This window comes from Hyaena hyaena, unplaced genomic scaffold (genome assembly GCF_003009895.1).
Source record: "Hyaena hyaena isolate Hyena2069 unplaced genomic scaffold, ASM300989v1 scaffold_65, whole genome shotgun sequence".
In the NCBI taxonomy this organism is placed as follows: Eukaryota; Metazoa; Chordata; class Mammalia; order Carnivora; family Hyaenidae; genus Hyaena; species Hyaena hyaena.
The window spans coordinates 2,994,004-3,134,908 of record NW_024080697.1 but is presented as its reverse complement, the minus strand read 5'-3'; the positions used below and the strand labels follow the sequence as shown (position 1 = coordinate 3,134,908).

The following is a 140,905-nucleotide window of genomic DNA, read 5'->3' as shown; positions in this document are numbered from 1 at the left end:
TTGAGCTCAGTTTGTGGAAGTTCGGTGCTAGTAGAGTCTTAATCGTCCTAAAGGACAGTCTGGACCTCATCCCTGTCCCCAAATCCCCCTTTTCAGTTTTACATGACCCCTTAAGAGGGCAGCGGGAGCCAGATTAATGCAGGGGGTTTGGGCACAAGGGCCTAACTCGGGAAAGTTGCCCACCTTCCTCCCTGCAGGGACAGCGTTCACCTGCCACGTCTCAGACCCAGAGAGTGGTCTCTGGAATGGGGTCCTGGGTCTGGTGGGCTGCACCTAAACTTTCTATTGTCTCCTCTCTACAGGCTTTGAATTTTTTACCTTCTGCGTGTCTAACTTAAAGAAAAAAAATCAACAGGCTTTACAGCAAAAAGGAAAACGCCCCAGTGCTTGCAAATAAACACAGAAGAAAGAGAAAGGAGTTTCTCTGCTCCTCCCTTTCCCCACATGGCCAGCCCTCCTGGCAGTCCCTCTGGGAGTCTCTTCATATATTTGTATACTTGCCTCCTGCAGTGGCTGGTGCCCAGCAAGGCCTAGGGTAAGGGTGGGAGGTGGGCTCCGCGTCCCTGGAGCCTGGCAGCTGGGACTGAAGGAATCCCCCCCATCCCAGCAGCCACGTGTGGGCAGCAGAGGCTGCAAGCTGGCCACCAGAGGCAACACGGAGGCCAGCTGGAGGAGGCGCATGTTTCATTCCAATGCACAAAGCTGTGCACTCAACACAAATGTTTTAATTAGTGAAATCGCCAAATGAGTGGTGGAGACAGCAAGTCCTGTGGGTTCCCGGGGCGGGGGGAGAGAGGGCTGTGAATGGACCCCATGGGGACCTGGCCAGGGGGAGACTCTGAGCTGGGCAGATGAAGTGGGGTGGGGAGCTGCCCGGGGTCAGGTGTGCTGCTGGTCGGGAGAACAGGGCGTTTTTGCCTCCTTAGGCACCATCTCCCTAAGGCGTACATTTAAATACACTGTGTGGATGTGAGGGTTTCTAAGACCAAGAAGAAAAAAAACCATCTGGACAGAGTTTCTCCAAGTCTCTGTGGTCACGAAATTGTTTTCCCTATGTCTAATCAATGATGAGGCATTTCTTTTGTAAAACATAACACAAAGGAGTTGCTGGAAGAAAATGAAATGAACCAGGGACCAAAATCCAAGCCAATTTTTGTTTAAGCAGGCTCCATGCCCAACGTGAGGCTTGAACTCACAACCCTGAGATCGAGAGTCACATGCTCCACGGACTGAGCCAGCCAGGCGCCCGCCCCACCCCGCCTAAATTTTTTTTAAATTAGATTCAACTGACTTAAAACCATCTGTCGAATGGCTATGAAGGCATCTAGATGCCTGGGGACAGTTCCCCTACCGCTCTCACCCTGGATCTGAGCAGGCAGCAGGCACAGGGCGCCAGACCACACTTTGAGCAGCCCCGCTCCAGAGAGAGCCTCAGAGAGCGAGATGGTGAAACCTTCAGAGAAGATGGCCAAAGAGTGGGGCTTTGAGGGCGCTGCTTCCCGACGCCTGCACGCCCTGCCTCTTCCGGGCTTTGCCCACATCCTGGCATCTGCCGCCCGCTGGGTGAGGGCCCTGGCGAGACGGGAAGGCCAAGCTGGGATTAGTGGTGTCCTGGCACGTTCCTTCCTCAGGATGCCTCCCCGTCGTGTTATTTAAGTCCTTGTTCGACATTTGTTTGGAGGAGAGATTGAGTCCTGCCTGGGGCGCGGCGTTAGAGGGAGGAGGCCGGCAGACCCTTCAGTTTCTCCTGGACTCTCCTTGGCGCTTTGGTCCTGCCCCAAGCTGTTGACTCCTCTTCCCCAACGAATGCCCTGTCTCGGACCAGACCATCCTCTTTGGAAGGTGGCTCAGGATGGGAGTGTGTCCTTGGTGAGGTCACTCCCTAGCCCCAGGCAGCTTGTCACAGCGGGTCCTGTGGTCTTTTGAGGGCTCTCCTTCCTGGAGAGGTGCTGGGGGTGACTGCTCAGGCCTTTTAGGGCCTGCGATGTTTCAGCGCCCAGCATGTGAGCCTCCTCCTGGCTTCTAGCTCTGTTAGGGGGCAGCTTATGAACCTGTTTCTCCGCCGTGATGGGGCGATGATAATGAGAATAAAAATAAGGACCCTCTCTGACTCTGAGCCAGGCACTGGGCTCAGCAACTTACAGGAACTCTCTCATCGGTCTCACGACCCGGGGAGGCGTGGGTGAGCGCTGCTCCCATTTAAACAGTGGCTCAAGTTTTAAGCAACCTGCCGAGGTCACACAGGTGGTGGCTGGGAGAGGCGGGTGAGGCCAAGTCTCTCCGACTCTGAGCCCACATTCTCCACCAGGGTGTGGAGGCCTCGAATTAGTGGGGAGGAAGAAGAGCCCAGAGTGGGATCTAGGCATTGGTCTGAAAGCAGCTGGGCCAGTGCAGGCTACGGGAAGCTGAGCTACAGAGCAGCGGAGGCTGAGCTGAGGGAGACCCTAATCTTCTCCATCTCCTTGGAAGAGGAAGCGGGCAGCCCCCAGTTCCGCCCCCTCCACAACAGTGCACACTTTGACTCTGAGCTCAGGGGACACCCACCGTCCCGACCTCTCCGCCTGGCTTGCACAGGAGGCTTTACACTCAACCTTCTCACGGGGCTGTAAGGTGCCAGGCAAGCACCAGCTTCAGGGTGATTTGACCCTAGGGCACGCCTCAGCCGGCCAGCTGCAAGATGATGAATAAACTTGGGGCTTTTACATTTTTTAAAAGGTTAAAAATAAAATGATTTGGGGGCTATGATCAGGCAAGGCCCCTTTCTTTGCCCCCTTTCCCAGCAAACCCCCGGAGAGAGAAGGTCTTCGGGTCAGGGGGAAAGAAGGCAGCTGTGGGAACACGACGAACATCTGGGCTGGGTGTGGGCCCCCTGGGAACGATGCCTGGCCCTTCTCGCCTCTTCCCGGCTGCACTGGAGCCTCAGCAGGACAGAGGCTGGAGGCCCCACCTATGTCTGGATAAAGAGTAGAGGGACAACCACCCTGGTGTCCCCATGTCGCTCCGAAAGCAAAGGGGCCTTACAAGGTGAGAAGCTAAGGATTCCCCCCATGATTCTTTTCTGCAAGATGGCAGAGATCCTGTCTGGTCACCGGGGAAGGAGAGAGAGATAAGCCCACGGGGGTGCTGTGGTAATATGTCCCTCAATAACCCCCACTCATGACACCCCTGGGGAGAGAGACCTAGCAAGTCACTATGGTTCAGAACCTTGTTGGACTTCGTGTCGAATAGATCTGTACAAATAACGATGTTTTGTGGAATATAAAAGTGATGAACCAATAAGTGACAAATGCCACATGTGAACCCACCATCTCAGTCGAGGACTATGACTGCTCCCATTTTACAGATGACTCGATGAGGTCAAGGTTGCAGAAACCAGGGAGTGGCTGACTCAGGATTCACATGCTGTTGGTCTGATGCCAAGCCCGTGCCCTTCGTCAGCTCGCTCACTAGGGGTGAGGGTCCCTTGCTCATCTACCCCCTCATTTTCTGTAGGACTGCAGACTCACCCCTTCCCAAAGTGACTGCACCCTGCTGAATCACAGAGCTGGAAGGGACTTCCAATGCTGAGCTGGGTCACCCCAGCCTCCGGGCACCCTGCGGTGTCGAGGAAGCAGAGGCCTCCTCACGGTCTCACTCTGTGCCTCTCAGCAGCCAAATGACAATGTTGTGACTGCCAAGGGCTGAAAACCCCCATCTCAAAAGCTGTTTACAGGTTTAGCGCACAAAGCTGCTGCTGGCCACAGGGAGAGGACTGGGGTTTGTATAGTCTGTTGTTGGGTGACCTGTTTGGGCCCTGTCCTTTGATTTTCTCTCATTCCCTCCCCCACCCTGTGTAAATGGGTACCGATGGTACCTGGCAAGCCAGGGGCTCAGTTCACTGAGGGAGGAAAGTCCCTCCCGAGAGACTTGTTCTAAAGGGGGAGGGGGCTCTCTTACCCTTGGCTCTGTTGGTTGACATTTAATGGGTACAGCATTGTTGACGCTGCAATACTTACATTCCAGTTGGTAAATAGCTCCCCAAGCCTCCCCCCTCCACTGTCCCAGTTGCTCTTCCTGGGAATTCTGGGACACCTCCCAGATCCCACAACTTCAGAGGCATCTCTGGGGCCTCCAGGATCCTGACCCAGTGCCAAGGACAATGTCCAGTCTGACCGCCGAGGCTGTGCTGCTGGGGTCATTAAAATATTTGAGTATCGCCCCTTGTGGGGTCTATTGCCTCAGTGTTGAGGAAAGACCATTTTGAGGGAAGTTAGGAATTCTGGGTTCAAGCTCTGCCACCAGTAAGCCATGTGACCTTGGACACATGGTCCTTCTCTCTGGGCCTCAGTTTCTTTCCTGCAAAATGAGGACACTGCACCAGATGAGCTCCAGAGGCTTCGATAGAACCCTGTGATTCTACCCTCCGTCTCCAAAGCAAGTGGGGGGCATATGGGGGGAGGGTGGCAAGGCCCCAGATTCCTTGCCACCAAGCCTCATCTCCCAGAGTGACAGGACCTGCTGCCTGCCATGGTTTGGTACTTTAAATCGAGGTGACCCCTGGTCTGATGGTGGCTGAGCCCCTTTCTGTCACCCTTCCCCCCTTCAACCCTGGGCAGTTCACAACAGCATGGGCCTCAGACCTTCTGTCTGTCTGGCGGCTGTAGTCTGGCGGCTGGCACAGCTGGGCAGGGCTGATTCACTGTGAGCAGCTCCCCTTCCTCAGCGTCACCGCTTCTTTCCCCCAACCCCAGGCCTCAGCCCTGCCAGAGGCCAGCTCAGGAGGCCCCGTGGGCACAAAGACTGTGAGCTCCCAAAGTGCAGGCTGGGATGAGGGTGGGCCGGGGGCAGGGGTCGGGGAGGGGTGTGTGTGAGCTGGTCTTTGGCAGGTGGAGGGGAAGGGATTGGAGGGCAGGAGGCAGGCCCTTCCCCCACCCTGCTGAGTGGGCTGTCCTGGGGCGCTGTCAGCTCAGGGTGGACCCAGATGCTCGGCAACACTGCATTCCAACTGTGGCCTCCCCACCCCCGAGCTGGGTCCAGCTGGGCCAGCCCATTCCAGTCCTCTGGGTCCTGTCTGGGACAGTCATGCCTTCTCCACTACCACTCCACGGTGCCCTGCTTCTCACAGGGCTGGCTTCATGCCCGTGTCCCTCTGAAATTCCCATCTGGTGTTCTCCTATGGATGATTGTAAGCTGCCTCGAGGATGGATTCCTTTCAATTTATTTTTTTAAATGTTTATTTCTTTTTTTTAGAGAGAGAGAGAGCATGAGCAGGGAGGGGCAGAGAGAGAGGGAGACACAGAATCTGAAACAGGCCCTAGGCTTTAAGCAGTCAGCACAGAGCCCGATGTGGGGCTTGAACTCACAAACCATGAGGTCATGACCTGAGCTGAAGACAGATGCTCAACCGACTGAGCCACCCAGGCGGCCCTTAGAGGATGGATTCTTAATCCTGGCGCATGTGCCCCTGGGAGGTCCAAGGAGGGCCTACAAGGGGTCAGTAGACCCCTTGAAATTGTATGTGACAGTGGGGAAGGATGCATTTTTCTGGGGCCACTTTGTAGTTTTCATAAGAGTTGTTCTGTGTCCTAGAACATACTAAGAGACACTTTAAGGATGGGGACTTTTTTTAAATGTTTATTTTTATTTATTTATTTTTGCAAGAGCAAGAGAGTGAACAAGCAAGCCAGGGAGGGACACAGAGAGAGTAGGACAGAGGATCCAAAGAAGGCTCCCACGCTGTCAGCATAGAGCCCAATGTGAGGCTTGAATTCATGAACCGTGAGATTGCAACCTGAGCTGAAGTTGTATGCTTAATAGACTGAGCCACCCAGGCGCCCCCAACAGGGACTTTATCTTAGACAGCTTTGTGTTTCTTGGGGTGCCACTCACCGTGGAGTTTTGCATAGGACATGTGTAATCGTGACATTCACTGGGTTGTTTCTGGTCAGGGGTGGCGGGTCTCCACCTCCTAGATGTACTGACATGGGAAATGCCGTTACCATGGTTATGAAGAGAGCAGTACCTCTTCTTTCCAGAGTATCTCTAAGTCATCTTGGGGGGTACACATACCACACCTGGCCCTGGCAGCAGCATATTCTATTTCCCCCAGGATGGGAAGGTGTGGGGAGCAGGTGCACAAGAGAGGGGCCCCTAGGGCAGGTGTCCCATTTAATTCATGGAAAGAGAGAGAGGTCTGCGAACCTTACAGTTTGTGTTTTGCGCCCGCTTTTCACCCTGCCCAGGAATGCTATCCTTATCTCTAGAAGCTGCTGCATGTAGAAGGAAATAATACATGGGAGAGACAAAACCATGGCCAGAGAGGGGTGAAGTGGGGTCTGTCATGTGGACTTCTGCATGGGTTGTGTCTGAGACAGGGAGCATTATGAAATGTCTCGGATGCGAAGGATCAAGAACAGCATCCCTTGTAGGCGGGGAGTGGACGGAGAGGTGTGCACCTCCAGCAGGTGGAGGAGCTTGGTGAGGAGAGAGACACGGCCTTGGAGCTGGCCGCGCTGAAGGGTGGGTAGCCGGGCCCCAGCTTCAGCTCAAGACCTGTCTGTGCAGGAAGGCCTCCTAGAAATCTGTTTGCAGTGGGGTGGAGGGGTGTGTGGGACGTGACTCCTCTCCAGGGAGAGGGTCATGCCCCATGTGCTAGGACCGAGAGGCATCTGGGCGTGGGGGGTGGTGCAAGGATTCCTCTCACACTTGAGCTGCGTAGAATCTCGAGGTGGAAACTGAGGGGGGAAATTACAGTGGGAAGAATTCTTGTCAGTGGGAGCACAAGCAGCCCTGCTCGGGGGGCTTTTTCAGAGTGAGACACAGCAAGGAGAGAGACAGTCTCTCCCTGGACTAGGGTGTATGGGCAGGAGCATGACTGTGACCGTGGGTGGGGCGGTGTCCCTGAGAATAGGGATGGGACAAGTGTCACCGGTGCCCACAGAGTTAACCCACAGGTGCCACCTGGTGAGGAATTGGCCTGGTCTTTGAAGGCGCTCAAGATGCCCTGAAGTTTCCAGAAGTTCTTGAGAAGACCTGGGGGGGTGCTTTGCAGAGGCCTTGGGTCCCAGATTAGTGACTAGAGGTTGAAGACCAGGAAGATCTGGTGACAGGTGGGAGTGGCCAGCACGTGTATGTGTGTGTGTGTGTGTGTGTGTGTGTGTGTGTGTGTGTGCAGCTCATGGCTGGAGGTCTGGGGCCAGGGGTCAGGCCTCAAGCAGGCACAAAGGCCAAATCAGGAGATGTGCACAATTAGGGGGACGATCAGCTTAGGGGAAACTGAGTCAGGGAGCTAGTTGAGGTTTCTGAGAGGCAGGTGAGTGGAGGAGGTGGAGGTCAGAGGGCCAGGCAGGGGTTGTGCCTGCAGAACAGCTGTCAGAGTGTTGTCTGGGGCCAGCAGAGGACCATGCTTTGTTTTCAGACCCTCAGAAGCCCCAGGGGCGCCCTCTTCTTATTAAAGGCGATGAGGGATGAAGACTTGTTTTCCGAAGCTCTTGCTGATTCCATAGACCCGGACACGAATCAGGGTGCTTAGGATTCTTTCAACAATGGCAGAAACTCGTATCAGGCCTCCAGAGACTGTTGACATTTTATCGGCGTCCTCACTATTGAGGCCACACTACTGAGGCACGGCCAGAAGGGACACACGGCCCCACTGTGCTGGTGACCAGAGTCACAGCCAGACCTGGGAAGCTCTTGCAAGGACATGTCCAGATCCTTCTAGTGTGGTGACACCCTGGGTCTGAGAACCAGGCCTGGAATAGACACTGGGCAATGTGGGGGCTGCAGCTTGGGTCGGGGGCAGCACTCCCACTGTGGGAAGGGTGAGTATCAGTTGACCAATGGCTTCATGGCAGCCAGGCCTGGCACCAGGCCCCTCATCAGTACACACTGAGGTATGTGTTCACCGTGGCCCCGGAAGAGGCCATGAGTTCCCACTTACAGGTCAGCAAGCTGCAGCTGGGGGTCAAGTGTTTGGCCCGAGCTCCTGAGGCCAGTAAGCGGAGAGGCTGAGATCTGAGTCCAGACTGAAGCTCAGCTTTGGGCCATTGCTGCGCTGTTCAGGGAGGTCTCCAGGAAGCTGGCAGGGACGCCCTGCCCTGTCCTGCTGCTGAGCTGTTGGGGTTACCCAGCATTTCAGCGCTTCTGTTTCCCTATCTGTGAAAATGGGAGGGAAGTGGCCCCAGGAGCCTGAGCTGAGATGGAAGGGGGCAGGAGGTGGTTGTGAGCGGGGAGACCCCGGGCTCACAGCTGGGAAGGCTGGCTGGGACACAGGTTTGAACAGATGAAGTTCGTCTACCCTTCTGCCTAGTTCTTGCCCCCTTGTAAAAGCAAATCCTCACCGTCGATTATTCTGAGTCCTTCCCTTGCCCTTTTCTTGGGGTTTTACTGGAGTTTGGCCAAGCACAAACTTCTACAACGGTGAGGGACAAAAACCTGATGTGAGGCCCGCCCTCTGCAGGCCTTGGGGACAGCGGGGACAGTGTGTGTTTTGTTTGGAGGGGATTAGCAGCCTGGGATCCCCAGGGTTGCCAAGGAGGGAGCCTCCAGTGGCCTCAGGGATGGGAGGTGGGGATGTTGAGGCAGGCCCTGCCCAGGCTCCTGGCTCCTGCCTAGCTCGGCCAGTGCCTGCCAGGGAGGGCAGACTTCACCAGGCCCGGCTTCTGAGAGCCAGGCCAGGCTCCAGGCTGGGCCCTGGGTAGATCCCGAGGCTGAGGCTCCCTCCTTCCCCTCACAACACACGCAGGGGTGGGTCCCTCTCCGCCCTCTTCTGGGGAGCTTGGATCCTGCCCAGCCTTGGCCCAGGAAGCAGGGCTGCTCTCCTCGCGCCAGCTCTTTCCCGGCACCGGCTGCCCCCGGACCAGCTGTGCGTGAGGTGGGGAGGCTGCAGGAGCTCCCAGCAGGCCTCTGGGGGACGGAAACTAGCAGTTGGCCTGGACCAGGCGGGCAGAGGGGGGGCGGCGGGGGGCGGCGAGCAGGCCCTGGCGGCATTCTGGAGGACTTTCTGAATTACTTCCTGGCTGGAGACCAGAGGCCAGAGCAGGCCTGGGCTGGTCCTGCTGCCTAAGGACCTTGAGGAGACTTTCTTCTGGCTCCGAGGCTTCCCCATCTCCCGCCTCCTCGCCCCACTTCCCTCCGCCTGCCTGTCTCTTCTGGAACTGAAGCCTCCTGCAATGGCAAGTTCCAGCTGAGGGGGCCGCCAGTGCTCCCCACTGCCCTACTTGTGGGAGAGGCAACCGAGGCCTAAGGAGGAGGGGCTCGCCCTCTCCTGGCTCCTGTCCTTCTCTCTTCCTGGCCTTATGGGCCACCTGTTGAAGTTGGGGCCGTTCCTGATCTCTCCACTCCTCTGAAAACACATGTCCCATCCGGCCCAGACAGGAGGCCCTCTCTAGTTTCTGCGTCTTCGCTGAGTTGTTGCTGACAGGCTGGTGGGTCGGCTGCTCCAATGCCCTCCTGATCAGTTTAAGGTCCTTTGCGTATAAATGTCTTCTCCCGCAGACAGGACCAGCTACATAATTTGTGGGGCCGTTTATTCAGCAGTAAGTAAGAGTTTAGGACGGTGACAAGAGACCATGAAACCAAGCCGCTGGCCCTTCTTAGTACAGGGCCCTGTGTGACCGCCCACATCAAACCAGTTCCGCCCCCAGATCGCCTCGGGCCCCTCGGCTCCTCCCCAGCCCTCCGGACCTATTACTTCTGCGAACCCTTGGCCAGAAGGTGGGTCTCAGCAGACATCCGCCTACTCTGCTCCTTTCTATGCCACACTGTCCTCGGTGGCAGTGCCTGATACCCCACGTCGACCTTCCTCCCAGGGAAACCGAGGCAGCAAGGAGTCTGGGGCCGCAGGATCCCACGCAGTCCCATCCATCTGAGACGGCGAGGGAGGGCTGGCCCAGGGGCTCCCCTTAGCTGCCCCTGGGTGGGAGGGCAGGTCCCCATCAGGGTCGCCCTTCCTGAGGACAAGGAGCAGGGGCGTGCAGGGTTGCCTTGGCAGCTCCAAGCCCGGCCTCCGTGCGGCCCAGTCCGGTTGCATGGCTCTTTGTCACCTCTGCGCGGCAGCTGGCTCAGCTAGCAGCTGGCAGGGCGACTGCCCGCGGGGCTGTGGCAGCCCCTGAGCCTGGCAGACGGTGGGACCTGCGCCTAGGAGTGTACGGACTCGGGAGTTCTGTTTGGACTCCAGGAGCCGGAGCTCGGCGAGGCCAGGGAAAGCCACAGGCCCTGCCCGGGGGCTGCAACCCACCCATCGGGCCGCTTGGCAACGCCCAGACAGGGGTGGGCCTGACGGGAGCACAAACCAGCGCGGCTCTGCCCTGGCAGCCTCTCGGGCCCAAGCCTCTGCATGAGCCTCCTCCCCGTAGCCTCCTCCCCAGGCTTCCCAGCCCACAATCAGCCTCCTATGTGGAGGCCTCCTATGTGGAGGCTGATTGTGGCCGCCACTCCCCCCATTAGGAGACACTTAGTCAGGGCCCCCCAGTGAGGGGCGTAGTGGCCCATGGGTAGTGTCCCATTTATTCTCACAAAAGCCACAGGAGGTGGGTATTGTCACAATAATGAAGCCTGATTAGCCGAATGCCTGGTGCCAGTCCCCACGGCTGCCATACTGTCCCTGGGCACTCTCGCCATGGCAACGTTTGGGTGGCTGTTTGTTTATGTGCGCCTCCCTGATGGCAGGTGAAATGCCATATCACTGAGTACAGCTACTGTGTGAATTCACTGGTGGTTCGTTGTGATGCTTAACGCTGTAACTCCAGTGGCACACAGCGCCCAGCATGGAGCAGGACCACATCGATGGGAAGGGGAGGAAGGAAGGGAGGAAGCGAAGGAGGGAGGAAGGAGGTGGTTGAGTGGGGACTCCAGCAGAGGCACCTGACCAAAGCCTGTGTCCCTCACCGAGGGCGCCCTTGACATCCTTCTGCTAAGCTGATGTGGGTCCCTGTAGCACGCCCAGATGGGGCTCTGCCCGCAGCCCAGGCTGGAAAGGGGGCAGGGCTGACCTTGGCATCATGGAAGGAGTGTGGGGTGAGGAGGCGTGGGGTGAGGAGGCGCGAGGCCACCCCCCTCCCACCAGGGTCCCTACCGCTGGGCTTTCGGGGAGACCCCTTCTTCATGGGAGACCTCACTGGGACAGTCGGTTCCTGGCTGACTTCTCGCCTCCCTTGCCCTGTGAGGCAGGGGTCTTGGCAGGTGGAAGAGTCTGTCTCTGTGGGAGTTGGGTAGCAGAGTGGGTGTCAGCAGGGAGGCCTTTTCTAGAAGAAACATCTGCGTTTACAGGATGTTTCCAGGCTGGCCCCATGGAGCAATTGGGTCCTCAGCCTTCCCCCTGCCCTTGGAGTATCTGTTTTCATAGTCGTGCTGGAGCCGCGGCCTCTGGGCTGGTACATCTGTCATCTCAGGCATCTGTGGGTGTTCACCCCAGACGTGTTTACACACCAGCCCTGCCAGGCTGCTGGGGGGGGGGGCGTCCCCTGGAGTGGCTCGCAGGAACCCCAACAGCTGGGCTGCTGAGAGCAGGGACCCCTTCCCTCTGTCTTCCAGTCTTTAAATGTGTTCATCAAATATCCCTGAGCCCCCTACTCTGTTCTAGGCACGTTGCATGGGGATCGCAGATGGGGACACAGCCCCGGCTCCAAGGAGCTCACAGTCCGGGAAGGGAGGGCCATGTGTCACCAGACAGTGGACGCACAGTGGTGGTGTGTGCAGGAAGCTCGGGACAGTGGTCTGTGTCTCCTAGGGTGCTTTGGTACAAGTAACAGGACTCAACTCAAAGAAGCCTAGACAGAAAGACACTTACTGGTTCATTTCACAGGGCAAGTGTGAGCAGGGTTGCCTAGCACCTTGATGATGTCCTTGAAGTCAGGTGAGCCCCCTCTTTCTGCCCTGCTGCCGTCAGCATTTTTGGCGATGCCACCTCCAGTTCACACAACGGATGCCACAGCGTAAAGCGTCACATCCTCACGCAGCCGTGCCCAGAAGCAGAGGGGGAGGGCAGGCTCTCTCTGTGCCTGTTCCTTTTATCAAGGAGGAAAGATTTTCCCAGAAGCCCCTAGTGGCCTGCCCTTCGCATCTCGGATCCCAGCCGGGTCACATGGGCACAGCGTGCTGCAAGGGAGGCCGGGAAAGTGGGTGCCAGGCATTTTCAGTTCTAACTAGAAGACAGGGAGGGGCCTATTAGTTTCCATTTGTTAAGCCTGCTATGAAAGAACAAGAACTACAGACGGGGTGGCGTATAAGCAGCAGCTCATCTCCCCACAGTTCCACAGGCTGGAATAATGCGGCGCCTGCACATTTGTGGTCTGAGGAGCTGGTTCCCGGTTTACACATGGCACCTCTGTGTCTTCACGTGCTGGGGGGTGGCAAGGGGGCTCTCTAGGGGTTCCTTTTATAAAGGCATTCCCATTCATGAGGGCTCTACCATCACGATCTAATCACACCCTAAAGGCTCACCTTCTAATGCTGTCACCTTGGGGTTCAGGATTTAAACACACGAGTTTGGTGGGGGCACAGACACTCCGTCTACAGCAGGGCTCCTGCGTCCGTTGTGGATGTTTGGCAGCACCCTTGGCCTCTACCTCCTCGATGCACCCTTCCCCAAGCTGCGGCAACCAGAAAACACCTACAGACATTGCCAAATGTTCTTTTGGGGGGGTGGGACCACCCTCAGTTGAGAACCATTGATCTAGTCTTCCTTAAGCCATGTTGAGAAGATGGGGAAGGTTGCCCTTGACTGAACTGAGCTGTGAAGAGGAGGGCTTACAGAGCTGAGGGCGGTGAAGGCCTCCCCACTCCTGATATTCCAGCAAATGAATATTGATAAACCCTCACATTTGTATACAGCTGTACAGTTCATTACGTGCTCTTATTTACTTCCTCTTGTTCCCCATCACCGTCCTGAGAAGTAGCCACCTGCCCCTCACTTACAGACAAGGAAACTGAGGCTCAGAGAGGTTATAAGCTTGGGGCTTGAGGCTGGTAGCACAAGGGCTTGATCCCAGGTCTTTCAACCCCAAGTCCTCCCCGCTGACCTGGATGCTTCTGAGATGGTGCAGACAATGGCATTGCTAACGTGACGGAGGACGGTTGCTACAGCCTGGGCCCCTTTCCAGGCGATGTGGGCACCAAGCGGGAGGGAGGGGTGAGCTGGCAGCTAGCCCAGCCGTAGAGTCTGTGAGGTTTACTGCCTCTGATCCCCTCCCGATGCCCGAGTCGTTGGCTGCTGCTGTGACAGCCCTGGGCTAGGGACTCCTGCGTGTCCCTGATGGGAAATTTGATATTTAGGGCCCTCTCCTGGCTCTCTCTTCTGTCGCCGTTGCCCTCAGCCTGTCTGGGCTCTCCTCATCCTGCCCACCCACCGACACTGTTTCTAGGAGAGGTTTTGGGGTGAGTCTTTTTGGCTTGGCTGCTCTCTCTGCCCCTGGGGTCTCCTGCTTCTCATAGAGCCCTGTGCGATTTCCTCCCTCGCTCTCTATGCTCAGCCCCTCAGGGGCCTCGCTGGTCTCCTGGTGCTAAATCCCATCTGGGCCACACCCAGTCCTCCCGAGTGTACACCCCAGTCCTGATGGTTCCCCCAGAGCCCATTCTCGGGTTTCCAATGGCTGTGTGACTCCTCCCTGCAATATCTAACAGCTCCCCAAATTAATTCTTGGTTTTCCTTCTCTCCACCTCCAACACCCGAATCTGCTCCTTGAGTGTCTTGTCAGTTTCAGAGATGAAGACTTCATTCTTCCAGGTGCTCTGGGCCCCAACCTTGGGTCACCTTTGACTGCTCTCTTTCTCGCACAGGCCGTATCGTATCTGCTGCAGAATCTTGTTGGTGCCACCTTTAAACATACCTGGGGTTCTGCCACCATCCCCTCCACGGGTCCCCCTTCACCTCTTGCCTGGATTATTATAATAACCTTGCAAGTGGCTCCTGTTTCTGTCCTTGAGTTCCTAAAGTTGGTCTTTTTTTTTTTTTTTTAATGTTTGTTTGAGAGACTGAGCACAAGCAGGGGAGGGACAGAGAGAGAGAGGGAGACAGAATCTGAAGCAGGCTCCCTGCTGTGCGGACAGCTCAGAGCCAGACCTGGGGCTAGAACACACAAAACGCAGGATCATGACCTGAGCTGAAGTGGGACACCCCCCACCCCCGCGCCTCCCTAGAGTCAGTCTTAACGCAGCAGTGGCCCACTCTTCCAAAGGATGCCTGAGTATGCCCTCTGCTGCCCACACCCTGCGAGGGCGCCCTTCACCCAGACCCCATGTTCTATCCCTGCCCTCCAGGGCCCCACCGGGGCTGACGCTTCCCCTCTTCTTCCCCCCACACCTGAGCAGTCTCCTCCCCTCACTCAGCTCCAGCTGCACAGGCACACTCACCGGTTCTGCATGGCTGGTCCTGTCTTGGGGCCTTTGCTCTGCCTGGAAAGCTCTTCCACCAGATGTCCTTCAAGTCCTTGTTCAAATACCTCTTTTTACCCCCCCAACAATGAACCTCCTGAACCTCCTTCCCCAGCTCACCAACCCCCCATCCCATAGCTCTTATTATCTTCTAACTTACTGTAGGACTCACATATTGATTGTATGTATTGTTTGTGGTCAGCCTCTTCTTGCTGGAATGTGAACTTCATGTAAGGGATGGCTTTTGTTTTTATTCACTGATGTATTTCAAACATACCCAGAGTAGCAGTGGACACCAGGTAAGCCCCTAATAAATGTTTGTTGAATTTAATTGAAGTCACTCACACTTTAGTATAAATAAATGTACATAATCTCCCCCACCCCATCCCCCAGGCTTGCATTCCCCACTAATTTTTAATAGTTTTTTTTTTAATTTTTTTAAATGTTTTTATTTCTAGGAGAGAGAGAGAGACAGCGTGAGCAGGGGAGGGTCAGAGAGAGAGGGAGTCATAGACTGAAACAGGCTCCAGGCTCTGAGCTGGCAGCCAGCACAGAGCCCGACGCGGGGCTCGAACCCATGAACTGCGAGATCATGACCTAAGTGAAAGTCGGACGCTTAACCGACTAAGCCACCCAGGCGCCCCCCCCCTTTTTTTTTAATAGTTTTTTTTTTAATTTTTCTTTTCCCTGCTAATTTTTAAAGGCATTTTAGAGGCTGTGAGTTTTACAGTCTTAAAATAATGGCAAGTGGATTGAGAAACCACTGTGAAGCCAGAACTCAAGGAAGGAGAAGACAGAGAACTCCCTGGTTTCTCAAAAGGCAGAGGGGACAGAGGCAGCAGCCTCTGGGGTGTGGCAGAGAGGGAAGGGACAATGTCCTACACATGTACATGGTCATTTGTGGCTACAGCTGGCTGCTGAGGACTGGTGGGAAGAGAATGGGGGTGGGGGGGGAGGAGCCCTAGGCAGGCTGCTGGCCCACAGGCAGAACCGTTGGAGCTGATTCTAGCCTGTTTTCTGGCAGGATGGGCTCAGGAGACTAGCTGGGCTGCCCCATTCCCAGGCCGTCTGGTCACTGCTGGAAGAGATGCAGGCAGAGTCTTTTAGAAAATGTGCCCTATGTTGTGATTTTTTTTCCTCATTCTAAATAAACATCCACTTCCTATACCTCCTATTGTATTTGTAATTTTTTATTTCTTTAAAAAAAATTTTTTTAAACGGTTTTATTATTGAGAGACAGGGCATAGGCTGGGGAAGGGCAGAGAGGGGGGAGACACAGAATTTGAAAGAGGCTCCAGGCCCTGAGCTGTCAGGACAGAGCCTAAAGCAGAGCTCAAACCCACAAACTGCGAGGTCATGATTTGAGCCAAAGTCAGACACTGAACCGACCGAGACACCCAGGCACCCCTGTGATTTTTTATTTCTTAAAGAGGTCCCCCAGATCGTAGAGCTCAGCCCCTGCAGAACCTGGACCTGCTCTGGGGTGGAGACACTTGCTCTCCAGGCAGGTGGAACCGCTGAAGCCGGTTGCACCGCTGCCCTTTTCGTCTGAATTTGATTTTCCGGAGCCAGTCTGCGGTTCTGGTTTCTTTTTCTCTACTTACCCCGCCCCGCCTAATAGAGCGGAAGCTTTCGGAGATGGAGGGTTTGTGAGGTTGGAGCGCCCTCTGCTGGGAAATCGGAGGTTTAGCCAGGAGAGGTACAAGCCGAGAGTGACGTGCTTTGGCCGTTAGGTTGCTGCAAGAAAGTATCTTTTCTTGCTTTCATCCTTTCTGGGGGGGTTAGTACACAGGTAAGCCCCTCTTGTTGGGCACAGACACCCTCTTGTTGGTCATGGACATATTTAAAAGTTTTAAATGTTTATTTTTGAGACAGAGACAGACTGAGCATGAGCAGGGGAGGGGCAGAGAGACAGAGGGAAGTACAGGCTCCTGGCTTTGAGCTGTCAGCTCAGAGCCCAAAGAAGGGCTGGAACTTAGAAACCGTGAGATCACGACCTGTGAGATCATGACCTGGGCTGAAGTCAGACGTTTAACTGACTGAGCTGCCCAGAACCCCCATGCCCCCGTCATGGGCATAGTTGGGTACACATACCATGCTCCGTAATTCAAATACGAGCACGCACTTGTGTACACGTGCTCCATTTCCATCATACCTTGGGCAGCACTAGAGTGAGCTTTGGAGTCCACAGGTGAAGGGCTCAGTCCCCTACAGACTACTTTAGATGCCAGCTGCAGGGGGGTTCCCCTTGTAGCTGCACTTCTGATCTGCCAGCCACAACTAGAGAAGGTCCCAGGACCCCCATGGGCTTGGTAACTCACTGGAACAAGCCACAGAACTCTCTGAAAGTGCTATACTTATGATTACAGTTTATGAGAAAGGATCTGGCTCCGGGTCAGGCAAATGGAGCTGTGGGCAGGGCAAGCCCTAACAAGGGGGGCAGAGAGCCTCCATGCCCTCCCACCTCAGGACTTCCAGGTGCTCATCTCCCAAGAAGCTCCCCTGAGCTCACTGTCCAGACTTTCCACTGGAGTTAGGCTAGGGAGGCAGGATTGCACACTGCTACGTGATTGAACTACATCTCTAACCACCTCTTTCCCAACTACCAGCATCCCACCCACCGTCGCCTCATTAGCATAATGAAGATTGGCTACTCAGGAAATTCCAAGGGTTCTTAAAATTATTTTAAAATTATGTTTTAAAATGAGACTCTTCTTTTTGATAAATGTTTATTTTGAGAGAGAGAGAGAGAGAAGCAGAGAGAGAGGGAGAGAGAATCCCAAGAAAACTCCATGCTATCAGCACTCAGCCCCACGAGGGCTCCAGCCACGTTCCTGAGACCAGGACCTGAGCTGAAATCAAGGGCCCACACCCGCCTCTCCTGGGTGTCTCAGTCAGTTAAGTGTCTGACTTCAACCCAGGTCATGATTTCACGATTTGTGAGTTCAAGCCCCGCATTGGCCTCTGTGCTGACAGCTCAGAGCCTGGAGCCTGCTTTGGATTCAGTGTTTCCTTCTCTCTCTGCCCCTCCTGTGCTTGTGCTCTGTCTGTCTCTCTCTCAAAAAAATAAATAAACATTAGAAAAAGAGGAGCCAAATGCTTAATCAGGCCCTCAGGGTTGGCCTCCAAGGGTTTTTTTTTTCAATAGTTTATTGTCAAGTTGGTTTCCATATAACACCCAGTGCCCATCCCCACAAGTGCCCTCATCCATGCCCATCACCTCCCTTCCTTCCCCTCTGACCCCCATTAGCCCTCAGTTTGTTCTCGGCATTCAAGAGTCTCTCATGGTTTGCCTCCCTCCCTCTTCCCCACTAATTTTTCCCTTCTTCTCCCCACAGTCCTCCATTAAGTTCCTCCTAATCCTCCTATACATGCAAATATATGGTATCTGTCCTTCTCTGACTTATTTCGCTCAGCGTAACACCCACAAGTTCCATCCATGTTGCTACATACACATGGCCAGATTTCATTCTTTCTCATTGCCGTGTAGTATTCCATCGTATAGATAAACCACATCTTCTTGATCCATTCGTCCGTTGATGGACACTTAGGCTCTTTCCATGATTTGGCTATTGTTGAGAGTGCTGCTATGAACATGGCCCCCAAGGGTTTTTAAGGCTTGGTAGTAGGAACTGGGAGAAAGACCTTGAGTACACTACAACACAGGTACACACACACACACACACACACACACACACACACGTGCGCGCATGTGCGCACCATAGCAGCCAGCTGGTCCCCTCCTCCAGCTCATCCACAGACTCCCTAAGGTGGGGGCCAAAACAGCAAAAGCAGTCTTCCCAGGGTCATACCTCTGACCCTCCTTACAAGGCACCGCTGGGCCTCCCAGTTCCCCTCCCCCTCCAGGATGTCTGCTTCCTGAAGGAGAACTGTTCCCTTCCTGTAGTTCAAGGCCACTGGTCTGCAGCCAGGCTTTAGGGCGCAGGCTTGCCTTGCCAATCATTGTTTTCTTTTGCTTCAAACAAAACAAATCAAAACAAACCCAATCCAGAGCCCCCGCTTGGCAAGGCAGCCTGTTCCCTTGAGGACACCGCAGTTTGCCACCGTGGCCACACAGCAGCCCTGCAGCGCACCCCCGAGTGTGGGCTCTGTATCCCAGCCAATCCCCCCAGTGCTGATGTGGAAATGTTGGGGTCTGGAGCCAATGGCCAAGAAAGAACTCTTGAGACGTCTTTGGTGCCAAAAGGTGGTTTTATTAAAGCACAGGGACAGAACCTGTGGAGAAGGAGCTGCGCTGGGGTTGTGACAGGTGACTGATTATATTCCTTCAGGCTGGGAGGGGGTTAGAGGTAGCATAAGACTCTGAGGAGTTTTCAAAACAAGGTTTCCAAGGGGCACCTGGGTGGCTCAGTTGGTTGAGTGGCTGACTTCAGCTCAGGTCACGATCTCATGGTTCGTGGGTTTGAGCCCCACGTCAGGCTCTGTGCTGCCCGCTAGCTCAGAGCCTGGAGCCTCCTTCAGATGTAGTGTCTCCCTCTCTCTCTGACCCTCTCCTGCTCGTGATGTCTCTCTCTCTCTCTCAGAAATAAATAAAAAATGTTACAAAAACAAAAACAAAAAATCCCCCCAAGGTTTCCAGGACTTTGAGGGCACTGGCTGCTGTTTAGGAAAAGGTTACTTATTACTGTTCAGTAAACAGTCATGAGACCCTTCAGATGTGTGCGGGCCATATGCTTGGAGGATGATTGCTAACATGTATGGGGGGGGGGGGTTGAGATAAAGGAAGTTTCCAAAGTAATCGTTATATGTTAAAGTAGACTTACAGGATCCTGGCCGGTAGGTAGGCTAAGACCGCCTTTTGCATTTGGCAAAGTGTCAGCATTGAGGCAGCTGAGCTCCTAGCAGAAGGTCACTGCCGGTTTCAATGACTTGTTAGCGGGCTGGAGGCAGGAAGGGAATTGGATTTTTCATTTGCCTGTGTTTCCTGCCTCAGTCTCGCCACCGCTCCGAGGCCACGCATGCAGCCGCGGTGTTGCGGCTGTGAGCCGAGAATTCGCCGTGGCCCTTGGTTTTGTGGGACACTAGTTCCTGATTCGTTCCAAGAGTCGGTGTCTGGTGTAGGTGTGATCCTATGTCCGTCTGGCTGCCTGCAGGCTGTGAGTCACAGCTGCCCCTCCCCCAAGGCGAGGCATTCCCAGCCCAGGAAGGGGGGTTCGGACCTCAGCGGCCAAGAAAAATGCCTGATCTTTACTGTGTCCCCTGCGTTGCCCATGTGATACTCTTTGTCCCTGGCCCTCCCCCTCTCCAATTCTTAAGATTCTGGACAAATTCTTTTGATTTTATGCAAGCCTTAAACCAAAGCCTGAGATGAGAATGCTTCCCATGTGTTTCAAAGGCCCAGGACTTGGATATTGCAGAGATGGCCACTTAGTGTGGCCCCTATTGTGCCCTGCTGGACCTAGGCCTCCCCTCCCCCCACCCTCTCGGAAGGGAAAGCCGCTGTGATGAGGTCATCCTTCTAAGAAGCATTTATTGTATGCTAGGCCTTGGGCTCCGTGTTTCACGAGCACAATTTCATTAAATCTTTACAGCAACCCTGTGGGGGAGGGGATGCCAGTATCATTTCTATTTACAGATGAGGACACTGAGCTTCAGAAAGGTTGAGGGACTTGCTCAAAGTCACAGAGCTGGTAAGTGGGAAAGCCAGGCAGAATTCAAGCCTCAAAATGTCCGGTGCCAGAGCCTGTATGCTTAACTGTTTTATGACGCGGGTGCACAGAGCTTTCCATGTGCTTCCTTCCGTGCTCCCAGCCTACCTCCCCAGCACGATTTCTGAGCAAACCCAGGAGCAGGCAGGGTCTGACAACCTGACCTTGAGAAATCAGCCACACTAGAACATTACCTTCTGCCTTTGCCTCCCTCCTGGCCTGAAGCTCATGCTTGCTATTCCGTTTATTCCTCACTCTGTTGTAGATCCCGTGTAGACAGAGTAAGTGCATTTAAACTCCCCTGTCTTGACATGGTACTGCTGCATGGAAGGCATAGAGGGGCAGGGAGCCAGAGTGATATTGTTAGCGTCTCAATCTCAGCTTCCCCACTTACCAGTAAGAAATCTTGAGTAAGATGCTTAACTTCTCCATGCCGCCACTCCCCAACTGTCAAATGAGGATAATAAACATCTCCTGCACAGAGTTTCTGTGCAGAGCAAAAAGTTTGTGTATGAAGCTAACCGAGTTAGGGCAGGTGAGGAGGGGCACAGCCAGGCTGCCGATTCCCTGGGTTGCAGCCCGACCTCCTTCAGTGCTGGGCATGTAGTCCAATGCCTCCGGGTCATTTTGACCTGCTGGCCTCCCCTGCTTTGCAAGGCTCCTCTACCTCCATCTTGGGCTTGCAGGTGCCCACCAGGCCCCAGACTTGGCAAGCTGATTGTCAGAGGATGAGTTCCTCGAGCAGTCCTACCCAAATGAAGCACTATCTCCTCCTGTGGTCTTGCCCGGCTCCAGGGTGAACTGGCTGGGGTAGGGAATGGACTGTTTATGGAGTTTTTACCCGCCAGCCCCTGATTTTTCTGCCTCACAGCATGGGTGCAAAGTTCGCTGTTAGAAACCTCAATTCACGAGGAGGACACTGAGCCTTGGAGAGGTTTGCCCAAGTGCCGGGTTGCTGGACGCTTCAGGGCTCAGATTTCACGTCACGCTTTTAGGGGGTGGTGGGCAGGAGTTTGGGAGATCACAGTGCAAAGGTTGCAAAGCGGTCTGCAAAGATCTGGAAGCCGTGTGTTCACCAGGAATTTGAAGCTGACCTGACACCTAGTGGCCACTAGCAGGAATTACTCCAACTTCAGGAAGGTTCCCAGACTGTTATGGGCAGGTTTTGGCTTGGTCATTCTTCACTTACTTGGGGTTGGTAGCATCGAGGGATGGCCTGAAGGGTCGGGGGCAAGGGGGGTGGATTTTAGCTTTCTTATATCTCCACAATTTCCCCGAAGCTACCCAAACAAAAAACAACATTTGATCCGAAAATTGCTGCCTCAGGTGTTTATGCAAGAGATGGATTAAAAGCATCTCCAGAAAACTTTGCTGTTTTTATTGATACATAACATAGTCCACAAGTTTTGATACTCCCTGGCTTCATAATCCTCAGGATGCTACCCAGACACCAGCAGCTACCGGATAGGAGACTTTGTGGGGAAATTTATAGATTATAATAAACTTAAAAGACATGGCTCCTGATTTTAAGGGGACTCGATTTATTTGTGGTGTCAGAGCAAAGACATCACAAGCACGAGAGATGTGAGTTTCAGCCCACAAACCCCTTATTGCATTTCTTTATTTTCTTTTATGATCCTAAGTTTGACTCTGAGCCCCTATATCACCCAACTAATGGGAATTCAACCTCAGGCTAAGACCTTGAATAAGGAGCGGAAAGGGGAAAATGCACTGCAGGGAGGGGACATAAATTATTTCAAGTAATGATTCTGCCACACGTGCAGAGGTGTCTCGGTCTCTTCACCCCTGGCAAAGGCAAGGGAAACCCAAAGGCAGTGACTGGGTTCCTAGATGCTGTTCCGTCACTCATCACACTTCAGCACACATCAGGGCTCTAAAGTGTCGGTTCCTGGTTACTCCCAGACTTTCCCAGTTTTCCACCACTTGCCCCAAACAATTGCCAAGTGAATGTGTTAGTTCATTCCATAGGTCTTTATTGAGCATCTTCTATGTGTCAGGCACCGTGCGGTGGTACAGAGATGCACGATTCAGTTCCTGCCCTTGTTCATCCACAAAGACTACTGGCAAGGTTAATGAGAACCCTTTAAGGTACCTGTCCCCGCACCTGCTCTGCGCACACTGTCCTTGCCTATCCCTGCTCTTATGCTCAGCAATTCATGTCTCATTAGCTCCCAAGGAATTTTAAAAAGAAATGTAGAACAGTAGATTCCCAGGACAGATTGGGAAGCCTTCATCTCAGCTGTCCTACTTTTTTCAGATGGAAGCATAAGGCTCCGAGGTGGGGTGGCGAGGTAGTGCTGGGCTGTGACTACATGCCGGGTCTCTCTGTCTCCCATCCTGGGCTCTCTCCACTTGACCCCTCAGCATTTGCTTCTAAAGGACCTCCGTCCTTGTTCCTGAGCATCTGTTCCCTCTGCCGCTGCCTCTCCCGCGCCTCAGAAATCTCTCTCCCTGATACAGTTTGTATTTACTAGGATGACTGCCTTTGTGCACTGATCTTCCTCCAACTGCTCTTTTCCTGCTGCCTAGCAACCCCGTTGCAATTCCCAATTTGTCTTCGCCCCTCCTACCAGGGCCACCAAGGATGCGCCCCCTGCTGGTCGCTAAAACCAGAGGGTGCTGCTCCAGCTGGTGGGGGGGAGGATGGGGGGGGGGGGGCACTCCACCAGCAGCCCAGAGGCGTGGGAACCCGGCCAGACTTTATTGGCTCACTCACAGTCCGGCCTTGGTGTTTGCCTATGGAGGTTTCAGAACAGATCTTCGCCTCCTCCATGCCACCAGTCGACTTGCCAGGACCTCTCTGTCGTGGGGGACTTCTTTCCAGACCAGACTTGTTGCTACTACGGCTTCACCTTTTTTAGGAAACTGGTTTGAAAGGTAAGGGGACAACGCTGAGTGCCAATGCCCTCTGACTGAAGGAGGTGTTTAGGCAGACTCAAATCCAAGTAGGACCATTTGTAAACCCATCGCGGCAGAGGGTTGAAGGTGGGTAAGTTTTGGTGTCGGCTCAGGGAGGGGGTGGAAGATTGAAGGGATTGGCAAGGGTTTAGCAGTCGATTGAAATTTAGAATGTGCACACCCTTTGGCCCAGTGATTGCCCTGGATCCGCTCCACCGAGCCCCTGTCACAGAAACGTGTGCGTAAACACTATCTACAAACGGATGCCGGTCACAGTATTATTTGTGGTAGCAAAACAATGGAAATAATTTAAACGTCCATAACAGTGAGATTAAATAAGGAGACTTCTGTGCTATGAAATAGCACGCAGCAGTTAAAAAAGACTGAGATGGATCTAAATGTACAAACATGGAAAGATTGCCAAGACATACGGGAAGGCAAAGCATATTCAGAGAACGTGAGACACGATTCTATTTATGATAAATAAGAAATTGTGTGTTTGTGAGTGTGAGGGTAAAATAATATATAATAAAACATATGTGTACACCGAGCCTACCACATGCCAGGTAACGCTCTAAATGCTGTCTAGATTAATGGGCGCCATTAATCCATTCACTCCTCAAAAACTCCAATGCCATGGGTACTATTATTAGCTCCATAGTACAGATGAGGAAATTGAAGCCCAAGGAGATTGGGTGACACGCACAGGAGTGGAGCTGGGCTTGGAACTCAGTGGTCTGGCCTCAGAGCCCATGTTTTAAACCACCATACTACACACATTCACGTGTGCACTCACACATGCACACTTGACTGTAAGATACGGGAAAGGCATGGAAATGTGCACTGAGATTGTTCACGGGAGGCAGTGTGTACTGTGGAGAAGAGATAAAAGAGAACCTTCACTTTCTTCTTGCTATACTTCTGTGGACTGAGAATTTTTACAAGTAAATATATTTGCAACAAAAGTGAAAATAAAAACTTCATTCGACAATAAAAATGACCACTCTGCTCTTCAATCAGAATAGAGCTGAGGGACAATTTGAGGTGCCTGCGAGGGACCCCCCCCCACACCTAGTTCCCAAGATGCAGGGCCCCAGGCTCCAGTGTTGCCTCTTGATGGCCACTTGACCTCATCTGCAACGCTGAAGGGTTTGCTGGACCGGGACCTGGTCTCTTGGCCTCTGCCTGGGCCACTTCCCACCAGCTTCCCAAGGAACAAGAAGATTGTCCCCTTTAGGGAGGGGGGGTGGGGAGGTCTCAGGACAGAGATGCAGCGTGGGGGACGTGCAAGCCTGAGCCATCTTCAGAAAGGGCCCCCTTGCTGGGTGACATGTGCCAGCCTCTTGCGCACATTGTCCCTACTCGATCCTTACAACCCCTCTCGGGTGCTGTGGTTATACCCCATTCTAAAGACGTGGAGACTCAGAGCCCTGTGCAGAGCTGTCCCCTCACTGGAAGCAAGGCGTGCAGATGGGTCAGGCTGCCCTTCCTGTCTTTGCCCTGGCCTCTCCCCACGGGAAGTGCAGAGCAGGGCACAGAACAGAGGTACGGGGTGGGGAGGCTTGTGGGGCAGGACCAGAGGGGGGGGGGTCCCTCTGATAGAGCTCCCTAAGGGCATCACAAGTAGAGGTGCAGGACCAGATGGGAGCCCAACCCTCAGGCCCAGTGGGGTACTGTGGCCTTGGAGAGGAGGTCTAGCACAGTGGAGCAGCTTCTGGAGCCCCATGGACCTGGGTTCAAGGCCACAGCTGCCCCTGTCTGTCTTCGAGCACTGAGATTCCATGCTTCCCTTCTCTAAAGCTCAGTTTCATCCTTCACTGAGTACAGGTGACGACAGTGCCAGGCACCTGGGCCACATATGGGGGACGACAGCGCCAGGCGCCTGCGCAGGTTTGGGGCTCTGCAGAGTACTTGGCCCGAGGTAGCGGCTCACAGGTGTTCTTACAGTTCTTACTGTTATACAGGCCCTTCCCTGTCTCTTTGAGGAACTGAGCCTCAGCCCCAACGGCATCAGCCCCTGGGCCACAGCAGAGCTGAGTGGCCCCAATGCACACGAGGCTCACGCTTCTGTACTTGGTTCTTGCCTGAGTGATCCTCCTGTTTGGGCTACCCGGGTACCAGGCACACACCTCTCACCATGCCAGGGCCTGACCACGTGCTCTGCTGTGTCACCTTTCTTTGGCTGTGACACTGCATCCCCAGAACCTGGCCCCACAGCCAACAGCACACAGTTGAGGCTGAAGCTCTGCTTGGAGGGTGAATCGGAAGTTGAGGAGGTGGGCAGACAGTGGGGCCTTGGAGCCCAGGGAGGGCGTGGCCCCTGCTCCAGGGGACACTGTACCTGATCGAATGCAGATGGGGTGGCCCCTGGAGCTCAGGTCCACCTCCCTGGGCACCTTATAGAGAACTGGGGGCTTGTCTGGGGCGGAAGCAGGCTGAGATGGCCGCTGGGCCTAGACTGACCTGAAGTTCACCATGCCTGCCTTCCCATCCAGCTTCTTGATCAGCTCCCTGACTTGGTACCGGTTTATAGGGACCTTGTCCTGCTGAGGAAGTGGATGGAACATGCGAAGTCAATGGGGCCCCCTGCCTACCCCTCCCCAGGCCTACACACACACACACACACACACACACACACACACACACTGGCTATTGTCACTAGGGTTCTGCACACCTGTATCATAGCTTTCCGGAAGTCACCCACAGACATCGTCATTGTTCCCTTAGGGTTCAAGTTCTTGAAGAAGTCTATGACCGTGATTTGGTGCTGGTCCGCGTAGCTCTGAGAGAAGCCAGAGACACCAGAAGCAAACACTTGACTTTGTAACATCTATTAACATCCCACCCCATCCCCACCCCCAACCTCCTTCAGCCAAAGGGGGGCCTAGGCTCCCAGACCTGGCATGAGGGGGGAGGTGTAAGAAGGGAGACTCTAAAGCTTGAGTTTCCCATGTGTTAGCGGTCACCTAAGATCAAGAGCCTTGCACAGACTGAGGCATTGATGGTTCTGCGGGTTCGCCCCGTCTCCAGGAGCTCCCCACCACTGAGCAGGATCTCTGAGCGGCTCCAAACAGGGAAGGATTAGAGTCTATGCTGTTATTTCCATCCATTCATCTATCTATCTATCTATCTATCTATCTATCTATCTATCTATCTATCTATCCTCTATCACTTATCTATAATCTATTACCTATCTATCCATCCATCCATTGTCTGTCTATTGTACATGCTGTTTTATAAAATACACTATACTAATACATGTGAACATCTTTTCAATATCATTAAAACATTCTTTTGGGGTCCTTTTAAAGTATCTTTTTGTTTCTCTTCCCCTCCAACTCTCAAAAAGTTACCAAGGCCCAGCTGTATAATAGATATTGCTGTGGACATCCTGCTCATGGAGGAGTCCCTTAGGGACCAGTCCTTGGTCCCCTGTTCTTTTCTCCCCACACTTCCTACTCTGGGGTGCACTGCCTCTCCTCCTGGGGTGACTCTACTTCTGCATCCTCAACAGCTGCTTGCAAGGCTATGCCGTTACCCACTGGCACCTCAGTCCAACACATCCAAGGTGAACCTCTGTCAGCTCGATCCCGCCAACAGTAGTAAGTGCTGTGGCAGACGCCACGGGTGGGCCCTCGACATGCCTGCCGTTCCTCCACAGCACACGTCTCTATAATGCAGGCGCTACAGAGCTAAAAATCCACATTCCCCAAATCCCCTTTCAGCTAGGGGTCAGAATGGGCAAGGCTTGTGTGAGAAGTCTGACTTGTGGAGAGCAGGCCATGGGCGGCTGTGGAGGTGGTCCTGATTCAGTGGGTGATTCCCCACTGGGCAGCCTCCTGATTACAGCAGAAGCAGCAGCCATCCTGGGAGCTCATGTGAGGTGTCTGCGGAGCCATTTCTGGAACCTAAACCAAGACTCTGTTTCTTCAGCCCCTCCAATGTTTCTGTGGTCTGTCTCCAGTAATATATCCCTCTTTGCTTAACCTAGCTAGAGTGAATTGTGTGGTCAGCAGAAAGAGCTTTGATCAGTAGGAGCATTTGATCAGTAGGTGCTAGTGGTAAGACCCAATGTAGCTCCTGGCCTGGAGGAGTTCAGGAGTTACTCCTGACTAGGGAATCTGGGAGGGTTGCCCAAGGAAGTGAACTAGAATAGAGACCTAGAGAAAGAGTAGGAATGAGCACGACACTGAGGACATGTGGAAGGCTGTTCCAGGCAGAGGAACCTGCATGTGCACAGGCCTGGAGCTGAGTGAGAGCTGGTGAAGAGAAACGGGGAGGGGGGTGGAATCTAGTGGGGGTGAATTTCCAAGAACCAGGGGGGAGGGGCAGGAGGAGAGGGTGGGGCTACAGAGGACCTCCCTGTGGCTGGCAGTGTCACCACCTTTATTTTAGTCCCTTGGGCTTGACCTTTTGGAGTTACCTTTGGCTCTCTCGTATCATCACAGGCCTCCGTTCTCCCAGCACTCTCACACACACACACGCACACTCACACTCGCACACATGCATCATGTGTCCAACCATTCACCAAATCCCGGAGGTGCTCCATAGGGGGCCTCCTACACCTGACCCTCCACTTCCATGGCCACCCTCAGGCAAGGCACCATTCTAGAACACTAGATAGCACACCCAGAATGCTACCATAGTGCCCTCATTAGCATTCTTGCTCTCATATTTGCCCCCTTCAGCTTATTTCCCTTCCCATTGCCTGAAAGGCTATTATTATTCCCTGATCGTGCTGGATTCACCTTCCCCACCACTCAGCAACGGCGGCTGACTCCCTGCTCCCTGTGGAATCCACCCCCAGCACTGAGCCTAGAACCTGAGGACCACCACATCCAGCCCCAGCCTCCCTGTGCAGCCTTGACCTCCAGGCTTTGCAGGAGCCTGGAACCACATGGCTCTGTTCCCATCTCCCAAGTGCACCGTGTGCTCCCTGCTCTGCTCCTCTGCTGGTGGGGACCGTCGCCCCAGAACTCTCTCCCTGGCCCTGTCACACACTTGAATCCTTTCTGCTCTTCAAGACCCTTCCCCAGGACGTGTCCCTTTCTGTTTGCAAACAGTGGCCTCTAATCTGGATTCAGATGATATTTGTTGCCTTGGTCACTCATTTATTATTCATCATATGATGCTTTCTATGAGAAGTTACCGCATTTCTCCCATCTCCCCAACCAGATTGTCACCCGTCCCGAGGGAAAGGACTATATTTTACGTCACATATCCAGTTTGGTTTCTAATCTGAGATTCCTATGGGATCCCTAGAGATGTCTATGCTGTGTTCAGCAGGTGTAGGGCCCTTGCTTTGCATCCAAGAACTCCATTCCTATTCCCTGCAGCATCCTGCTCCCCTTGCAAAACAGGTGTCCCCTTAGGTCCATCTGATGTCATCTTACTTGTAAAGGTACTTGATACCCCCCCTTGCCTTCTAGAACTTTCCATACAACAATAGTTGTTGGGGCGCCTGGGTGGCTCAGTCGGTTAAGCGTCCGACTTCGGCTCAGGTCATGATCTCACAGTTTGTGGGTCTGAGCCCCATGTTGGGCTCTGTGCTGACAGCTCAGAGCCTGGAGCCTGCTTCAGATTCTGTGCGTCTCTCTCTCTGACCTTCCCCTGCTCACACTGTGTGTGTGTGTTTGTCTCTCTCTCAGAAATAAATTAAAAAATTAAAAATAAAACCAGTAATTGTCATGCAGAGCTCTTCTGTTTCATCCTGGAAACTGAGGCACAGAGCCGACCGACCAAGGGGCAGGAAGCAGCCCCAGCGGCACACGTCCCCTAGAACCTACATTGTATGGTATCACCCCAGGAGCAACCGGTCTGCATCCAGCAGCCTTGTCAACTCTGCCTCCAGTGAGAGCCAGGAGTGGGAATACCAGCCTGGCCTGGGTGCTACGCTGTGAGGTGGTCAGAGCAGAGGGGCTCCCTGGAAGCTCTAGAATTGTCTGGTTTTTCATTTCCATGCTTCCTGTGATCTAAGATGAGAGCCAGGGCCAGGTCACCACTAGGTATAAAGGATCTGAGGGTCCCTCTTTAGCTGAAGCCACCAAAGCTGTTCTCACCACAGGGGTGTCTTGGCATCCTTACTGGCTCTTGGAAAGAGCCGACAAAGGGGCACCTGGGTGGCTCAGTCAGTTAAGCGTCCGACTTCGACTCAGGTCATGATCTCACAGTTTGTGGGTTCGAGCCCTGCATCAAGCTCTGTGCTGACAGCTAGGTAAGAGCCTGGAGCCTGCTTCAGATTCTGTATCGCCCTCTCTCTCTGACCCTCTCCTGTTCATGCTCTCTCTCTCTCACACACACAAATAAAAATAAAAACATTAAAAAAAAAAAAAAGAGCCAGCGTTTGTTGGATCCTTATTACTGGCCAGACATGGTTCTAAGCACTTCTTGTGTGTTGTAGAATTGGATCTTCCCAGCAGCCTTCCCGGGGTGAGTCCTATGGTCATGCTAACTTCCCAGGTGAAGAGACTAGGGCACAGAGAGCACAGTGACTTGCCTTTGGTCGTAAGTTAGCAGGCGAGGAGCCTGGCTGGTAGAAACCTTCCTGTTCCGAGCCCCTCCCTCTTCACCCATTCCCGGGTCCTCTCTTCCTCTGGGAGTCGGGAAGCGCTGCTGAGGGCACCCAACAGCCTCAGGGAATATTCCATGTCTGAGACATTCCTTGTCAGAGGGGACTGTGCAGACGCTTCGGGGGAGGGGAGACTCTGGTCCCTGGGGTCTCTGAGAGGAAAGGAAGGGCTCACCTGGATCAGTTTCATGGGGTTTGTCCACAAGAGGGCCATTTTCTTGGCAGAGAAGCCTTGCACTGCCTTGTACATCACATCCAGCTGGGGGTGGATGGCACACACCCCATCCAATATTTTTATGAACTGCTCAGACACCAGCACATTCTGAGGCGGGGAGAGAGGGGACCCAACATGAGGAAGGTGTTGCCGTCGTTGTACCCCCACCCCCACCCCCTGCAGATCAGCAACCCCATCCAAGCCAAAGGCAGAGGTTTGTTGTTGTTTTTTTTGTTTTTGTTTTTGTTTTTGTTTTTTTTTGGTCTTCTCCGGCTTATTCTGCAGTGCTGCTTCTAGACTGGGAGAGTTCATCTTTCCTAGGGCTTGCGATTTGATTGTAAGGTTTGCACATGATTGTGATCAGATGTACTAGTCGAGTGCCGGCAGCCTGTCACACATGGTCAGCTCAGCTCTGGGCTCAGACGGCGAGCATGGGCGTCTGCGTGTGACAGATGAGAGATGGCTACGGGATGAGGAGACTGGTCCTGGGGCATATGTCCTAAAACGTCCATTTCTACACCAGTGTCGGTGTTTGGAGCAGGTCCCCTGCTCCAAGGGATCCCTCACTCCAACACCACTGTCCTGGCTCAACACCCCTTGGGAACCTCCCATGTGGAAGTGCCCTCAGAGCTGGGCTACAGGTCACAGGAGAAGACACGTTCTGTGAAGCAGTGTTTGGCCAAACCTGGCCTTCCCTGCTTTCATCAGCCGGCTTCATTCCTCAGATGTGGTTCTGAGCATCTTTTGCCACCTCAAATAATTCCCTTGAGCTAAAGGGCTGAAGGCTTATCCCATTCTGCTTTGTAGATATTCTAGAGAAAGCTCTAGAAGCATGTACAGTGAAGGAATTCCAACCCTGTTTAGAGTTACATCAGGAGAGATGATAAAAGAGAAGGAAAAGTCTAAGTCAGGCCCGTCTGTCCTGAATCAGGCTGGTAAAATGGCAGTGTGACCCCAGCCCATGGGTTCGTATGCCATTTGGGACCTAAACAGCACCACTTCTTATGTTCCCTCAGATACCAAGGCTGTGCCTGATCTGACTCCATGCCTTCCACCCTGCCCTGGGGGTGGGGGGAAGGAGGGAGAGCAAATGTCAACAAAATGTGGACCTGTAACCGAGACCCAGAGGCAGGGAGGGGTGGGGGCTAAGGCAGAATCAGGGGGACAAAGTCAGAGCTGTAGGATGGGGGTGGAGAGAGGGCCCCTAAGGAGAAAGATCCATGAGCCCAAGAAGGAGCCTGGGGCAGGGAGCAAGGGGCGAGGGAACAAACTGGAAAGACAAGCAGGTATGTTTTTCTAATGTTTTGTAATCTGTGGCAAATCTAAGTCCAAATTTTACTTTTTATTGAAGTTCCAAGGAGCTTGGGTTTAAAATTTCAAACTATCGTTACTGATAGAATCGCAAGGCATTAAAATCTTGGCAAAACATCAGATTTGTGTGGCATTAGAGTAACATCACAGAACTTTAAGTCTGTACTGGAGTAGGAGCCAGAAACCTGGGGTTTACTCTTGGTTGTGTTTCTCACTTGCTATGTGTTCCTGGGCAAGTGATCTAATCTCTCTGTTTCAGTTGCCTCCTATGTAAAATGGGGAAGTGTGGAAAAGCTTTTGTTACGGGTTGAACTGTGTTCCCATCAAAAAGATGTTGGAGTCCTAATCCCTGGGTATCTGTGAATGTGACCTTATCCAGAAATAGGGTCTGTTCAGATGGTCAAGATGAGGTCATTAGGGTGGGCCCTAATCCAATATGACTCTGTCCTTCTACAAAGGGGCATTTGAATGCGGAGAGAGACATGCACCTGAGAGAGTGCCATCTGAAGCAGAAATCAGGTGTCAGAAATCATGATGATGCTCTTAAAAAGCCAGGAAACACCACAGATCACCAGAAAAGCACCAGGAGCTGCGAGGAACACAGAACGCATTCTTCCTCACCATCCTCTGAAGGGACCAGCTCTGCCACCACCTTGATCTTGAGTGTTAGTTTACAGGAGGGCGAGACAATACCTTTATATTGTTTGAACAGCTCTAGGTCATGAATGCACTCCACCTACCTCCCAGAGTAGGATCAAATGAGCCGGAACCTATAAAAATCACTTTTGGGGGGAAACAGTAGAAAATCATGGGCGGGTCTAGGATATTGTTATTATCAGCTATCATCTCTCTGAAGATTCAAGCAAGAATACCTGGCCAGGCGAAGTCACCCCCTGGGGCCTTCCTCCTCCATCAAGGAGTCTTAACCTTAGATTCTACTCAGTCAGCCAAGCCATGAAATAAAAATACAAGTTTGTACATGTTTTAGTACTCAGATTCTAAAAATTCTGTGATTCTGGGGGTGCCTGGGTGGCTCAGTCAGTTAAGCATCCAACTCTGGCTGAAATCATGATCTTATGGTTCATGAGTTCGAGTCCCACACTGGGCTCTGCACTTTCAGTGCAAAGCTTGCCTGGAATTCTCTCTCCTCCTCCTCTCTCTGCCCCTCCCCCACTCACATGTGCTCACACATGCTCTTTAAATCAATCAATCAATCACAAAAAATGAAAAGTTCTATGATTCTGGAACCATTCTGGGACCCAGAGCTGTCCATCACCAAAGGTGGGAGTGAATAAATTCTGTTCTGGGGGCTTCTCACCTTTGTTTCTGGTGTTTCTGCTCTTAGACCCACTCGGGATCTGGTCAATGATTTCACACAATAACGTTATCAACTAATGGTTACTCCTACAAGAGAAGGCCAAGTCATACTCCAGAAGGAGTGACCTTTGCATGGAGAATTTGTGTGGGGGCCCACAAGGGACAGAGCTGTTGGCACTTGCCAACACAGTGTGGCCGTGGTACCTGGCATGCTCCCTGGTGCAAGCAACCACAATCTAATCACTTACAGAAATGTCAATCTCCTCCATCTTGGATTTGGTGTTCTTCTTAATGGACAGGATAAGGATCGTAGCCCCATCCATACTCACAGGGTTCAGGAAAAGCTGTGGGAGGAATAGCGAGACAGAAGGAAGATAAGCTGGGTATAGAAGAGCCTGGCTCAGAGAGTGGCTTCTGTTTCTTCCCATCAAATTGTAATCTCCTATATTCCACCCAGACTCCTCTGTAGGCACCTGTCTCTCTGTTTGTCCAGTCATCCATCCACCTGTCCATCTCACTGCTCAGCCAAACAGCCAGCCAGCTAACAAACATTTATTGGAGGCCTGTCATGTGCTGGCTACTGGGTTGAGAGGGGGACACAGGCAAACAAGCACATGGCATCAGACATGCGGTGAGGGCAGGGACAGAGGTACGCACTGGTACTGCAGGAGCAAAGAAAGGGGCATCCGGTACAGTGGAGGGGACACTGGAGCTAAGCCTTGGAGGACGAATAGGGGTTATTCTGGTCTGAAAAAGCAGGGGTAGGACCAGAGGAGGGAATGAGATGCACCAAAGAAGGCAAAGGGGAGGCAAGTGAGAAGGTGCAGAGGTGTCTGGGCAATAGCAAACATTTCATGAGCAGGAGCAGCAAGAACGAGGCCACAGAACCGGGATGGGCCAGATCACAGGGACCATGTGGGCTTAGCAAAGCACTCAGGGCATTGTCCCAACGGGGCTGGGAGCCACTGAAGCTTGGTGCAGTGGTTAACAAGGGACATGGAGCCCAGCTGCTCTGCTTACTAGCTCTCTGGCCTGGGGTTAATTGTCTGGCCACTGGGTACCTATCACTTAGGGCTGTTCTGAGGATCCAATAAACCAATTCAAGCAAAGTATTCAAAAGAGTGTTTGGTACAGAGTAGGCAGCAAATGAATGTTAGTTAACATTATGAAGGCTTTCTGCTGGGTGGTTTCTTGACGGGACAGCCAAAACGTTGAGCATCTACCATGTGTCAGGTGTCTCCCAGGCTCTGATGGACTCCAGAGGGAAAACACAGACATTGTAGGGCTTAGCTTCTGGAATCCTTTGCTTGACTCATTTCCCTGGGGAAATCCTTATTTTTCCAAGAGTAGGGAAAGGAGAGAGGTGTCTGATGTGTTTAAATCTTTTTCTGGGGGGCGCCAGCCTGGCTCAGGCAGTAGAGCATGTGACTCTTGATCTTGGGGTTGTGAGTTCGAGCCCCATATTAGGTATGGAGCCTACTTAAAGCATCAAAATAAATAAATAAATGAAACTTTGTTCTTTCCTTTTAAACATTAAAAAAAATTTAAATATATTTAAACATGGGATGATGCGTTTAAACATTTAAACAATGACACATGGTCATTATGGGAAACATTCAAAAAGAGGTGGAAAAAAAATGTTAAACACCACCAGTGCACCGCCAATTAGAGAAAACCCCTGTTGCCATTTTGTTGAGGCAGACTTTCAATCTTGGGAGATTCAGACTCTCTGAACTTTCCCTGGCTTCACTGCTCCACGGAGGCTGAATCCCTGACCGACTGCCTCAGTCTCTCTTCTCTGAGTTACTCTTCCTCCCACTCTGGCCAGGCCTCACTCCCAACTCTCGCTGTCACTAGATGGTCACCATGTTCCTCCAATGCTGGGAATCTGACTTCCTCTTTGCAGCTCTAAGATCCTGTCCTCTCGATGACAGCTCATTGTCGCTAATTTCTAACTCCTGTCCTTCTCCACCAGCACCCCCACATCTTTGGTCCTCCTGAGTCATCCCCATATCTTGGGTCCCCCTGAATTGCCCCCACATCTTGAGGAATTTGGAGTTGCGGCAGGAAGCCTGGCAAGGCTGGCTTCCTTGTCTCTCTCGAGCTGCATGACCTGAGCAAGTCACATAGGCTCAGCGGTCTCATCTGACGGGCGGAACTAGGGGAGCCCACGGTGGAGGGTCGGGCTGTGAGCAAGCAGCAAACCACCTGATCTGCGCCTGGCTCACGGCAGGAGCCCCAGAAAGGGGAGCTGGTAATGGAAGTCCTCATCTTTCTTCCATTTTGCAATTGTCCAGGAGCTTCTATGTTATATATTAGCATCTATAGGCCAATCAATTTAAAATGAAAGAGGGATCCACTCATTCATTTAGTTGACATTCATCGGGCATCTACTATATGCCCGGCACTAAGCTAGGCACGAGGGGCACGATAATGGGCAGAACCACAGTCTTTGCTCTCAGGAAGCTCTCACACCAGTGGAGGTGACGGTCAATGAGTCGCTGAAATGAGAGCAGAAGGAGGACTCTGGCGAGTCTGTGTGAAAGGATGAGCTGAGGTCTGAGGGTCCGTGAGGTGCGGTGCTGGAGCTGCAAGCCGAGGTGGGGCAGGGACTCGGGTATGTGCAGGAGAGGCCGGGTAACATGCTGCAGGTGAGGCTGAGGCCACAGGGAGAGCCAAGCCCTGGGAGGGGGAGATGAAAGAAGCCCCCAAGGCATGGCTGGACAGCACGGGAGAGCATGAGGTAAACTGAGTCTGGAGAAGCACACTGGGATGAGAGAACTGGATTTGAACACAGGAGGCCATGGTGGGGGGTCTAAGCTGGCAGGGACTAGATGGAAGGTGGGGGTGGAAGTCAGACTTATGCTCAAAACACACACTCTGGCTTCAGTGTGAAGCGAAGTTTGGAGGAGACCCAGGTGGGAGGAAGGAAGACCGGTTAGGAGATGACAACATGTGCCTGGGGACAGCAGAGGGTGACATTAGGTTTATAAGAGAGAGACAGTCAAGAACCTTGCACAGGTGAAACACAAGGTGAATTTTCCCAATGATTCTCTCCAGCAATATGCAACCCATCACCTCCCCCCCGCAAATACACACATACACACACATGGATGCGTGGACACACAAGGACACAGGGATACACACTGATACACACACAGATGCACACACATGCACAAACACAAGGATGCATAGACACACACACATAGATGCACACACACAGATGCACACACATGGACACGTGGATGCATACACACAGATGCATGGGTACACACACATACATGGATTCGGGCGCACAAGCATGGATACACGGGTGCCACAGAAACATGGACGCACACAGATGCATGGGCACACACACATATACATGGATGCAGGCGCACAAGCGTGGACACATGGGTGCCATGGAAACATGGACGCACACAGATGCATGGGTATGCACACATGCACACAGACACACACACACAGTGGCCCATCCCCAGCTTAAGCAAAGACTTAACCTTCAGAACTTTGAGGCATTCGTTGAACTCCAGTCCTTTGCTGATTTTGGCAACTCCTTCATTGCTGATGTCATTGCTGCTGACGTCTAGGAAGACCAGGGAGTGGTTGAGTCTGAGGACCTCCCCTAGGGCCGTAGCCCCCTCGTTCCCAAAGCCGTTCATAGACAGATCCAGTTTCTGCAGGGTTACATTCGCCTCCAGGGAGGAGAGAGAACAGCACCAACGTCAAGGTTGCACGTGACTCACCCAGCCCAGAGGCCTTGGTTTCTCTCCCCTGCTGCCATCCAGACTGGGTGCTCAGTGGTCCCCAGGAGGGAGAGTTCACTCAGACCCCTCCCAGGGGAGGGAGTCGGAGTCTGGTCACTCCTTACCCCCTAATTAAACTGCCCCCTTGAAGTATCCCCAAAGATGACAGCAAGGCCCCAGAAAGGTGAATTTGCTGAAGTAGGATTTATACTAAAGACAAAGGCACGTCCAGGAATCGGGGAGGGATGCTAACAACGTGAAAGCACTTGATGAGGGCTCAGTGTGCACTCATTAATGGGGTCGTGAGGAAGAGGTTCAAGATGGCGGGACGTGAGGCCCTGGTCATCCTCACTGGGCTTGGGACACCACTGCCAGAGAGAGCCTTACCCGGAGACCATTGCACAAGGCCACAGTTCCCCGTACGTGGAAGTGATTCCAGCTCAGATCCAGTGACTGGAGCCCTATATTGAGGGCTAGAGGAGGAAGGGAGTCATCTTAGCACCCCCAAAATCCCAGAGAACCCCCTCTCAGAGTTGACAGATAGCCATGACACTGGGGAATAAGGACTGCTCAATACTCATTCAAAGTAAAACGCTGGGGCAGTAACTTTTCCATTATTCATTTAAACACAAAATTGCAAGATGATTCCCAATATTGGCAGTAATGTAGTAAAATAACCATACTCATATATCGCAGGTGGGAAGCACATTGCTCCAGTCTGTTTGGCAAATGTGAGGTGGTCACAGATATTTTGCTACTAATTGAATGTGTGTACCCCCTCACACAGCAATATCATCTCTGAGGCTCTTCCTAAGGAGACAGCGCAGGATAGAGGAGTTATGTGCTGGTAGGTGTTTATCATGGCATCACTTATAAAAGCAACATTCATGATTCACAGGGAAGGGTAAAGTATAGAATAAACATCTATTTGGTGGAATATAATGCAATCATTAAACTAGGTAGAGACAGCATGGAGAACAGGGGTTGTATTTAGGTAGGGAGGTTGGGATGGGCAGGGCACAGGACATCACGTGATGTGTTTTTCCTGGAGAACTTCGGAAGCAGAAGTGGCTCCAGAGAGCTTTAGGGACACTATCAGTGGTAAGTGCTAAAGCATCAGGTGTGTCCAGAAGCTGGTTAGCATAGAAGTTGCACTTTTTAACTTCAAAATATTTTTGCTTATGTGCTACGTAGGGTTGGGGAAAACATCCTGTTGAAACACATTACCATGGTTAATTTTATTGGGGGAGGGTGGATATGCTGAGGGCACTACTGGAAAGAGGCTGAAGCAATCCTGAAACTTTACTGGGTGGGAGGCATGGCCCTCAGCCCTCAGGCCCAGGAAAATGCCTTACTCTACTTCTCCATGGTCAGTGCACTGTGTACTGATTGTGGGTGTCTCCTGAGTCAACCACCAGGACCTACTTTGCGTGAAGTGAGCGACTCCTTATCTTCTTTTGAGAACAAACTTTCTCCCACCTTCATCCTCTCTCCCATTCTCTCTCTCTCTCTCTTTTAAATGTTTATTTATTCTTGAGAGAGAGACGGAGTGTGAACTGAGGAGGGGAAGAGAGACAGGGAGACATAGAATCCAAAGTAGGCTCTAGGCTCTGAATTGTCAGCACAGATCCCGACGTGGGGCTTGAACTCAAGAACCGTGGGATCATGACCTGAGCCGAAGTTGGACACTTAACCGATTGAACCACCCAGGTGCCCCTCCCTCATTCTCTTTACTCCTACTTCCTCTTCTCTGCCACTCCCCTCACATGAGTTATGCCTTGCACACCCCATTGCTTCTTCTTTTTTTAATTTTAATGTTTTATTTATTTCTGAGAGCGAGACAGCGTGAGCAGGGGAGGGTCAGAGAGAGAGGGAGACACAGAATCTGAAACAGGCTCCAGGCTCTGAGCTAGCTGTCAGTACAGAGCCCTACGCGGGGCTCGAACCCACAAACCGCGAGATCATGACCTGAGCCGAAGTTAGACGCTTAACCGACTGAGCCACCCAGGCGCCTCTAATTATTATTATTATTTTTTGACAGAGAGAGAGAGACAGAGCACAAGTAGGGGAGGGGCAGAGAGAGAGGGAGACACAGAATCCGAAACAGGATTCAGGCTCTGAGCTAGCTGTCAGCACAGAACCTGGTGCAGGGCTTGAACCCACGAACTGTGAGATCATGACCTGAACTGAAGTCGGATGCTTAACTGCTGAGCCACTTAGGCGCCCCCCACCCCATCTCTTCAATGGTCACAGAATTTACATTTTAATTTTGTTCTCACCCCTTACTAGTTGTGTGACCTTGAGCAGGCTACTTACTCTTCCCTTGCTTCTGTTTTATCTGCACCAATGGAGGTGGTAACCCATCAGAGCTGTAGGAATTGATGTTGAATGCCTGGTATGATGCCTACCCACTGGTAGTCACGAATAACTGATAGCTTTAATAATAATAAATGAAGCTCATACATAGTATGATGATAACCCTATTAAACAGAATATAATCTGTCTCACTTTAATGTTGTTTGTTTTTAATTTCTGAGAGAGAGAGACAGCATGAGCAGGGGAGGGTCAGAGAGAGAGGGAGACAGAATCTGAAGCAGGCATCCAGGCTCTGAGCTGGCTGTCAGCACAGAGCCCAATGCGATGCTCGAACCCACCACTGTGAGATCACGACCAGAGCTGAAGTTGGATGCTTAACCGACTGAGCCAACCAGGCACCCCAATCTGTCTCACTTTAAAGCTGTTTTAGCTGATCTTGTGGTTTGTGAGTTGGAGCCCATCAGGCTCTGTGTGGACAGTGCAGGGAGCCTGCTTCAGACCCTCTGTCGACCCCTCCCCAGCTTGCCCGTGCACACTAGCGCGTTTTCTCTCAAAAACAAATAAATACTAGGAAAAAAGTTATTTTAAAAATTAGGTTTTTTTTTTTTTTTTTTAAGATTTTATTTGTAAGTATTCGCTAGCCACAACCTGGGGATTGAATTTACAACCCCAAGATCAAGAATCGCAGGCTCCACCAACTGAGCCAGCCGGGCATCCCTAAAATGTAGTTTTAGAGAACTTGAAAATCAGTTTTCAGATGGACTCAAATTGCCCCACATTGCCTGCACCCTTGTCCCTTCCCTCAAAACTGCCTACTGGGGCCCTCTCCGGGGGAAGGTGCTGCTCGCACAGCACTGAGGGGGCGGCAGTGGTGAGATGGGAGAGCTCCGCCCTCCCTGGAGGACAGCCCGCCCTGCTGGCCTACACGCCCCGCCTCCTCGCTATATTATTGCTGTCCCCTGAGGCCGCTTCTGCCCATTCGTTCAGGTGGCCGCTGCCCCAGCTTTTCCAAGGACTCTGCTCCTGCAACCATCCCCTCTTCCTTCCCCCAATCGCACATCTTCCCTTCCTATCAGCGTCTTCCATCCTTAGGAAACTTCCTGCCCTCAAATCCCCCATCTTTCTGCCCCAGCCTCCTCTCAGCCAGGCTTCTGCAGGGGGCCCACGATGCCTTTTAATTTTATAACAAATCTGCCATGAACCTCCTCATACGTATCTCTCTGTGTACGTGTGCGAGCTTCTCCGAGACTGTATCATAGAGTATATACTATATTCGATATCATAGAATACATTTTCAATTTTACTCGATACTGTCAAACTAATCTCCAAAGTGCCTTTACCTAGCAGCTTCAGAAAGTTCTTATTTCTCGCTTGTGTTCACTCCACTGGATATTCTCTCACTTGGAATTTCTGCAGTTTCGGTAGACAACAAGGGAAATCTTTTTGTTTGTTCTGCATTTCTCTGATTACTGACGAGCTTAGGAATTTGGCTTTCTTTTTTTCCACTGTCCATAGGCCTTGACCATTGTTTTATTGGGGCTCATGGATCTGTAGGATCTTTTATCAATATTCTGAACAGAAATCTTTTATATTATACAAATACTGAAAGTATCTACTCTCTGTTGCTTATCTTTTAACATTGCCCCATAACATTTTTTATCATAAATGAGTTTTAAACTTGTTGTTGTCAAATAAATGAATAATTTTTGTTACAGTTTATGCCCACGGTGCATATGTAATAATCCTTTGCCTCCTTGAAGTCAGCAAGTTATTTCTTCATATGTTTTTCTAATCATTTTATAGTTTAAAAAAAAATGTTTTATTTATTTAGTTTTTTTTTTTTTTTTTTTTTTTGAGAGAGAGCATGAGCGGCAAAGGGGTAGAAAGAGAGGGGGAGACAGAGGATCCAATATGGGCTCTTCACTGACAGGCTGACAGCAGTGTGCCTGATGCGGGGCTTGAGCTCATGAACCGTGAGATCATAACCTGAGCTGACATCAGATGCTCAACCGACTGAGCCACCCAGGCACCCCTGTTTTCCTAATCATTTTAAAGTTTTACTTCCAGCATCCAGGTGCTCGCTCCACTTAAAATGTGTTTGGGGTGTGGTTTACATCACTTTTTATAGTCAGAATATTCAATAACAATAAAAACCAGGAGATGCAGCTCTGACAGGTGACTGTCTGCCAAGTGCCCTCTCCTTTGCTGGCCCCTTGTCTCCTTTGGGGACTCACCCAGCATCTGGCCCAGTTGTTCTCCTCCCTTATCAGAGAACTCGTTGTGGCTGAGATCCAGCATCTTAATTCGGTAATTGTTCTGGAGAAAGAAACGGTGCAGAGAGAGGTGATTTTTGTCTTTTATGTCATTGCAAATACCTCTCTTATCTCAGGGCAGTGTGATGGAGGGCTCCCATACACCAAAAATCGATCGGGTGGACTAGAGTTTTTAGACTGAAGAGGATTTCTTGTGCATTTTTTAACTGTCGATGACTGCTGGGAGGGTCTAGTCCCATCCAAACAGCCCTGCCTCTGCTGTGGCCTTGGTCAGGATGGGCAGAGTCCAGACACTCACCAGCTCCCTAAACATTCATGTGACCTCACTTCTCTATGCCCAGAACCCCCCTCTGGACCCCCACATCTCCCAGGGCCATCTCCCACAAGCCGGGTGGCGCCCCTTTCCTTGTTTCTTACCGACAAGGCTTGGCACAACAGCTCTGCGGATTCGTCTTTGAAGTTATTTCCTGTAGCGAAGGAGGGTGTTTGCAATGCTGCCCAGACTAGGGCTCCCCTATCCTTCCGCAACCTAGCCCTGCTTGTCTCTCCCCTTTGGAACAATCAGCCACAGGAAAGGCGGCAAGTACTTAAAGCAAATATATGGGCACAGAAGAAAACAAGAGAAAAGAGGGCAACTTTTTGCCATCCCCTTTAACATTCCTTCCTCTCTCTGCCATGATAGCTTGGGGAGTTCCAGAAGTCAGCACAGCATACTCTGTGCCCCCACTGATGGCACCAACTCTTAGCTCAGCGCCTAAAGTCTGTAACATTGTTAAAAATACCGCAGGGCCATGGCCAGAGAGGGAGAAGTGAGGTACTCCCTTTGTGTGCAAAATCTAAGCTCAGTAATCCCAATGAGTAATGTCTTAATATTTGTAAAAATCAAAACTAATGCAAAACATCTATGATGAACAAAATTTTATTTTTTTTTAACGTTTATTTATTTATTTATTTTGAGAGAGAGCATGCGTGTGAGCAGGGAAAGGGCAGAGAGAGAAAGAATCCCAAGCAGGCTTTGCACTACCAGCGCAGAGCCCAAGGCGGGGCTCAAACCCACTAACCGTGAGATTATGACCTGAGGTGAAATCGAGAGTCAGAAGCTTGGCGGACTGAGCCACCGAGGCGCCTCTCAAAATGTTTAAATTTTAAATAAAGGCAGGATCTGACTCTGTACTTGAATGGCTAGGCCTCACTCACCTCACCATAATCTGTCCCTTTTGAATCCTATTTTATATTTAAAGTGCTGATATTTTGTTCACCACAGACATTTTTTGCATTATTTTTGACTTTGACAAATATTGCAACAGCATATTCTTTACTTGGTTACCGAGTTTGTTTGAGCCCCTTGAGTTCTGTGACGGAGGTGCGTGCCTTCCTTATCTTACTCTTGCCCCAGCCCTGCTGAACAGTTTAAAAGATTTCTGGAAAATATATGAGATATCTGGGAAATAAATGATATAGAGATTTATCCCCAAATTTCTCCTTTAAGCCCTTAAAAAATAATTGTATCTCTAGCACCTAACTACTACCTATAGTACCTAACTCTGTACCTAACTCAGTAAATGGTTCCTGAATGAATGAATGAGTCCACTGAGACACAAATACGTCTTGGTTGCATCTGTACTAGTGAAATAAAATGAGACAATAAACTAGCCGATATGTAAAATTAGATTATTAGCTATACAAATTGTCGTGTTCACATCAGTGGTTAGTTACATGCAAATAGTATGGAGCTGGCTGTAAGAGAGTCGTTTGGGAAGTTTGATAAAATACAGCTTCCCAAATGCCTTCCTTTAAAGATTCTGATTCAGCAGTCTGGGATAGGGCTGGGTAATTTGTATTTTTACAGAGCTTTCTGTATTATTTAATGTTATATTAGAGGTCCTAGCCAATGCAACTAGAAAAATCATTAGGAGCTTTAAATATTGGAAAGAAGAGAGAAAACTCCCATAATCTGCAGACATGATCACCTGCTGAAATAATCCAAAAAAATTCACTGACAAAATGTTAGAACTAATAAGATAATTCAGTAAAGTGGCTGGATATAGGATCAATGTACAGAAATTAGTAGCTGCCTGACATATCAGTAATAACCACTTAGAGTGTATGATAGAAAAAGCATTCTGTTCACACAGGAATAAAATGATAAAACACCCGGACCTGATATGAAATGTGCAGGATTTCTAATGGAATAAAAGCATAATACTTTATTGAAGAAGATACAAAAAGGCTTGAAGGAACAGAGGTAAACCCAGTACTTGATATTTGGATCCACGCACTGACCTCAACGTCCACACATTTAATCATTCTGATTGACAGATAACTTGCTGAAAGCCAAAATGGAGGTAGTACAGGGAAACAATTCATTGTAGAATTGTAACCTGGTACCATCTTCTTTTTTTATGTTATCTTTCAGATGTTTGTTTATTTTGAGAAAGAGCGTGAGCAGGGGAGGGACAGAGAGAGAGAGAGAGGTATAGAGAGTCTCCCAAGCAGGCTCCTCAGCACAGAGCCTCAAGTGGGGCTTGATCCCATGAAATGTGAGATCATGACCTGAGCCTAAATCAAGAGTCAGATGTTTAACTGACTGAGCCACCGAGGCACTCCTAGGCCTTTTAAAAAAGTAATCTCTACACCCACTGCTGGGCTCAAATCACAACCCTCAGATCAAGAGTCACACACTCTACTGACTGAGCCAGGTAGGCGCCCCTGGCATGGTCTTCTTAAAGGGAAATTTGGAAATTCTTTTTCAACTTTGGAAAAATAGGTATATCTTTATATTCAGTAATTTTGCTCTTGGGTGTCTATCTAGAAATACTAGAACATATGTCCAAAAGTGGCATGTACAAGAAATTTCTTTAAAAATTATTTGAAAGGTTGAAAAACTGGAAATGTGCCCCCTCCACACACACAAAGGGAGAGATGTTAGATAAACTAGGCTACATCCATACCATGGAATACTATTCAACTGTCTCAGAATGAGATCAATTATTTGCTATGTCATAGAAACAGAAGATATATTTAGAGTGAAAAAGGGGAAATTGGAGAAAAGAGCCTGATGTGTAATAACATTTATATTAAAATTATGTAAACTATTTCTCAGAATGAGATCAATCTATTTGCTATGTCATAGAAACAGAAGATATATTTAGAGTGAAAAAGGGGAAATTGGAGAAAAGATGTGTAATAACATTTATATTAAAATTATGTAAACTATTTCTGTATTTTCTCTCTGGATACCTTAAGATCTCTTTATATTAGATGTTTTCTATGATATGTTCAGGGGTGGGTTTCTTTTTATTTACCTTACATAGGACTCACTAGGGTTCCTGCCTCTGAGAATTCAGCAATTCAGGACATGTCAGCTATTGTTTGTTTAGATATCATTGCTCATCCATTCTCTTCTTCTGGAACTCCAATGAGCTCTATTTGGTTTCTCGCTCTCTCTCTCTCTCTCTATATATATATATAATGATTAATTCAATATCATTATATATCTTTATATATTGAAAAATAAACATAATTGAAAATGTATATATAATATATAATACATAACATAACATATATAATTTTTAAAAGATTTTATTTTTAAGTAATCTCTGCATCCAATGTCGGACTCAAAGTCTCCACCCCAAGTCAAGAGTCACATGGTCTACCAACTGAGCCACCCAGGTGTCCCTCATTCTTTTATATATATTTTTTAATCTTTTCTGTTCTCTATCTTTCTTTTTTTATTTATTTTTTATTTTTTTAAAATGTTTTATTTCTGAGAGAGAGAGAAAGAGAGAGACAGCGTGAGCAGGGGAGGGCCAGAGAGAGAGGCAGATACAGAATCTGAAACAGGCTCCAGGCTCTGAGCTAGCTGTCAGCACAGAGCCCAATGCGGGGCTCAAACCCACAAACTGTGAGATCATGACCTTAGCCGAAGTCGGACGCTTAACCAACTGAGCCACCCAGGTGCCCCTGTTCTCTATCTTTCTGTACTGCAAAGGATTTTCAAGGTCACTAATTTTATTCACCTGATTCTAATTTGCTGTTGAATGTATCCATTGAGTCTTTAGTTTCAATGATTATATTGTTTCCATTTCCAGAAGTTCTATTTTGGGGAGGTCTTTTAAAAAACAGTGTTTTGTTCTTGTGTGTTTTTATTTCTATGTTCTTAATCATATTGAACATAATTTACTGTTGGGTGCAAGATATCTGTTTGCTTCACAGTTTTAGTTAATTAATAATGTTTCTATGCAGTTGGAAGATAAATTATATGGTCACCTCATGTATATTTTATTTCTGATAATTCTATTTTCTGAAGTTCTGGAGGGTCTGATGCTGCTACTTGTTAGATTCTGACAGCTCTAATGGTGTTTTGTTTCCTTGTTTTGCAATTTTAGACTTGTGAGCCCATCTTCATTAGAGCTTTATCTGTGGGAATCCCGAGTAGCCTGGAGCCTGGGTCTAGAGGTCATTCCTTCAATGAGGTTTTCTGTTTGTATCTGTTGCATGCCCCAGGGTATTACCAGTATAGGACCACTTAGGTTAATTTCTTAGGGGTTTCTGGACCCTAAAGATAGTTAATTCAAACCATAAACTCGAGTGAGGACAAGTCTATGGGTGCTAGAGTTCTCAAGTGACTTTTGTTTTTCTGTGAGAGAGACAGATAACAGACTAATTAAAAAGTGAGTGTACAATAGGGGTCAGGTAGCAATAAATGCTGTTAAGAAAAACCAAGCAAGGGAAACAGGATAGTGATGGTGATGGAGGGGAGGGGAGGGAAGTCCCCTACCTCAGGAGATGACATTTGAGCAGGAGCATGAATAAAGCAAGAGTGAGCCATGCGGATATCTGGGGTAGAGACTTTCAGGCAGAGGCAGGGATGCTTCTGAGTGAATCAGAAGTCTCTTGTTCAGGAGAGCCAGGAAGCCAGCGTGGCCCCAGGGAGGGGGAAAGGATGACTGGAAGGGTTTAGCAGGCGTGGACACAGTTTTCTGGTCTCAGAACTCAGAGGGGCCTGGTTTGACTCGCTTAGACCCTGGATTCTCCCTGCCCTTGCCCTTCTCTTCTTCTTCTTCTTCTTCTTCTTCTTCTTTTTAATGTTTTATTTATTTCTGAGAGAGAGAGACAGCGTGAGCAGGGGAGGGTCAGAGAGAGAGGGAGACACAGAATCTGAAACAGGCTCCAGGCTCTGAGCTGGCTGTCAGCACAGAGCCCGATGTGGGGCTCTAACCCACGAACTGTGAGATCATGACCTGAGCTGAAGCTGGATGCTTAACCGACTGAGCCACCCAGGCACCTCGCCCTTCTCTTCTTTTCATCCCTTTGTCCTCTCCCACCTCTTCCACGGGCTCACCTGAAAGCTGGAGGTTCAAGAGCGAAGAGATATTTCTCTGAAGAAATTCTGAGATGGTGCTGGCTCCCTTCAAGCCAAGATCATTGTCGGAAATATTCTGAAAGGCAGGAACACATTTATGTGTGTAAAAATCCCACCGAAGGGCCCTTACTAACCAATGGTGTCAGTGTGAGCCTTACTTGAGGCTTGTACCAGGGAGTAGGGCTGGCTGGGGGAGAGGAGGAGGGGAGAAGGGGTGGGAAGGACTGGGAAGAGCAAAGGAGCAGCCGACATGGGAACTCAGCTTTCCGAATGCCTGGCTGGGGGCCCTCCTACTGGTCTCGGTTTTTCTGAAGTTGGTTTTGGTGACTCCCCACCTCTCCAGTTTAGCTCTAGCACTTTGGATAAGCACACTGTACATTTATTTTTTGAAATCCAAGAGAGTTTTGCTTAGAGAGTTTGGTGTAAAGCAACTGAAAAATCAGTTTAGAGTGATTCATTGTTGTAAATTCCATTCACTGATTGGTGAAGCATGAATGAATCTGCTGGGGACACACGGGGATACAAATGTCCTTTCGGGCTAGCGGGAGGGACTAGCATATAAACCAGCCATTATTATCTTGATAGTTTCTCCCTTCTCTGTTTCCCATTTTTTGGTGGTAAGAATAGACTGAACACAACATTTACCATCTTAACCATTTTTCAGAGTATAGTTCAGTGGTGTCAAGTACATTCACATGGTTATGCGACTATCACCATCATCCATCTCCAGGCATTTTGTGTTTGATGAAAGTATTTCATGTCTTTATTTTCCTTAAGTCCACATTACAGTGACTATGCAGAAGTAAGGGCTTATAAGGTGCAGACAGAATTGGTTTCCTGGGGCCACAGGGAACACAGTTCCCCTCCCGCCCCACCCCACTGCCAGCCTCTGATGTGTAGCCCTCCTCTGAGGAGTCACATCTGGAGGAGAGGGCCTCCAGGCTGCAGAAAGCCGGCAGGGCCTTGGGCAGGGGCCTCTGTCCTGTCTCAGGTATGTTCCGGAACCCAGGCGCGGTGGTGGGGATCGGCAGAGCAGGGCACAGTACCAAGTCCTGCAGGTAGTAGTTCTCTTGCAGCATCTCCACCAGGCTCAAGGTGCCCTCCTCCATGATACAGTTGTCTGCCAGCTCCAGGGTGACGATGCTCGTGTTGGACTTCGGCCACCACAAGAGGAGGGGGAGAAAGACAGAGGCAGTTGGCGACCTAGTCAGTTCCCTGCCCTTGCCCAGAACCTGTCCTCTCTCTGGAGCATCCCAGCCTTTTGGGAGGGTACGGAGATGCAGGCTAATAATTCTGGAGAAAGCACAGGGACGATCCATCCCGCTGAGATTTGCTGGAACAATATGCCTATTTTGGGCACCTCTAACAAAGGGGGTTCTGCAGGGGACTCTAGAAAGGGGACGTAAAACAATGAAATCCTGGGGTGCCTGGGTGGCTCAGCTGGTTAAGCGCCTGACTTTGGCTCAGGTCATGATCTCACAGTTTGTGAGTTTGAGCCCTGCGTGGGGTTTTGTGCTGACAGCTCAGAACCTGGAGCCTGCTTCAGATTCTTTCTGCCCCTCTCCTGCTTGCACTATGTCTCTCTCTCAAAAGTAATAAACATTAAAAAATTTTTTTGAGTAAAAGAAACGATGAAATCCTTAAAAAGTGTGGGGCACAGGGATGAGCTAATCAGACTGTAGCTCTTTCTCCTGGAGGAGAGAAGCAGTGATCTACTCTAACATTAAGGAGAACTCGATGCATTTATTAAGGGTATTTAAACATAAAGCATTTACTGTGCCTGCTGCTTTCAGGGGTCTTCTAGTTTAGGCTCTGGCTTATCTGGGACTTTCTTTTAGTCAGGACGTTGTCCTAAGGCTGTTTGGAAGGACCTGGCTTTCAGTCTTAAATATGAACATCTAAGCTAGTTAGCATTCCCACAGGCAGCAAGGCGAGAGGAAGTGACTTGCAGCATGAGGGCCCTGGGTCAGCTCTAATCAGGACTGTTATTCTACCCTTCCCCACCTCGGTTCTGGTGCAGAGAGGTACAGAGAACAGACACGTCTTGGGATTTGAGCTTTTTCAAAATGCTTCAAGCAGTGACAGAGGCAGCCAGTGGTAAGGAGCCCTAGCCTCGGGCAAAGGGGAAATGTGACAGCTCAGATAATGCAGGGTGGAATGGTCCACCCAGGACCTTCACCGGGTGCCTTCTGGCCTCCACTCTGTGAGGTGGGCAAAATTCCATTGTGCTCAGAGGCAAGGGGTCAAGGCTCAGGTGACCAGGTATCAGTTAGCTGTGCCCAGAATCAGGGGTTGGATGACCAGGAGCAGAGCCACCCTGGGGACCAGCACGGTGTATGGGCCAGCGGGAAGGAACCCGCACTGGACCTGTCCATGTTCATGTCACACAGGCCAGTGGCTGCTGGTTACTCTTTGTGCCAGCTGCTGGAGAAGCCAGGATGAGCAGAGAATGTCCCTGCACCCCGCCAAGCATGAGGGCGTCGAGGCAGGCAGGTGAGGGACGGAGGGGAAGCATGAGGTATGGCCACTACTATCAGTGTGCTTTTAAGCTAAGCCAGGGAAGCACAATACATGCAGAGTTAAACAGTACAAAAGATAAAGAACAGTTCAGGGGCGCCTGGGTGGCTCAGTCGGTTGAGCGTCCGGCTTTGGCTCAGGTCATGATCTCACGGTTCGTGGGTTTGAGCCCCGAGTCGGGCTCTGTGCTGACAGCCAGCTCAGAGCCAGGAGCCTGTTTCAGATTCTGTGTCTCCCTCTCTCTCTGACCCTTCCCTGCTCATGCTCTCTCTCTCTCTCAGAAATAAATAAAACATTTAAAAAATTGTTTAAGAACAGTTCAGTACCCCAGCATGTCACGGTGATTGTCAAATTAGTGACACAGAGAATCAGAGAGAAAGAACCCCCCTCCAAACAGAAACTGTTGTTACTAAGAGACAAGCAACCCCAGTGCTGAGAGAATTGCATTATCCAGTTTTTTTTTTCCCCATGAAACTTGTGAGGTAATGGTGCATTCCTAACACCTCATTAATCAGTCTTTCAACACTCAATAAATTTCAGGATGGCTTTGTTCTTTCTCTGCTCTTCCCCTCTTTCCTCCTCCCTCCAGAAAGCAGCACAGTCTCACATTTCCCATGGCCCCTTAAGGGCATGTGCTAAATGCAAATGCTGTGATATTTCCCAAAATGAATGAGTGTTGTTTTTTTTTTTTAAGTCAAGCTTTCTCTTTGCTGTCCTAAACGAACCAGTGTTGTGCTGACATAGTTTTTGTTACATAATCTGTTTTTCTGAGATGGAAGTTGGTTTGTATACAATCAATTATAATTATATAAGGCTATGATGAATTCAAGGTCAAGTCCTTGATTGCTCATGCCAAGCTGAGAGAGAGAAACAGAGAGAGAGAGAGAGAGATTGAGAACATTATTTCTGTGGGAAAACATGATTATTCTACAGTGTGATCTTTTAAGAATTGCAACATTGCAAAAGGCAAACATTGAATAGAATAGCTCAGCAGTGAACCCATTTATAGCAAAGATGAGCTTTGGGATTGAGACCCAGGCTGGCGTTTTGTATTATGCACTTGCATTAGCGACCAGCCCAGCCACTCACCCGGGGTTGTTGCCTTTGCTTCCTAAATCAGAAAGTGCATAGATTTCCAAAGCCAAGATCCCTAGTAGCCCCCTTCCCAGGAGCTAATGGGGCATCCATGCCTGTTAGGTAAATCAACTGGCGCTTAAGCAGAGCCTAGGGCAGGGTGGGCACAAAGCCTGCAATTTAGGATCCTATGGGGGTTGTCTCTGAGTCTTGAGCCCACTACTCTGTCAACCCCTGCCTCTACCAGTCTTCATGGGCCCCCATTGGCATGCTCACCACCAGGGCTATGGCAATAGCCCTGGTACCACTGGGTCCCAGCCCATGGTGGTTGAGGTTCATGTAGGACTCCTCCATGTTCCGGATAAAGTAGGAGACGGGCACTACGCCCACCAGTTTGCAGGCCTCCAGGTATAGCTCCCTTTGTCCAGTAGTGAAAAGTTTCTCTGTATCTACACAAAAAGATGCAAGTGGATGAAGTGGGGTCTCCCCTCCACCTTTGCTTTGTCTCCTCTAACCCTGGGCCAAGTACACTTCTGTCTGGTGTCCCCTTTGCCCGAGGATATCCCTATGGGTGTGTGTGCCGGAGGGCAGCTCCAATCGGGAGGTCAGCCAGAAGTGGGAGAGGGAGACCCAAATTCCAGAAAGCCCCAAATGGTCATTTCCCTTTCGGTAAGGGATAGGACCCCTGGTTTTAGGCCCCACGCCTCGCCGGGAGAAGCAGCAGCGTGCCCACCCCCACCTGCCTGTGATGCCCACATCCAGGACTGATTATCAACGTTGTATAAAGGCCCAGCTCTATTGTCCACCTTGGGATAGCTCTGAAAGGCCAAACAGACTAAAAGCTGATTTGTGATGGTTGAAGGAACCCCCATTTGTTTTAGTTTTACTTCCATTGTTGAAATGAGAGCCATGAATAAAGTTTTACTAAAGATTTAGAGAGGTTCCAACTTAAAAAAAGAAAAACAACCCAGTAGGACTGAGTGGGCTTCTCAAGATGGCAAATCACTGCAAGATGGAGAGACCTCCCCAAATCAGGTGGAAACAAACAAACTTGTATTTGAATTGATACTTGTCTTTCAAAGACTTAATGTGTCATTTTTCCTCACAAAAAGGTCTGTCCTGTTTACTTTACCAATGACGAATCTAGCCCCAAATCACACACAGCTTCATCAGTTCTAACACCAGCTAACAGAATCGGGGACTTTACCCCTCCATTCCAAGCTCTTGGGGCCTTTGTTCCTTGGTCTTTAGATGTGCCTGGCTCATGGTCAATGGGCCTCCCTGGATGCCATATGCTCTCACAGCTGTGTCCTCATTAAGTGAGTCTCTTGGACGGCCGGGCTTCCCATGGCTAGCTGGGGTCTAAGTGTGCATCTGTGATCCCTTTGGATGCCAGCGCCTTTGGCCAACCCACCTTGGACATTTTCCGAGGCAGACAATGTGAGCTTTGCTGGTGAACGGACAACTTTACAAGGAGGTTCGCCCTGCAGGCCCAGCTACTAACTGGCCTTCTCTTTGGGATGGTCGTAGGGTGGGCTCTCTCAAGCGTGGTGCTACTGACATGTTGAGTTGGGTCACTGTTGCAAGGGGCTGTCTTGGGCCATGAATGATATTTAGCAGGATTCCTGGCCTCTGCCAGTGAGATGCCAGTAGCATCCCCTCCCACCCCCCCATTTGCCGCCCAGGGTACAAAATCGCCTCTGAGCGAGGACCACTGTTGCATAGGCAAAACCACACGTGGCAGGTGAGCAACTTCTGCCTTCTCTCCCTCTTCTGGAGCCTCACCGCCAGCTTGCTTCCACCAGGGCTCAAGTCTCAGGTCCGCCCAGGGAAGCCTTCCCGGCCCCGTTCCCAGATCCTCAGCACCAGATGCTAGAGCAGCTGGGCCCTGAGTTTCCGTCCCAGCACAGCCTAGCTGCTGGTAGAGATTCTTGTTTGTCAAGGTGGGGTAGTAACCCCCCACCTTTGTCCTTGGCACTAATCCTGTTCTGCTTCATTCCACTGACCCCTTCTAGCTGTAGTTGTTATGGTTATAGTTTAGAGGCAGCTTGCAATCGTGTTATCACCTGTGGGGAGCTGGGGGTTGGTTGGGGGGAAGATGGGACAGAAGCAGAAGTCTGGGACAAAACATCCCGTTTCTATCTGCCACCCCCTCCAACCAGGTGAAAGTCCGTGTTGAAAACAACATCAGTGCATTAGCGGCAGCCTGGACGTGGAAGTCAGAAAAAGCAACAAGATGAAGGTTGAGGGCAGGGTAGGGGAAAGCACATTGGAGGGTTAGTTGTACATGGTCCACGGTGGGGAGGTTTATGAACTCCTCTGCCAGAACACAGGAGACGAAGGCAGTGAGCTAGCCTTGGCCTGGAAGTTCCAGGCTGGCCCATCCGGTGCGGCCAGCCCTGTGCTCGCCTTGCCTCACAGGTGTTCCTGGCACTTCCCTCCCTGGGGAAATGGAGAGGGAGAAAAGGGCGCAGGCGTTGTGAGCAGTAACAGTCTTTGCTGCAGCTCAGCCAGCCCTCCTCTTCCCCACCCTGCACAGGGCACACTTGGCTTTGTTCAGAGCAAACTCAAAGTAGGGGAACCAAAAACTCTCATGTGAGTAGAGAGAAAAGTCACCGGGTTGCAAGATAGGTCACCGACACTCTAGAGGCCCTCACAATACTGAGCACAAAGGCCAATCAGCAGAGTGGGGCAAACGGGGGATTGGCAAACATTGGCAGCTCTCTGTGGCCTTGGGCAACTCACACAATCTCCTTCGGCTTTAGTCTCCTCCTCTTTAAAAGGTGGGCAACGATGACCACCTCCTGGGACTACTGCAAAGATGCCACCAGGCCAGCCTCAAGGAGGACGTGGCATAAAACTGCCCCGGAGGATGCTGCCATGTTCCTTCTGCGGGATGGTCCCCTGGACAGAGCCACGGCCTGGCTGAGAGAACTGAGATCTCTAGTTTCCAAGGAAGGACACGCACCTCCGCCCCGCCCACTAAGTGCCCACGGTTACCTTCGATCTCCAGGTCTGTTTCTGAGCTCTCTCGGCCTGACTTCTCTTTTTCTACAGCCACAGAGGCCTCAGCCTCACAGTAGAGGGTTTCGTCACTGTTCTGTGCTTCTGGTTCCATTTCGGGTTCATCTAGAAGAAAAACTCATCTCCTTGATTCTGGAAATGAAACCTCTGACTGAGAGGCACCTGAGAGGGTGAAGTCCACCAGTGGCTTCTCCCCTGCTCCCCCCTCCTCCACCCCTCCCTTCTTTTGCCTGCCAGATCTTAGAGGAGCTCCCCCCACCAGCCTCATGGGGCTCAAGGTGCCAAGGGACTGCAGTGTGCATTCAGTCCCGCCTGAGGACTCCATTCCACAAACCCTCCCTCCCGGACACCGTGCCACCGCCTGACCATCTGTAGAGTCTTGTGCTAAACACCCCCTCATGTCCTCTGCAGACTCCCTGTTCCTGCCTCATTCCCTGCCTGGGGCCTGTCTCGGAGACTGGCACTATTTTCCTTCTTGTTGGCTTGGGTGGGCTTCAGGGTCTGCTTTGCTCTCTCAGGGGAAGGACACGTGCCGATGCCTAGGCCTCCTCATGGGCAGGCATGAACAGTACTGCGAGGGGCGAGGGACAGGGCAGAGTAGGCCACTTGCGACATACGTAAAATGAAATGGAACACAAGCAGTCCCAAGGAGAAAGAAGGATAACTTGATTCCTAAGACCTTGACCTAGCTTCTCTTCCTTCCAATCCAACATTTATTTTAGGATCATGAGGAAGGAAGAGCTCGGGGTGGGGTGGGTGGGGGGGTTGTGCCTGGGTGCCTCAGTTGGTTAAGCATCTGACTTCAGTTCACATCATGATCTCACGGTTCATGAGTTTGAGCCCTGTTTCCGGCTCACTGCTGTCAGCACAGAGCCTGCTTCGGATCCTCTGTCCCCCTCTCTCTGCCCCTGCCCTGCTTGAACTCCCTCAAAAAGAAATAAACATTAAAAAAAAAAAAAAAAGAAAGAAAGAAGAGCTTGCAAAATCTTTCTGGGGGTGAGATTAATTGCCATGATTAAATACACATGTCCTAAGCTTCTATCATCCCAGGCCTGATACTTGCTGGACCTGAGTTTTCTGCTGCTGGACTAGGCTGGGTTCCCGAAAGCCACACACAGGAGGCTAGAGCTACTCCTCCCACATCCACAGGATGCAGTGTTTGGAGGAGCCATGATGGGAAACCAACAGGTGGCCCATCAAAACTTAGCCAGTCTACTCTTTGGGTGGGCTGAGCATTGTGGCAGGGGTCTCAAGTTTTAAACCACCCAAGTTCTAATATAGTGGGGTTCCTAATAAGCTCATGCAGATGTTTTCTTAGTCCTTATCCATACACCAAGCTCCAATAATTATTTCCAAGACTGTAAAACAAGGTCTGTGTGATAAGGGGTGGAAGTAGCAGTGGCCCCGCAGTTAGAAGATAAACAGCAGCTTAGCCGTCAAACTCAACCATCAAAAAGTTATGACTTTCTGATCTTAATATCCTCATTAATCATACAATTTTATTTTATTTATTATTATTTTTTTAATGTTTTTTTATTTATTTCTAGGAGAGAGAGAGAGAGACAGCGTGAGCAGGGGTGGGTCAGAAAGAGAGGGAGTCACAGACTCTGAAACAGGCTCCAGGCTCTGAGCTGGCAGTCAGCACAGAGCCCGACGCGGGGCTCAAACCCACGAACCGTGAGATCATGACCTAAGCGAAAGTCGGACGCTTAACTGACTAAGCCACCCAGGCGCCCCAAATCATACAATTTTAGAATTCCATCCAACCAGTAGAATGCTAGTAAATGTTTAACAGGCTCTCCAGAAAAAAAAAAATCATTGATTTGTAATGTTAGCCCATATAGGTGGCGTAAATATTCCCAACATGGTGGATTTCAAACTACCAACATGACATCAAACAGCTCACAAAACGAAAATTAAAGCTGGCCAGAGTGAGTACGAGCCAATTCTAGCACCGCATTGGCTCCAACTGTCTCATTTCCTGTTTGGGAGGCCATGAGGCCAAGTCAATGTTACCCATCATCCCAATTCTAGAGGGTCCTGGGTGAGGAGGGAAGGGGGCTTCAGGGTCCCTTTGATCACTGGGTGCCATGCTGAGACAGCCCAGAAGGGCCTGAGTGGTGAGAGGTGGGATGCCTGTTCACCTTTTGTCTCAGGCTCAAGAGGTTCATCATTGTCCATGGCGCCAGGGCCCTCTCGGGGGCCGCTGCCAGCTTCTTGCCACCTTTCTGCTTCTTCCCTATGAAGCACTCCTGTCCATTCACTTCTGCCTCAAACTTCGTGCACCCTGCCTCCACACAGACAAATGCCAGGGGGGGGGGGCTGTAGCTATCCTTCCATCTCAGCAAGCCCTGGGGAGAGTGGGCTTTGGAGGGAATAGGACATGCATGGATTTGACCCCAACTCTGTCTGGGAGAAGTAGCTACTTGCTGGGATCATCAGGGAGAGTAGTATGGCTCTATTCCCGGGAGCCCTGTCGAAAGGATGTCCCCCACCCCACGACTTTGTGACTCAGGAGCCACTTTAACTTCACCTCTTCAACATTCCATGACCTCATGCAGCCATTGTGATCCACATGGGGTGGACCTGGTAACAGCCAGCCTCCTGCCCTCTTGGTGGCTCTGGCAGTCCTCTTTTCTCATGTCCACTGGGGCCGAGCCTGGGCTCGGCTGTGAGTGTGAAGGTGCTGTGGGGGGGCTTCTCGGTGGTGTTGTGTTTCCCTCTGAGTCAGGAGCAAATCCAAGCCCCTTAATCAGGTGACTGTGAAGAGCCGCCACCATGTTCTTCTCTCAACGTGGTTGTGCTTCAGGTACGAAATATTTCAGTGATGGGTGAAGTCAGTTTTCTTCTACCCAGCTCTCATTCCTTCCCCCCCCCACCTTGGGCGAGTATCCTCAACGTTGGAGCAGAAGATCAAAAGCAAAGCACAACAAACATATGCTCTATCACTACAATTTGTTGGAGCCAAAGTACTGTTCAATCCAAACTACTGGGCTGCCTAACTTGAAACCACTCAACGATTGTTCCCTCGCTTGGCTGTTTTCACATGTCTCAGAGTTGAAGTTCACTTGCAGTTTACTATCAAGAGAATCTGGAGACGTGTTTGTTCCTTCTTGACAAGCTTTCAGCACATCAACGGTCAGGTCAGTGACTGGTGGGCTTGGGAACATGGAAATCCCTCTTTGCCACTGAGAGGAACGATGAAGAATTTGTGTAGGGAGAACATAATTAGAGCCTTGGACCCAAAAAAACCCAACAAACAAACAAACAACAACAACAAAACCATGTATATCTGAGACATTACTCATTCCTGAATGAGTATTTGTTCTGAAAAATATTTAGAGAACATCTATTATGTAAAAGGCACTACACTAGGCACCAATGTGGGGAGGGGATGCAGACATGATTATGGCTTGGACTCTTCAAGGCATGTGTGATACAAGATAGAAATTGACACAGCCACTCCTAGGGTATGAGGGTTGTAGACAAATATTTTTGGCAGCTCCTGTTCACATAAAGAATTTGAGTCACCCCAAATCATGGTCACCCCAATCTAGCAGTCCAATCTCATGTAGTTCCTTGAAAGAAACACCAAACATACCAGGGGGAGTGATCGACTCCTAGGGTGATTTGGTAAGCATGGGTCCTGGAGACCCTTTGGGCATCTGGTCTACTCCATGTTGGTGCAGAGGATAGAAAATGTCCTTAAAGGAGAAAAATGGGGGACTGGAGAGTATGTAGATCCTGGTCTAAATTCTGGGTGCTGTGCCTAAACAGCACCATGTGGTCTTATGTACAAAGGGCAAATTAGAAAATTTGGAGGAAAGCACTCTACCCACTAGGCAGAGGCACCAGGCAGTACTGGAAATTGATAAAGATCATGAGGGAGATTTGCTGGGATTTCAAGGGAGGGTGAGGTTTCTTCAGACTGGGAAGCATTCGTGGGCTCTGGACTAGTAGAGTTCTGGCAAAAGGCATTTCTCGGAATGCAGAATAAAGGAAGGAAACAGAACCCAAGGTGGGTTTGGGGGAGTATAGGGCACAAAGAGTAGTAGGGAAAAGAGGGGCAACAGGAATGAGAGCAATTTCAGAAATAGATCCAAATGCAGTGAAAAGTCAACAGGAAGCCACCAAAGATTTTTGAACAGGAGGGTGATTTAATCAGAGCTTCTCTTTATAATGATGGACAGCAATTATTTATTTATTTGGGGAAGAGTCCATTCTGGAGAAACAAAAATGTTCAGGAACCATAATTTAAAAATTTCATATCTTTAAAAAATCATGAAATGTAATATCTTCAACTTCTTTTTATATTTTGAAAATTTCTTTCTTATTGAGGGGTATCCTTTTTTATTTTTTTAATTTTTTTATATATTTTTTTTTTTTTTAATTTTTTTTTTTTAATGTTTTATTTATTTCTAGGAGAGAGATAGAGACAGCATGAGCAGGGGAGGGTCAGAGAGAGAGGGAGTCACAGACTGAAACAGGCTCCAGGCTCTGAGCTGGCAGTCAGCACAGAGCCCGATGCGGGGCTCTAACCCATGAACCGCGAGATCATGACCTAAGCGAAAGTCGGACGCTTAACCGACTAAGCCACCCAGGCGCCCCAGGGGTATCCTTTTTTTATTTATTTCTAGGAAAGAGAGAGAGACAGCGTGAGCAGGGGAGGGTCAGAGAGAGGGAGATACAGACTCTGAAACAGGCTCCAGGTTCTGAGCTGGCAGTCAGCACAGAGCCCGACGCGGGGCTCAAACCCATGAACCGCGAGATCATGACCTAAGCGAAAGTCGGACGCTTAACCGACTAAGCCACCCAGGCGCCCCAGGGGTATCCTTTTTTAAATTAAAGTTTTCATTTGGAAATATTTTGGATTACAGCAGTTACAAAAACAGTAGAGTTCCCATATACTCTTCATCTAGTTTTCCCTTGTGTTAACATCTTGCATAGAAAAATTACCAAAACTAAGAAACTAACATTGCTACAATGCTATTGACCACATTAAAGATCATTTTTGTATGTCATCAGTTTTTTCACTAATGTCTTCTTTGTTCTGGGATCCAATCCAGGATCCCACATTGTGTTATCATGTCTTTCCCGAAATATGACATTTCTTCAGTCTTTGTCTCTCATGACCTTGAACTTGTAGAAAGTACTGGTCAGATATTTTGTGTAATGTCCCTCAATTTGGGCTTGTCTGATGTTTTTCCATGACTACTGGGAAGGGTGCCAGAGCTGATGTGCCCTTCTCAGTGCATATCAGGGACATATGATGTCAATATGCATTATGTCGATCTCTCGGTCATGGTAGTATCTGCCAGGTTTATCTACTGTAAAGTTATTATTTCCCCTTTGTAATTAATACATATTTTGGAGAAGATATTTTATGCAAATATCTTATTTCTGCTTAAAATTTTTGCTCAATAATTTTAGCATCCATTGATCTTTTAAAAAAATGTTTATTTATTTATTTTGAGGTAGGGAGGGGCAGAGAGAGAGAGAGAGAGGAGGGAGAGAATCCCAAGCAGGCTCCACGTAGTCAGTGTGGAGCCTGATGTGGGGCTCCATCTCATGAAACTGTGAAATCATGACCTGAGCTGATATCAGGTGTGGGATGCTTAACCAACTGAGCCACCTAGGCATCCCAGCACCCATTGATTTTATAGAGATCTTGCCTCAACAAGTACTATAGTCATGTTCTAATAGTGATTTTCTGTTCCTACAATCCTCTACCTTTGTTAATTGGAATTTGTAAGAAACAGTGGTCCCTTTCCTTTGTTTATTTATTTGGTTGTTTATATTAATGGGGATCACGGATGCTTATCTTATTATTTGGGTTACAATACAATACTATCATTATTTTGCTGTTCACATTCCAACTTTGGCTATGGGAGCTCATTCAGGTTGACTTTTGTGCCCTTTCGACATGCTCCCTGCCTTTCATTTTAATTTTTTTGATCACACCACAGGCATTAAGCACTTTTCCAAGGAGACTGAAAACCTAGATGTGGGTGCTGGTGGGCTCATCACTGTTAAGTTGTCACTGCTTCTAGTCCTTTCCAGTGGATAGAGCTAGGAAATGCATGCTAGCATGTGTACTGACCCACGTAAAACACACATCTGTATTTATTTCCGTACCCATCTGTTTATATGTATGTGAAACAAAAGCCACAAATACACCCATACCTCTGATTCCACCCAGCACCACAGGAGACATTTGTCTCTTTCCTCAGAGCATATTTGTCATTTCTTTCTCCTCAAGAAACCTGGCTCTCCTTTTTTACAATATATTTACTTATTTGCTGATCTCTAGTATACATATAGTTTCAGAATTGCTAAACTATAACAGGGGAAACAAATTTACCAACTAGAATACAGTATTATATAGGTTTTTTTTTTTTTTTTTTAGTGAGTGTGTGTTTATCTTTATGTATCCAGTTAAAACACCTTCCCTCCCAAATTATCTAGGTCTGCTCTTTCTTCCTAGCCCCTTCAGTGTGGTTATTTGATTCATTTGTAACATAGGTGCACTTGTCACAGCCTACATTTCATCTTTCCCCACTTATCCTGGTTGATTTTATTTAATTTACATACAGCAGCATTCACTTTGTGCAGCACAGTTCTGTGGGTTTCCACAAATGCAGAGATTCACTTATTTACTACCATGCTTCCACTCGAAACAGTCCCATCACCCCAAAATTTCCCTCATGCTGCCCCTTTATGATTCACCCCTTCCCCCAGCCCAACCCCCAGACCTTTGCCAGAGTCATATAAATGAAATCATACAGTGTGTAGTTTTGGGGGATGAGGAGGTCTGGCTTCTTTCATTTAAGATTTATCCTTATTGTTGCATGAAGCTGAAGCTGAGCTTGTTCCTTTTGTTTGTTTGTTTGTTTGTTTGTTTTTTGAAGAGTAATATTCTACTGTAGGATGTACCACACTTATCCATTCACCTGCCAGATCTTCATATTTTCCCTTCCTTGGTGATTATGAGCAAAGGAGCTATAAACAATCACATATAGGTTTTTGTGTGAACATAAGATTTCATTTCTCTTGAGTATTAAATACCTAGGAGTGGGATTGTTGTGCGTATATAGCAGCTATATGTTTAACCTTGAAACCACCATGTTGTTATCCAAAGTCCAAAGGGGCTGTACTGATTTGAATTCCCAGCAGGAATATATGGTAGCATTAGTTGCTCGACATTCTCACCAACACTTGATACTGCATTTGTTTTTGCTTTGCCGTTTTAATTGTGTAGTGGTATTTCATGGTGGTTTTAATTTGCATTTCCCTAATGGTTAGTGATGCTGAACATGCTTACGTATGGTTTTTTTTTGGCCATTCATCTATCTTCTTTACTGTTTGTTCAGATCTTTTGCCCAATTTTAAGTTGGGTGGCTCATTTTCTTACTGAGTTTTGAGAGTCCTTGATGTATTCTGGGCAGAATCCCTTTGTCAAAAATATGGTTTGCAAATATTTTCTATGTTTGTGGTTTAGCTTCTTATTCTTAACAGTGTCTTTCACACATTTAAATTTTGATAATGTCAAATAATTTTGATAATTTTCCAGAATCCATTATTGAAACATTTTCAAAATTTATCAAAATTATCAATTATTTTTCTTTTATGGATCCTGTTTTTGATGTCATATCTAAACTTTCTGCCACCCCAAGGTCACGTAGATTTTTCTCCTGTGTTTCATCATAGAAGCTTTACAGTTTTAGTGTTTACATGTAAGTCTGTGATCCACTAAAATTTATGCTAACATAAAATTTATCATTTTAACCCTTTTAAAGTATACAATTCAGTGGCTTTAAGTACATTAACAATGTTGTACAACCACCATTATTTGTTGTTCTTTCTCCATTTATTGCCTTTTTACCACTGTCAAAAGTCTGTTGACTACATGTATCTTTGGGGTTATTCGTGGAGTTAGCATTTCAGACTGCATAACCAGCATGTGATGTCCCATCTAATCAAAATGTTGTACTTTTACACCACTCACTAATTTGTGAGATGAGCCCTTGAGGCACTAGGAGGTAGGCATAAGGCATTTAGGGGGTGGCAGGTAAACTAACTCTACAGGTAATCCAAAGAACAAGAAAGAAAGAGACAGTCCCTGGGGACAAGGGGAGCTATGATTTTGACTTGAAACGAGTCAAAGAGAATGTCGCCCTGGGTGAGGTACTGCCTGATACTAACAATGAAAATTTCCTCCTTTATAGCCAATATTATTGCTATAACACTTCTACTAGTGGGGAACACGGTAGATGAATGCTTTACTGTCCTATAAGCTACCATTTATATGGCACTTGCAAATGCATAGACTTTACATTTAAATTGTCTATTATTATTCTATTATGAGATACTATTTAAAAATTTTTTCAATGTTTATTTATTTTTTGAGAGAGAGAGAGAGAGCAAGAGTGCCAGTTGGGGAGGGGCATATGAGATACTAATTTTTTTAAGTTTATTTTGAGAGAGGAAGGGCAGAGAGAGAGGGAGAGAGAGAATCCCAAGCAGGCTCCAAGCTCAGCATAGGGCCTGACTCAGGGTTTGACCCCATGGCTCAGAGATCATGACCTGGGCCCAAATCAAGAATCGGATGCTCAACCAACTAAGCCACTCAGGTGCCCTGAGATACTGCTTTTTATTACCATTTTACAGAGGAGGAAACTGAGCACAGAGAGGCTAAGTAACTAGCCCAAGATCACACAGCTAGAAAGTGGCTGAACTGGAATATTGATGAATCTGGCTGCAGAGCCCATGCTGCATCTCTACATTGAGCCCCTTTGCTGTTAATTTAACATGACAAGGTTGTTCTCCATTCAGGGCAACTGCTGTTCATGGTTTAGAAGGGCCTGGGTGCAGGAGATATATTTTAGGAATTGGCAAACTAGAGTACATATAGAGGACCAAATCTGGACTACTGCTTGTTTTATAAATAAAGTTTTCTTAACATACAGTCAGTATCACTCATTTAGGTATATCTGTGGCTGCTTTCATACAGTCACATGGCAAAGTTAAGCAGTTGCTACAGAGACCCATGGCCTGCAAAGCCAAAAACATTTCCTATCTGGTCCTTTAAGGAAAAGTTTGCCATTGTATTTGACAGCCAGTAGCATAAGATAATGAAGGTTCCAGTTCTCCAGGGAAGGAATGGGGGGAAAAGAATCCAAGAAAGTTGGCAGAAACCACGTTAGGAGGCAAGGTGTAGAAGCGCGGGGGCACCTGGGTAGCTCAGTCGGTTGGGCAATTGACTCCTGGTTTTGGCTCAGGTCATGATCTCACAGTTCATGGGATCGAGCCCCATGTTGGGCTCTGTGCTGAAAGCATGGAGCCTGCTTAGGATTCTCTCTTTCTCCCTCCGCCCTCAAAATAAATAAATAAACATGTTTAAAAAATGAGGAAACACAATCAAAGAAACAGATGCCATTGTTATTAGATGTAATAATATCCCATTTTATGCAAGTGCTTTTTAAAAAGATGATAGTTGTAAATCAAGTGGGATTTCAAATATGAGGAGGTCTTTGAAAGAAAGGCACTTGCAGAATTATAAAGCAAGGAATTTTCCATCATGTGCCAGTTTGGATTTTATTGTGCTAGGTTTCCTTATGAAACTGAAGCTCTTCGTTCATTCATTGTGTTGAGTTCCCTAGTGCTGGGTGAGGCGATGGGAACAGAGTGGTGAGCCACGTGAAGTATATAGTTTACTGAGGGGTACTGATGAGTATAAAGGGACAGTGACCGTGCTGGGTCCAGAATAAGCAAGGATGTGAGAGAAGCAAATGGGAGGAGGCTTTTGGTCCAGACTGGGGACACTGATATGTTTGCGTGGGGGTGGTGCTGGAAATTTGGGGAAGCTTCCTTGAGGAAGAAATGTCTAGGCTGAGACTTGAAGGTCCATTAGGCAATAACTGGATGAAGGCAGGGGCAGGGGCAGACCCGGGGCAGGGAGAGGCTGGAAATAAAGCATGTACAAAGTCTCTGCAGCCTGCGGAGGCCATCACAGGTGGTTTAGTAAGGCTGGGGTGGGATCCTCATTGAGGGGAGTGGTGATGGAAGGGAAGAACAGACAGAAGACATGGGAAGTGAGCAGAGGCCAATAGCAGAGGGCCTTTGGTGCTCTGCTAAGGAGTTTGGCCTGCCTTTTGAGGATAGTGGAGTTTGCAGAGCGGTTTTAAGCCGAAGTGTGACCAGACATGATTCACAGAGTAGAAATATTGCTCTGGCTGCAATGTAGAAGACAGACAGGGGAAAGGAGGAGGATCAAGGCCAGGTAGAAGTGGCTGCAGGGACGCCTGGGTGGCTCAGCCAGTTAAGCATCTGACTCTTGATTTCAGCTCAGGTCATGACCTCACAATTTGTGAGATCGAGCCCTGCATTGGGTTCTGTGCTAACAGTGTGAAGCCTGCTTGGGATTCTCGTTCTCTCCCTCTCTCTCTGCCCCTATCCCACTCATGCTCACTCTCTCCCTCTCTTAAAAAGAAAAAAAAAGTGCGGCAGGGATGGAGGGGACTTAGTGAATAAACATAAAGAAGTCCAAACCACTCAGAACAGCTTGGATATGAGAATAAAAGGGAGAGGAAAAAGCCTGAGGCCAGGGTAACTTGATAGATGACTGCGCCATTCAGAGAGAAGTGGACAGAAGAGCTGAGGAGGCAGAGGTGTAGTCATTTTTGGAGAATGGTGGGGAAAGGTGCTGAATGCAATTTTGGGCGTGTTGAGTCTCTAAGGTGCCTCTGGGACGTCTATTGGAGAGGCTGATGGGCAAAAGGCTTTTTGAGTCTGTGGCCCAGGAAAAGGATTTAAAATGTAGATATGGGAGTTGTTGGTATGTGGATGGTATCTGAAGCCATTGGAAGGGTGAACATTTCTCAAGGAGGGATTTTAAAGCAAGAAGAGGATGGGGAGCCTGGGTGGCTCAGTTGGTTAAGCATCCGACTTCAGCTCAGGTCATGATCTCATGGTTCGTGAGTTCGAGCCCCGCGTTGGGCTCTGTGCTGACAGCCAGCTCAGAGCCTGGAGCCTGTTTTGGATTCTGTGTCTCCCTCTCTCTCTGACCCTCCCCTGATCACGCTGTCTGTCTCTCTCTCTCTCATAAATAATTAAAAAAAAAATAAAAAAAATAAATAAATAAAGTGAGAAGAGGAAAGTGACCAAGGATGAAATCCTGGGAACACCATCATTGAAAGAGGGGGTGTTCAGGGGAACAGAAATGAAAGACACTAGGACAAATGTCCACAGTGTCAGAAGGAAAACAAGAATGTCATGGAAACCAACAGGAGAGAATCTTACAAGGAGGGGGGAGTTAGGCAAAGTTACAGAACATTCAAGAAATAATAAAGCCTGGAGGGTGCCCATTAAAAGTGGCAACAAAGGAGGCACTGGGGAATTTGGTGGGGACTTTCAGTGGAGTGGTGAGGACAGAGGCTCCGTAGCAGTGGAATGGAGATGAGAGGAGTGAAAGATGAGGAAGTATGGGTATCAGGAGCAGATGACTCAAGAAGCTCATCTGTGAGGGAGAGGTGGGGAGATGGAGGTATGGCTGGAGGAGATGGGCTGGGGGAGAGTTTTATATAGGAGAGACCTGAAGCATGTTTAAATGTTGATGGGAAGGAGTCTGGGATGAAAAGAAGAGGGGTGAGCAGAAGGCGCATACTCTCTGAAGAAGTAGGAGGAGGGGATGCCAAGCATGATGGAGTGGCCAGCTGTTCCGCTGGGAGGGAAGGAAGGCGGCTAAGGATGCTGGTCAGTGTGTAGGTGTGGCAACAAGGAGGAGAGAGTTTTCACTTGGTGGCTCTATTTTTTCTCTAAAGTTTATAGGGAGAAGATCTCCAGAGAACAAGATGGGACATCATAGGACAAGTTTGATAAGAATGGTCATCGTGGAAATGGGAGAGAAAGCTAGTTAGGAGCAGGGCATTTCTGGGCAGGGTTGAGGGCTGCAGTGAGGTTGGAGACCAGCAAGCACACTAATAGCTCCAGTCCAGGATGTTGGTCATTTTATTCACCAGTGCTCAGCCACCCAGATGTAAGAGCCAAGAAGGAGAATGGTTTTACTTGACCTAGGAGTAATCAAAGAACAGTGGGCAAGAGAGTTGATACTGGGAAGACAGTGATTGAAGAGATGGCTCTCGTGTGTGTGTGTGTGTGTGTGTGTGTGTGTGTGTGTGTTTGTGTGTGGTACCTGGTTGGGACAGTCAGTTAAGCGTTCGACCTTGACTTCAGCTCAGGTCATGATCTCACAGTCTGTGAGTTCAAGCTCCACGTTGGGCTCTGTGCTGACAGTGTGGAGCCTGGGGACTGCTTCGGATTCTGTGTCTCCCTCTCTCTCTGTCCTTCCCATGCTCATGTCTCTCTCTCTCTCTCCCTCAAAAATAAATAAACATTATGGGGATTCCATGTGGGATAGAAAAAGAAATGGTGACTGAGGGAAAGTATGAGGACAGAATAGAGAACCCAAGGGTTTGATGAGTTAGAGAGCTGCTGAAGCAAGAGCGAAAATGGAAGAGGCAGAAAGCCATCAGGTGATCTGTCAGAGTGAGTGTGTGAATTTAGGATTTCAGAGGTGGGCAGTACCCAGTAACAATATTCCAAGTGTGTCTGAAGTATAGTGAGAATAAGGCCACTGAGAAGGTGGTGACAAGGAGCTTCTAGGGCTTGGGATGGCTCATCCACATTGGGCATAGGTGGGTTTGAAGTAAGAAAACCTGAGTCTAAGGCTAGAGTTTGCAATGAAAGAGGAGAAGGGCGCTGGAGGTCAAGAAAAGACAGGATGAGGTTGGGGTAACATTGATGAGTGCTTGATAAATGTCTAATGAATACATGAATGGGTGAATCAGCAAATCAGTGAATGAGTGAATACATCAACTCAGACCAGTCTGGCACAATTCTGGGAATATCTAACCATAAATGCTGAGATCCCAGAGGAAACAGTCAGCTAACAGAAGCCAAGTTAGGAGGAGTGTACAACTGTCAGGTTATCATAAGATCTGAACGGATGCAGTTCTTTTCAGCCTGTCCCATCTGAGAGGTTGTTGAGCCTTCTAGACCTGTGCAGGTTTCACTATGATATCGATGAGCCCCTCGTAGCTACTGAGCACTTGAACGGTGTTTAATCTAAACTGACATGTGCTGTCATGTATACTGGATTCAAAGACTTAGTACAAAAAAGAAAAAAAGAAGAACATAAACTGCCTCATTTTAAAATATTGATGATGTTGAAATGCTAATTTTTTGAATAAATGGGGTTAAATAAAACATACTACTAAAAAATTAATTTCATCTTTTTTTCCTGCTTTCTATATGAGGCTACTGAAATATGTGGTTCACATTATATTTCTCTCGGGCACCTTTGCTTTAGGTCTTGTTCAGTAGCCTCTGCAATTCTGAAAAGGGGCAGCATGCCAGCTTGTATAATGTGCATGTTCAACCAATAAATGAATAAAGGCGGTCATCTTGAACTTCCACACATCCCTGCTGGCATAAGTAAAATTTGATCTTTGAGTTAAAAAACTCAAGGGCTTAAGTTTCTTGCATACAGAACATTTCCCTGTAAGAGAACGTTTTATACCCCTCAAAGTATTGCCAAGCCTTCCACTTGCCCTATTCGATAGGTTCTGCACTCTTGAAACCACCCAGTGGTTTATCATTGCCTCCCCTGTTACCACAGTTGGGATGAATTGAGGGACTCATCTGGTCTCTCTTCTTGGACTATTGCTGACATGAGGAGGCTGCAGATGCTAGAGACAGTGCCACATTACAGTCTGGAAGGCCCTTATTTCTGCCAGAGATTGTAGTAGATTAGCAGTAGACAGAGCTGGTTTGGGCTTAAATTAAAAAATATATATACAATAGTAAACACTAAGAGCTTACCCTGGGTTGGGCATGGAGAAGAAACTGAGGCTTCAAGAGGCTGGATAACTTGAGAGGTTCCACAGGTAGGAAGTGGCAGAGCCGCAATCTGAACTCAGGTGGTCTCACTCCAAAAGTTGTGATGCTCACACCCTCTACCCTTTCCAACATAGCTGAAAGTGGATTCGGAAAGAAAAAAGAGGTCAGTCTTGTTTACTTGGCTTTGGGAAAAGCCTCTGAAAGAATATGGAATCGGTTGGCCTGACACATTTTGCTCACACAGGCACTGAACAGCACTGTTGAGGATAGGTCTTTCACAGAGGCTCCCAAACTGTATACCTGAATAACCTGGTCAGTGTCAATGACCTCTTAAATCAGAACCCTGGGAGGAAGGCCTAGGAATTTGTATATTTAAAACATTTCCAAGTGGAGAAGGAAACTCTCATTTCACAAAATGAAACACAGTCCCTAGGTAAGTACCTTGATTTGGAATCTGATTTACAACTTGGACTTCTCGGTCACCATTGGGGCAAAATGGAAGGAAGGTACAAGGAAAGTCTATTTAAGTCACATAAAAGGAGTGAGCCTGGTTTTGGGGGTTCCTTAGATAGAGCTAATGTTCTTGTGTTAGTTTCTAAGAGGCTTCCCAACCTTCAGATAGCCCCCGGGGCTCCTGCTGCTTCTCGGGCAAAGGCATGAGTGCTGTTACTTGAAGCCAGACTGACGCTCTCCTTCTTCCTTTTAGCCTTTCAGTGGTATGATGTACCCAGCTGGTCCTGGATCTGGTGACTCTCCAGAGGGCTTCTCCGAGCAACCGAGGGTCCAGCCACAAATTGGAAATTGCACAGCTCAGACGCTAGGTACTGAACGTGGGAGTATTATTACATAGTCCTTCCTTCAGAGTGCGGCTGAGGCAGACTGAGGCATGAGGGATGGGGGAGAGAGATTCAGGTCTTTGGGTAAGTGCACAATTGACGAAGACCTGGCCTTCATATAGTGACACAGGCTTTGTTTGGTCAGCAAAGATTTGGTCCCTGCTATGTGCCTGGCATTGTTGCAGGCACTACAGAGATACCTTAGTGAAAACCAACTGACAAGCCAGACGTGGTCCCTGCCTTGTGGAACTTCCCCCCCCCCCCCCACCTTTTTTTGAAGAACCCTTTACCAATGGAACCAACCCCCCTCCCCCCGCTTTCTTCCAGATTAGGTAAAAAGAGGGCCCGTTTTGAATAGGATGGGAGAGGAGACAAAGATGTAGACTTAAATTGTGACCTAGAATCTGAGCTGAGGAAGACAGTAGAGTCAGGAAAAGGATATAAATGGGGAAGAACTCTCTCTCTTCTCTGGGATGAGAAGAGAGAGATTATAGAAGTCAGGGCTGTGTGAGGCCTTAGAGAAAAACCTGCCCTTCATTTTACAGATGAGAAAACTGAGGGGCGGAGAGGTTATAGTGTATCCGAGGTGGACCCCTAGCTAGGTGGCAAAAGTGGAAGTGAGCCGGCGGCGGCCTTAGAATGATACAATGGGAGCCTTCAACGAGGCGCTTGATTTTCAAAGTAGGCGCCTGGATGGCTTCCGGGAGCTAGGCCGGCTCCGTTGCCACGGGAACAGGCTCCCTGACCTCGCTGGCCCACGCGTGGCTCTTCACTCCCAATAAAGTTGTTGTTGAAGAGCAGCGGGGCCACGTGAGCCGCCCCAGGGGCGGGGCCAGGGGCGGGGCCGAGCAGAGAGCTACCCGGTCGGCGGCTGTAAGGAGGGGAGGTGGGCGCGGGCGCGGGCGCGAGGGCGGTGGCCGGCCATGATCGCGTCGTGCCTGTGTTACCTGCTGCTGCCGGCCGCGCGCCTCTTCCGTGCCCTCTCAGGTACCGGCCCCGCGTCCTGGCAGGCGGGCGCCAGGCCCGGGCCCACGTCGGCGGGGCCCCGCGGGGCCTGGGGCCGGCGTGAGGCGCGTCGGGCCTCACGACCGCTTTCCCCAGGCTGAGGTGTGGGGAGGCGTCCCTCGGCCCCCGGGGCCGGTCCTGGACCCCACGAGGCCGGGGCCTGGCCGACGAGCCTCGCGGGCGGCCCCCCTCACGCCTGTGGCCTGGTGGCGTCGCGCCACGGTTAACGTGGGAAGAGGCCGGCGGAGGGGCAGAAGCCGCCCCTCCCGGACCCGGGGGTTGCAGAGGTTTCGGGGCCCGCCGAGTCACGGCCCTGGCGGGGGGGCGAGGGTTGGCGACTCGGGGCGAGGCGAACGCCCGAATTCTCTGTGGAGGGGTGTGTGTGACCCGAAGACCGGCACGTACCTGCCTGCCCCTGGGTTACTCCACCCTCACAGCCGCCTCTCAGCAATCTAGCCGGTGAAACACCGGTGCTCACAATCCAGAGACCCTTGAGCTTGAACCCCCAGCTTGGATGCCGGTTCCAGTGCGTTTAGGGTTAGAGATTCCGAGCCAATGCCGGGAGAGAGGAGAGTTAGTCTTTCACTTTTCCGTAATCTGCCCGCGCTCCCCTCCCAGGTATTTGAAATTCCCGAGGCTCTTATGAGACCATCAATCTCTGTGACAGATCCCACGGAACTCCCAGAATGTTCTCTGGCAACTTAGAGGGCGGGGCGGAACAAGAACTACTTTTCTTAGAAATAAGCGGTTCAGCTGCATTCTGTTCCCTTTCCAGAACTTTACACACACCGTGTGTGTGAAAAATAGTCATTCATTTCTTTATTTCTGCGTGTCTGTCGCTAGAGTGCAAGCCGCGGGAGGGCAGGGCCATGTCGCTTTTGCTCCCTGTAGCTCTGGGGCTAGCACACTGACCCGAATGTAGCAGGCACTGAACTCGGGAATATTTGTGCGTCCGTACTTCTGAGAAATGAGACACTCCGCGGAAGCAATATTTTCAGAGAATTAAAGCATATTCCTTTATCCACATTGCGGTCATTTCTGGAGCTCTTCTGATGTCCCGTGACAGCCTTAGTGACATATACGAGTCCACAGGTTTATAGACCAATAGTCAGAGTTTAGAGATATCAGAGGAGGGGCCACCATCGTCCCTCCCCCGAACTTTCAGCTTTGTGTATTGGTTTCTACAGAAGGTTTTCTTTCTACCCTCCCAATTCCCTCCCTCCCTTCCTTATAAAAACCATTCTGTTGAAAAACCAACCGTCGCCACCACCACCAAAAATCTGCTAAATTTGAAAACATACCTCCACACATGTAAACAAGAGAAACTCTTCCATCTGGTAGGCAGAGGATGTTTCAAGGGGCAGGGAAACAACAAGTCCCCGAGATTAAAGCCAGCAACCCAGCCCATGGATTTAAAGCAGGGTTTCCAAATCTCACCATTATTGACATCTGGGCCTGGATAGTTAGCACTGTAAGATGTTTGGCAGTAGCCTTCTCTTCTAACCTCTAGATGCCAGTAGCATCCCCACAGTTGTGACAGGCACTCTCTTTCCAGATAATGTCATATGTCCCCCAGGGGCACAATTACCCTCTGGTTGAAAACCACTGGTTTAGAGGGCCATACATCAACCTAGACTATAAATAAGATTGTATCTTTCACATTTGAACCATGTTGAAGTTTTTCTCGCCTTTAAAAAAAAAAACAGCTGATAAAATGATTCTCTGGTGATTGAGGGTGAGCATCGTGCCTGTCACTTGACCTATGTCATAAGTGATTTAGCGGGTGTGGGTGTTTGCTCGGGCAAAATACTGTGCTTGGAGTTTGGAGGCTCTAATTTTAGAGTTTTCCCACTTGCTTTCTTGCCTGTTGGCTGTCATTTGTGGCTGCCGTAGCAGAGAGATGACAGCTGTCTCTTGCTGTCAGTTGTTGGCACCTTCTGATTTACAGCCAGTGGTGTGTTATGGAATGGGAAAGCTGATAATGAAGTTTGTGAAGATTTATGAATAGAATATATAGCTTCGAGAAAAAGAGCAAGGGCCTTTGCTAAGAAGTAAACTGTATAGATTTTGAGACACTCTTTTTATCTACGTTAGGACTTTTTCTTTTGGAATGTATTTGTAGGTTAGGGGGTTTATAGAATTTGAAAGGCTGTTGGAGATTATCTAGTTCACACTTCCCCTGTGCCGACTTAACAGTCAAGAAGAAGTTCATCTCACTAGAGGCATTGTCCAAGGTCACATGGTTTGTTAATTTCAGTGCTAGATCATAACCCACAATTCTCCCATCCAAGTACTAACCAGGCCCGACCCTGCTTAGCTTCCGAGATCAGACGAGATCGGGCGCGTTCAGGGTGGTATGGCTGTAGACCATAACCCACAATTCTGATTCATGGTCAAGTGTTGGTTCTAATGCAGTGTGGCCTTTAGAACCAGAGAGTTCTGGTTCTGATGTTTAATAGGAGCCTTAACCTCCAGATAAAAGGGATGTGGTTGTATGTGACCATCTTCGTCCTAGATTCTGAGGGACAGCTGTTCTTTCATTCACACACTGAATATTTATTAGATCCCTACCATATACATTAGTTACTACATATAAAACACTTAGAATAGCACCGGGCACATAGGAAGCACTTCATGCTAACGATGAGGTGTTCCAGGTATTAAAATGGGCAGGCTCAGTGATGGTACAACCACGAGCAAGGTGGATATGCTTCTTGCTTGTATGGGACTTACATTTTAGTTGGGAGAAGAGTATGGGTTGGGTGAGGTTGTCATCTTGTAACGTGGTATTTTGGCTTGCTCCTTAGATGCTTTCTTCACATGTCGAAAAAATGCCCTCCTGGCGAAGAGCTCGTCCACCCAGGTAGAGGGCGACTTTGCCATGGCCCCTCGGGGGCCCGACCAGGAGGAGTGTGAGGGCCTGCTGCAGCAGTGGCGAGAAGAAGGGTCGAGCCAGGTGCTCTCGACTTCGAGTGAGGGTCCCCTTGTAGATAATGGACTAGCCCAGAGCAGCCTGGCACTACTGATGGATAATCCTGGAGAACAGGATGCTGTGTCAGAGGACAAGTGGTCCAACAGGCAGCTGAGTGACCTGCGGGCAGCAGAGAATCTGGAGGAACCTTTCCCTGAGGTGCTAGGAGAGGAGCCACTGCCACAGGCCGAAGGCCCGATGTGGGCAGCTGTCCCCATGCAGACTGGCCCCCAGTATGCAGACTGTGCTGTCCTCCCAGTGGGTGCCCTGGCTGCAGAGCAGTGGGAAGAGGACCCTGCAGTGGTGGCCTGGAGCATAGCACCTGAGCCCATGCCCCAGGAAGAGGCTGCCATCTGGCCGTTTGGGGGCCTGGGGCAGTTGCAGCCTCCCCCAGTGGAAATCCCGTATCATGGTGAGTCTGACGACTGGCTAAGGGAGCCAGGGGAGCAGCTTTGTTCCACTCTGGGTGGAGCCATTGCTAAAGAGAAGATTCTCTGGTGGGAGGCTCTGTCTCTGAATTCTGTTTTTCTCAGACTCTTACAGTGTCAGATCTAGAGGAGCCTGAGAGACCGTCTCGTTCAGCCCCACGGTCTTTCATATGAAATGACCACGATACAGAGAGGTAGCAGGACATGGCTGTAGTCCCCTGGCTAGATGCAGCACTGAAAGCCACCCTAGTTCCGATTCTCCACGATACTGTTTCTAGGAATAGAAGTGGAGATATCTCAGGGCCTGTACTCTGTGCCTCAGACAGAATTTTATCTTTTAGTTTTATCTGTGTTACATATTTGGCTTCCATTAAAATTTGAAGAATGAGTTCTGTGGTTCACAGGGGTTTAACGTCCACTTTGTGCCTCCAGGCTCTAGGGTAGATGGGGGACACATGGGGCTTATGGCCCCAGACATTTTCTTTTTCTTTTTTCTTTTTTTCCCTACAGACATTTTCAAGTATAAAGGTTAGAAAATGCCCAAGGCTGAGATTACTCTAGAAATTCTTTAACCTTGGTGACTATTAAGCATATTGATCTGAGGGATTCTCCACAGAGAGACCCATGGATTTATCAAAAGTGAGAAATTGTCAGCCTTTATTTATTGAACATGTACTAGGTGTCAGGTACTTTGCTAGGTACTGGGGATCCAGGCTGAACAGGCCAAGCTTGTCTCTGGCCCAGTGCAGCTTGCTGTCTAGTCTGGAAATGTCCGTAGAGTGCTGCTCAAATAGCCAGAGAGAGGGATGAGTGACAGGAAAGATGAAAAAAGGAACTGCAGACACAGTGTCTCTGGGTCAGGAGTGGGGAGGGCGGGGCCTGGGGTTAACATGTACTTCTTGTGGACCTCTCCTCCCCAACCCCTTTGCAGAAATCTTATGGCGAGAATGGGAGGATTTCTCTACTCAGCCAGATGCTCAGGGCCTGGAGGCGGGGGATGGCCCTCAGTTCCAGTTCACTCTAATGTCCTATAACATCCTGGCCCAGGACCTGATGCAGCAGAGCTCAGAGCTCTACCTGCATTGCCACCCGGACATCCTCAATTGGAACTATCGCTTTGCGAATCTCATGCAGGAATTCCAGCACTGGGACCCCGATGTGAGTGAAGAGGGAAGAAAGCGCCATCTTGTGTTTGTTCTGAACCTGGGCTGTTTCCCAAATAGTCTTTTAAAATGAGTTAACAGCTTATATACGCATAGGATCGGAGTTCTGCCTAGGGCTGGAGCCTTCTCTCCTGGAATAAACGAGTTTTGGACAGGTGTTGAGAAGACTCCGTGGGTACACACTTTCCAACACCTTTATGCAGGGAGGGAGACTCGAGGGATTCAGGGAGCAGGAAAATCCAGCACATGCTTCTGGTCTACTCAGCTGAAGTCCAGACCTTTCCTTGCTGGGGGTGGCTCTCTGGGAAGAGTTGGCCCTGTGGGAAGTTTCAGTGTGACCTTGCCTGAGACCAGCAGCAGCCTCCCACCTACCCTCAGTCTGTGCTTCTGGGGTGGTAGTCACTCTCCAGCATGCTTGGTACTCTGGAGTGATTGGTTTCCTTGTCACTTTCCCAGATCCTGTGTCTCCAGGAGGTCCAGGAAGATCATTATTGGGAGCAGCTGGAGCCTTCTCTGCGAATGATGGGTAATGCAGTTTCCTGGCATGTTCTTCAGTCTGGCTTCCTATGGCTCTGTCTGCTCTCTACTGAAGGCACCAGATTTTTCCTTCGCTTCAGTAAATCCTCATTCTCACCTGTGCACTAGTTCCCCCTTTGTATGGGTGAGAGTTCTGTAGTTTTAAAGCAATTCTGACATTAATTGCCTTGAATTAATTAATTGACATGAATTGCTTATAATCCTTGAACTAACCAACCCTATGAGGTTGAGTATTGTTATCCCTGTTTTACAGTGAGGAAACTGAGGCTCCGTAAATTTGTGTGACTTGCTTAAGGTCACCACATTTCAAAGGTAGTAGGTTGTGCAGCTGGGACTCTAGTTTGTTTGACTCTAGAATCCATGCTTTTCCTGTCAAGTTATATTTCTTCATATCCTTCTGTCCCACTTCTCTTTAGCCACTCAGTCATCTGGTTATACCTATAAGGGAACCTCTGCAGAACCAAGGAGTTGGCAAGGATAGGAACTCCCCTTTCAGAGCGGCAGGAGCAGTGCCTCAGGCAGACACGCCTGGGCGACTGCCACTAGTTGGAGGGATTCAGGCTTCCAGGGCTCTGACCTCTCTCTTTGGCCGGGTGTTCCTTGCAGGTTTTACCTGTTTCTACAAGAGGAGGACCGGGTGTAAGACAGATGGCTGTGCTGTCTGCTACAAGCCCACGAGATTCCGTCTGCTCTGTGCCAGCCCTGTGGAGTACTTCCGGCCTGGCTTGGAGCTCCTCAATCGGGACAATGTGGGCTTAGTGCTGCTGTTGCAGCCACTAGTCCCAGAAGGCCTGGGGCAAGTCTCGGTGGCCCCTCTCTGTGTGGCAAATACCCATGTCCTGTACAACCCACGCCGGGGAGATGTCAAGCTGGCCCAGATGGCCATTCTCTTGGCTGAAGTGGACAAAGTGGCCAGGTTATCAGATGGCAGCCATTGCCCCATCATCTTGTGTGGGGACCTGAATTCTGTTCCTGATTCACCTCTCTACAACTTCATCAGGAATGGAGAGCTCCAGTACCATGGGATGCCAGCCTGGAAGGTGAAATGGGGGAAGCCACGTCGGGCGTGGGAGCATGCCAAGGGAGAGATTGAGGTGTTGTCAACTAGTGCTGCTTCTGTGGCAGGGACCTCAGTTACACCTGTTCTGGCTCCCTCCTGCTTTTTCTTGTTCTGTTGATAGTTTTTGTACCGAAGCCTGGAAGTTAGAGATTCGTGGGTGCTTTTAGCATCTTGGAATCCTTTCAGCTTTTACCATTGATTTGTAGTTTATAAGTGATGCACCAAGTACGTCCTTGCAAGAATTCAAACATAAAATAAGACCAAACACCCCATTTATTACCTTCATTCCTTACCTTTCCCCTTAGAGTGAAGTAGTAACTGTTTGAAGTTTGGTGGTTGTCTTCCAGAATGTTCTGTATGTATTTACAGTGTTATCTATGTTTCTGTGATATTATAATTATAATTTACATTTATTAGGTACATAGTGGGTTCCAGGTGCTATTTGAAGCACTTTACATGTATTAACTCACTCAACTTTCACAATTTCTGTCATCGCTTCCATTTTTTAAGTGAGGAAACTAAGGCGTAGAGAAGTTAGACCTTTTGCTGGCTCTAGGCCATGCAGGTAAGGTAATGGTGGAGCCAGCATCTGTAACCAGGATCAGCAAGCCCTAGAGCTCTTGCCCCCCAGTACTATGCTGTGATTGCTTCTAACAGCTGTTATTGGATCGTGTGTGTGTGTGTGTGTGTGTGTATACACTGTAAGTTTCATTTTGTAGCTTGTTTTTTTTCACTCAGTAGTGTATTTATGGATCTATCTCATTCCTTTTGACTGCTGAATGTTGGCAGCATAGATATCTTATAGTTTCATCGTGTGTGTTAAGCCCTACTGATAGACCTTCAGCTTGTGCTGATTTCTTTATATGTCACTTAATCTCCCTGTTCTTCTGTTTTGTCCCTGGTGTCCGACTTACTGCCTAACTTTTGGCAGGGCACAGTGGAGAAAGGACACAAAAATGGCTGAATTAGTATTAAGCACTTTGGACTTTTATTTTAATGAGGTTACTCAAGTGCCAGCAATGTCCTGGTTCTCATGTGTGCAGAGAAAGGCCTTCTGCTGGAAAGCCATCATGATCAAGGAGCTCAAGAGAATGGGAAGAATAATTTAAGTGCCTACCATATGACCGGCACCATTAGGCATAGTGATTGAGAGCACTCGTTTTGAAGCCAGACAGTCCTGAATTCCTATCCCTGCTCTGCTATCTTGTGCAAGTTACTTAACTTCCTTAAGCCCTATGTACCTCATCTATATGCTAGGGAAACAATGGGAGCTACTTCAGAGGGGTTTTTGTTGTTGTTTGGTGGATGGAAATACAATAACGTACAGTAAAGTATTTTCTAGTTCCTGCTTCAAAGGAAGCAGTTAACAGTTGTTATTATTAAGATCCTTAATTGTATGTATTATTATTCCACTTTATAGTAGAAGATATTGAACCCAAGGGACTTAACTAACTTGCCCAAAGTCACACAGGTAAAAAGGGACCATTTGATTCCAGATCTGTTTTACTTGCGGTGGTATATTGAAAATGTATGTCCTTCAAGGCCAGAGAGATCGTATCTATCACTGCTCTCTCCCTAGCACTTAGCTAGTGTCTTGCACATAGCTTGGCATTCAAATATTTGTTGTTGTTAAATGAAATAAAGGGGATTTTGCTACACACGTTGGAGATATGCAGATGACTGATGTTGCCGAATGTTTCCCTACTGCGTTCTGTACATTCCCAGGCTGCTTATTGGTTTTGACCGAGGATGGTGACATAGATACGGTAAAGTGCTTTGGTGCATTTCCCATTTGCTTTGACCCTGTGGTTTCCTCATGATATAGTCTTAAGATACTAGACCTTGATCCAGAAGACTCAAAGATCAGGATAAACATTTTCCCACTGCAGATTAAATCCCCTGAAAGTTGATATTCCCTGTGGAGACTCAGGTAGATTTTTCTGAGGTGAAATTTAGGAGCCTATATATGTTCATACAGTTCTATTCTCTTTGACTCACATACCTCATTCTCTTACCACTTATTTCTGCCTCATGGACAATTCAATATTTCTGGTTAAAAAAACAAAAAGGGTTTACTCTCTCTCTCTCAAAAACAAACAAACAAATAAAAAGGGGCACCTGGGTGACTCAGTCGGTTAAGCGTCTTACTCTTGATTTCAACTCGGGCCATCATCTCATGATTTGTGGGATCAAGCCCCATACTGGGCTCTGCGCCAGTAACACAGAGCCTGCATGGGATTCTCTCTCTCCCCCCAACCCCGTCTTTCTCTCTCTGCCCCTCCCCTGCTTGTGCACAGGCACGCTCTTTCTCTCTCTCTCTCACTCAATAAGTAAGTAAGTAAATAAATAAGGTTTTAATTATCTCCTTATTATTTTTTTTTCAAAAAATATTTTAATGTTTTTATTTATTTCTAGGAGAGAGAGAGAGAGACAGCGTGAGCAGGGGAGGGTCAGAGAGAGAGGGAGACACAGAATCCGAAGCAGGCTCCAGGCTCTGAGCTGGCAGTCAGCACAGAGCCCGACGCGGAGCTCGAACCCACGAACCGCGAGATCATGACCTAAGCGAAAGTTGGACGCTTAACCGACTAAGCCACCCAGGCGCCCCAATTAGCTCCTTATTTTTAACCTTCCCCGGAGACTTATATGTTTTGCTTATATTATGTATATAGTGTGTGATTGTGTGTGTGTGTGTGTTGTCTGCATGTCCTAAATCAGGAGCTATTTTCTTTTTCCATCTTGGTGTCTTCATTCTCACCTGCTCTTTCCTTATAGGTATCCGGACAGGAAGACTTCTCCCATCAGCTTTACCAGAGAAAGCTACAAGCCCCATTATGGCCCAGCTCCCTAGGTATTACTGATTGCTGTCAGTATATCACTTCCTGTCATCCCAAGAGATCAGGTGAGCATGTACTGTATTTTTTTTTTTTTTAATTTATTTCTAGGAGAGAGAGAGAGAGAGACAGCGTGAGCAGGGAAGGGTCAGAGAGAGAGGGAGTCACAGACTCTGAAACAGGCTCCAGGCTCTGAGCTGGCAGTCAGCACAAAGCCCGACGCGGGGCTCGAACCCACGAACCGCGAGATCATGACCTAAGCGAAAGTCGGACGCTTAACCCACTAAGCCACCCAGGCGCCCCTGTTCTGTATTCTTTTTTAGCTTATTTATTTTGAGAGAGACAGAGAAACAGCAAGCAAGGGAGGGGCAGAGAGAGAGAGACGGAATCCCAAGCAGGTTCTGCACTGTCAGTGCAGAGCCTGATGTAGGGCTTGAACCCACAAACCATGAGATCATGACCTGAGCTGAGATAAAAGTCGGAGGCTTAACTAGCTAAGCCACCCAGGCGCCCCTAGAGACCACATTCTTGACTGGCTGTGCCTCTGTGCCCATTTTGGAAGAAAGCTATTATTTCAGTGACAAGAGAAAATGTAATTCCTTCAATTCTGTTAGTAAGTTCCTTTGTTTTTCTCACTGTCCTCATGATCTCCCAATGAAATGGACAACTTTAAATCCTATCTGTTGGAAATTCAACTTGTCTTCAGAGCCAGTCTTCCCCTGTGTCCCTGCACTGGAAGCTTCTTGGTATTAAGGAGGTTTCAGCTTGTGACTTCGCTTCCTTTCTCTCACTGTATGGCTTTTCCTGGTTTGCAGAGAGACTAAGGTATAGCCGAGACTTCCTGCTGCGATTCCGTTTCTGTGACATCGCCTGTCAACGACCAGTGGGACTGGTTCTTATGGAAGGAGTGACAGACAGTAAGCCAGGTAATGTGGGAACTAAGCTTGTTTTCTTGGTCTTCTTTTCCTCTTCATCCCTGATATTTGTCATGTGGTTTCTTAGTCTTTGTGTAAGTATAATTGTTAGAGGTAAGCTTGTGGTGATAAACATGCTTAGAAGGAAGGACCGTTGGAGTTCTGTGGCCATAGGCATGTCTGGATGTGCAGCACAGTGGGAACATAGGCCAAGAATCAAGAGACTTGAGTTGCAATAATATATGAGACCTTGAATGAGCCATGTAAACTTTTTAAGCTTAAATTGTTAATAACTAGCATGTGTACAGCATATAGGAGGGAAGGCGCACACGATAGGGCTTTCAAAATCCTAAGGTGACAGTAGTCCTGCTTGTAATAAAGAAGTTACTCCTACTGAGAATTTCCAGATCAAGCATGGCAGAGTATACTTGACATTTGCCTCTTCTTGTCTCTGAAACCATTCCAAAGCAAGAAGGAGAATGGAAAAAAGCGATGCAAAGTCCATCCTTGAGAAAGGAGTTCTGAAGGTATTTGAAACCGTGGATCACAGCACAGGAGAAATAACTGCAGGAAGCACCGGAGATTGTGCAGGGGTGCCGGAGGAGGTATGGAGGGACATATCTTGGGACTGTGTGCATCTCACAAGGAAACGGCACAGTGCATTTCTCCAAGGTGAAGAGTGTACCTGAAGGCACACAACTAAAATCCCTTGTTTCCACCAAGAATAAGATGCCCAGGTTGTCATAGGAGATTTTCTGAACCTGTTTTGGTCTTAAGAGGCACTGGAGAACAGCCTGGTCAAGGAATCAAGCCCTATTTGCATTAAGCAGTCCGTTTGAGTGGCAGAGCAAGGATGAGATGCTTAGAGAGCTGCCTATCGCTTTTGAATGGAGAGAAATAAAGATGAAAAGGACTCATATATGGCCCTGTGTCATCAGCAATATTCCGGTTACTTGGAGTGTATACCCACTTCTTCCCTTAGAGAAACTGTACAGCTAGCTGGTACAGAAAAACCTCCCCTAATTCAAAGCTGCGTTGCCTAAAAGGAGCCAGCATGAGATCTGTGCTAGAATACTGCAAGAAAGAAAAGCAGAAGGAACTGGAAAAATAAAAAGCAGATAAAGAATGCTTACCTCAAAGATAAAAATTGTTGCCATGAAGCATATGAAAAATTATGAATATTTTCCCATGAATGAAAAAGTGAAGCATTCGCTTTTATAAAATAATAATAGAAAAAAAGTGCATTTATAACATAAGTTCATGCAAATGAACTTTCATCTGAAGATGAAACAGAAGCTGCAGAACTCAGGAAAGAAGTGGAATAAAAAATTTAAAGTCACATAAAATGAAGACAAAATTGGGTGTAGCATAAGAAGGAATAGGAAGAGCTACTGTTGAAAACAAGAGACAGAGGCCATGAAAGAAAAAGCAAAAGGAAAAGGAAGTAAAAAGATAAAAGAGACTAGAGAAAAATGACAGTAGTGAAAGGCAAGGCGATTCTCAACATATAATTGGAGTTCACAAAGAAGAAAACCAATATAATGGCACACAAGAAATGTATAAAGGTATGATTCAATTCAAGGAAGATTTTCCCCAAATTAAAAGATGTGAATCTTCAAATTGAGAGGATGCACCATGTTTCAGTAAAAAATAACATAGGAGAATCAACAATAAGACATCCTTGTAAAGTTACTGGAAGCCAGAAATAAAAGAATCCTTTGGGCAGTTGAACCAAAAAGATTGGGCTACTCTTAAAGGTAGAAATAACCAGGTTGGCTTCAGGCTTCTTAACATTATCATTCAACTCTAGAAGACAGGAGAACAGGCTTCAAGGAAAGAAGGAATGGCCCAAGAAACTCATACTCAACCAAAAGCCTTTTTTGACCAAACTGCTGTAATTACCTAAGACGACAGCAATGACTGGAAAAACTATAGAAGGACTGGTGATAAGCAATGAATTTATTTTTTCTTGTAGGAATTTAATTTGAATTGGCATTTTGCACAGAGTAATGAACATTTCAGTGGCTCAGTTTTTTTTAAATTGCAAATCTAAATCAATTATATAACTAGTAATAGCGATAATCATACTGATGGCCCTCGTGCATTAAGCAGCTAGCACATGCCGGGAACTGAGATGACTGCTTATATTGAGTGGGCTCCACAGGGAGGCAGTGGCTCAGTGTTTTATAATTACAAAAATCTAAAGTTAAACAGTAGTAGGATCCCACAAATTTAAGTTAAGAATAGATTATTAAAAACCAAAATGAAACAGGGGCATCCAGCTGGCTCAGTTGACGGAGCATGTGACTCCTGATCTCGGGGTTGTGAGTTCGAGCCCCATATCAGGTATAGAGATTAGATAAATAAGCAAATAAAATTAAAAACAAAATAGTCCTGTACTTGAAACCTAAAACAAGGATTTTTTTAAAAGAATTTTTCTTTCTTTTTTGTTTTTTAAAGTTTATTTATTTTGACAGAGACAGAGATAGCGTGAGCAAGAGAAGGGCAGAGAGAGGGAAAGAGAGAATCCCAAGCAGGCTCCACACTGTCAGCACAGAGCCTGACCTGGGGCTTGAACTCATGAGCTGTGAGATCATGACCTGAGCTGAAGCCAAGAGCCAGATGCTTAACCGACTAAGCCACCCAGGTGTCCCAAGCATTTCAATTTAATAACAAAATTAAACCAAGAACCTTTATAATATATGCTGACAATCACTTTGTAAGCAGAATCATTATGTAGGGGAAAATACCCAGTTCACTAATATCTAGTGCAAAATAATAGCAGTATTTTAAAAATTGAGGTTAAATTTGGGTAAACACACCCATTCACTGTGATATTTGTGTTCATCATCTGTTACCATACAACGTTATTGTAATACTAAGTCTGTTCCCTTACATGTAATTTTCATCCTTATGATTTATTTTATAACTGAAAGTTTTTAGCTCTTAATCCCCTTCACCTATATTGCCTCCTCTGGCAATCCCCCCTTTGGCAAACACTGCTTTGTTCTCTGTATTTATGAGTCTATTTCTATTTTGTTCTTGTTTGTTTTGTCTTTTAGATTCCATGTATAAGTGAATTCATATGGTATTTGTCTTTCACTGTCTGAGTTATTTCACTCAAAATGCCCTCTAAGTCCACCCATATAGTCGTAAATGGCAAGATTTCACTCTTTTTTTTACGGCTGATAATATTCTGTGTGTGTGTGTGTGTGTGTGTGTATATATGTATGTGTGTACACACCATGTGTTCCCTATCCATTTATCTAGTGATGGACACTTAGGTTGCTTCCATATCTTAGCTACTGTAAATAATGTGAACATAGCGCATATATCTTTTTGAATTAATGTTTTTATATTCTTTGGCTAAATACCCGGAAATGGAGTTACTAGCTTGTGTGGTAGTTCTATTTTTATTTTTTGAGGAAGCTTCATACTGTTTTCCATAGTGATAACACCAATTTTCATTCCCACCAACAGTGTACAAGAGTTTCTTTTTCTACACATCCTTGCCAACACTTGTTATTCCTGGTCTTTTTTGATACTAGCCGTTCTGACTGGTATGAGGTGATATCTCATTGTGGTTTTGATTTGTGCTTCCCTGATGATGAGTGATACTGAGCACCTTTTCATGTTTTTGTTGGCCGTCTGTATGTCTTGTTTGGAAAAATGTTTATCTGATGAATGTCTTTTAAAGACTCCAAATCTAAAAATCTACCACCATTTTTAGACCATGACTAGAAAGGCTTAAGTGCAATAAGGAGACTATAACATATGATCTTTTTTTCTAGAAGATGTGTTTAGATGTGCTAACAAATAATACTTCCAGTCTAATACTAGAGTCATGCAGCCCACTAGTGCACATCAAAACTTACCAACTTGACGGTGACACTGATTTCAATGGGCAGCATTTGAGCTGCAGAAGGAGCTGCAGTGCTAGGCAGTGGTGGTCTAACCTTCACATAGGCTGACACTGCATTGCCCTGGAGAATTCTGCAGTGCCCAAGGTGTGTAATAGGAACATGGCATTCTCACTGTCTCCAGTTCCCTTTGTGGAGGAATAATTCATCAAGAGGGAATCTAAATTTCAAGTCCTCTGCTTGTAAACATTTTCAGTTACTAAGGATTTATTCTTTCCAGTATGGCCTTAAAGACACTGAAAGGGGTTACTATGGTTTTTTTTTTCTTGTGAACACTTGCCCATTTCCATTGAACTCTGGACCTTCAGGTCTTTTTACAAATAACAAACCACGTGCCCAATAAAGTGCATTAAAGGAAAAAAACAATTGCTGATTATTTTTGTAACCACTATTTACAAACTGACCAGATGGCCACAGATCAAAGGCTGTCTGATCAGTTTTCTAACCAGGGACATTCTGAATCCAGCTTCTTCACTGGCCTCTCGACATGTCTGGACAGTTTATCCTCTTCCCAAGTACTTGCAGAAGAACGTACTTGTTTGGCTGATAGCAGTGGGTCAGGGACACTGCGGCTCAGGTAGAGGCAGCTGTGGCCCATGTTCTCACATGCCTAGTGGGGCATGGAGAGGCCTCGAGGCTTGTGCGACTGCCAGAACACTGCTGTTTGTACCCCGTGCTGCATGGACAGAGCTTGGTGTTGAGGGAAACCATTTTTAGTATCCTGCTGGTCACTGAGATTTTTCTGGTATATTGTAATAGTAAAAGATGTGACTCAAAATGAAGATGTTAGTGTTATGAATATTTATGCTCCGATTAACATTACATCAACCATCACAAAGTGAAACTGCAGGCTTTAGCAAGGAACAATAGTCAGAAAATAACTAATGGTAAAAGGTTTTAATTCACCTTTCTCAGCCCACAACAGATCAATTAGATAAAAGATAAGAATATGGAAGTCTTCAGCACATAGATTATGGTAAATCTGATGGGTACATCTCAAATTCTGAATATTGAAAGTAGAGCAAAGACATCTTTTTAAGTAGTCATGGGAAATTCTTAAGAATTAGACCACCATTGGGGTGCCTGGGTGGTTCAGTCGGTTAAGCGTCCAACTTCGGCTCAGATCATGATCTCACAGCCTGTGAGTTCGAGCTCCACATTGGGCTCTGTGCTGAGAGCTCAGAGCCTGGAGCCTGCTTCAGATTCTGTGTCTCCCTCTCTCTCTGTCCCTCCCTCACTCACGCTCTGTCTCTCAAAAATGAATAAACGTTAAAAAAAAAAAGACCACCATAAAAACCTCAGTAAATCTCAAGCAGTAGAAATTGTACAGCCTTCCTCTGATCATACATTCAGTAAAAATAGAAATTAAAAACAGAAAACTTTTTCATCTGGATATTTAGAAATTTTCAAGCCACTTTTGAGTCAAAGGTGAAATTTAAGGATAAATGCAGAATATCTAGAAAATAACAGAAGTGCCATATTTGTGGACTATGGCTAACACAGTGCTCAATGAAAAGTTCATAGAATTCTGTAGAATATTTAGTATCACAGAATTACATTAATAGAGAAGAAAATATAAAAATGTGTAAATTACACATTCAATTCAAGAAGTTGGAAAAAAGAACAAATAAACTGAAAGAAAGCAGAAGATAAATGGGAATAATTTAGAAAACAGAAATAGTAGAACTAATAAAATCTAGGAGTTAGTTGTTTGAGCAAAAATCAGCTGTCAATTAGGTGAGCCCATTAGCTAACCTATTTCAAAGGGCAGGGAAGGAGCAAGTGAAAGTATCTAGATGAAGAAAAATTAATAGGATTATACGAGGGTTCTTGGCCCAGCTAAGTGCAAAAGAAATTAAAAACTTAGAGGGCATATATTAATTTTAGAAAATATAATTTAATATAACTGATTACAGAGAAGAAAGAGAATCTAAGTGGGGAAAAAAACACCTAAAATTCTTAGAGATGGAGTTCCATGAAAACAGTAGGCTCAGATTGATAGAATGTCATCAAACCTTTGAAGAATTTGTAATTCCATTATTTAATTATTACAGTGCACAGAGGAAGAAAGGGGCCAATTATTTTTATGCAACAAGTATTTTGGCACCGATAACCTGACAATGATTACATCCAACCATAGATGCTAATATTCTCCGCTTATGAATATTGATGGAAAAAGTTTTAAATAGATCAGGAAACAATCTAGCAGCACATTGAAAGAACAGTAAATATACTGTGACCAAATGGAGTTTATCAGAAATAGAATGATGATTTGTTAATTGAGAAATCTATCAATATAACTTATCATACTAATATATATGAAATCTATTAAAATATATGAAATGCATGTCATCTTATAGGTGTCAAAGAGACTTAAAATTCAACATCTATTCTAGAGCTTTTATTTTTAATTAATTTTTAAATATTTTTTATGCTTATTTTAAGAGGAGAGCAGAGGAGGGGCACAGAGAGAAGAGGACAGAGGATCTTAAGTGGGCTTTGTGCTGACAGCAGGGAGCCCAACACGGGACTCAAACTCACTAACTGCAAGATCATGACCTGAGCCTAAGTTGGACTCAGCCGACTGAGCCACCCAGGCTCTCAGATTTGAGATTCTTAAACCCGCCCCTCTCCTAAAATGAAGGAGGAACTAGATACAGGCATACCTTATTTTATTGTGCTTCACCTTATAGCTCTTTTGCAGACATTGTGTTTTTTTACAAATTGAAGGTTTGTGGCAACCTTGCATCGAGCAAGTCTATCAACACTATTTTTCCAACACCCATTTGCTCACTTTGTGTCTGTGTCACATTTTGATAATTCCGGCATATTTCAAACTTTTTCATTATTACTATATTTGTTATGGTGATCTATAATCAATGATCTTTGATGTTATTATTGGAATTGTTTTGGAGGGTCAAGAAACACTCCCATTTAAGATGCCAAACTTAAGTGATAAATGTTTTGTGTATTCTGACTGCTCTACCCACCAGCCATTTCCCTGTCTTTCTCTCTTCCTCTCCTTAGGCCTCCCTGTTCCCCAAGACACAACAATAGTGAAATTAGGTCAGTTAGTAACCCTACAATGGCCTTTAAGTGTTCAAGTAAAAGGAAGAATCCTATGTCTCTTACTAAATCAAAAGCTAGAAATGATTGAGCTTAGTGAGGAAGGCATGTTAAAAGCTGAGACAGGCAAAAGCTAGGCATCTTGCCCCAAATAGTTAGGCAAGTTGTGAATGCTAAGGAAAGTTCTTGAAGGAAATGAAAAGTGCTTCTCCGGTGAACATGTGAATGATAAGAAAGCACAACAGCCTGACTGCTGATATGGATGGGAAAAGTGTTAATGGTCTGGAGAGAAGAGCAGCCTGGCCACAGCATTTCTTTAAGCCACAGCCTAGTCCAGAGCAAGGCCCTAACTCTTCAATTCTGTGAAGACTGAGCAGTGAAGAAAGTGCAGAAGAAAAGTCTGAAGCTAGCAGGGCTTGGTTCTTGAGATTTAAGGAAAGAAGCCATCTCCATAACATGAAAAGCATAAGGTGAAGCAGCAAGTTCTCCAGAAGATCCAGCTAAGATAATTACTGAGGGTGGCTCCACTTAAAAGATTTTCAATGTAGATGAAACAGCCTTCTATTGGAGGAAGAGGCCATATGGGATTTTCACACCTAGAGAGGAGAAGTCACTGCTTGGCTTCACAGCTTCAAAGGATAGACTGACTATTTTGTTAGGGGCTGACATAGCTGGTGACTAAGTTAAAGCCAGTGCTCATTTGCCAGTCCAAAAATCCTAGGACCCTTAAGAATTACGCTAAATCAACTCTGCCTGTGAGCCATAAATTGTACAAGAAAGCCTGGAGGACAGCATATCTGTTTACAACGAGATGTACTAAATATTTTAAGCCCACTGTTGAGAGCTACTGCTCAGAAAAAAGGATTCCTTTCAAAATATGACTGCTCACTGACAATGCACGTGGTCACCCAAGAGCTCTGATGGAGCTGCACAACGAAATTAATGTTGTTTTTGTGCCTGCCAACTCAGGATCCATTGTGAAGCTTACAGTTCAAGGAATGATTTTGACTTTCAAGTTTTATTATTGGAGAAATATACTTTGTAAAACTGTAGCTGCCATAGGTAGTGATTCCTCTGTTGGATCTGGGCAATGTAAACTGAAACCTTTTAGAAGGTTTCTAAATGGAATGATTCCTCATTCTAGGTGTCACTGAGAACATTTGTGATTCGTGGGAAGAGGTCAGAATACCAGCCTTAATTAACAGGAGTTTGGAAAAAGTTGATTCCAGCCCCCAGAAATGACTTTGAGGAGTTTGAGACTTGTGCAGGAAGTCACTACAGATGTGGTGGAAACAGCAGAAAAACTAGATTAGAAGTGGACTCTGAAGGGGTGCCTGAGTGGCTCATTCGTTTAAGTGTTTGACTTCTGCTCAGGTCATGATGATCTCACAGTTTGTGAGTTCAAGCCCTGCATCAGGCTCTGTGCTGACAGCTCGGAGGGTGGAGCCTGCTTTGGATTCTGTGTCTTCTTCTTTGTGTCCCTCCCTGTCTTGTGCTTGTGCTCTTTCATGCTCTCTGTCTCTCTCTCTCTCAAAAGTAAGTAAATGTTAAGAAAAATTAAAAAAAAAGTGGAGCTTGAAGATGGTACTGAATTGCTGCAATCTCATGATCAAACTTTAATTATGTGGAGTTGCTCCCTATGGATGAGGAAAGAAAGTGGTTTCTTGAGATGGAATCTACTCCTGGTGAAGGTGCTATAAAGATGGTTGACATCAAAGGATTTAGAACTTAGTTGATAAAGCAGCAGGAGCGCATGAGAGTATTGACTCTAGTGTTGAAAGAAGTTCTTTGGGAACAAGTTGTATTAAACAGCATCGTAGGCTACAGAGAAATCATTTGTAGCCAACACCCAGATTAGTCAGGAGCCTTCCACACTGGGGGAAGACCTTCCACCAGCAAAAAGATTATAACTTGCTGAAAGTTCAAGTTATGGTTAGCAGTTTTTTGCAATAGAGTATTTTTTAAATTAAGGTATGTACATTGTTTTGTTTAGACCTAATGCTGTTGTACACTTAAAATACAGTACAGTATACACATAACTTTTATAGGCACTGGGAAACCAAAAAAATTCATTTGACTGGCTTTATTGGTCAGTCACTTTATTGCGGTGGTCTGGAACCGAACCCACCATATCTCTGAGGCATGCCCTGTAATCTCTTTCACAATTACAACAATCTTGGTCACTTGGAGTGTGTGGCAGCAGCTTGCACCACAGAGGTGAGGAGCAAGAGAACGGAAATGGAGTCACCACAGGCCTGAAAATTAAAAACAATACCAGAGCCAAAACCAAACCACAGCATTTATCTCAGCTCCAAAAATCAGCGTCTGTAGTAGCATCCCCGTCAGAGTCAGGGGTAAGACAAGGATGGCCACTATCATTATTCAACTGTGTTCAGAGATACCAGCCAGCAAAATTAGAAATAGAAAATAGGGGTGCCTGGGTGGCTCAGTTGGTTAAGTGTCCGACTCTCCCCCACCCCTATCAACCCTCAGTTTGTTCTCAGTGTTCAAGAGTCTCTCATTGTTTGCCTCCCTCCCTCTCCCCAACTGTTTTTCCCCTTCTCCTCCCCCATGGTCCTCCATTAACTTTCTCCTAATCCTCTTATAAGTGAAAGCATATGGTATCTGTCTTTCTCTGCCTGACTTATTTCGCTCAGCATAATATCCTCAAGGTCCACCCATGTTGCTACACATGGCCAGATTTCATTCTTTCTCATTGCCATGTAGTATTCCATTGTATAGATAAACCACATCTTCTTGATCCATTCGTCAGTTGATGTACACTTAGGTTCTTTCCATGATTTGGCTATTGTTGAAAGTGCTGCTATGAACATTGGGGTACATGTGCTCCTATGAATCAGTACTCCTGTATCTCTTGGGGTAAACTCCTAGCAGTGCTATTGCTGGGTCATAGGGGAGTTCTATTGTTAATTTTTTGAGGAATCTCCACACTGTTTTCCAGAGGGGCTGCACCAGTTTACATTCCCACCAACAGTGTAGGAGGGTGCCCGTTTCTCTACATCCTTGCCAGCATCTATAGTCTCCTGATTTGTTCATTTTAGCCACTCTGACTGGCATGAAGTGATATCTCAGCATGGTTTTGATTTGTATTTCCCTGATGAGGAGGGATGCTGAGCATTGTGTCTGTTGGCCATCTGGGTGTCTTCTTTGGAGAAGTGTCTGTTCATGTCTTCTGCCCATTTCTTCACTGGATTATTTGTTTTTTTGGGTGTGGAGTTTGGTGAGTTCCTTATAGATTTTGGATACTAGCCCTTTATTCGATATGTCATTTGCAACTGTCTTTTCCCATTCCATCTGTTGCCTATTAGTTTTATGAATTGTTTCCCTTGCCGTGCAGAAGCCTTTTATCTTGATGAAGTCCCAATAGTTTATTTTTGCTCTTGATTCCCTTGCCTTTGGGGATGTGTCAAGTAAGAAATTGCTGCGATTGAGGTCAAGGAGGTTGTTTCCTGCTTTCTCCTCTAGGGTTTTGATGGTTTCCTGTCTCATGTTCAGGTCCTTTATCCATTTTGAGTTTATTTTTGTGCATGGTGTGAGAATGTGATCTAGTTTCATTCTTCTGCATGTTGCTGTCCAGTTTTCCCAGCACCATCTGTTAAAGAGGCTGTCTTTTTTCCATTGGATACTCTTTCCTGCTTTGTCAAAGATTAGTTGGCCATACATTTGTGGGTCCAGTTCTGAGTTCTCTATTCTATTCCATTGGTCTATGTGTCTGTTTTTGTGCCAGAGAACTCATTTATAGTTCTAATAGTTTTTTTAAATGGATTTTTGAGAATTTCCTTTATATAAGATTAAGTCATTTTGGACACCAAAATAGCATTACTTCTTCCATTCTGATCTGGATGGCTTTTATTTCTTCTTCCCCATGATTGCCCTGGCTAGGTCTCTTTAATGTTAAGTGGTGAAAGTGGACATCCTTGTCCTGTTCCTGATCTTAGAGGCAGAGCTTTCAGCCTTTCACCATTAAGTGTGATGTGAGCCCTGGAGTTTTTGTGGATTCCCTTTAGCTGGTTGGAGATGTTCTCTTCTGTGTCTAGTTTTTTTATGTGTTTTTTCTTTCCATAAAGGGGTGTTGAATTTTGCCAAATTGTTTTTTTCTGTGTGTACTCAGATGATCATGTAGGTTTTGTCCTTCAGAATTCTATTAATATAATGTATTACATTAATTGATTTTCAGATGTTAAACCAACTTTACATTCCTAGGATAAATTGTAATTGGTCATAGTATATAATCATTTTTACATTTTGCTGGATTTGGTTTGTTAATACAATGTTCTTTTGGTGCTCTGAGACTTAATTTCCAACATGGGAAAGATGGGGGTTTCCTCCCACAGCAAAAATTCTATTCAATTCTGATACCATATGCCCAGAGATAGCATCAGATTCTTCAGGTTAAAGAAAGGCTCAGTCCTAGAAGACTGCCCCCTTCCCCAACTTTAGATACTGGTCACAAGCCCAGCCTGTGCTTCTGACAAACTAGGTTCTAACAACCCCCTCTGTGGACTTCGGGATGCCAGCCATAAGTCCAGGTTGTTACCTGTATTTGCTGGCCAACTGGCTGTTCTAAATCCTCTCTACTTCCTTGGGTTTAATTAATTTGCTATGATGGCTCACAGAATTCAAAGAAGCATTTTACTCACTAGATTGCCAGTTTATTATAAAGGGATAAAACTCAGGAACAGCCACGGGGTACCTGGGTGGCTCAGTCGGTTGAGCGTCCGACTTTGGCTCAGGTCATGATCTCATGTTCATGGGTTTGAGCCCTGCGTTGGGCTCTGTGCTGACAGCTCAGAGCCTGGAGCCTGTTTCAGATTCTGTGTCTCCCTCTCTCTCTGCCCCGCCCCTGCTCACGCTTTCTCTCTCTCTCTCTCTCAAAAATAAATAAAACATTAAAAAAAAAAACCCAAAAAACTCAGGAACAGCCAGATGGAAGAGATGCATAGGGCAAGGTATTTGGGAAGCTTACATGCCCTCTCTAGGCATGCCATTTTCTCCAAACCTCCACGTGTTCACCAGCCCAGAAGCTCTCTGAGGCTTTATTACATAGGGTTGATTAAGTCATTGGCCATTGTTGATTCAAGCTCCAGCCCTGCTCCCTTCCCAGGAGGTTCAGGGAATTGGGACAGAGTTCCAGCCCTCTAATAACAGGTTGGTCTTTCTGGTAACCAGCCCCCATCTTTCAGTGCTTTCCAAAAGTCACCTCATAATATAATAAAAGACACCTTTATTGCTGTTATCTCTTAGGATATTCTAAGAGTTTGGGGAGCCGTGAGCCAGGAACTGTGGACAAGGCCAAATAAATACTTCTTATAAATCACGGTATCACAGTCATTGGGAATTTTGCATGTAAATTCACAGGGGATATTGTTCTGTAGTTTTCTTTATGATGTCTTTGTCTAATTTTGATTAACTGAGTAATACCTCATGGATTGGGAAGTGTGTCCCATCTTATTTTTTGGAAGTATTTGTGAAGGATTTGTATTACTTCTTTAAACATTTGGCAGAATTCATCAGTGAAGCCATCTAATCCTAGACTTTTCTTCGTGGGAAGTTTTTAAATTACTAATTGTTTCTTTACTTGCTTATAGGCTATTCACATTTTCTATTTTTTCTTCAATCAGTTTACATAGTTTGTGTCTTTTTAGAAATTTGTCCATTTCATCTAAGTTTTCTCACTTGTTGGTTATAAGCAGTTGTTTATACTATTCTCATAATTTAAAGATTCCTATAAGGTTGGTAGTGGTGGCCCTTCTTTCATTCCTGGCTTTAGTAATGAGTCTGTTTTTTCTTGGTCAATCTAGCTAAGGGTTTGTCAGTTTTATTTATCCTTGTTATCCTGTTGTCTTTATCAGTATGGGCTATTATAACAAAACACCCCTCCCTGGATGGTTTATAAACAACAGAAACTTATTTCTCACAGTTCTGAAGACTAGAAGTACACGATCAGGGTGCCAGCATGGTCTAGTTCTGGTGAGGGCCCTCTTCTGGGTTGCTGAGTGCTAACTTCTTGTGTCCTTACACGGTGGAAAGAGGGTGAGGGAACTCTGTAGGATTCTTTTTATAAGGGCATTAGTCCCATGCATGAGGGCTCCACCCTCATGACCAAATTACCTTCAAAGGCCCACCTCCAAATACCATCTCACTGAAGATTAGGATTGCAACATACTTTGGGAAGGTACATTCAGTCCATAACACCTATTAATGTCAGTAGGCTCTGTAATCATATCCCTTCGTTCTTTCCTGATGTTGGACATATGTATCTTGTTTCTTTGTGTGTACAGATTTATGTTTATTTAAGAGTGTATACATGTTATATGCTATGTGCATATATGTATATAACAGATGGTATGTGATAGAAAATTTCTGAAGGAATATACCAGGAATTTGGTAACATTGGTTGCTTCTCAAGAGGGAAATTAAGTGGCAGGAGTCCCAGAGTGGGAGGGAGACTTTTCACTGATACTTTTCTCTACATTTGATTTTTATACCACATTACTCTATTACCTATTCTAAAGAATAAATTTAAATAAATTATTTGAAGAGGTGCTGAGCCAAGGAAGAAATGTCTGTGTTCAAGGCCTCTGCCTGCCTTCCTGTGGTTTTTGACTTTGGTCCATTGTTACTTTTTCCCATTACCTTTCTCTTTCCCCTTTCCCCTTTTGTAGCAATCCAGTTAAGGATCTGAGAAGGATTTCAGGGTGCAAGGTTCTGACCCTTCTTAACTATATGTGAATAATAATACCTTTTTTCTCTGGTCTTCTGTAGAGCGACCTGCTGGCTGGGCTGAGTCTGTGCTTGAGGAAGACACCTTGGAGCCCGAGCCTGTCTTGCCCAGGTGATCTTCCTGCTTGCTTTCTAGCCCCTATCAGAGTGTATGAGATTCTCATTGGCTCTCCTGAGGCTCATTGAGGGGGGTAGTTTTTGCTGAGCTCTTTCTTCTCCTAAAATGTGCTAAGCTTTGGAGGGGTTGGTGTGCAGAGGCCAGAAGTGACTCACCTAAGTTCTTGCAGACAAAAAACCCATGCACTTTTCCTCAGGGAGTAAGGCTTCACAGAAGGATTTGCTGTCCCCTCCACCCCCACCCCCCCAGACAGGGACACATTAGCTATACTTTACCAGGTAATTGTAGGAGAGTTGGTGGGGTAAGGAAAGTCAGGGGGACTGAGTATAAATGTGTCTGTTCCTAGGCTAATTTTAGCTAAGACCATCTACCTCTTATTAGCATGGGAAGTAATTTGCTGAGATGGAGTTATTTGGGATCGTCCCTTAAAAAATTTATAAAACCCACAGAGAAAGTGACTTTGAGAAAAATTCAGTAATGTTTGCTGACTGACATTTTCTCCTTCATTCCCGTAGGACTGTAGGTACCATCCAGCACTGCCTTCACCTGACCTCGGTATATACTCATTTTTTGCCCCAGCATGGCCGCCCAGAGGTCACCACAATGCCCCTGGGTCTTGGAACAACTGTGGATTACATCTTCTTCTCAGCTGAGTCCTGCGAGAATGGGAACAGAACTGGTAAGCCTGGTGGGTCCTGGGTTCACAGAAGCCACCTTCAAAAGTCCCTGGGAACGGCTGATAGTAGGTCAGGCATTTGGTCACATGGCTCGGGCTGCTGGGATCTGACTCGCAAAGTAGCAGATTTCATACATAACCTGGTGCTGGTCATCCTCATCGTAATTCCCTTAGGCTGTTTGTCTGCCTTCTCTTTTTGCAGCATTAGGGAGAGGTGGGCAGACCAGGCCCACTTCTATTTAAGAGGTAAAAATAGAGTACTAGGAGGTAAGTAGATTTTGAACAAGGTAGCCATTTAGTGAGGGGCTTGGTTAGGTTAGAGACCCTATTTCTTGTTTCTCCATCTGATACCAGCAAACAGTGTAGCAGTCTGTCAGCCCCATGCCTGTCTTATTTAAAGCATGTCTTTCAAAGTGTTTGAATTGATTGCCTAGGTTTAAATATCAGATTTTATGTAGAAAATCTGGATTTCCAGCTTTTCTTGAAAAATCCAAAGATTTTATAAATGCTGAGCCTGGGCATACGGTCTCCATTTGCCACAGTCTCCCTGAACCCACCTTGTTTCATTCGTTGGTGCATCACAGAGTGTCTGAGAAAGTGAGGCCTCAGCCAGAGGCAGCAGGGGAAGTAAGGGAGGGTGGGGTGGCTGAGGGGATGTAGCCTCCATATGTAGCTCCCCCAGGGCCCAGCCACCCCCAGGCGGTGACCTGTGGCTTCTTTCTCCACTGGCTTCTGCTTTGTGCCCCAGATCACAGGCTCTATCAAGATGGGACTCTCAAACTTCTGGGCCGTCTCTCCCTCCTCTCTGAAGAGATTCTCTGGGCTGCCAACGGCTTACCCAACCCCTTCTGCTCTTCAGACCACCTCTGCCTGCTGGCCAGCTTTGGGATGGAAGTCACCGCCCCATGACGGGGCTCCCAGGGGAAGAGAGCTTCTCTTCCAGAAGAGCTCACTGGATCAGAGACTGTGGAAATACCCCATGCTTTTGGAAACTTAGATCCAAGAAACTTCCATCCCCTCCCTACCCCTCCCCCATTCCCTTTTTCCTACGGTTAGATTTTCTCCAGGCCTGTCCACGTTCTCTGCCTGTGGTCCCTGCCCCACCCCAACCTCTTCCTAATCCTGTGCCACATCCTCAGTGGCCCTGGGAGAGGCTGAAGGGGAGATGCCGCTTCCTTCCATGTATCCAGTCCTCCCCCTTGATTTTTAATTACCAGGGTTGCGGGAGCTATTGATCTCATTGGTTATTTGCTTTCAGGCCGTTTTTTGATGTATCTTTGAACCCAGTCTTCTTCCTGCCTTCCTGACCTCTGGGCCCAGCCCTCTTGCCAGGCCCATACGTGTGTAGTGTGCATGTGTCCCCTCGGCGTGGGACTGCTCTGTCCGGTGTGCCTGCCTCTGATCAGCCCACGTTCCACGCTGGGGCTGTTGGCCTAGGGGTGGGCTGAGAGCATGGCCTGGCTGCTGTGGGTTGGCAGGCAGCAGCAGGGGCGTGGGCCCTTCTCCCCTTTTATCCTCTGTGTCTCATTAGGCGTTCATCATGCCAAGCTGGGCACACTCACCGTCTGGGCTCTGGGAAAGACGGCCGCACAGCCTGGAGCAGCAGCATCGGGGATGTGCTGCCGGCCCCAGTGCCTCCCAGCCCTCGACTCGGAGCTCCTCACAGGCCTGGCGTGCTTTCTCTAGGGCTTGTTCCTTTCCCCAGGCTGCCGTGAGAAAGGCAAAAGTTTAAACCCCTGTGTGGGTCAGTGGGCTGGAATAGTCATTTGAGGTTTAAAAGGATGAAAAAGAACCTTCAAGAAACTCTGGTCTTGCTGGACTCTGCCCCCTGCAGAACCGGGGTAAGGGTGGGAGGCCTGGTAGGAGCAGGAGCCAGGCAGGCTGTGCAGCTGCCTCAGCTGGGACCCGGGCCCTCAGGGACTTGTTCTCTTCCTCTGCGCACCTCAGAAACCGTTTTCTGTTCCTTGCCTCCCACATCTCTACCTCCTTGCCTCCCCCATGCCTTTCCATTTTCTTCTAGAAAAGCCTGGTATTTACCTCAGGCCAGGCCATCTCCGCAGAAGGTGGCCTTGAGCAAAGCCTGTCCAAGATCTCAAGGTGGCAGTGTTTCGGGGTTTGTTGCAGCCGGCAAGGCCTCAGCTGCTTGTTGCCAGCGTTGCCCCTCTGGCACAGGGTTACCCTAGCCCATCCAGGGGACCCCTTGCCCCCATGGGTCACCTGCATGCCTTAATCTTTCACAGCTGGGGTACAGCCCAGGTGTTACTGGGCCAGCTGGTCCTCATGTGTCCCAGAGTAGCTACCGGTCCTTGCAGATTGGCCTTGCTGTTGCCCCTCCTGGCTCCGGAATGGGACTGAGGGAATGCCTGAGCGCCAGGGTTAGGGGTGGTTAGCCAGAGGCTCTCTTACTTTTTTTTTTTTTTGAAAGCCAAAGACCCAGCTTGAATTCTGCTGCTGTGTTCATGGTTATAAGCTTTCTGTGCCTGGGTGCTGGGGAATTCATCTGTGCATGTATGTTGTGAACTTTATTTCCTGGGTACTGGGCATGCGCCTGTCTGAGCCCCAGGCCCGCCTGTCCACAGCCCACCCATTGTTCACTCTCTCCCCCCAGGTGCCTCCTGAGATGGTCTCAAGTCAGTGCCCTATTGTTTTTCAGGACTCTGGCCCATCACTGTTCTTCTGCCAGGACATGCAGTGTAAACAGCCCAAGGTGGCAGAGGGCAATTGTTTTATAGATGATCTTTTACTTGTTTTCTTATTTGTTTCTGTTTTGGAACTGAAGTTAAGTAGGGATTTTAAGTGGTCACTTAGGCTCTCTTTTCCAAATAAAGGTTTACCATTTCCCCCCTGCTGTTGGTCATTTGTTAGGATCCCGAAGGTCAGGGGAGGGTGGGGGAGAAGGCCTGGAGAGTGAGGTGGCCAGGAGGAAGAGACAGCCTGGGCTGGGCTCTCAGGCCCTAAATCTCCACCGGAGAGTGGTGTAATCGTCCCTTGAGAACTGACACATACTCCGGCTGCTCTGAGGCCTGGGATGAACGGGGCTTGAAGAAACCTCATGCCCTGCCTTCTGTTGGGGTCCAGCTCTCTTCTCCCTCCTCACCAAGCTAGAGAGCCGCTCTTTCACCTTTTTTCATTCCCATTCCATCTGCTACCACTGCCCACATTTCAGGAGGGTCTGTGCCGAACGTGGGGTGAGAAGTATTTTCCTGGTCAAAGCCAAGGTCACTGCGTGAGGCATGATGTGCATGGCGTTGCCTCTTGCCGAGTGTCTATTTCTGATCATCTCTTTTGCATTGTGGAACCGGAGCTGGACCGTGGGCCATCTGTTGCTGGAAAGGTTTCCTTCCAGGGCTTCACTCTGCTGGTACTTTGGTCTTCCCCCAGCTTCCTTGTGCAGCAGGTCCATGGAGCTCACGTGCCCACGGGAACCCCTGAAACCAGGTGTGGCTCCTGCCTTACCTGAATGGAAGTCCAGACCCCACACCTCTGAATCTGCCTGTGAGAATCCGAATTACCTAAAGTTACCCAGGGCTTCTGTTGAACCACCTGGGTTGGGATTCAGTCGAAAGAAAACAGCCAGGGATAAAGAACACCACTTATCACGTCGGCCTGGTCATTTGGTGACTGTGGGTAAGTTAAGCCCTTGTGTTTCATAATCTTGGTGAAATGGGAATTAAAGTACTAGTCCTTTCCACTCGTGAGGAATTGTCAGCTCTGGGATTGGGGTGTTTGGGCGTTGGCAAGCACGGGCGGCTAAGGCTGCAGAGTCTCACTCACAGGAGCTGAGGCAGGTAGTTCTCCCCAGGCTGGCTGCATGCTTTGCCCTGCATGCTAGGCTAGGAGTTCTTTTATAGCTCCAAGCTTTGAGGTGCACCCCCAGGAGCCTTTCCTGCCTGGACGGTTTCCTGAGTCACGTAACATCTGCACAGACTTTTATTAAGTTGAAGCAGTGCTTCCACATCCACTGTCAGTAGCTAGCGGTACCGTGGGGTGGCAGTGCAGCGTTCAGGGTACCTTTATTTATATCCGAGGAAACAACTCCCAAAGAGGTAAACTGATCATCTCCTTTGCTTTATTCCTTGACTCCTCACACTCCTCAGAACCATAGCCTTTCCTGGAGTAGGAGAGACAGGTTATCCTGGAAGGTGGACACAAGGTGCTGGGGAGGGGGGGGCGGTGAGGAGAAATGAACGAGCAGTCTGCTGCTGCTGCTGGTTTTTGTCTTTGTTTTTCCCTCCAGTTCTTTGCCTTGGTGTAGCAACTAACAAGGTTTTTTTTAATGTTTTATTTATTTGAGAGAGAGAGAGAGAGACAGCGTGAGCAGGGGAGGGTCAGAGAGAGAGCGGGGGGCACAGAATTGGAAACAGGCTCCAGGCTCTGAGCTGGCTGTCAGCACAGAGCCCAATGCAGGGCTCAAACCCACATACCGTGAGATCATAACCTGAGCCGAAGTCGGACACTTAACTGAGCCACCCAGGCGCCCCTGAAGGGTTGTTTTTTGATTGGTTATGGAACACATGGTGTGGCCTCTCTTCTAGGAGTTGGAGGGGCACAACTTCTCTAGTTTCCACCCAAGGAGAGTGGACTTGCGGCCCCAACACTTCCAGACTCATCCCAGTGTGCGTTTCCTCTCCGTTTCTTTCCTCCTGAGCAAATGCACAAAACAAAACTGTTCTGGCAAGAGTCAGCCAGATGAGAGCCTGGTAGGGTGCAGGTCTTGCCCCACTTAGGAGAACGTGGACCGCATGTGTTTCTCAGGGGCCTCTGCCTCCTGCCCCATCCCTCCTCAGTTCCTCGGCCCCCGACGCCCCACACAGGAGCAGCGGGGAGAGGAGTGGCATCTCTGCACTTAAACTGCAATTCTGGGAGGCTGTCATTCTCATGAACAAGCCCTATCTTGTTGGAGGTTGGAGGAAGTGCACACCCACAGAGAGCTGTCCCTCCAGCTGACCTAAGGTGGCACCTCTTCATCACCTGCCAAGCCTCAGCAGCAGGTCCCTTGACCCCCTTGGCAAGCACTGAGGATTACCAGGCAGCCCACATTTGGGCCATCTGCCTTGGTCTTTGGTACAGCCACGTCTTCTTGTCACCACTGCCCTCCACAGTAGTGGTCATGAGGTCAGATCCTGGTAGATGGGGGTGACAGGGCTCTCAACCCCTTTGTGTTCAGGGCTCCAAGAAGTGCCACCTGCATCTAAAAGTCCAGCACAAATTAGTCATGTGCCTAAATGAGCCTGGGACACACTGAGAGCCTGAAAGAAACAGGGCAGCAGGAACTGAGGTAACCCCCCCCACCCTCCATAAGTTGGGTCCTGATGTCTCGGAAGCTCATGATGACATTTACCTCTATGTCATATCTAAACAGTGTCCACAAGGAGCCTGTTGGATTCATGACAGACTGGCCCCAGCACTGGCCCAGCCCTCATTTGTACATGAGCTATCTGGGGGGGGCTCCCTGTGTATGAGCCCATGTCAGTGAAGTCTATCCACAGATCCTTGACTTGGTATTTAGTTGGACTTGAATGTGTACATTATAATGTTGCCTCTGGGTAAAGTTGTACAATCCATGTCATTCATAGATTCTGGTTACCTCTAGTAAAAGGTCTTTTTTTGGGTATCATTTAAATTGGACTTAATTTAACCTGTAAAGACCAAAACTGCCTCTATTGGATGGTCTCCAGCCTAAGATGTTCATGTGTAGAGTAGACTGCTTCTCTTCCCAGAGGCCATGCCTCACCACCATGCCGCGGAAAGTGAGGGCACCTTGTGCTAAACCACACTTCTGGCTAAGACTTGATGGGGATTGGCTGGGATGAGGAGGAGGAAATACCCTACCTCTTCTTTCAAGTCCTTGCTTTACTCTCAGCTGGATGAAAGGAGAGCAGGGAGAAGGAGGGTACAGATAAAAAATAAGGCTGTGGAGTCTAAAGCTATTTCTGTGCAAGTCTGGTTGCAACTGTTGGGACGGGGCCCAGAGCTGGAGGGAGGAGGGACGAGGAGTGGAACCAGAGGCGTTTTCCAAGGCTGCGGCTTTAGCTACCGTAGATTCTGCACTGAGACTGTGGGCGACTGTGCTGAGAAGGGACTTCAGATCCCTGTTGCTATGGTTTCCTGAAATAACCTTCCCTCCTAGGGGAATACTCATCCTTCCTCCTCTGTTCTGGGGAAATGCTGGGGACTGGGATGGGAGGAGCAGAGGCTGGCTGTGTGAGGGAGAAGGGTTCAGTTACGGCCAGCAGGAAAGATCCCCCAGGGTAGGATCAACAAGAGCTTAGTGGTTTCAGCAGGCTGAGGTGGTGACAGTCTGGGACCTCAGAAGTCCCTTTGACTGCAGAGGTCTTAAGCTTTCCCATTGGCTGGTTTGGGGATCCCCTCACCTCTGGTCAGGTTTTTTTCTGGAACCACCAAGGCGGACACTGGTGGGTGGCCAGGCTCCAGCGCTGGCTCCCAGGGGAAAGGAGACAAGGCTTCCGTGTGGCTTCTGCCCAGCCCTGCAGCTGGAGCCGGGAGCCTTTATTCATTTCAGGAGAAAACTGAGCACAGCAATGAGAGGGGAATAAAAGTGAGAGGGGAGGGAACAATACTGACATGGGAAGAGCAGGAAGGACAAAGTCTGGTCCCACAGGCAGCCCAACACAAAGCTTAAGGGAGGGGAGTCCCCCATCACCAGGCCCCTGGGGCCAAGCACACCAGAGAAAGGAGAGCTTGGGACCCAGGAGCACCAGGATGTGGTGTGGAGCCTGCAGCGAGCACCACAGCAGCCTGGGGCAGCCTGGGGCCGGACCCTCTCACCCCACACCCCAGACACCCACCCACCCTTCAGCTGGCTTCTCAGCAGACACAAGTGAAGACTGCAGCACAGGGGTGCTCTGGCGCAAAGAAGGTGGTCAACATGCTGGCCCAGCTTTGCACTTTACTTCAAGCCCAGAGGGTGGGCCTGGGAGTGGTGTTGCATCGGAGCCGAAAAGCTACTCAGGCAGGGGACCCAGGTGCACACAGATACATGGGCCTCCAGGTATGCTGCTGACCAGAACTGGATCCTATCTCAGAGCCAGGAGGTCAAGTCCAAGCTGGAAGGAATGGGGCGTGTGCTGGCAGACAGCCAGAAATCAGACACTGCCAACCTCTGGGCCCTTTCTGTTCCTTGGAACCCTGGCCCTAGGCTTCATGGCACCCGGGCTGGGGGGTGCTACCCTCCCCACTGGGCCACAGCTAGGAAAAATGGGGTCTGGCATGATGGGTGAGAGGAACATGACTGTGTTGAGGCCATGGGAGGGAGAGGACTGGCAGTTAGGTGTGCAGGAAGGCGCTCAAAACCCAGTTTCCCAGTGTTCAGAGCTGGCACTAAGCACAAGGTGAGAGGCTTTGGGGACCAGTCCTCACCACCCCGACCCACCTTCATGAAGCAGCTTTCTCTGACCTCACCTTGGGGTCTCCTCGGCCAGCAGCCCCACCCCTAGGGGCAGAGGAGCCCCCACTGGGTGATGGAAGGCAGTCCTGAGTCAGGAGCCAGGCCCCTGTTCCTCACAGGAAGTAGATGAGGTGAAATCAAGGATGGTGTCTAAGGCCCCGGAGTCCCTGCCCCTGCCTCCCCAGAAACTGCAGTCAGGCCAGCCACAGGGAGCAGAGCCTGTGTAAACATGCTCAGGAGGGGAGGAGGGGTTGCTACATAGGAGAAAATAAAAATAAATTAAAAAGCACCACTGTATCCTGTGGTAGCCCCCACAGGCCCAAGGTCTCAGCGAGGAAGGGGCTCCTGGGGATAGCAGCTCAGGGTGATCAGCTCCCTCTTGCAGGAGGCAACAGGGGTGGGCCTCATTTCACGCCCGTCTCCCCAGAGGGCTCTGGGGAAGGAGCCTGTGGGTTGAGCAACTCCCTCCTGTCTCCCTGACCCTAATCCCCTCTCACCTCTCTTCCCTCCAGCCCTGGGGTCCACAGGGGAGTCTGAGTCCCTCCCCTGCTGCTAAGTGGCTTGCACGAGGCACCCACACATAGACCTAGAAAAGGCCTCATTCACTTTCAGCTGCACACCTCCCAGAGTGAGCCACGCCTGCCTCAGGTCAATGTGGGAACATGGGGACCAGTACCCGACTCCCTAAAAACAGGGAGGGGGTGGGACTGTGAGTCACAGGGGTCATGATGGCCCTTGAATTAGTCTGGCTGGGGACCACAGTCCAGGGGTAGGTTAGGTCCCTCCCCAGGGCCCGGTGGCTCCTGACTAAGGGACTGCCCAGCTGGCCCTCCTGCTGGGCCTGGCCCTGGGCCAGAGCTGCTGGTGTGAAGAGCTGCCAACCCCTGGGGCTTCCCCGACAGGCAGGCACATCAGCCAAGCCATCCTGTCTCCCTCCCTCTTTCTCTGCTTCTCAGGTGTCATCCATCTCCCTGGCAGGCTGGGAACTGCACCGTCGCTACTCTGCCACCACTGGTGATCCTGGTGGGGTCTGCAAAGAGCATGAGGAGGACAAACCTGGGCCAGCTGCCCCCTGCTGCCCCTCCCTCCCCCGGGACCCATACAGGGAGAAGCTTCAGCGACGAGGACCCTTCCCCGGGCCCAGCCTGCTCTGGGAAGCCTCGTACTGCTCTGCACCAGTTCCACCTCACAGCATCTCAGGGGGCTTCTCCCCGGCACAAACTCTCCCTCAGAGACTACACGCTGGCATTCTCTTTCATGTTGGGTTTGTACGTTTTTCTGAACTGATTGCCAACATTTAAAAATCAGGATATTTCACAGAAAAATTCAGAGTTCTGGCTTTTGGGGGGAAAAAAATCAGTCTGGTAATGCAGGGCCCACAGCTGAGTCTCGCAGAGCAGTAGCTGCCGCTCGAATGGGATGTGCTGTCTCTTGTTTGCCACAGTGCCCACCCAGCCCTGCTGGCTCCTTTTTAACCCCCTGCCTGGCGCCCTGGGCATCTGAGTTTACAACTCTAGTTCTGGTCACCCCTGCTCCAGGCTCCAGCCCCTGGCTGCACCCGAGTCTCTCTGTGAAATGAAACGTTAATGGTCCTTTCCTCCAGCTACCCTTCCATAACCCGAACCCTCTCTACAGCTTCCCAACAAGTAGCCATCCAGACTTTGCTTGGATACTTCCAGCAACAGAGAACTCACTATTCCGCCAAGCAACTGATTCTAAACTCTCCCCCACATCCTTTTCTCACGTACGCTCCCCAGTTCTCAGGCGCCGCTCCTCCATGGTGTCAGCTGCACCCTTGTCCTACCACCACCTTGTCGTCTGAGCTTCCAGAACCTTCTCCCAAAGTGGCCAACTTCTTTCCACCTCTCACTTGCCTGCCGGGGATCTCACACTTGCCAGGCACACTGTGCGGACTCCTGGTATTCAGGTTCTTCCCTGACAGGCCACACACAACAGGCCTGATCATAAGTGGCACCCCCAAGCCCGGACAGGCTGCTAAATGAGGGGACACAGGCATGAAGTGCAAGCATCCCGATCTGGTCTTCATTTTCACAGCAAGGACTGAGGTAATAGAAAGGGGGGAGTAGCAGTGCCTCCCCTGCCCCCATGCCCTTAGGGACAGGACTGCCAGGGGACAGCCCCGGGCCTGAGTCTCTCACTCTATCCGCAGCCACACTGCCCGGACCCACCGAGGCCGTTCAGTCCCTACAGTCATGCTGAGCCCAGGATGACTCTGGGCCTTGGGCAAGGCCTGGCCCCTCTCCAGGGAGCCCCCGGCTTCAGCAGCCAGCAGAGCTGGGCTAAATAAGGAGACTAGGTAGGATCTGGGCCCAGCAGCTCCTCCCCCAGTGGTCTCTGTTGGGCTCTCCCACAGCCCACACTGTGCTGTCCATGGGCCACAGGGCCCGGGGCCGTCCTGGGCCATGGACTCTGCTCTTGGGGCAGATGTGGCCTAGTGCCAAGCTCCTGACACCGGCCACACAGACCTTTCCCAGGATGGTTTCGACCCTGCTTCCCGTTCCCTGGGTGAAGATTCTGCCAGGGCAGACAACTGGAGGAACACCTCCACCTCTGCCCGCGTCCCACCCCCATCCTGCCACAGGCTTAGTGGGGCTGGGACAGTCCCCACAGATAGGATGGACCCAAGTCCCAGAGAGACACCAGCAGAGCCAGCAGACCCCTCCCTGCCCAGCCTTGTGGCACTTAGATCTCCTAAGCACTGGCCTTCCGGCCACTGGCAGATCCATTAGTTTTAAGTTTTCCCTAAATCTCTTAAACTTTAGTTATTGGATTAGAAACTCCAAAGAAAACACTAACTGCTTCTTGGCCCAGAGTTAGGGGGCTTGGCCCAGCAGGAGGGGCAGCGGCTTGCGGGGCTGAGCTGGGACAGGTTCTTCCTGCTGCCTCCCACCCCGCCCGCTCCCCAGCCCCGTCTTCCCCATGAATGCGGCTGGTTCTGGGAGACGGATCCCAGCCCCCGGAAGCGGTGAGGCTGGGCTCTGCCACGTGCCTCACACTCGAATCTGGTACCCATTGAGGTCTGGCATGGCTTTGGGCTCAGAAGGTTTCTTCTCACCCGATGGCCTGCAGGGACAAGAGAAGGGAGAAAGGGTGAGTGGCTTGGCAGGGAGGTGGGGGAGGAGGGAACAAACAGTGGCTGCTCCTGGTCGCTCCCCCTCCATTCATCAAGGTGCCCCAAATGCAGCAGTAAAGTCCCCGTGGAGGTGCGTTTCTGGAGCCCCGGCCTGCCTGTGTTGTCCTGAGTGTGGTTGCTACACGCTCTCACAGGCTCCCGCTCTTTGCTGGAGGGCCCCTAATCCGCAGTCGGATGAAACGTCTAACTGTGTAACTCTCTGCGTGAGGAATCTCTTCTCTACAAAAGCTGCCTGGCTCCAAGTGAATGACACTGCATATCAGAGGCCTGCTTGTGCCCCTTAATCATCCCTGAGCTGTGGCTGCTCAATGACAAGGATACTAAAGCAAGGGCCAGATCGACTTGACTCCTAGGAGACAAACCAGAGGTGGTGGCCTGGTATTTTAATGGGATGTTTCTCGCAGGAGCAAGAGTTAATGTTCAAAGCCGCCCGCCAGCCACCATCTTATGTTAACCTCTCCCAACTGCTGGGAGAGTTCACAGTCTGGCGGGGGCCCTACCCCCACCCCCACATGAGCTGTCTCAGACCCTCTGTGTGGGTCCTCTTGCTCCGGCACCAGGGCCCAACGCAGGGGAGCCAGGGGCCCAGGGAGTGGCATTTTCCCTGGGGAAATGGGACAGCACTGCTACCAGGAGGTGTCAACACGTAAATACATAAACCCACCAAACCCACGTCACCTGCCTCTGGTGGAGACAAAAAAAGGAAGGGTGGGAAAAGGGTGAGGAAACATGGGGATCTAGAAGATGAGATGGAAAAGCCTTCTTCAGGCTCCCCAAGCCCTGACCCCAGTCCCTCACCAGCCCCCCAGGCATGACCCCATCCCTCACCGCCTTTCGCTGCGGCTGTTCCTGCGGTGGGGGCTGGACTGGCCCCTCTGTGGGGACGAAACGTCCTTCTTCCGGTCCTTGGTGGGGGAGGGCGGGCCAGTCCCTTTGCCAATCTTGGGGTGGAGGAAGAAACAAAGTCTCACTGAGGGCTTCCCCAGAACCCCTCCTGCCTTGTCCGAGCCAAAAGGGCTGAGGCTGCCCCATCCCCACGGTCATCCCAAACCTATTTCCCAGGAACGAAAGCTGCCAGGGCAGAGGTCACTGCAGGGCGGCCTGCACTTGGTGGGAAGTCACTGAGCTCTGCGCTGTTGTCAGCAGCCCTCACAGAAAGGGCCATTTAACCATGCCAGGTAAACGGGACAGCAGGGGGAGCAGCCTATGTCTGAGCTCTGGGCTGGGATCCCACCAGCCCCAAGGGGGACTGGTGATCTCAAGAGAAGCAGAAGTTCAGACTGGCGGCTACAGATGATGAACAAAAAAATGAGAAAAGCAACCGAATCACCTTCTGTACAGCATGGTCAGCTAGACGGGAATAACAGGGTATACTGTGGTGGTGCTGGATGGGGGCAAATAACGTGGGGAGTCCTTAGCGCCAGATAGATTGGGAAAGAATAGGTAACTCTTGGCTCCAACTCTAGGTCCAGCCTGTTCCTCCGAAGCCCAGTGCTACTCCAGCAGCAGAAGCCAGGGTTCTGGGCAACTGGTGAAAGGCAGGGGAGGGCCAGCCCCTGAGAGCCCAGCAGAGTCACCGCAGCTGGCTGCTACCCTGGGGAAAGGTGTGGTCACCGCACAAGGTCACGGCTGAGGTAGAGCAGAGCTCTACTGGGGCCCCTGTGACATGCCTGCATCCCCCATCTAAAGACAGCTCCTGTCCAATCTCCTCGTTGCCTGTAAGCAGGCTCCTGGGCTCCCTGGACCTCAGTCTCCTCCCCTGAAAATAGAGCTTCCGCCTGCCACCAGCTGGCCTCCTGAACAAGCAATGGGGAGGCGCTGAACACCCTGGAAAACCAGGAAGGCCCTAGGGGAGGCACCCTGTCCAGGGGGACCCAAAGAGAGGCCACGATTCTGTTCATTGTAAGGCTGGGCTGGGGGCAGGCTTCTCAGCAGCTCCGCCCCCCTGCTCTCCTGTTCAAGGCGGGTGGGAAAGAGGGAGAAGGAACAACCATCCTCCTTGTCTTCCTATGGTATGACTTCCTTCCTTTTTCTGACTTCCTCCTCAGTCCTTTATTGAATGTGGGGGTTGAGGGGTCAAGAGTCAGGATACACAAGACTGATGGAGGCTCCTTGCACCAGGCCCTACTTTCCCTCCAGGCAGCCTATGGTTTCCCAACCAACAGCTCCATGGAGGGGCTTACCCCCGCCCTTCTCTCCAGGTTCCGGACTTGCCCTCTACCCACACTCTGCTCACCTGCTGCCTTCTCCCAGGGCCTTCCCCCGCCCGCCCACCAGCGGGGACCCTGTCAAGAAGGAGCAACGATAGACTGTTCACCGCATCACCTCCCTCGAGCCTCACACCACATCTGCTGGGGTGGGAACCCAGGGGAGGGGACTGGCGGCCATTCCCTGGAGAAGCAGCGGCCCTTCCATTCCCACAGCCCGGCGGAGGGTGGGCGCCGGCACTGACCTTGAGCCGCATGTCGCGGGCGTGGCGCTCCAGCTCCTTGCGGAAGTCCTCGCGGCCCAGCCTGTCCACGTCGAGCACAGAGTGCTTCCACTCGATCTGCTCCACGCTGTGCGGGTCGTGGGACACGCACTGGCCCAGCTTCACCTTCTTGAGCACGTGCCAGCAGCGGCCGTAGGCGGCCTCGTAGTCCAGCACGAGGTCGCTGAGCGTGCGGAAGGCTGGCGGCTTGTACATCAGGTCCTCGCGCCGGCTCATGCCCAGTGCCCCGTAGCGGCCGCCGAAGTTCACCCCCAGCACGATGTGGCGGAAGTAGTTCCCTGAGAAATAGGTCTTGAAGCTGATGGGGAAGCGCTCCAGGGTGGGCATGCTGTTGGTGAGGTAACTGGGCATGCCAGCCCTGCTAAGGAAAAGGCCGGCAGAGGCGCGAGGGCGGTCCACCCGGCGGGGCCCCTCCACCCTGGCTGCTGAGGGAGACCCCGTGTCTGGCCCAGCTCCACGGCCTGCCCCGGCCCCTAGTACAGCATGCAGTAGGTGCTCAATAAAGTAACTGGCTGGTCCAGGTGCTCAGGGATTAGCGGCTGCTGCTATGATACCAAGCAAGGGTTACAAAATATTAAGAGCTAACTCCAAACTGCAAGGCTCCCCAGGGCCCTCGCTGCTGAAGGAGGAAGGAGAGAAGCCTGCCACCCACACCCCTCTCCCTCCCTCCCTCCCTCCTTCCACCAGTTACACTCATTTCTCCTCACCTGCCCCTACATTTTGCTCTCAGATACTCCACCTCCTGTTTTCTCTGTCACATATACATCCTTCCAGATGCAGACGACTCTTTCTCTCACTGGCCCCACTCCCTGCCAAAGCACATGCACGCTTACCCACAAAACACCACGCTCCCCTGGCCTAGGAGGCCAACACCGCCTGGACCGGCTGCCTACTCCCACCTCATACCCCGCCTGCCCTGCCTGTTCAGTCTCTCCATCCACCTGGATTCCCCCCTCCCCGCGCCCCACCCCAGGACCTTCCACAGCAGCTCCTCCCTTCTGCCACAGCGCTGTTCCCTGTGTGCCTTGGCCTGCTCCAGGCCTTGGGCTCAGCGGTCACGGTCACGGCTGCCCTCCCCTCCAACGCGTCAGCTCTCCTGTTTCTTTTCTCCAGGGCAACCCCTCCCCCACTCTGTAATGATTTTACTTCTTTCTTGGTAATTACTTGCTTATTTGTGTCCCCCCTCCTAGAACGTAAACTTCTGAGAATGGAGACCTTGTCTGACCATGTTCCTTGATCGTGTCTGGGGACCAGCACAGAGCCAGGCACCTAGTAGTTACTCAATAAGCTCTTCTTGAACACATGAGTAGAAGAACAGGTAAAAGCTGGGAGCAGTTGCCCGGTACGGACACTGCCCAGTGTCCTATATGCAAGGACTCGGTCGGTTGTCCTCACAACCTTGTGAGACAGGCACTACCATTGTGCCCTGCTGCAGAGGACACAAGGCTCAGAGACGTTAGGGAATTAGCTTGGGGTCACACGGTGGATAAGCTGCAGAGCTAGGGATTCAGGAAGTCTGTGCTCGAAGGTGCTATAGTGTGTATGTACTAAGCCCAACTCCCTGCAAGTGCCTGAGGGCACAGAGATGAACAAGGCACACAGGCCCCGGGTGCAGCAAGGAAGAGACACAGCAACACATTCAGTATAGTGTCCACTGGTGCACAGCAAATGGGGGTTGTGGCAGTTCTGTGGGGACACTGAGGAGGGCCTCCAGTCCAGGTGGGAGCTGCTCGTGTCATCCTCCTGGCCAGGAGCCACTGGTTAGCCTCCTGGACCCTGTGATCTGCCTGGCCCAGCTTTCTGTGAGCACCATGGGTGGGGAGCCATCTCCCTCCCATGGTGTGGGTGGGGGTCTACGCTTTGGTGTGTGTGCCCCTGAGGAAGAGAAAGTGGGAGCATGACAGAGGTGCCGGCAGCGGCCTGAAGGTCTCAGGCCGGCCGCATGTACAGCCCAACAAAGAGCCCTTCAGACAGGGTGAAGCTTGTGGGCTCCATAGAGGCAGGCCTGTCAGCAAACCACCACATCAGCGGAGTGAGCTCCTGGGGGCTCCCTGGGAGGGGACGGAGGTGCCCCTGTAGCCCCTTTGTACAGCTTAAGGTAGGGATGTCCACGAGGGGCAGGGCTAGCGTTCCCCCTTGGATGACAGTTGTGCTCCTGGCCTGACCACCGTGTTCTCCTCCTCCATCCGTCCCGGGGAGTGGACGCCTCGTTCTGTGAGGCAGCACCCCCCTCTGCCCTCTCCGTGGCACTAAGCCAGGCACCTACACTGGGGGCCAGGGAGGCAGACAGACTATTTAAGAGCTGGTAGGTACTATGGAAAGGGCGAGATGGGAGGGGTGGGCAGAGGTGAATCACCATTGGCTTTGAACTGGTAAGACTGAGTGATTGGGCACATGGGATTCATCCTGGAACACAGAACCGGCCATAAACACTGGTCTCCCTCCTGCTCTGACCAGAGGTTGTTTGTCCTACCGAGGTACCTGGTGACTCAGCTCTAGGCCTCAGTTCTGCCTTCCGGTTGGGGGTGACCAAGAAACTTTTGTTTTAAAGGCAGTTCTGTTTCAAAGACCCCATCTATCATCTCCACAGATCAATGTGTTCTGGAAATGCCAACATTTGGGCATTGAAATGACTTCTCCCAGACTGTCCGGTTCTCAGAAATGGCACAAGAGCTTTGAGAGGCAGCGTGCCCTGATTCAGGTTTCAGCGAACACAGTAATGGCATCCACAGGACTCAGAAAAGAGCTGCCCAGTGAGCCTGGAAAGTTAGCAACTGACGTGTTGGGGACTGAGCTCCCCCTCGAGCTCCTTCATTTTGGGACCAAGTTCGTGACTCTTGGGAGGACCCTGGAGCTCATTCAGCCCTCCTCTTCCACAGGAGGAAGCTGAGGCTCAGAAGGGCTGAGCCCACCTGTCCCTAGTCTCCAGGGGCCTAGGAAGGATACATTCCCAGGATCACGGCTTCCAGGCATTTGATTGGCAGAGCCTCTTTGGTCATTTCCTTGGCCAGGTCCATCAGCCTGGGGAAAGGGAGGCAGAGCATTGAGGACAGATTTTCTAGTCCCTTCTGGGTAGGGTGGTCGGAAGGAGGGAACAGGTCTAGAAGTGCTACAGGACAGAGAGCTCCCTCCCTTCCAGCTCAGGCCCAGCACCTGCCCCCCCCTCCACAAGTCTGTCCTGAGCCTAAGGGAGGAGAGGAGAGGCAGCCATTGAAAATAAAGAAGAAACCCCATTCCCCCACCCATCCCCTGCTTTCACTTCCTTCTCCCACGCCAGACTCTGGCTCCAACGATTTCTGGGAGAGGGCAGCATGAATGGGGGCTGTACCCTGGTAGGCAGATCGTTGCCACCCACCAGGCTGGGAGCCTTCTATGACGACAGTGTTGCAGGGCTCGGTAGGAAAGCATGCCAAAGATGCTGGGGACCTTGGCCTTGCTCTTGGCCCTTTCAGAGAACAGTGAACACCCCTGACTCAACCACGGCTTCTCCAAGCTTGTAATTGATTACAACTGCTCCCCCGCAGCTGGCCAGCCGCCCAGGGCAGAGACACAGGATCCCAGGCAGTTAACTGCCCAGCGACTCCCAGGTCTGCTACTGAACTTGCAATTTAGGCCCCCTGGAGACAGCCCATCCCTGAGGCAAGTTTCCTGCCTCCTCACTGAATGCTGCTCCCAGGCCTGGGAATGCAGGACGGCCATGGGCTTTGCTCAGGAGGGTGTTGGATTCCTCCATCCCACTGAGGCTGGAGCTGGGTCCCCCGCACATGGCAACCATGGGACAAGAAGAGCAAAGCTTCTGTGTTAGGGAGGCTGGATTCTACCCGAGGGTTTGGAGAGGAGGGTAATGAAACAGTGCAGCAAACAAACCATTTTAAGTAGTTTTGTAAGAAAGCAAACCTGGACAGATTACATGTGAAGCTGTAAAGTTCACACAGGATTTGAAGCCTGCAGGCAGCTTTGGATGGGGTCCCCACACCCAGCAGTGGCGTTCACTCTTCCCTCTCCCTTGCCCTTGGGGCTTCTTTGGGGGTGAAACCAGCTAGAGGTCTGCAAAGGGTGGGGGAAGGGCAAGAGAGCAATGCGAGGTTTTCTCCCATGGGGTCCCTGGTTCTCAGATGCCAGGCCTTGTACGAAATCAGATGTTGGGGTCTCCATCAAGGGGGCCCTGGGTATTTATCTTGGCCAGAGGTCCCCCTGTATGACAACCCTAGAGCCCCACAGTGGTACATGCCCCTACTGTCTGGCTCCCCTGGAAGTGTCCCTCCCTGCCTCATAAGCTTCCACCCAAAGGCTCTCCACGGGTGCTCCAACCCAGCTGGGGGCACTGTTAACCTGGGTGCCGAGGGACAGAGTGCTCCCCAAACTTACCCTGTCAGAGGTCTGCTCTTCTTAATTTCAAAGAACTGTGTCCCTGTGTGATTGTACCTGCGGGTGTCAGTTAAGGGCTTCCTAGCTTGGTCTGGAAGAGCTGTGTCCTTTTGCCCCCACCCATCCCCAAGCCCCCAGGGCCCAGCACTCCTGGAGTGCAGGCTGGGTAAGAACCCCACAAAGTGCTTCCACAAGCAAGTGCTTGGAGGATGCCGAAGACTGGAACATCTGAGAGCAGAGGAGAGCACTGTGGGGGGAGACTGAGCAGCAGCCTTCTGCAGCGCTCCCACTTCTCTCTCAACCAGCCGAGAAGCAGCGTGAACGGAGAGCAGGCTGGCGCAGGGGTCCAATGCAGCTAATCTGCTGGGTGGCACTCCCGAGCCAACTGCATCCCCTCTTCGGGCCACAGCTTCCCCACTGGGAAATGGAAGGACCGGGCCCAATTTCCAGTAACGAGCTTCTCTTTTCTCCTGCTCAGGACCCATGCCTGGTCCTTCCATACCTGCCGCATCTGCACCTAGAAGGGCCTGGGGAGAGGACTCAGGACCCACAGCTCTGGGCAGGCCCAGGGGGCGGAGAGGCCCAAGGCAGGGCCTCTGGGGAACCAGGCTCAGAGGGCTCAGGTGTTTCCATGCTAGGCAGCCAGGCTCCTACCAGGGAAGAGAAGGGCAAAGAACTAGGAGAATGTTCCAAGATGTGGAAGTTACCTCCTGGAGTGTAAAATCCTTGTTTTCCTCCATCCGCCTCCCCTCATGAAACCAGCCTTTAAACAGCCCCGAGGGGGCTTCTCTGTTCTCCTACTGGGTCTGGAGGGACCGCAGAAGAGGAGGTCTGTGCTGGTGGGCCGGGACATGGCCGCCCCACCAGCCGGTCGCTCAGGAGGCACTGGCCCGGTCACGCAGAGGAGGAGGAGAGGGGGCGGAGAGGACCACGTGGATAAAACCCTCCGGCAGCCAGGCTGTGCTGGCACCACGAGATGGACACAGAGGTCACCTGTGCATGGCTGTGGGCTCAGGCTGCATTTGCCAATGCAGCCCTGTCTGAACATAAGCCCCACGTGGGCCCTGGAGCAGCATGCCAGCCGGACAGTGGCCATGACCCTGAACCAGGGAGGATACTGCAGCTCCCTGATGTAGCGCTGCACGGCTTCCAGGCGCTCAGGGACGGGCGTGGAGGGCTGGAACGTAGGCACACTCGGTATGGGGATCTAGGGACAAGAAAGAGCTCTGGTCATTACAGGGAGGCTCACCCTGGACCTTCCAGCCCACCCGACACCCGGGATTAGCCCCCAGAGAAGCTGCCACCCAGAGACGGCCTCCCCCTTCCCTCCTATCCTGAGCCTCTGTCCTTGGCAACTCCTTCCAGAGACTCCGGTCAGGTCCCCCACCATGGCCATTCCTCTCCTTCCTGGCACTTGATGGCATTCCCAACATGGAGCTTAGGGTGAGGTTTGAATTTTATGCCTCATGAATAATTGTAGAAAAACACAGGCTGCCTCACCATTGGTTCTGAATTTTAAAAACTTCACGTTAACAATTTGAATTCACCAATTTCACGGCTTCACAAGAATGTCCATATTGGGGTGAAGTTCATTTGCATTTGGGGTTTGCTCTGGTTCAAGTGCTTGATCAAAACTAATTTGCCTGGTGTCCCCTTCCCTCCCTGCCTTGCCTGGGCTGGGAGGACCCCTCCCATGAGGGTGAGCACACCCCAGGATCATGGCAATGGGAAGGCACAGGCCCTCCAGTGGCAAGCTGAGTGGGGCAGCGCTAGCTGGCTGGAGGGGCTTGACTCGGGGCAGGTCTTGCTGTGGGTCTGTCTGCCATGGCCTCATGGCTTCGGGGGGCACGAAAGCCCCAGTGCCCCCATCTACACCCTCCGTTTCCTGCCAGCTCAACCTCTGCGGGCAATATGAGCCCCCAGGTAACCAGGCTTCCCTCCTCACTGGAAGAGACTTTCCAGCCCCGGGCCCAGGATGGGGAGAGTTGGGGGTGCCAGGCAGGCGCTTCCTGATGGCTGGAACCAGTGGGCTGCCCAGCTGCCAGGGCTCAAGTCAGGAGCCACAGATGAGCAACAGGCAGCCTTCAGGAGAGTGGCCACTACACTGTGTGTGCCCCAGGCCGCAGGCCCCCTTCTCGGGCCTGGGGAGCCTGCGTCCTCGCCGTTCGGCTGTGTCGATTCAGTGAGGCTGAGGTGGCCGAGAGAAGCACCAGCTGGGGCCCTCTGGGGCTGCAGAACTTCTTTAGGTAGAACTAGACTTCCAGGACACAAGGCCCACCTGCCTGGGCTCCCCCTTGGCCACCAGGATATGCTGCTGGGAGGCGGCCTCAGGCTCCTCACAGAGAGGTCTCCCCCATTCCGAGGCTCCACCCAGCACCCCCCCCCCCCCAAGTTCACACAGCAGCGGGCAGGGGCTGCTGAGGGTGTCAGTCTGCATGGATAGGGGTATGTGTGAGGGAAAGGGTAAAGCAGGTGCCCTGTGTGAACTTGGGGCAGGGCTGGGGTGGGGGAGGGTCTCTCTGTGGTGAGAAGCCGAGCCCACAGGGCACAGCCTTTGAAACGACGGGGGGGCCCTAATGTGGAGGGAGGGGACACACCAGTGATAACTGCACACTCATGTCTGGGGTGCCACTGATGATGGAGACAAAGGACAGGCTATGACAGACACCTACTCGCATTTGAGGGTGAAAATGCAGGAGGGAAGGTCTGGTTGGGAGAGTCCAGAACACAGTTCTGCATGAACTTCCTGTCCCTTCCTTGCTGGTCCCCTTCTTCCTGTCTGGGCAGTCCCGAGCAGCTGACACCTCTCTGGAGAAAGCTATTTCCCCTTTTCACATTATACTGCTGCCCAAACTGACGCCACCACTTACAGTCACCAGCGAGATAAAAGCCCCAAGATGGGGTAGGGGGTGGGAGGGGCTCTCCCTCTTCCTGACCACTCTGTGCCAGATGAGTTCCAGAACTCTCTGAGGGCCTATCCTAGCCTCCCCCCGTGTCAGAATATGGGTTAGTGGGGAGGTGGGAGAGGAATTGGACAAATTCTTTCACGCTGTACTGAGAACAGCATGGTGCCTGACGTCCTCAGGTGGAAGGTCCCTGAGAGGCAAATGGGTCGCCATTGTCTCAAGTGAGGCCATTCAGGGACTTCCAGGAGCTCTGGAGAGAGACGGAAAATATGCCCTCCCTTGAGACACTCCAAACAAGGAGGGAGCTCCAGACAGAGGGCCCTCCACCTGCACTTACCAGAGCCGGCCCAGTATCAGGGCCTCACCTGCCATCCTGAAGGGAACCTAGGAACTGGTCACTCTGGGGCAAGGAAATGATTCCAAGAGACACACAAAAAACGAAGATGTGGGATTCACAGGCAGGCCCTCCAGGGCCGCCAGCACAGGGGCTTAGCTGGAAGGAGCTACCCGGCCAGCCGTATGACTCACGGTAACCTGTGCTCATCAGTGCAGACGCTGTTCTGAATGTTCACATACACACTCATTCACTGAAGAACAAGTAAGCAGGATTCTGTGTATCCAAATGACCAGGTCCACGTTAGGACTGGTGGCCTGGATTTGCCCCCCTCCCTCCAAACCAGGATCCAGGAGGTGTCAAGGGGTGGGGTTAAGTGCAGTACGTCACAGCACGTGAAATGTGGGGGCAAGAGGCAGGAGAGCCTGGGGGACAGCCTGGAGGTCATAGAGCTGGCTTCAGAACCAGACCACCACTGCCCAAATCCCAGCTCTGCCATCCGCTGTCTGACATCAAGTTCCCTCACGTCTTTCTGTGCCTCAGACGCCTCGTTGGTGAAATGGGCCGCAGAAGAGCGACAATCTCAGAGCATCAGTGAGATGCTACATGCTGAGGCCTTAGAACAGGGGCTGGCCTGCAGCAGAGGCTCGAGTCCTGCTCAGTGTCATTGCAGTGTGTGCCAAAGCGACTGGTCAGCACAGGCTGATGCCGCCGCCAGCGTTTTTGGAAGAGGTGTCCACACTCCCACTCTGGAGAAGCTCCATGGTCAGAGCCACAGTCAGAAGACCTTCAGCGGCTGGGTCTGGGAGGAGTGGCCACCGGGCTTTTAAAAGCGGTGACAGCTTGGAACATCAAGGAGCAATTCTTATGAAAGAACACAAACTATTCTCGGACTTGAGATCCTTTTAGAAATGGCTGCCCTTCAGGGGCGCCTGGGAGGCTCAGTAGGTTGGGCTTCTGACTTAGGCTCAGCTCTTGATTTCACGGCTTGTGAGTTTGAGCCCCGTGTCGGGCTCTGTGCTGACAGCTCAGAGCCTGGAGCCTGTTTCAGATTGTATCTCCCTCTCTCTGTCCCTCCCTTGCTCATGCTCTCTCTCTCTCTCAAAGATAAATAAACTTTAAAAAAATTAAAAAAAGAAAAAGCAATGGCTGCCCTTCAACAAACTATATCATCATCTTGAAGGATGTTCCCCCAGAGCATCTGTGGGGTGGCTGCTACACCCTCAGTCCTTGCTCCACCTGCTGGGTACACATGACATGCTCACCTGTTTCAGGTGCCTGACTTCATTAATTCCTCCCCAAGTCCCTTGGACACTAGTAAGGCTATTATCCCCATTTTACAGCTGAGGAAACTGAGGCACAAGGAGGTCACATGCCTTCCTCACAAAAAGGCTCTGAGAGAACTAGGGTTTGAATGTGCTGGATTTTTCTGCCAAGCTCTTTTTGTCACACGACACTGCAGGGCTCCCAGACTGAAATACATGGGGAAGGCAGCCGGGGGGGGGGGGGGGGGGGGGGGGGGGGGGGGGGGGAGGGGGGAGGGGCGTGGTGGTGGGGACTGGGGCCAACCGGAGGAGGGGGGACCACTCCTCAGCTCCAGCTGCGAGCTGCTATGTGGGATCACAGATTCTCTGTTCCCGCATCCTCTCATTTTCTGAAAAGACACCCCAAATCTGGATCTTTGTGTGAAATCTCCCAATTATACATTCTGGCTCCAGCAACCTTTTAAAACATCACATCATCCCAACGAAACAGCTCTCGGGCCCACCATGATGTGACCTCTGAAGAGAATGCCGAGGGCACGGCCATCAGGGAGGGGCCGGCCCGGTGCACAGTCCTCTCTGCTGCCGCCACTCTGGTATCCAACCACCGGTGGTTCCCAGACTCCACTTTTCTACTCGGACCTAAGGTCTCAAAGGAACCTCGTACAGACATGTAAGGTCCTCTCTCTGTACCATTTGTCCCATGGCTTAAGGGCAAGTGTAGAATTTTCCCAGTCTGCTCACAACACCCCTTCCACTCCACCACATTCCTCAGTCTTGACATGCCCACCCCCCACCGCCCAGACACTGGCTTCACTTCTGCATGGGTGTCTTTCCTATATGTGAAGGCTGAAGATGGCAAGACAACATGACAGACCAGTCACTAATGAATCTGTTGACTTATTTCAGTCTCCAGGAGTGGTATCCGTTTTACAGGGAACTATTCACCCTCTCACACAGCCTGATTTAAATACAAGCAAGGTAGCAGGAGAGCTGTGTGCCAGTCACCAGCTTGCTGCTGTGGGAGAGACGTGTGGCCCTGGCCCTAGTGCTGCGGATGCTGAGTGAGGTCTAGCCGCCCCCTGCTTCCTGAGGAAAGACGTGAAAAAAGAGCGAATGGACATCTGATAACAACTCCTGGCTTGAGACTTGACTGCTGGTGAAATGCTTTAACACACAGTCTCTCATTTAACTCTGACCACAATCCACTCCATTGTACAGATGAGAAAACTGTGGCTCAGACAGGTTGAGGGCCTGCTTGAGTTCACACAGATAGGTGGGTGATCGAAACCAATATCCATATTCTTTGGTGCCGTGCTTCCTTTCCGGGAATTTATCCCAAGGAAAGAACCAGGGATGGACCCTCAAATTTATGTTTTAGAATGTTCGCCACAGCGCTCATCTTAAGAATAAAACATTAAATACAGTGGAGTATTACTCGACAATCAAAAAGAAATGAAATCTTGCCATTTGCAATTACGTGGATGGAACTGGGGGGGTATTATGCTAAGTGAAGCTAGAGAAAGACAAATATCATATGACTTCACTCATATGAGAACTTTAAGATACAAAACAGATGAACATAAGGGAAGGGAAGCAAAAGTAATATAAAAACAGGGAGGGGGACAAAACATAAGAGACTCTTAAATATGGAGAACAGACAGAGGGTTGCTGGAGGGCTTGTGGGAGGGGGATAGGCTAAACGGGGAAGGGGGATTAAGGAATCTACTCCTGAAATTATTGTTGCACTATGTGCTAACTTGGATGTACATTAAAAAAACAAATGAAAAAAAAAAAAGAATAAAATATTAGAAACCATGTCCAATCATAGGGGATTAGCTGAATAAATTCCAAGTTCATACACAGGACAATTACGCAGCGGTTTTATTTCCCCTGGAAATATTAAGCTGTTGCTCAACCTTCAACCTCTGAATTCTCTTTTCCAAGAAGACAGTTTCTGATGGCTCTTCCAATAGCTTGGTAGAAATGAAATGAAACAGGCCATCTCCACGTCTCCTCCACAGTAACAGCCACTCTCCCTGCCCCCCTTACTTTCCAACTGAGCATGCACAACCAAACCCTGGACTCTGACCTTTGCCCGAAGGGCTCTTCTCTGGACATTTCAGGCCTCCGCATCTGGGAAAGTGGTTCTTCAATCTTAACCATAACATTACAAAACCAAAGATCAGGGCGCCTGAGTGGCTCAGTCGGTTGAGCGTCGGACTTTGGCTCAGGTTATGATCTCACGGTTCATGGGTTTGAGTCCTGTGGCAGTCTCTGTGCTGAATGCTTGCTCAGAGCCTGGAGCCTGTTTTGGATTCTGTGTCTCCTTCTCTCTCTCTGCCCCTCCCCGGTTCATGCTTTGTCTCATTCTGTCTCTCAAAAATAAATAAAAAATGTAAAACAAACAAACAAACAAACAAAAAAACCAAAGATCATGTGCGTGGAAGTCTCAAGCACTCTTTCATTCAGCAGACACACACAAGTGCCTGTTCTGTGCCAGGTGCACAGAAGGCCCAGGAAAGACAAAGATGAAGGAGACACAGCCTCAGCCTTCATGGGTGACGCGACTCAAGGACAGCCATCATGGAGCCAGCCCTCCACCGAAAGATTATTTCACTTTACTCCTTTCCACAGACCTTTTTCTAACTGCCCTGAATCGAGAGTCCAGCAGAGCAGAGGACATGGAGCTCTAAGACCTGACGTTGAGTCCTGACTCTGCCACTTACTAGCTGTGGGATCCTGAGTTTTCAGCTTTTCCACCTGTAAAATGGGGCCCCAAGCCACCCTTGTTTCACAAGGCTGCTGGAGAACTCAGTGGGATAAGGCATGAAAATATTTTCTCAATATCGGAAGCCCTGTATCCACTTTAGTCATTTATTATGTCTCTGCCCACAGTTCACCGGCTTAGCAAATAAGAGGTAAAGCCACATTAGTGTACTTGTTAATCTGCTGCCCTGCCCACAAAACACGAGTATTTGAAAGGGGATGGAAGTGGTGCCTGGGTGGCTCAGTCGGTTAAGTGTCTGACTCTGGATTTTGGCTCAGGTCATAATCTGACCTGAGTTGGTGAGATCGAGACCTATGTTGGACTCGATGCTGACAGCTAGAAGCCTACTTGGGATTCTCTCTCTCCCTCTCTCTATGCGCACTCCTCCCCACCCCTACCCCCACACCGCTCATGCTCTTTCTCTCTCTCTCAAAATCAATAAATAAGGATTTTTAAAAACATAAAAATAAATAAAAAGTGATGAAAGTGAGCCTCCTGGAAACAGGGCATGTGGACCTCACAGAACCTCAAGTGCAGATGAGAGAAAGTTCTTCTGGAGAGGCACAATCTGTCTGTATTTTTAAAGTGTTACCATGCCAGTGGTCCCCTACCCCACCAAGGAAAAATACGATTTTGCCCTCCCAGCCCCAAGACTGCCAAAACTTGAGATACCACTTCCCCCAACACACACACATACACAATCCTTACCTTGGGCAGGTCTGTGGCCCCCCGGATCCGCTGGGCCACCTTCTCTCCATCGGGGTGGATCTTGGCCACGTGCTTCCACATCCTTTCCCAGGTGGCCTCGTCCACAGGCAGCCCACCCCGGTTGACAAAGAAGGGGACGCCTCCATCTCGCAGGTCCTCTTCCCCTTCCTCCTCTGGCTCATCATCTCTCTGGGCTGAGGCCCCTTCGCTGGTCTCCAGGCGTCTGACCCCAGAGGGGGCCGCAGCGGCAGTGGGGGGTGCACCGCTGCTGCCACCCCCGACCACCTTCTTCCCCCCTGGCATCCCTGAATCCTTGATGAGGGTAGGAGTATGTATCAAGAGGCAGGAAAAAATAGGTGGCTCACAGAAGGCCTCCCACACACCAGCTGCAGAGATAACACATGGCCAAACAGAGTGCAAGGCGCCTTTAAGAAACCAGGGCGTGGCTCCTGTACAATAAAATACTACTCAATAAAAAAAAAAAAATCAGTGCCTCAACGTGAAGTAGGGCGTAGAGAGGTGGTTGTCCGGGGTCAGCCTTAGAGGCTTTGTTCTTTTTGTAAAACGGGATAAAGAGAACACACCTCAACTTGGCAGCCATCACAAAGCTCCCCCATTTGACAGCGAGAACAATGACGGGCAGCAGTCTGGCTTGCAAGAAAAGTCGGAGGGAAACTGAGGCCAGACAGCTCACACCTGCGGCCACAGAGGGTCAAGGCACCGGTGTCCAGACCACCCGGGCGCCCCAAGTCGGAGTCTTGGAGAACAAATTCCTCTCCAAAATCTCGCACGCTCACACCAGCGCGCGCTCCGGGGGGGTACCGGGACGACTCCGGGCAGCATCAGCTCGGAGCTGGGACCCCCGGACAGGAGGGTGACGAAGGGGCGCGATTTCTCTGACGCGACGAGCCGGGGAGCCAGGACTCACAGCTGGCTGGGCGCGGGGAGGGGGCGCACGCCGACGCGCTCATTCCACGCCCGCGGCCAACTCCCCGCACAAAGTGGGCTTTGTCTCGGTCCCCCGTCCCTTCGCCCCCGGGAAGCAGCAGCGCGGCTCTCAGAAGGGGGAAGGGCGCGGCCGGGGAGCGCCAAGGCCCCGCCGGTTCCCAGCCGGGCGCGTCTCAGCGGGCGGACAGCGGGCACCCGGCACCGCGCGGCGCCAGCCGAGCCATCGCGGGGCGCGGGTCCCGCTCCGGGGCCGGGGGCTCAGCGGGGCCACCTCGGGCGGCGCGCAGGGGCCAGGCTGAGGTTACCGAGCGGCGGGCTCCGGCCGCGCGGTAGCAGCCTCCGAGTGGCTGCGGCATGGGCGGTGGCGCGGCGGGGCCGGGCGAAGGATGCTCCGCGGCGGTCCGCTCGCGCTCCCGCTGCCCCGGACAAGTCGGGGGGAGGAAGGACCGCCGGACAGGGAGGGCGAGCTCGGAGGCTCGCGCGGCCACAGCCCGCAGATGGAGCTGGAGGCGACTGACAAAGCCTCGGCAAGCGCGGGCTGCGCTAGTCCCGGGAGAGAGGCCCGGCGAGCGCGAGGTCCACGCTAGGCTGCTCGGGGAGGCTCAGGCCGCCGCCGCCCCCGCCGCCCCAGGGCCCAGCTGCCGCCGGCCGCGCGCGTCCCCTGCCCGCCCGCCGCCCACCCGGCTCCACTCTGGCCCGCGCCGCGCATGCGCTCCGTCCCCCCCTTAAAGGGCCAGCGCGTTCCCAGGGGGCCCTCCGCCTTCGGCCGCCCGCCTTGCGCCCCAAGTTATCTCCAGGTTGCAAGGTGTTGTCCGCTCCGTTCTCACCTCTCTCTCAGGGCGCGGCGAAGCCGGCGACGAGCTGCGAGGAAGTTCACAACGTGCCACACGGAGCGCAAACTGCATGGAGATTCCGGGCTCGGGAGGCCCGCGGTCGGGAATTTCCGAAAGGAAGCACCTCGCAGAGGCCCTCAGCGGGTAGAAGCGAGGGCGCTGGCCTGGAGGACCCGGTTCTAGACAGGAATCAGTTTCATTTCCTGCGGGACGTCCTACACACCGCTTCCCTCCGTGGGACTTAGTTTTCCCTTCCTGTCAGCCGAGCTCGTCACACGGGTGAGCGCAGAGCCCTCCTGGAGTGCCGGTTCCTTAACGGAGGCCGTCTGGGGGTTAGTGTCGCGACTTCTGGAAGCGAAAGGGTTAAAAGCCACCCTGTTCGACCCCACGACCTGCATCAGTGGGAGTGGGGTGCGCAGGGTTCGCCTCTAGTCTACGTCCCTAGTTCTGGCGATGGGCCCCCATGCGCCACCCTGCAGGGGTGTTGCCTCGTCCTGGGTCTTGGGATCGACATCCATGCATGGAGCTAGGTGCCGGTTGCGTAGGGTCCAGACGGCCCAGAAGACGGTGAAACCGCAGCCCATTGGTGTGTGTCGGCCCAGGACTTCGGAGACCCAAGGCACACCTCCCTTACCCCCCACAGAGCAGAGGCTTGGAAAAGGCAAGAAGGGGGAGCAGAAGAAAAGAACTCACTGAAAGGAAACAGCCACAAACTCTCTCCTCTCTCCCACCAGGAGTTAGTATGAATGACAGCCTCGTCTTGGGGGGTAAAGCAGATTCCTGGGCTCTGGCCTAACTACCCGCGGATTCAGATTGTTTAGATCCAGGTCTGCTGCAGTTCTCATCTGCCCCTTTAGGACAAGCTGAAGTTTCCACACCTGGGCTGGGACACAGAAGGCCTTAGAGAATGCGGAGGTGGTCAGCGGTTCCCCGTGTTCCCTAAAGTCCCTGGTGTCTGATTTTCCTAGGTCCCCTGAGCTCCAGTAGCTACCTCTCGCTGTCTCCGGGGTCGGAAACCAAGGGTGATGAGTGATGGGAAGGGTCACAGGACTTCAGGAAAGCCAGTAAACAGGAGATTCTCTTAAGCTTACAGAGGCTGAAGACTCCAAGCTTGTAAAAACCAAGCACAACCTACTCATCTTATAGATGGGGAAATTGAGTCTCAGTAACTTCCTCAAACTTACACAGCTAATAATTTGAACTGAAGCTTTACTTCTTCAGACACTTATGGTTCACCCTGCCCTTTGCCTCTTGTGCTAGCTAAGTTGTGGTAGTTTAAAAATGTTTGCAAGTCCTTTACCACTTCTTCTTTCAAAAGAGGTTGTCCAGGGCGCCTGGGTGGCTCAGTCAGTTGAGCATCCTACTTCGGCTTAGGTCATGATCTCTGGATTCCTGGGTTCAAGCCCTGCATCAGGCTCACTGCTGTCAGCAAGGAGACCACTTGGGATCTTCTGGCCCCCTCCCTCTCTGCACCATCCCCACCCATGCTCTCTCTCTCTCTCTCAAAAATGAATAAACATAAAAAAAAAAAAAAGACAGGGGCACCTGGGTGGCTCAGTTGGTTGAGTGTCCGACTTTGGCTCAGGTCCTGATCTCACAATTTGTGAGTTCGAGCCCCGCATCAGGTTCTGTGCTGAAAGCTTGGAGCCTGGAGCCTGCTCGGATTTGTTGTCTCCTTCTCTCTCTGGCCCTCTCCCACTGATGCTCTCTCTCTGTCTCTCAAAAATAAATAAATGTAAAAAAAAAAATTAAAAAAACAACAACCAAAAGATGTTGTCTTAATTCCTCTCCCCTTGACTGCTGGCTGGATTTCGGACTGGCTTCTAATGAATAGAACATGGTGTGGGGGAGGGGGGGTGCTATATAGCTCTTAAGCCTCAGTCATAAAAAGGAGACATTTCTCCTGTCTTCTCTCTTACTTTCTCAGGACACCCTCGGAACCAGCCACCATGCTGTGAGGAAGCCCAAGCCCTGTGGAAGGACGAAACGGCGCATTCTGGCTGACATCTCCAGCAGGGCTCGCAGCTCACAAGCAGCATCACTCAGATAGGTGGTGAAGTGGCATCATCCCATCTCCCAGCCTCTGACACTTCTAGCCAAAGTCCCAGACATGGAGCAGAGACAAGCCAACCTTGAGGTGCCCTGTCTGAATTTCTTTCCTGCAGACACTGAGAGATAAGGAGTAATCATTCTTGTTTTAAGCCAGTAAGTTTTGGGGTTCTTGTTATGCAGCATTAGATAATTACTTCTGTGAAATGACATCTCCTGCAGTGACAAATAATAAAATGGATTTGGGGTATTTATTCAGACATTCCAACAGTAAGTGGTTATTGAGCACCTTCTCTGAGCCTGGCTCTGTACTGGGCACTGGGGACACAGTGGTGAACAAGAGGAATGTGGTCTTTGCCCTGGTACGGCTTATGGTCTATTGCTAGAGGAGATGGTTAAACATGATTCTAATAAAGTGCTTGGCCAGAGACTTAGTTCAGGAAGCTATGGGAGTGCATATGCAGGGCAACTTGGCCAGTTAAGTGGATTGCTGGGGAAGGAAGAATGAGTTGAGCACATTCTAGCATGGTCTAGCCTAGAAAGGCTTCTGGGATATATTTGTAGAAAGGGGAGGGGATAGGTGGGAGGCAGGGTGGGAGGGGCGTGCACATAGATTAGAAAATGGTGAAACCAGCAAAAGATGTGTCTTAATCTCTTTTTAGCAGAAAGCACTAGGGTCACACAGCTTGGAACTGAGGTATAGCTCTTGGGTCCTGCGTCAAGCCCTCCCACGATCCCCAATACTTATACTCAGGGAACGACATCTCTAATGATGCTTGGCTCAAAGCTCTTCTGACTAATATCTCTTTTGCTGTCTTCACAAAGACAATTTCTGGAAGAAATTAGGAATGAGTTAATTTCCATTTTACAGAAGAAATGATGCACAAAGAGGCCAGGCAGCTTACGTGCCTAGTTTAGGGGCTGGCATGTCAGGGCTGCTAGCTACTGGTGATGTACTTGGATGATGACAGGGATGATGATGATAATGACGCCTAGGTCACACCATATCTCACTTGTTATTGTCACACTCAGGATTAATGTTCTGGAAACTAATATGCGGTGTCTTGGGGAATCAATGTTGGTATTAATCTGCTCCAACTCCTTTTCTTGTGACACTGAAGCTAGAGTCAAATTCCTGGAGAGTCTGGTAGACTGAGCTTGGGTTCCAGGCCCAGCCGCTGGCTGGAAAAGGGCAGAGCAACTTCGTTAGCTGTCCCCCAAAGACCTTAGGCAGTGGGTGCAGAGGACTGTCCTAAATGAAAATAGGGCACTGTTAGTAAAAGAGGAGCATAGAGGGGCGCACTATAGGTGTGTTTATGAAAGGCAGACACTCTATGTCTGCACCATCCAATATGGTGGCCAGAAGTCACATAGGGCTATTTAATTAATATTACATAAAATAAAAAATTCAGTTTCTCCATCACACCAGCCACATTTCAAATGCTCAGTAGCCCTATGTGGCTTGTGGCTACTGTGCCGAATGGCACAGATTATAGATCGTCTCCAGCATTGCAGACATTTCTATTGGATAGCACTGTTCCAGAATTCTTATTTGCAGTTCAACTGTTTCTCTTTTTCTTTCACCTCATACATTGGGAACAGGGACATAGCAAAAAAAAGGAGGTGAGTCCGAATCTTTACTAACTTACTAATCAACCGTGTACTAAGCGTCTACTCCAAATCATACATTGTCGTTGGCACCAGGATGTCAGAGAAGGACCTTGGAGATCTTCTGGTCCAGTTGTCTCATTGGAATCATCCGGAGAGCTCTTAGAAGCACTGATATCCAGGCTTCACCCAGCAGAGACTCTGCTGAAAGGGGTCTGGGAAGGCACTGGAAATGCTTCCCAGGTGATTCTCAGGTGTAGCTGGAGCTGCAAACCACCACAGTCTGGTTGGGCTAGAGAAGCGATTGCCTCAGGCGAAAACCTGAATCTGCATGTGTCTGACCTCAGGGTTCGCATGACAACAGCGGAGCTCTCCATGGACCAGGCGGCTATGCAGCTATGCGGTCAATTGCAGAATTCTTAGAGAAGAGCAAGCCAACTCTTCCTTAATCCAAAGAGAATCCGGTCAAATGCAGAATTCTTAGAGAAGAGCAAGCCAACTCTTCCTTAATCCAAAGAGAATCCGATTCACTTCAAGGAAAGTGCCAAGGGAACTTCCGGCTTCGAATCACTTCTTTCTCAAACTGTGCTTGCTTCGTGCCTGGAGCTACGTTATTCAGTAAGCTGGTGAATTCCCTGTAAAAAAGGTGCCTGTTCTGAGCACCTAGTGTAGGTCAGGCTGTTTCATTTAATCCCCAGGACGCCCTTACAAAGTGAGTTTTGCTGACACCAGTTCATTGACGAGCACGCTGGGATGCAAAGAGGTTAAGGATTATAATTTGTCCAAGTCCGTCCAGCTGGGACTCCAACTCCAGATCTCATATTCTTTCCCCTTCGCCGCCCAGCACCAGCCCCATAGCCAAGAGCGTAGGGCAGCTGTCAGGCAGAGGTGTCGTGCTCCATCTACACAGTGAACAAAGCTCTGTGGAGGTGAGTGCAGGTGAGATGAGGTCCTTTGTGTGTCAGAGGACACCCTGGAGCTGACAGGACCCAAACAGTGAGAGTACTGGGCGTCTGGAGGGAAGGGGGATTCAGGGATAAAACAGACAAGGGGATTTGGAGAGGAGTTCTCTTTTACATAATGGTTGTGTCCGATTCCCTTTTACTAAGGGATGTGGAGGAAGCAGCTAAGAACAGTGTTGTTACCTGGGACAGTTAGCTCTTAGACACCTAGCAATTATGATGCTTGGATCCCTGTGGGCTGGCAGAGTGTCTGTGTTGCCTCATATCGTTGCAATCTGAGTCCTCGCCTGATACTTCCTAGGCTGCCTGGCCTGGCCTGGGGTGGGGGTGGGGGGCTGTGAAGGGACAGGATTCATCATGTCCATTGCAAAGGACTTTAACAGTGGGGGAGCTATGGCTCCCCTGTCGTTCTCTGTGGGCCACCTCCTGCAGCAATAGGAGAGCTTGGCCTAGGAGAATAGTACAGACTGCACTTGCAGTGGCTCAGGACTTGTCTGCATGGCATTCAGCAGGTCTCTGTGGGAGACAAGCCCTGACTGGCCATAGAAAGATCACAGCATATCACAGCCAGAAAGTCCCTGACAGATCTTTCCAGGTTTCATTTCACAGATGGGAAACTGAGGCTCAGTGAGCCAACAGGACTTTGAATTACAGCCAGTTAGAGGCAGGGATTGCACTTGCAGTCAGGTTCTCCTTCCTGGCCCCGCATCCCTTCCCTGATGTCTTCTCTGTTGGGGGAAATGGGGACACACAGGAACGTCTGAAAGCTTTGCAGTGGGAGGAGGTAGAGGTGGTGTTTTCACGTTTGCCTCAGGATGTGGCCGAGCGTCGTCGTGTGTCAGCAGCTGGGTGGGGACTGGGTGTGGATTTAGGAAGCCTCCTTTCCATCTGGCAGACTGGAGGATGACCTCTCTCATTTCCCAGGCAAATCAGACTCCTCCAGACTTGCACCCCTCCTGTTAGGAAACTGGCCTTGTCTTTGACTTTCTTCTATGCTGGGTGTTTGGCTAGTGGCGGGTTATGGAGCTGGTCAGCTAGTTACGGCTACGCTGGTAGTTGCTCCCAGGCAGTGGCCAAGACTCTGGGGGTCCCCAAAAGAATCAAAAGGCCAATTTCAGCCTCCCTGCTCACCAGAAGGGCCTGAGACTTGGTGACGGGGAGAAATAAGAGGGTGAGATGTGCCACCAGTCTGGCCCCCACTCGCTTTCCAGGGAGCTTTCAGGGAATCTATTTCCTCATCAACCACCACCACCAACTCCACCAAGTACAAACACTTATCCAGCACTCATTTGGCCTGTGGCTCTGTGTTAAAGGCTTTAAAATTGTGACCTGATTTCGTCCTCACGTGCCCCTAGAGTAACAGTGTTCTTAGCACTCCCATCGTGTCGGGGAGAAGGCAGCCAGAAGGAGGGAGCCAACATACTCAAGTTCATGCCTGTGCCAAGTGGCAGAGGCAGAATTTGAATCCAGGCCTTGCTGAGTCTCCTCTCTTAACCCCTGGGTGGTACTGCCTCCCAAGAGTGCCCTTCCCCCACTCGGCTGCCCACTGGGCTGTGTGTAACCTTGTGATGAGTTCCTAGGAGCATAATGGGCAGCAGCTGGCCCCAGTGGCCTTGGTGGTGCTTTGGGGCTGGTTAGGGCCGTGAAGGCCATGGGAGTGAGGAGTAGCTAGGATGCCATTACTATCCCATGGTTGTGTGGAGGAAGGGAAGGCAGTGTTTCTGGTGGTTCTGGTGGATCCTTCCCCAGTGACGGGCAATTATCAGGCTTACACAGTGCTTGGCTAACAGGAAGGCTTCCTGTGAGCAGGGCAGAGCGCCCAGTCAGGCTGCAAGACAAATGGGTGACATATGTGCTCCAGATCAGCACACAATGGGCTCATTATGTTGCATCTGCCAGCAATGGAATAACACTCTATTATTGCAGGAAGCAGAAAATAAATAAACACGATATTTGGGGCTGGGTTCTGAGATTTTATCTCTGTCCTCTCTTCTCTTGGGGGTCATGGTCCCTCGTGGGACCATTAGTTCTAAAGCTTGGGCCTTTTAGCTGCCACAGAGTCAGACCAGCAGGTGCAAACAGACTCTAGATGAAACCCTTTAAGAACATTCATGTTCTTTCTGGTTCACAAGGGACCTTTGTTCCATCCCTTTGTGCTAAAGGGAGAGACAGGAAATAAATGGTGGGACAGTCGAGGCATCCCTGGAGATGGGAGAGAGGGGTGGCCTGGCCTGTTCTCATCTGTCACAGACAGGCCATGGTAGAGACCACATGAAGTGGTCAGGTTCCAAGGTTTCAACAGTCAGGAATAAAATGACATCTTGGTAGCATTTGATGGATGTGCCAAAGCAGTGCTTCTCAAACTTGAGTATGTACCTGAATCCTGGGGGCTTGTAGCCCAAATAGTTAGACCCACCCCCAGAGTTTCTGCCAGGGTTGAGCAGGGGACTTGGAGCCCTAACTTCTTATGAAGGCTTTCAGCCAATCTTCCTGTCGTTGTCCATCTCCACCCTCCCTTCCAGAGGTGTCTCATGCCTCATGTCTGGGGCAAGCTACATTCCTTCTTAGCTTTCCCCACTTAACTTTCCCTATGAGCTAAGTCATTTGCTAATTGGCCGTCTACTTTTCTGATTCCAGAAATTTTGTTGAAATCATTTTCTCTCCTGTTGCTCTGTCATCATGCCCCCTTAAAAATCCACATCCCTTTATTGTTATTGTCATGTAGTTGCAGAAGGGAGCGGAGCATACCAGAGCCCTTATCTTGCCTTTGGAGCCTCCAAACAGCACTCTGAGATGTGTTGTGGCCTGGTTATCACTGTGCCTCTTTTATAAGTGAGGAAACAGACTCAGAGAACTTCCTTGACCAAAATCTCCTTCTGCAGCTCTCAGTCCACAGTCCAGCCTCTTTGCACAAGAAAAATAGTTCTAACTTAGTCTGGTTCTCCCAAGCTCTTTGAAAGAGGTTCTCTGGTTGGCTCCTCATCACAATGTGACCAGGCAGGCAAGGCAGGTGTTCGTCTCTGTTGTATGACTGTGAAGGCTGATCAGGAAGGGGAAGGGACATGCTCAAGGTCACACAGCTTCATGTGCTTTGACCCCAGCATTTCCAGCTTCACATCTGGGGCCCTTCTGCTCACATTGGAATAGGTTTCAAGACATCTCCAGAAAATAAAACATCCATTAATCAGCTAATATTTGTTGAGTGCCTGCTATGTACCTGAAACCCCACTAGGTTCTGGGCTTATATTCACATCCTGTTCCTAATGGGACAGGATGGCTGGGACCAGCACAGGCTCCCAGTGCTACCTGCATCCCTGTCCCTTATTTCAGAGGTCTCCTGTGGGCAGTTCTGTGACTGTGTATTGCCTCCTTCTGTCAGGGAGTTAAGACCCAGGGCAGTATCCTTGACTCATGAGAATGCGAGGGAGTGGGTAAACCCCTGAGCTTCCTTGCCCCTCAGTGGGATACTTTTGAGGCACGTTCTGTACAGTCTCTATGAGAGTCCCCCAGGGCTGAGCCTCAGTTGCCCACAGTGGTAACCATCTCATTAACAAACTATTTACGGCTTTCTTTCTTTGCTGTCACTTTCCCATTTGCTCACCTATGCTTCCTGGGATCACTTCCTCCATAAGCAACCCATTCTCAGATCCTTATTTTAGGGCCTGGTTTTGGGGGAAGCCAAGCTAAGACCTCAGGCTTCTGGAATCCTTTTGATTTGCAGCTGTTGGCCCTGTTCCCTGTCTTCCTCACCATCCCTGGGGGCACAGACACCCCTCTCCCCCCCCACCCCAATAATGTAAACCTCAAGAAGGCAGGGCCTTCTGTTGTGCTGTTCATTGCTGTATCTCTGGTGGTTAAAGTGCTGCCTGGCACATGGTAGGTGCTCAATAAATATTTGTTGATTCAATGAATATTGATGACTGCTACATTGATCAAGGGGGGCATCCAAGAGCCTGGAGTAGAATGGTGGTGGGGGGTGGTAAATAACGGCAAATTCTTTCTCTTTCTTTGTGTGTGTTTTAGAAACAGTCTTAATGTCCCCAAAACTTGATTCCTGGCTATTTTTTCCTCCAGACTAGTGGAGAGAGGTGAGAAGCAGAGCTATGTCAGTGACAGGCAGGGCTTGGCAAGTGGAGGCTGGGCTCAGAGAAGGGGGTGGGACTCACCAGAGGCACTGAAAGTGGGGACGTCGACGTTGCCAGAGATTGTTCCTGGGAAGAGGCCAGGCTTGGCCTTCTTCTGTTCTGCAGATGACAGTTTCTCTGAGGATGGGAAGTAGGACCTCAGCTCCCACTGCTCGCTGGTCTGGGCTAATTTTCAGTAACAGTGTCAAGGAGCTCATAGATTGAGTGACATCTTGCATGGAGTGTATCCAGTTGCTGAGTTTTGAATGAATGATGTGCTTTTTTGAAAGTTCCCCCCCACCCGTTCCTAGGCCATCTGGTGGCTGTTGAGTAAAATTAAAATTCAGATTGAGAACTCATTTTTTGTTTTTGTTTTTTTCCTTAGAGTTTATTCCAGGCCAGTAACTCTCTCCTGTTGGCCTCTGATGTCACTTTTTTGGCTGTTTGGGTTGCATAGCCTCAGCATCTTGGTTAATCAATAGATACTGGGGAAAATGCCTTACAGGGGTACGTAGACTGGCTTTCCAAAACAATGTGTTCAGTAATGCTGGGGAGAAAGAATATCTCAAGTTTGTATTAAGTTTTACATTTTGCAAAGTACTTTACTAAGACATTATTTCCTTTAATTAATATTTTTAGTATTTGGCCATTACAATCACCTAAAAGCATCGCATATCCAGGAATAGATTTAAGAAAACCTGTGCAAGAATTCTTCACTGGAAATGGTATAACATTATTGAAAGAAATTAAAGAAAACCTGAATACATGAAGGGCTAGACCACTTTTATATATAGGAAGACTTGGTGCTTCAAAGATGTCAGATCTCTCCAAATCAATCTTTAGATTTAGTGTCATCCCAATAAGAATACTAGCAGGTTTTATTTTGTGGAAATTCACAAGTCGGTTCTAAAATTCACATGGAAATTCAAACAGCTAAGAAGAGTTAAGATCATCCAAAAGAAGAAAAAGTTGGAAGGTGGATGCTGGAAGAATCAAGAATTACAAAGCTCTAGTATGTAAGGCAGTGAGGGATTCCTCCCACGCCCCATTTTATTTGAAGTTTTCCTTGTTTGTGTGGTTCTGAAGGCTGGGATGGAGAGCGTGGGAAGCACGGAGGTCCAGTGCACATCTCTGTTTCTCTCAGTTGTTTAGACTAGGCTGGAGTAAGTCTGATCCTGGGGTTCACACGATAAGACAGCCATCACCAGTGACCCAAGGGCCACAGCTGGAGTTTTAGACAATCCATTCTTCACACGGCACCAAAGCACTGCTTTGCTGAAGGCTCTGAGATGGCTTCCCATCGGAGTAAGGATGTAGTCCCAGCTCCCAAAATGGTCCTTCACATCTGGCTACTGTCTGCCGCTCTCACCCAATCTTCTGCCACGCTCGTCAACCCTTTGGGATGTCTTCAACTCCTTAGGACTCACAGACGCTAGTCTTAGCTTCTGGGCATTCTTTTGGTACACTGTTTCTCCTCCTGACCTCCCCCGCCCCCTCCCCGTTTGGTGCACACCTACTTACGCTCCATGTCTGGGTTTAAACTTTCATTCCTTCAGAAGGCTCAACTCCTCAACTCCGCAGACTGGGTGCAGTCCCCTTGCTATACGTTCTCAACACACCCACTGCTTCTCTCTTTTCCAGCATCTCTGCAGCCTGCTCAGTATCTCTCCTTCCAGCAACATGAGAACAGGGACTGTGTCTGTCTCGCTTACCATTGTGTCACCTGCTTTAAGAATTGTGCCTAGCCCAGAGGGGATGCTTAATCAATATTCATTAAACATGTGAATAAATAAAGGAATGTATAAACTAAAAATCCATACTTGAAAGGCTCACTTTATAAAATCAAACCTATTAAGTTTTGGCAAACGTCACAGTTTGGCAAGGAGTCCCAGTGTGTGATGCACTGGTGTCGTGAATGGGACGTATAAGGGCCAGCTAGTACCTCTGCACAGTTACCAAGCCTGCCCTCCTTGTCAAAATGTTTGTCACACTGGGCCAGAGAGTGTGGCTGGAACATGACAAACCATCTCCACCCCTGGAGAAATAGAGCCCATGCGGGTCAATGGTGTCATCTTAGGGGCCCATTCTCTGGGGCAAGCCAGAGAGCTGCTTCGTTCTGAACTCCGGAGGTTTCATCGTGTGGGCTGGTTCTAGCAGGAAGTCTTGGAGGGCATCACCCCCAGAAGCTGCATTTGCTCTGAGTTTTGTGTGCTGGCAGTACATACAACGGGTCATTTATTTATGTCTACCAATGTCTTATTCAGATGGTTTTTCGTTATAATAAAAGAATAAATCTTAGGTATTGAAAATTCAGAAAACACAGGTAGGCAAAAAGGAAATAAAAATCAGATAATCCCATTACTCAGAAATGAGGGCCAATGCATCTGATGGCCCCCGGAAGCACAGAGCCTGGGGCCTTTGAATATTTTCAGTCTTATTTCTCTTAAAATGAGAAGAAAAAATGAATATAATAATAAGGAACATGTAACAATGAGTCCTGCCTGGGCCATACTCATCTTAATACCAATGCCATTATGAAATATAATTTTTAATTTCTTTTTATCAGGGAAGGAGTCTATGAAGGCCACAGTGCCTAAGGCCCTGAAGATCATACGCAACCCTGGCAGAAATAACTACTTCTGATATATTATTGCATATCTTCCTGATGCCCATGTGTTCTGTGTATGTGATACATGTTTACATATCTACATTTATGTCATTATTACAAACACATGATCATTTTTGCTTGGAGCTTTATAATTTTTTATAGTGTTCCAAAGAGTAGATGTATTGTAATATATTTAACTAACTATATATTTTTGCCATTTTTACGGTTTTGGTATTATAACAAGATGGGGCAAGATGAACGTTATTCTAGCAAAATCATGGCATTCATCCATGGTAATGTTATTGGACATCCCTAGATGCGTAATTTTGAAACTTGACCCCTGTTGCATAACTTAACAGTGAAAGAATACGAATGCCGTCTGGGTCATATATGATGCCTGTACCACGTCCTGGCACCATCTCTTAGCATCAGCAACACTGTGGCGGCCTCTCCTTGGTTTAGAGTGGACATCTTTGAGTGCAGAAGTCTAGGGAGCCACCGTGTCCTCAAGTCTCATCTCTGTGTATGACACACAGTGGAAGCTTAGTAACTATTTGTCAGATGAACAAAGGGATGGGTGGATATGGTTGGTGTGAACATTAGTCCACAAACTCAGTGGTGCCAGAATATGACATTCTTTGTATTCTCAAAGTCAGCTTGGGTTCATCCAACCTGTTGAATTGGTGGTGTTACAGGAGAGGGGGAGGGACGCTGGTCCTTGTCCCACGGAGCCGAAGAATGAATCTCATGGAAAATAGAGAGTGAGCAAAGCAACAGAGTTTATGGAGGAAGAGTATAAAGCTCTCAAGGGTGAGAGGGGTCCCAACTGGGGAGCCGCTGAGGATTTTTGCCCTTGGCTTTTTATTGGGACCTTATCAGAACGTTTGTGAGATTCCACCCATGGCATCTAGCCCAGGCAGGTCTGGAACATGTTTACCTTATTTTCCTTTTTTCCCCAAACTCTGCGGCCGCTTCTTCAGCCTCCCGCTTGTAGCTGCATCCTCCCTCCCTCAAAGTCCTTTATCTCTCCCTGCCTAATGTTAACCCTTCCCCTACTCAGGGAAGTTAGATTTCAGTGGTTGTTTTAATTAATTAATATTCTGTGGGAGGAGGGAGAGGAAGAGAATCTCAAGCAGGCTCCATTCCCAGTGTAGAGCCCGACGTGGGGCTCGATCTCATAACCATGAGATCATGACCTGAGCCAAAATCAAGAGTCAGGTGCTTAACTGATGGAGTCACCCAGGTGCCCCAAATATCAGTGGTTATTGAGTCTTCCCCACAGCACCCCACCTTTTGCAGGTTACACAAAGATCTTAAAACCTTAAGCACTGAAGCATCATCTGAAATACTCCACCAGACTCCATCCTACTGGCCACTCTGAGACCTCTGTGTCTCAGTTACATGTTCCCTTTAGGCCTCTGCCCCTATGCCACGTCTGGGGCAAGGGACACTTGAGAAGCCTTGGTGCCTGGGGCTCAGCACCCCTAGGTTCACCAGATAGCCATATGTCCCTTCAGATCTTGTCAGAAAGAGGTGCCATTCTCCCCATTACAGGCTGGGGGGTTCTCTTCTGCCCTTTGCTACTCCCAATGTAGGACATGGCTCTTCACTACATTTCCTTAGTTCTTGCCCCCTACCTTCACCCCCAAATAGTGAAGGAGGCATTGACTAGAAGATCTTTTGCCTTCTGCTTTGCAAAATCCAGAAGGTAAGCTGTTCCAAAGGGGCAGGCTATCTGCTTGTAGTCAGAGGAAGAGGAGAGCACACCCAACCTAATCTCAAATGATTCGGCTGTAGATAGACTCATGAAGGCATATTTCACTTGGATTTGAGTTACGTGGGAATGAGACAGTTGGAAATGGTTAGATTTTGAGAGGAAGTCCATGTTTTCTGAAGCCTTTGTTTTGGCTGTGCCTTAACTGCACCTGCATTTCTTACAGTTTGTTAACAAAGAAACTTCCTTTGGAGAGCCAAAATGTATTAACTGAAGTTATTTTCCACCAGGAGGGAAATGTTTGAAAGTCAGCCTTTGTTAGCCCAGAGAACATTGCTTCATCTGCATTCCTTGCAATAGTAACTTCCTTTGGGAAGCCTATGCTATGGAAGCAAACTTTGATGTTGGAAGCAAATGTTTTGGCTCTAAAGATGGCATCTAAGCCTTACAAGTTCTGTTACCTTCTTAGCCGTTTTCTTGTAGGGCTAGGGTAGTAAGTTTCTTCAGATTTGAACAAGAAAACCTGCTCTGGCTGGCTGGGCGCACGTTAATAGGCAGTGCAGTTCAAGAATGAGGAGCAGACCCCTTATAGCCATGCTGGGTTTGCGTCCCTCACTCTGCCTCTGGCAAACTGGGATCTTCAGCAAACTATAACTGTTCCGAATCTCAGTTTCTGCATCTATACAATGAGTGATGATAGTATTTTCTTCCTATGATTGTTGTAACTATTGAAGAATTAATGTAATAAGTTTTTTAATGTTTTTATTATTTATTTTTGAGAGAGAGAGAAAGTGCAAGTGGGAGAGGGAGGGGTAGAGAGAGGGAGAGACATAGAATCTGAGCTGTCAGCACAGAGCCCAATGCAGGGCTCAAACCTATGCACCTTAAGATCATGACCTGAGTCGAAGTCTGATGCTCAACTGACTGAGCCAGTCAGGTGCCCAGAAGAATTAATGTAATAAAAAGCACTTAGAGAAATTTAGTAAGGGCCTTAGCTTAGTTAATAATATTGTATCCATGTAAATTTCCTATTTTTGATCATTGTACCATAATTATGTAGGATATTATCATTGAAGGAAGCTGGGCAAAGGGTACACAGGAATTCTGTAGAATTTCTATGTGAGTCTAAAATATTTCAGAATAAGAAGTTAGGAAAAAGCACTTAGAGGTACTATATTTGATGGTGTCATTCTTTGAATAAGGTTTGTCTTTCTAATTTTTTTTTAGAGAGATAGTACATGCAAGCAGGGGAGAGTGGTAGAGAGAGAATTAAGCAGGCTCCATGCTCAGCATGGAGCCCAATATAGGGCTCGATCCCACAAGCCTGCGATCATGACCTGAGCTGAAATCAAGAATCAGACACTCAACCAACTAACCCCACCGAGGTGCCCCTGAATAAGGTTTGTCTTTGATAAGAGACTGTGAGCTCCTAAGTTAGGGACCATGACTGTTTTTCCTCCCTACCACCTAGCACCGTGATTGGCACATAGTAAGCCTTCAATGAATATTTGTTGACTGAATGAATAAAGAAGAAGTTGAGGTAGCAAGGCACTGGCCAAAAGGTACCCAAGCAACAAAATAGAGAACCCATTTCCCAGATTTGGGGGTGGGAGGGCCATACACCAATTTTTAGTAGAACCTTCAACACATAACTGTGTCCACACGTGCGTGCACGTGCACGCGTGCATGTGCGTGCACACATGCACACACACACACACACACACACACACACACACAAGCATACCTGCCCCTGTGCACATTGGGGAAATGGTTTGAGGCCAATGCCTGGTTTGGTAGGTGGAGCACTGGTCACATGAGCAGGATGGCAGGGTGATTCCTAAAGTCGAAGAATTCGAAGCAGAAGCAGTTCAGAGTCAGAGGCAACCATAAGAGTGTGAGATGAATCAATATTAAACTGATCTTGGGTGGCTCAGTCCATCCAACCAACAGTTTTAGTAAATAAACGTAGGGCAGAGTAGGGGAGGCATAACTACCTTCTCGGGGTTTCTGGCTACTTCTGAGAGTTAAATTGATGTAAGACAGATAAAGAGAAAAGCATTCACAGGGTTTTGCATGTATATGGGAGTTTCCATAAGAAAGTGAAGACCCAAGGGCAGACTGGACTAACTGCTTATAGACTAGATTGAACAAAGAGTAGCGATTATGGAAAAGTAACTAGAATATATAGGGAGACTAAAGGAAGATAAAAGTTATTTAACAAGGTCTGTTGGTACAGATTTCTCTCTGCCTCCACCCTCCATCTCTGGTGATGATAATGTTTCTTTCCACCCAGGGTAGGGAGGCATCCTTCACATGGAACCATTAACTTCTGCCTTCAGGAAAAAAGGAGAGGTCACGATGACCTTTCTGCATCTGTTGTTCTTACAGTGTCTTTAGCTCAAAATAGTCTTTATGCTAAGGTGGCATATTTTAGGGTGACGTCTTCTGCCAGCCTTCACCATCTTCCTCTGTACTCAAATGTTAAATGTAACTTTAGTTTTTTTTTAATGCTGTTCCTGTCAAAGGGATGCCGGAATGCTACCGATTTTGCTAGAATACCTGGGAAACAGACAAAAAGGGTCAAACTCGGGAATTAAGGTGTAGTGTTGAGACCATCAGAGTCACACCATGTAAGTAATGAACTGATCAGAGTATCACAGAGTTTCAGCTGATAACAGTATTTATGATTTGGAAGTATTCTAGAAATTGATAGATCCACTGATGTATTTATGCCACTGAGAAATGCAAAGGGCTTTGGTGTGAATTAGGTTCTATATTATAGACAGAGTGTCAAATCAGACTTTGCAAACAGTTCCTATGCAAAACTTAAAAGGCCTGAAAGCATTTTTTTTTTTAGAAGCTATTTACAAGGCCTGAATTATAGAGGCACCTGGGTGGCTCAGTCATTTAAGCATTTGACTTTGGTTCAGGTCATGATCTCACAGTTCGTGAATGGAGCCCTGCCTCAGGCTCTGTGCTAACGGGGTGGATGGAGCCTGTTTGGGATTCTCTCTCTCCGCCTCTCTCTGCCCCTCCTCTGCTCATACTCTCTGTCTCTCAAAATAAATAAATAAACATTAAAAAATATATGTATGGGGCACCTGTATGGCTCAGTTGGTTTAGTGTCTGATTCCTGATTTCAGCTCAGGTCATATCATGGTTCATGAGTTCGAGCCCCACATCAGGCTCTGCGCTGATAGTGCAGAGCCTGGTTGGGATTCTCTCTCTCTCTCTCTCTGCTCCTCCCCTGCTCACATTCTCTCTCTCTCCCTCAAAAATAAATAAATAAACATTAAAAATAATAAAAAATATCTATCATATCATTGGGGAGGTTAGAATATATCACAATTATCCTACAGCTCCCCGAACTGGATGGGGCCATTTCACTTGTGCGTGTCTTAGTTCCTCACGTAGGCACTTGGTCTTTGAAGCCATGAACTGCATGTGGGACTGTGGATCTGTTCTTGGCATTCTCCATCCTACCTCCTCATGCCATGCTGTTCTGCACGGTAGATGTTACATGGTAACATGAACATGGTAGATGTTCAAAAGCTCTCCACTGTGCTCTATTAGATCTATAGTCTTACTAATCAGCTACATTACTAAACATTGGTGGAACTATTATAAAAGAAATATGTGTTCATTGCATCAAATACAAAAGTTACAGAAAAGCATAAAGAAAATAAAAATTAATAATTCTACCATATGGTGATAATCACTCCTGACTGCTAGCTTCACATATTACCTAGACTCAGAGATGTTTTTCTGCTTAAGGGGATTTATAGAATATCAAGATAATAATCTGTTTGTTTCTGATTATCGCCTAGAGAACGCCTTCATTAACTGTAGATCAGCAGCGTCATGTTGACGGACCTCACAATATACATTTCTGGGCTGTAACTTCACCCCTCATTGTTGAACATTTAGGGTATGACTGCCTTTTCTTTATCATGGGATATAATTCAGTAGATATCTTTGGACTTGCTGAAGAAAAATGCCCAGGAGTGGATTTGTTATTACTTTCAGTTTAAAATTTGTCTATATGCTAAGTTGTCTATATGCTAAGTTGTCTAATTTGGAAGGACATTGAACACACACATATATATATATATATATGACTAGTTTCCCCACCTTGACTGTAAACTTTTAGAATAGAAGGACAAGACCCAGGTTCAGCTGTCTCTATATTCTTTACAAATTCTAGCATAGCTGGGTATTAGAAAGGCTTTGAGGCCCCCTGGGTGGCTCAGTCAGTTAAGTGTCTGACTCTTGATTTCAGTTTAGGTCATGATCTCACAGTTTGTGAGAGCAATCCCTGTGTCAGGCTCTGTGCTGACAGTGCAGAGCCTGTTTGGGATTCTCTCTCCCTCTCTCTGCCCCTCCCCCTCCCCCTCTCGTGTGCGTGCACTCTCTCTCTCAAAATAAATAAACTTTTTTTTTTTTAATTTATTTCTAGGAGAGAGAGAGAGAGAGAGAGACAGTGTGAGCAGAGGAGGGTCAGAGAGAGAGGGAGTCACAGACTGAAACAGGCTCCAGGCTCTGAGCTGGCAGTTAGCACAGAGCCCGACGCGGGGCTCGAACCCACGAACCGCGAGATCATGACCTAAGCGAAAGTCAGACGCTTAACCGACTAAGCCACCCAGGCGCCCCTCAAAATAAATAAACTTTAAAAACCCAAAAAGAATGCTGTGGGCTGCAAGTTGTAGAACATCCGCAAAGACTATCTTGCATCAAAGAGCCACTTAATTGTCTCACCTCATTATGAAGTCTGGGCGTAGAGCATTCAGGGGGTGGTGGAGCAGCTCAGCGAAGTCCCCAAAGACCCAGGTCCTCTCTCTCCACCGCCACCATGCTTCCTGCCCTCAGGCTTCCGTCTCCTCTCAGGGGGTGACTGCCTCGGTAGCAGGCATGGTGTCTTTCCTCTCTTCATCCTGACAGGAAAGTGTTTCCTAAAAGTCACTCGGGAGAATTGTCCTTCTCTTTTGGTGGCTAGAACTGGGTCATGAGCCTGCTTCCAGCTGCAACGAGGCTGGGAAGGTGAGTCTTTGGCATTTTGCCCCCTCTGGTGAGAGGATGGAGTCAGGGCTGGCCTGTTGGGTGCACCGCCAACAAATGGGGGTACGGTGCCAGGACTAAAACTCGTGTCTGATTGGGATCCAGATTGTCTCCTTTCGCCCCTCCTTGCAGTCTCCCATGAAGGGAAATGAGTTCTTGTGCCGTCACAGTAGCTCTGGGACCCTCTGCAACCACGTGGCTGTGAGGTGCAGAGGCTCTCCGTGACCACATTTGAGTCAGGCTCCTCTGAGCTCTCTTCTGAACCAGGCCTTCACCTTGGCCCCTTCTTGCTGGGCCTGTACAGCCCAGTTACAGTAGCAAGAACCATGCCCCTGGTATCTGAAACCCTGGCTGCCTTCAGCAAGAGTCCTGTGCAGTGGGCTGAGCGAGACGTCCCTGGCCTTGATGTTCCCTCCTAGAAATGGCCACCCTCCAACCTGCTCCTTGACTGCAAATCCCCACCTGTTCTTGTGTTTGGAGTGGAGCCCCAGCTCCCTCCCCTGTTGTAACAGTTTTGATACCTATAGCAATAGCCTTAAATGAAATCTTCCTTACTGTTTTAACAAGTGTCTGAATAACTTTCTTGAGCAGTTATGGTGCCATGACTGCCTTCCTGAACATGTGGTGGGGCCTTCCCTGTCCATGTGGGTGTCCTCCGGGGTGTGAGGCCTAGGGCTGCGGGAGGTGGCATCAGGGCCCCTCAGGGACTCGAGGGAGAGACTTGGGCCATCTCTGCTTTCTAAAGTTTCCCTGTAAATTAAAAACCAAAGAGCAGAACCCAAACAGCATTATAGAATTTGATTTATTTTAAATCTGCCTTCAACAGACTAGCCTGTTAACCCCTAAGGAAACCTTGCAGAAAACTGGCCACAGTCATTAGTGAATTTGTGAACAGGACACATTCAGTGCATTTCGGCTGGAGCCATCAAGGATGGAGACAGGCTTCAAGCTCAAGGTTGAACATTGTCTTCTTAAAACAGAGGTCTGTGCCTTTCAGTATTTCATTCGGAGCTCTTCAAAAACTTAAAATTTGTTAAAGTTTATTTATTTATTTTGAAAGAGAGTGTGTGAGCCAGGGAGGGACAGAGAGAGAGGGAGAGAGAATCCCAAGGAGGCTCCGTGCTGTTAGCACTGAGCCCAACGTGGGGCTCGAACCCGTGAATCATGAAATAGTGACCTGAGCTGAAATCAAGAGTCAGATGCTCAACCAATTGAGCCATCCAGGTGCCCCAAAAACCTAAATTTGAGGAGTTGAGCACACAGCCCTTCTGAGCCCCTGTGATAGGCCCAGCCAGGCGATAGTTGGCCAAAAGGACTGAGGTCTCAGGTGCCACAAGTTCATAATGAATTACTCATTGTGTTTCCTCTCCTTGGGCTTTCCTTTCCCCAGCAGAACCCCACCCTCTACTCTCCATTCTCTTAAATCCCTTCTTTCCCTTCTCCTTTCCCCTTCCTTCCTTCCCCCCTTTGAAAGTCTGGGCAGTGGAAAACACTGGAAGCGGAGATTTGGCTAGCAGCCAGCAAAGGACAGGGAGCACCTGTGGGGTCAGCCCAGGGTCACATCTACTTCTCCAGGGAGAGAGGAAGTAAGGCCGCATGTGATCCCTGTCCCACTCCCTCCAAAAGACCCCCTCCCCACCCCCGTTAACCCCCTCAATTTGCTGGGAAGATCAGGGCTTCTTTTCAAAGCAACAAGGGCATCCGTCATCCCTGCTTGTTTGCTTAGGGCTGCTCTCGGTGGAAGGGCTCCTCACAGCCCCAGTGCAGGAAGCCGCCTATGGAGTGGCCACACTCAGTGCTGGTCGGGAGCGTGATCAGTCTGGACTGACAGGGAGAAGACACTGTCCTCTTGACCCAGTTCTGGGGAGAAATCCTGGAGCCTCATCAGCTCTGAGTGTCTGCCCCTTTACCTACAGCACCAACTTCCTGCTCTCTGGCCTGCAGGAGCCCAGCTACTATTACCCTTTTGTTTTTCCTCTTATTTCTTATTCCCAGTGATCACATGTCACTTTTCTTTTTTTTAATATATTTTTTAATGTTTTATTTATTTCTGAGAGAGAGAGAGACAGTGTGAGCAGGGGGAGGGTCAGAGAGAGAGGGAGACACAGAACCCAAAGCAGGGTCCAGGCTCTGAGCTGTCAGCACAGAGCCTGACGCAGGGCTTGAACCCACAAACCGTGAGATCAAGACCTGAGCCGAAGTCGGATGCTTAACTGACTGAGCCACCCAGGCGCCCCCACATGTCACTTTTCTAATGGCATTTCCATAACAATTGTGCAGAGAGTATAAATGCTATTGGAGATCAGTGGTGAACTAAAAAAAAAAAAAATTAACCAAATGTTAATTTTTTATTAATAAAATTTCAAAATAAGGTGCTTTTCAAAGAAAGCCACAACCATGACTCTCATATAAATATAAATGAACACACGTTAAAGACTTTAGTTAGCTCATAATTAAATTTTTTTTAAGAGAGAAAGAGAGAGAGCATGAGGGGGGAAGGGGCAGAGAGAGGGAGAGAATCTTAAGCCGACTCCATGCTGAGCATTAGAGCATTAGCCGTGCTGGCTCAGGGCTCCATCCCATGACTGTGAGATCACAACCTCACAGTCAAAATCAACAGTCTGGTGTTTGACTGACTGAGCCACCCAGGCACCCCTTACTTCACTCATTATTAATGAGTGCAGGTAAGATGTTACAACCAGTTCAAATGAGAAGTCAGAGAAGCACAAATTTATATGGAGTAAAAGAATGTTGACATAGAAGGTCACTGGTTTTCTCT

General features: G+C 49.3%; 3 protein-coding genes and 1 non-coding gene across 13 annotated transcripts; 1 reads left to right on the top strand and 3 right to left on the bottom strand.

The window, feature by feature from the left end:
• Positions 1 to 1,171: 1,171 nt before the first annotated feature.
• On the bottom strand, positions 1,172 to 1,244 carry TRNAE-CUC. Its single transcript has one exon. It is a non-coding gene; the product is annotated as a tRNA-Glu (tRNA).
• A 20,104-nt stretch (positions 1,245 to 21,348) lies between these two features.
• On the bottom strand, positions 21,349 to 66,660 carry LRRC74A (leucine rich repeat containing 74A). Of its 7 annotated transcripts, none has more exons than XM_039232352.1 (14): positions 54,804 to 55,144; positions 52,636 to 52,764; positions 49,912 to 50,084; positions 47,091 to 47,198; positions 46,024 to 46,120; positions 41,097 to 41,146; positions 40,641 to 40,722; positions 36,478 to 36,563; positions 35,845 to 36,039; positions 32,596 to 32,691; positions 29,681 to 29,827; positions 25,612 to 25,719; positions 25,401 to 25,483; positions 21,349 to 21,475 (listed from the first exon to the last, which is right to left on the bottom strand). In XM_039232352.1, exons 1-14 carry the CDS (start codon positions 54,838 to 54,840, stop codon positions 21,349 to 21,351), a joined length of 1,518 nt encoding a protein of 505 aa, XP_039088283.1. In that variant the 5' UTR covers positions 54,841 to 55,144. The 7 variants fall into 7 exon arrangements, with proteins under 7 accessions (XP_039088283.1, XP_039088281.1, XP_039088277.1 ...); XM_039232350.1 differs by lacking the exons at positions 21,349 to 21,475; positions 54,804 to 55,144 and adding exons at positions 22,719 to 22,904; positions 66,538 to 66,660; XM_039232346.1 differs by lacking the exon at positions 21,349 to 21,475 and adding an exon at positions 22,719 to 22,904.
• Positions 55,324 to 101,522, top strand: ANGEL1 (angel homolog 1). Of its 3 annotated transcripts, none has more exons than XM_039232344.1 (11): positions 55,324 to 55,802; positions 67,262 to 67,376; positions 71,204 to 71,779; positions 72,727 to 72,953; positions 73,415 to 73,484; positions 74,102 to 74,535; positions 77,328 to 77,454; positions 78,202 to 78,312; positions 92,073 to 92,142; positions 92,664 to 92,827; positions 93,573 to 95,669. In XM_039232344.1, the coding sequence occupies exons 2-11, from the start codon at positions 67,274 to 67,276 to the stop codon at positions 93,731 to 93,733; spliced, it is 2,043 nt and encodes a 680-aa protein (XP_039088275.1). In that variant the 5' UTR covers positions 55,324 to 55,802; positions 67,262 to 67,273; the 3' UTR covers positions 93,734 to 95,669. The 3 variants fall into 3 exon arrangements, with proteins under 3 accessions (XP_039088275.1, XP_039088274.1, XP_039088276.1); XM_039232343.1 differs by lacking the exons at positions 55,324 to 55,802; positions 67,262 to 67,376; positions 93,573 to 95,669 and adding exons at positions 68,263 to 68,378; positions 96,206 to 96,451; positions 101,189 to 101,522; XM_039232345.1 differs by lacking the exons at positions 55,324 to 55,802; positions 67,262 to 67,376 and adding an exon at positions 68,263 to 68,378.
• On the bottom strand, positions 99,295 to 120,089 carry VASH1 (vasohibin 1). Of its 2 annotated transcripts, XM_039232354.1 has the most exons (8): positions 120,001 to 120,089; positions 118,226 to 118,611; positions 111,364 to 111,452; positions 110,246 to 110,302; positions 108,824 to 108,898; positions 105,839 to 106,220; positions 104,215 to 104,327; positions 99,295 to 103,316 (listed from the first exon to the last, which is right to left on the bottom strand). In XM_039232354.1, the coding sequence occupies exons 2-8, from the start codon at positions 118,526 to 118,528 to the stop codon at positions 103,244 to 103,246; spliced, it is 1,092 nt and encodes a 363-aa protein (XP_039088285.1). In that variant the 5' UTR covers positions 118,529 to 118,611; positions 120,001 to 120,089; the 3' UTR covers positions 99,295 to 103,243. The 2 variants fall into 2 exon arrangements, with proteins under 2 accessions (XP_039088285.1, XP_039088284.1); XM_039232353.1 differs by lacking the exon at positions 120,001 to 120,089 and having other exon boundaries at positions 118,226 to 119,764.
• Positions 120,090 to 140,905: the final 20,816 nt, after the last annotated feature.

Bases quoted from the DNA above. Each gene is read 5' to 3' on its own strand.
- LRRC74A (XM_039232352.1), bottom strand. From the start codon at position 54,840: ATGGACAATGATGAACCTCTTGAGCCTGAGACAAAAG. The intron at 29,828-32,595 runs GTAAGTGATTAG...TCCCCGCCTCAG, and splicing joins TGGAGGAGATTGACATTTCT to AATGTGCTGGTGTCTGAGCA. The intron at 25,484-25,611 runs GTGTGCAGAACC...CCACTTCCTCAG, and splicing joins TCCGGAAAGCTATGATACAG to CAGGACAAGGTCCCTATAAA.
- ANGEL1 (XM_039232343.1), top strand. From the start codon at position 68,315: ATGATCGCGTCGTGCCTGTGTTACCTGCTGCTGCCGGCCGCGCGCCTC. The intron at 68,379-71,203 runs GTACCGGCCCCG...CTTGCTCCTTAG, and splicing joins CCTCTTCCGTGCCCTCTCAG to ATGCTTTCTTCACATGTCGA. The intron at 71,780-72,726 runs GTGAGTCTGACG...ACCCCTTTGCAG, and splicing joins AGTGGAAATCCCGTATCATG to AAATCTTATGGCGAGAATGG.
- VASH1 (XM_039232354.1), bottom strand. From the start codon at position 118,528: ATGCCAGGGGGGAAGAAGGTGGTCGGGGGTGGCAGCAGCGGTGCACCC. The intron at 111,453-118,225 runs GTAAGGATTGTG...TCTTGTCCCTAG, and splicing joins GGGCCACAGACCTGCCCAAG to ATCCCCATACCGAGTGTGCC. The intron at 104,328-105,838 runs GTCAGTGCCGGC...CTCCACCCCAAG, and splicing joins CCCGCGACATGCGGCTCAAG to ATTGGCAAAGGGACTGGCCC.